The sequence below is a fragment of the Capsicum annuum genome, chromosome 6, assembly GCF_002878395.1.
Source record: "Capsicum annuum cultivar UCD-10X-F1 chromosome 6, UCD10Xv1.1, whole genome shotgun sequence".
Classification (NCBI taxonomy): domain Eukaryota; kingdom Viridiplantae; phylum Streptophyta; class Magnoliopsida; order Solanales; family Solanaceae; genus Capsicum; species Capsicum annuum.
This window is the reverse complement of record NC_061116.1, coordinates 198609772-198753950: the sequence shown is the minus strand read 5'-3', so window position 1 is coordinate 198753950 and position 144179 is coordinate 198609772. Positions and strand designations below refer to the sequence as shown.

The window sequence follows — 144179 nt, the reverse complement described above, 5'->3', positions numbered from 1 at the left end:
TGTAATATAGGCTAAGGGATGGGTAGGAACTATTTTAATCAAGAATAGTGACTATCTTCCCTAAGCCCTTTAATACACTACATTATGCAGTTAAAACCAATCTCTAACAACCAAATTACCCCACTTCTGTCTACCCCATTCTTTTATTTTTTTCCCATCTTATTAAGCTCATTCATAAAACTATGGTGGGAGTATGCTAAGTACATATGTTTCAATTTTGCGCTTTCTCACACCCATTTTACGTTATGTACCCCTGTGATAACCACCCTTAACTTAAGCAATTTTCCTTAGTTGATATGAACAATGTCCAAGAAGGACTAAGGCCAAAACAAGTTCATTGTAACACAACTAGGCTAAAAGCGGGAGATTTTAATTATAAAATTCTCTAACTCCAAACCATAACAATTTTCATACAACAATAACTAACACTTTGGGGCTTCAATTTCACCGTTTCACCTCCTTTTTTAAAAAAACTCATCACTCCAACAATTTTACACTAAAGTGCTTAGGAGATTTTGGATCAAATTTAAGGTTTATCAAAGAGGGGATTAGGCTACATACGCGGCTGCCAAAGAAAAGGGTAAAGGCTCAATGGGACTAACTAAGATAATGCACAAAGGTAGGTAAAAAGAAAGTATAATACAAGGCTATCAAAGAAATGCTTAAATCATCTCCTAAACTCACATCCTTTATTTCGTTTTACACACACTGCGGGAAAGTTCTAGCATCAAATACAACAAAGAATGCACAAAAATCTTACACACACATGGCACATGCTTGACTCACATAGGATCACCATAGACTCTTAACCGACAATAGCTTGAATTTAAATTTTAAGCCACAAATACAAGAGTCATAAAAATTAGCCTAGGAGTCTAAGAAGCAGTAATTCACACACTCAACATACTTTTAACAATCAAAACACTTGCACCATGCAATCAAAAATAGCACCAATAATAATATCATTTATTCCTAAAATAAATTAAATTTACCCTAAAAATGAAAATTTCCCCACCCCATACTTAAAAATCTACTTTGTTCGAACAGTGCACTTAAAAGTAGAGATAGAAATATTCCCTGAGGCCTATAGGCCTAGTTAGTAGCATCTTTGTATATTACAGGGGTTTAGGGACCCCACACTTGGTCTTTGTTATGATCCTTAGCTCAGGTTTTTTGGTACTCAGACTTGTCATCAACCTGTGACTCAACAAACTAAAACTAGTGAAGTTAAAACTAAAAAACTAAAAATAAAACATACCTACTTAACTTGGGTAGCCTCCCAAGAAGTGCTTAATTTAATGTTGTGGCACGACCTATATCAACTTTTTTCTCCACCTTAAGAATATGAATTTTACCCCCAACTTTGCATCCATCTTTTTGCGTCGCTTAGATGGGGGTGGTACAAAGATGACAAAATCGAGTAAGGGATGGTGCACGTTAAACCACTCGGCCGTGAAGTGAGGTGTGTTTTTATGTTGCTTTTCTTACGTAAAATTAAAAATATAGTATTCTTCTTCCTCATCTTCACACTCTCCTACTATTTCAAATGATTCCAAAGACAATATGTCATCTAAACATAATATACAAAAGTGCTTTGAATGAGGACCAGCCAATCCCACTTCAAAATTTACACTATCCATAACACCCTCACACATATTCACCTTCTCAATTGCAGTCTCAAAAGAAAGATGACAATTGAGTGACTAGGATTCATGTGTTTGCTCCACAAATTGGCTAGAATCCTTCATTGCTTTTCTCATCCTCTGTGGAGATGGTGGTAGTGGTATCTCCTTAATTGCATTTTGAGCATTGCCCACAAACATGACAGAATTAGGATTAAAACCACATATGTCTGCAGAATGATACATATTTCCACAAACCATACACCAACTTGTGGTCTGCTGTACAGGTCGGCAACAAGTAGGTCCCTTCCAAATATTTGGATCAAAGTTCGGACAAAAATCCTTGTGGTGGGGTTCTTCACAAAAATGGTAAGAATTATCGCCCCTCAAAAATCATCTATCCCAGACTGACATATTAAGAAGTGTGATAAAAATAGAAATAAAAGAAAATAAAAAGAAACAAAAAAAACTTTTTACAACTCAATATAACTAACTAAAAATAAGATAGTTGTCAATTTAAAAGTCCTCGGGAATGGCACCAAAAACTTGACAGCACTCAAGCGCAAATGCAAGTGTAAGTGGTCTACCAAGTAACATAGTGGCCTTAAAGAAAGCCGAATATCGATCCCACAGGGACTTGTGTTCACCAACTATCCAATTCTAGTTTAACGATTGAGAAAAAGTAAATAATAAAGCTTTTGAATTGTAAACTAAAAGTAAAGTATACTAATGCGGAAAAGTACTGACTTTTGACAATCAATGGATAGAGATTCAGGGTTAAGGCTTACGAACAATCATACTATGTTATTGAATTTTATTCGTTTAGACTACTTAACTTGGTTGATTATTCGTAGGGTTAATCGCATGATCATGGTCTCACGACCTCTAAATGTTTACCTAATTTGGATATTACAACTACATCATTGAGCGGGGATGTAATAATACAATCAAGTTCTTAAATCTATCATCCTATGTTTGAATCAAGTAACGCTTCTAGGTACATCCCTGTCCTAGATGCTAATTTGAAATCCTTATTTTATAAAAGACCACGAACCTTACCTTGCTTATCCCTATGTTCTATCTTCCTATTCCCCCTCCCGAGATCAAAAGGTCTACAATAAATATATATTAAGGGTAGCTTATAGTTAAAATAATTAAAACAAGGATAACAAAAAACCATAATGATAAGTAATTTAACAAACTTAATTCAAAACGAAAGTAGTCATGATCTTGGCCTTAGCCCCGGAAAGGGAGATTTTCCCTCAATGGAAATATTCATCATCTAATTACTTAGATTGACGATAAAAACCATGAAAAAAACTCAAGGAAAATAAAACCCTAAAGAATGATGTGTAGCAGCCTCCCTATTCATCCAAAGACGTCACAATGTCCAAGATAATTCATAACATGTACCATGTAATCTATTTATAGTAGACAATCATAAGTCGTGTAGAATTTTAAGTTTTCTAAGACTTGAGCAGTGGAATGGAGTAGGCTGTGTGTGTTTTGTAGCATGGGGGTAGAGTAGGATCCGCGGGCATTGGAGCATCGCTATGAGGGGGCGACGCAGGCTTGGCAGCACCGCTATAAGGCGTGCGTTGCGGGCTCATTACCCTGCCCTCTCTAGAATTACACTTCATAATATTTTCTAAGAAAAAGAGGCATTGGTGTGCAGAATGCGACGCGGGCATATCGCATGGTGCTACTAGAAGTTGCATCCAAAATATATTCCAAGTATTCCATGTTCAACTCGTGTTCCGTGCCTTGTAGTGTTCTTTTTCTTTGAATTCCATCTCATTCCACATCAATTTATTACCATAATAAACTACACAAACATCCTACAACATCAAATACCATGGATTAGAGCTCAATACAACAACACGTCAAGAACAATAAACTAGAAACCCAAGCAAAGTACTAGTCTTGATCACTTTTGCTTATGATTATTGTTGAATCTTGGCTCATTTAATTGAACTTTGCACACTTTAAACATATTATTCCACATATATTTACACATTCAAATCATAAGGAACTCATTTAACACAGTAGAATCCACCAAGAATAACTAGAATGACACTGAACTCAAGCTCGTAAACTAGTTTTCTCGCCTAAATTCTAATTGATTGTTTTAAACCCCAAACTTGTTGGAAAACACTTTTAAACATTGTAATCACATACTTGAACACTTATATGCTTATTTGTACCATCATTACACATAAAGTACACAAATTATCCTCAAAACAAGGCTTAATAATCTAGAATAGCAACACTAAAATGCATAAATACACCCAACATCACTTATGTGCATTAAGTCATATAGTGTGTGAATCGTTAGAAAATAAACATTACCAAAGTAAGAACCTGTGTCATACAAGGGTTGAGATAATAGGAATATTTTCCTTGTTCATTGATTGGAAGAGAAACAATAATGCCATATCTTGTAAACTTGTTGATATAATAAAACTTCCCGCACAAAGGCATCCCAAACCTTACAAGCTCTAATGGTATGATGAGAGTGGTCTAATAGAGGTGACCGAGTTATCGGTCATTAACTTTAGAGTAAGAGATTCAAGATAAAGTATGATGTGATGTAATGCCTTCAAGAGCATGTCACATGATTATCCATGGAAAGATGATAGGTCCATCTAATGCTGAGAGAAGTCCAATAAATACACTCTTGCATTTGAAGGATGAATGCATATTCTTGAGACCTTGATACCCGTGCAAATAAGAAGGGACTATGATATCATGAAATGATTTTGGAAAGTACTAAAGAAGGAGAAAATTAAGAAGAGGGAAGGGAATTATCCTTTGTGCAAGGAAATACAGACTTGGCTCAAATAAAAAAGTTGATGAGACCAGGAATAGTGTTAAATAAGTGAAAAAGAAACAATTAATTATGGGACTTATCACACCAATCCCTTGTTATCCACTAACCATGATACTTGCATTTTAAATATTATCAACCCTTTTCTTGTGCAGGTTCAAGAAAAAAAACTTCCAAAGGAGGATTCAAGAAGAGTTCCTTACGAACACATGCTTGAAGGCCTAATAGAATTCTTAGCTGAGAATTTTGACTTTGGAAAGAATGATAAGGATTTAACACAAGGGATTAGCATTGACATCCTCCCATGTGTTAAGAACTCCCTAAAAGAGCAAATGTGCTCCCAAGTTGAACATCAAGGTGAAGACCATACTTCATATGAACTACAAGGTAACAATGCTAACTCTTGTATTTTTCTAAACTTAAAATGTCATGATATGTCTGGTAGCCAAGTGAGTGTAATTAGTGGCTTGTCTAATGTAAAGTATAATGAGTCTTCCCTTTGTGATACTCTTGGTAGTTCTAAGTGCATGATAATCAAGTTCTTATTTTGAGTTTGCAAATACTGGTTGATTCTACATATGACCGAATTGAATCTTCTAGTAAGATTGATTTATGTCCATCTGGTGACAATACTTATAACTTAAATAAGGTCTCATTGCCATATGATAATATTATTCACACACTAGTTTCCCTTATAAAAATCAAGGTGAGTCTAAATTGGCATGTATGTTTCCTACAACTAGTGAAGGTGTGAATATTTGGCAACTTCATAATGATGATGTTGGATTTGATATTGTGGATAGCCATGTATGATTCTTACTGGAATTGGTGATTCCTTTGATGTTGAATCGATTTCTTGTTATTATCATGAGAACATTGATGTTGAGTATGCTCACTCTTATTGATAAACCCTTAATTTATGATGACATAACTAAGGAAATTTATGTTAATCAGCGTGTTTGTGAATCTAGTCAACTAATTGAGCATGTTTTTTATTTGTTTAAAGAGCCTCAAGTTAGTGATGATGTTGATAGATTTGATCATGTGAATAAAAATGATTCTTTGAGCATATCATGTGATGAAAATCTATTATTAGTTTTACTATTAGATATCATGTGAATGAAGATGTTGTGAGAGATGGAATGCATCTTTTTGAGAATAAACTTACATGCTTTAATTCCTCACCTTAGGTTGTTGATCATCTCTCAAAGAAAGATAACTTGTTTGGAAAGAGTTAGATCACTCCTTCCTTAATACGTAGTGATGTGCATTTTGGTGATCTTAAAAAGAAGTGTGGTATGCTTAAGATTCAGATGTTATCCTATTTCTTGAAATAGAATTTAGTGAATATTGTGCTAACTATCCAATTGTTGATAGTGATTTCTCATTTCTGAAAAGGAATGATCAATTGGGTGAAAATAACTTTGATGTACTTGAATATTTGAGAAACACAACTAGTGATTGTACCTTTGAAAATAATTTTGGTTGTAATCCATTGTATGACACTCCACCTTTGTTTGATAAATATGTTGATTTTTTTGGTGACTTGAGTCTTGAAATCCTTGATGTTAGTGTTGGTTTGTATCTACTTGAGGATTTTTCCCTTGAGAAAGAAGGTGTTGATTGTTTAGAAATTACTTTATTTTCTTCTTTGTGTGATCCACTGCTGAATATACACATGTTGATAATCTTAAAACTAATAATGAGTATATGTATGAGGACACGTTAGTTGAAGTTAGTTTGCATGACACCTTTCTCTACCCTCTTTCTTATGATATTATTTATGGTAGTATAGAGGGTGTGTCTATTTGTGACCGTGGAACCTATGATAAAAATAGGTATTACATCGACCTATGTTCATGGATAATCTTTCATTTGACCCCAGTGACTATTTGGAGTGTATTAGTTTTTATACACCCAACTTGGTGCTTGGTCAAGACGACAAGAAAAAATTGATTGAGGTTATCGAGGTCCTTTCCTATAATGGAAAGCCTTTCTTAAGGATTTATAATCCACTTAATGGACCAAAGTTGTGTAAGGGAAAGAATTCCAACAGACAGGTTTTGAAGATAGCTTGTGCATTAAGTGGAGTTTTAACTTTCGATAACCTTGTCAATGACATTGTACTTAGCTAGGGGAATTATTATGTGAGTATTAACTCAAAAGTGTTCATATGCTTCTTAAAATGTAGAACCAATGTCAGTTTATATGTGTGGTTGGCAACTTACTATGGTTCATTTTGCTTACCATTTTGTTACAGTTTCTTGAGTAGCCAAGTAGTTCTTACTTTGTAGGGTTATACACCCTTGATTGGTATTTTTGATGCTTGGTTATAGGTTAAGTGTTTGTAACCTTGGCATGGTGATAGAATTGATTTTCTAACACTAACACTTAAGCCATGAGAATATTGTTGTTTCTTGTTTCCCTATGGTTTTTCGTGGTTTAGGTTCGACGTCAAATTCTTTTCAAGAAGGGGAGGATGATACAAGCCAAATCGGCATTAACCTTTTAAGAACTATAATTCAAGGTTGTGGAAAGGGATCGTAGCCATGGTTATTTCAAGAATGCAGGGACATATTTGGAGGACCCTTTTCAAGCCTTCAAAATACAATACCATGTGGGGAAGGTATCTTGGAGTCAAGGGAGCAATTCTAGAGGTCTTTGGGGAGGCAAGAGGATCTAAACGACATGCACCAGTATATGGTGACATGTACCAGCAGATGGAAAGGCATGTCATCTTTGTTGCTCACATACACCAACGGATGCCCTAAATGCGTAGAAAGATGACCAATTTAAAAATGGGTAACTTTTAGGCCTATACTTGTAATAATAACCCATGGCTATAAACAATAGTAGGTCTCTTTAATTTTTCTTATTTTTTGATGAATATTAAAATTGTAAAACTCTTAAAAGACTGTGTATACTTAAAAAAGTTGATGTTAATTATTGCTTAGAAATGGGGGTTGCAAAGGCAATATGATTCCTTCACAGTCTTTAAAAGAATATGGTTCTTCTTGTAGGATCAATCCATTTAGGATTTACGGTTTAATATACCCTTTGGTTTCATGATTTTCTATTTCTGTGTCTTATTATCTATCTATCTCTCTATCCTTTGTTTTTTTATATTTTGATCCTATCATTTCATCTACTTTTTGTGTTTGTTTAATCTTTTGTATTTGGTCATTGTCAGCTCCCCCATGGTGTTTTTTCCTAAAAGATTTCACTCGGAAGGTGTATTTGGGATATGACTTACACCTTCTATCGGTCCTATTCTAGAAAGTTTAGCTTAAAAGGTGTATACGACGCCATGTGGTGACTTATATCATTATCATCACATCATTACTCTACTTCATTATACCACGTGCATTACATTTAATTCCTTTGTATAATTGATATTATATCAAATTTTTTCTTTTATTTTGTATTATTGTGATTGAACCTTTTTTGTGATATTGTGCATTCTGCATTCATTTCTCTACATTACATCATATTATACCATTTGTTAGATGATTTAGAGGTTGAATATTATGAGATGTGGGAGATCTCTATGGTGTGATCAGTGAGACTATTGTATCACACCTATTGGTCACATTGTAAACACAAAATTATACACTTCACCATTTTATCCTAGATTATCAGTAGAACATGATGATTGGGCATGATATACTATGTTAGTAAGTCTCCCTCTTAAATGACTTTTCTTTCTTGTTGATCTTAAAAGGACAATTGTTGACTCAAATAGACTCATTTCCCTACCATATTTATTAATATTTCTATAACTGTTTGTGTTGGGTTACCTGTTAGGATGAGGTAGTGCACTTATTGGTTGCAGGTTGTTGGGGTAAATAGGGCAGTTGGGTGGTGGTTCTCACTATCACTTTGGATTATAATCGACTATCAATGATACTTGCTAAGTACATGTATTTCGTACTCACCCATGCTTTTCCTTTTTGTTTCCATTTTTCTGTATCTCGTGTCGATATTGATTAGAGTTGCAAAGTATAGACCATATTCTTACAGTGTCTGAATTGCAGAGATCGAGGTAGTGGCTGACAAAACTCAGAGCTTATTAGAGCTTTCCTCTTTTATCTTGTGTTTTATCCGTATTTAAGATGTTTTATACTATTCGATATTATTTTGTATTAGAAGCTTTTACTACTGACAACCAGACCAGAATGTATCATTGTGATTGTACTTCTTTCTTTCTGTATCATTTGGGATAATTTCTATCCTTCTTATTCTTCTTCCACTTTTGATTTACTTTGATTATTGAATTTGGGTTAAGATAGGCTTACCTGTACAGGAGAGTGTAACAAATGCCATCATGTACTCGATTTTGGGTTATGATAGGTGTCATGATTCTGTTATTTGAAGATAACATAGTTCTTAATGATGAGACTAGTAATAGAGTTAATGCTTAGCTAGAAGTTTGGACACATACCTTGGAATCTAAAGGGCTCAAGTTAGTTAGACCAAGATAAAATATTTAGATTGGAAGTTCTGTGAAATAATGCATGAGGCATATTTAGAAGTTAGACTTAGTGCATATGTCATTCAAAAAAAGTAAGTTACAAGAATTTTTGTTTCGTTATCCAAGAAAATGAAGAGATTGATGAGAATGTCACTTATCGTATCTGCGTAGGGTAGATACGATGGAAACTTGTATCCAGGTTCTTGTATGATAAAAAGGTACCAACAAAATATATAGTAATGTTCTACAAAGTGGTAGTTAGACCAACTATGTTGTAGGCAGTAGAGTGTTAGTCATCTAAGAACTCTCACATTCAAAAATTGTAGAATTGAGGATGTTGCATTAGATGTGTGGGCATATCAGGAGAGATAAAATTAGAAATAAGGGTATTCAGGATAAGGTGAGAGTGGCTTCGGCGGAGGACAATATGCAAGAAGTGAGACTAAGACAGTTCGGTTATGTGAAGAAGAGATATCCTGATGCCCAGTGCGGAGGTGTGAGAGGTTGACTATGGATAGTTTCAGGATAGTTAGAGGTAGGCCAAATAAGTACTGGAGAGAGGTTATGAGGTAGGACATGGCACAATTTTAGCTTATAGCGGACATGATCTTAGATAAGAGGTTGTGGAGGACGCACATTAGGGTAGAGGATTAGTAGGATCTATTATTTGTCTTATTGTCTACCCTAATATTAGTTGTAATATTGCTCTTATAGTTTCTTGTCGTTCGATGCTTATACTTCGACTATAATAATATTGTATTGTAGTTACTACCCCATTACTATATGTTATTTCCTATGCATCTTTTACTTTTTTGCACTGCTTTGGACGATCTTTCTTGAGTCGAGGGTTTATCAAAAAACAATTTATCTGTCTTTGAAGTAGAAATAAAGTCTGTGTACATTATATCCCTCTCCCCCAGATCCAACTTGATGGGATTATACTAGGTACCTATTGTTGTTGTATATTAGTTGGCTGATCCGAGTTGTTTTTTCAAAAAATAGAATTGTTGTATAATGATAGTAGGATCGAGCATTCAGCAGAGCTCAACTGATTTTTTTACATTAACAAATCAAGGCGAGCTCAACAATTTTTTTACGATCAAATTGAGTCGAGCTCAATTGAATTTTTTCCAATATCGAATCAAGTCAAGCTCAATCAAACTATGTCAAATTATAATCAAGTTTAAACCAAGCCGAGCCCGCTATTTTAACGTAAATAAGAAGATTCCTCTCAATATGTAAAGGAGTATATTTTTGTGTATTAAATTGCTTATAAGATATTTCTGGGCCAATCATAGCCTCAGGAATAGTACTATCAAAATAAGAAGATCCAACCAATGACTATCTATAACTAACACATTGTTTGGATATTGGTTTTTGATGGTATGGTATAGTATGGTTATTAAGAGAACCATGTTTGTTTTGGTTATTTCTTAAAATGTAAGGTATGGTATGGTTTAATTTCATGGTTTGAAAACCATGAAAATCTTCACTTTATGTAACTACCAATTTGGTGGTATCTAATAGTTTTCTTATTTTTTTTACAATTATACCCTTACTTAATATTATATAATATTATTTTACCCTTGACCCTATATTATTTAACTCCACCTCCTACCCTGACCCCGACCCCACCATCCTACCAACCCCCTCCCAGCCCTCACCTCCACCCCAAAAAAAATATTTTTAGAAAATTTTAAAATTTATTTTTATCCCACCCCTACCCCGACCCCACTACCCCCAAACCTATTTTTTAAAAGTTTATTTTTTAAAAAAATTCAAAAAAAATTCTTACCCTAACCTCACCCAACCCTACCCCTCCCTCCCGCCACCCTCACCTACCATCACTAATTTTTTATTTTTTAAAAAAGTTTCAAAAATACTTTTTTACTCCCCTCTCACTCCTTATCACCCCCCCCCCCCCCCCCCCCGTAATTTTTTTATTGTATTTTTTAAAAAAAATCAAAAAAAAAAATCTTACTCACCTCGTACCCCGGCCTCGCCCCCCCTCCCCTCCCCCACTCCATTACCCCCAACATCAAAATATTTTTAAAAAATATATATATAATTTTTCTTATCTCGCCCTCTTATCCTATTTGTTTTCATTGTTTTGTGTTAAATATTTACAAATGTTTTTAGAAAACATGTTTCTATTTGTGTAACGAACACAAGAAAATAAGTAAGAAATAATTTATTTTTCTAAATTTTTTGGGGGAATTTCATACCGAACATACCCATAGCATACACAACGTTATGCATTCATATTTTGTGTTTGTAGTTGATTGTCACGTCTCTGAACACCAAAAAAAATGAAATTTGTTACTATAAAAAATGAATTCAGTTATATTTAGTTTGATCTACTCTTTTATTTATTTTGTTAGAGTTTACATGAATTTTAACAACTTTATATATTTACATGGCATAATTTGTGATAAATTAGCAATAAGAAAAATATTTTATTAATAATTATTGATAAACTTAATATTTATAATAATTAAGGGCATTTTAGTAAACTTATCAGTTACGACACACCATCAAATCAAACAATAAAAATGTTATTAAATAACACTAAATGATACAGCCAATCTAAATATTATATTATATTATATTGTACAACACCATATCATAATATCATACAGTACCATATATGAAACATGAAAAACCACCATCCAAACAAGCACTAAAGCAACTAAATTTTAATTAGCCAAGGCTGCTCAAGTCAACATGCAGTCAACTTCATCATCTTCTTACATTATGCGCAGTAATTGTCTTCCCACACCACTCTTCACTCTTCTTCACCATGGCTAATCTTCTCTCATTTCTCTCTTTTTCCCTTCTCTTCCTTCCCTTTTCCATCTCTTCGTCAGCAAAGTACACCTTCCCTCAAAAATACTTCATCAATTGTGGTTCACTGTCCCCCCTCAACGTCAGCGGCCCCACCTCCACCACTTTTTCCGCCGACTCAATCTCCGACTCCCGCCGCAGTCACTCAGTTAAAGACCGCACAACTTCTACAGTGTTAGCTGGAATTTATAATACCGCCAGAAAATTCACTCGAAATGAATCATACGAACTTCAAATTGATGAAACTGGCGTTTACGTGGTACGTCTTCATTTCTTTGCTTTTTCTGACCTTTTCGATGCGAAGTTCAACGTTTCAGCTTCGGGTTTTTTGCTCTTGTCGAATTTTAGTATACCGAAAAACGTAACTTCCCCTGATATCAAAGAGTTTCTCCTCCCTGTTACCGGTCCTAATTTGAAAATCACCTTCATTCCTTCTCAAGAATTGTCTTCTTTCGCGTTTGTTAACGCCATAGAAGCGTTTGTAACTCCTCAACGTTTCATTGATGAACCTACTGCCTATGTAACTGCACAAGGAAAGAGTAATGGTGGTACGGAGGATTTGTCCTCAAGTGGTTTAACTGTAATGCATAGGGTTAATGTTGGGGGTTCAAAAGTTACCCCCCAAAATGATACCATGAGGAGAAATTGGGTGACTGATGATGATTATTTGTTTTTGGCGAGAACAGCAAAGAATCATACAATGTATAGTAATAGGCCTAAATATTATGATCCAGAACTAGGAGGGGCTACTGAATATGATGCTCCTGATTCTGTTTATAAAACTGCCAAAGAAATGAACATAGATGTGGAGACTGCCAGTAACAACTTCTTTAACATAACTTGGCTTTTTCCTGTTAAGAGGAATGCAACTTTTTTTGTACGCCTACATTTCTGTGATATCGTTAGTGCTAATCGGAATGATACGGTATTCAATGTGTATATATATGGCCTGTTTGGTCAGCCAATTAGTCCATATGATAGGTATCCAGAATTGTCAGCTCCTTTTTATGTTGATTTTGTGGTGGATTCAGATGGTTCTGGTTTTATGAATATCTCAGTTGGCCCTCGGAGTGATTCAAATAATAAAAATGCTTTTTTGAATGGGTTGGAAATCATGGAGCTGATTAATGGACAGGAGGAATGGGAAGAGGGGAATGGAAAAATCAACAGTTTGTTGATAATCGTCGGTTCTACAGTTGGTGGTGTGGTTCTCATCGTTGTTTCTCTAGGGGTTATCTTGTTTTGTTTGAAATCAAGAAAAGTTACAAATGCTGTTGATAACTCCAATTGGCCAATGGTGAATGTTTATCCAGGAAGTACACAGAGTAGGACTACTGCAAGAACTCCACTTGGCAGTACTACTCCTGATATGAACCTTGGGTTAAAGATATCTTTTGCTGAGATTTTACATGCTACCAATAAGTTTGATCCCACATTTATGATCGGGGAGGGTGGTTTTGGGAAAGTTTACAAAGGAACTTTACACAATGGTGTTAAAGTCGCTGTGAAAAGAAGCGAGGCTGGAAAAGGCCAGGGTCTTACGGAATTTCAAACTGAGATAACGGTCTTGTCCAAAATTCGCCATCAGTATCTTGTTTCATTGATTGGATACTGTGATGAAGGATACGAGATGATACTTGTTTATGAGCTCATGGAGAAGGGAACTTTGAGAGAGCATTTGTACAGTTCGAATGAAGACCTTGGTATGTCATCTTCACGGTCAAGATTATCGTGGGATCAAAGGCTTCAAATTTGTATTGGTGCAGCTAATGGTCTACTATACCTTCATACTGGTTTAAGTGAGCCAATTATTCACAGGGATATTAAGTCAACAAACATCCTTCTTGATGAACATTATACTGCCAAAGTAGCTGATTTTGGACTTTCCAAATCAGGTCCCCCTGAAGAAACACATATTGTTACTAATGTTAAAGGTAGCTTCGGTTATCTTGACCCCGAGTACATGAAATCAATGCAACTGACTCAAAAGTCTGATGTCTATTCTTTTGGAGTTGTACTTCTTGAAGTGCTTTGTGCTAGACCAGCTGTCGACGGTTTGCTTCCAAGAAATCAAATAAATTTGGCTGAATGGGGACTTACTTGGCTAAAAGAAAAACAGCTAGAGAAGATAATTGATCCATTTCTTGCAGGTAAAATTAACCCAAACTCCCTGAGGAAATTTGGGGAGACGACAGAGAAGTGCCTGCAAGAGAATGGCACTGATAGGCCTAGTATGATGGATGTGGTGTGGGACTTGAAATATGCTCTACAGCTTCAACACCCTGCAATGCCTCAAGAATCTTATGAAGATAGCACCGCTGATGATTCATGGCAGTTGGCATTGCCCGGTATTAATCGCTTACCTTCTATAGATGCAAGCACAAGTTGTGTCTGTGTCAGTGAAAGCGGCGTGTTTTCACAATTGAAGATGGATGAAGCCAGATGACTTTTGGCCTCGCTGTAATTCCTCCTTCTGTCTTGATGCAATTGTGCATCAAAACAATGCTGCAACTATATTTCTTGAGTTGCTGTTCATTTTTTGTTCCAACTCCGTCTTCATTTTTCTGTTTTTGCTGTTCTGCATTGGATAACAGGCAAAATGCCTCTAAAATGCATCTGTATTAATAGTTAATAATGTTGATCATAAGGTCTTGATGTCGATTTTAATATTAAAAGTCTGTTTATTCTCCTATAGTATCTGGTTTTGTTTTTGCTAATTGTTTGGTCAATTTTATTTTATGAAAGCACTAAAAATTGGAACATACCTATGAAATAATATTTAAGAAGAATTGTAATCAGTACTCTCTCTAGTCCAATATAACTAAATTGTTGACACTTTTTTAATAGTTCATAATTCAAGAAACGCATTAATTTTCTTTTCAGAATTACCCTTATTTCTAATGTGGTTTTCAACTGTTTTTAAATCTGAAATAATGATTATTTCAATTTTAGGAAGAGCTTGTGAAGAATCAAAATAGTAATATTGACAAATTATCCTTTGATTTAATGTCTTTTAGAAGTTTTTTCTTAATAGGTGTGTGACACCCCAACAATTTATTTATATGTTGAATCAGAGGGAGTAACAAAGTTCTTGTTTCTTGTAAAAAAGATAAAGTTGTGAAATCACTCCATCCATTCAAAAGTAGTTCTCAAGTTTCGCTTAGAGTGTCAGACTAATTTTCTAATTTAAATTAGATTAGATTAATTTAATATTTAAAAATTTAAATTTAAATATTCAAAAACTATACAAAAAGTACTATAGGTTGTATTTTTTTCTCATCATCTCAATATGATAAAAAAATACATCTTAAGATACTCTTAAAAAGAAAATCATGACTAGTAAAAAGGAACAAAGGAAGTAACTACCAACACTTTTTGGGCCTTACGCAGATATCAAATGCTTTATTTGTGTTTACCATCATTATGGTATAGTTGAATTTATTCATCGGTCAAAAGCATGCATTATGGTCTTTAGCTTTGATTTTGCGGTGTACGTCAAATTGATAAATAATATAAATGAAGGATAAAAAAATCGAGCAAAACAAATATTTAGGAACTAATTTGTGACAAAAGTTGCGTTCCAGGCCATTCCAACTATTGGCGGGATGTGATCGAGATCGAGTGCAACAACGACAAAATAGTAAGAAAGCTAAAGGAAATACAGAATGCTAAAGAACCAAGCTTAATATATTTTAATTGCTTATATGATGAGGATGAGCAAAAATCAGATTGTTTACAATGGGGTAGGGGTACCAATATATGGGGTACCATGGTTGCTCCATGATCAAGGGGATTAACATTTTTCTCTCAGCCCCAAGTATTGCATTCAATGACCCTGAGCCACTTGTCCTTGAATTATTGGAGAGTAGGGATGGTAATTTCAATCCATATTTATGAAAAGAGTCTATTTAATTCATATTTAGTAAATTGGATTACTCATATTTTAAATGGGTAAATATGGACTTTAACTCATTTTAAAAACTCATACAAATATGGACAAAATGGGTAAAATATGGATACTCATTTAAACACACAGATCATCCACCTATGTTTAAAATTTCAATTTTTTTTCTCTTCTAGTTTCTTTTCTTCTTATTTTTTCTTTCTTTTTTCTTTTAATTTACTTTTTCCTTTTTTCATTTTTTTACTCATTCCTTATAATTTCTTTTTTTCTTTCTCATTTTTCATCTTTTTTTTTTATTTTTTCTTTGTATTCTTTTTTTTTTTTCGCTTTCCCCTTTCTCATTCTTATTTCATCATTCCTATTCGCTTGACCTACATTGGTTAATAAATATACTCTTCTAATTATCTCATTTAATCTATATAATTCATAATATCTCTTATCAATTAAATATAATTCATAGTCTCATTCCTTTATTATTATTTTTTTCTATCTTTTATTTTTCTTTCTTTTTTTTCTTTTTTTTTCTTTTTTTTTCTTTTTTCCTTTAATTTACTATTTTTTTTCTTTCTTTTTTCCTTTAATTTAATTTTTTTCTTTTTCATTTTTTTCAATTATTTTTTACTCATTTCTTACATTTTTTTTCTTTCTTCTTTTTCATCATTTTTTTCTTTTTTTATTTTATTTCTTTGCATTCTTTTTTTTTTTTTTGTATTTTCATTTGCTCCTTTTTCATTCTTGGTTCGTCATTTTTTTTCATTTTCCTTATTTTTTATATTCTTTTCCTTATCTTTTTTTTGTCATTGCATTTTATATTTTTTTACTTTAAATTTATTTGTATCATACTATATATTTCAAATAAATTTATTATTTGTATTTGAATAGTTTAGTTGTCAATATGTGCAATTTATCATTTGTATTTATATACAAATAAATATATGAATTAAAATCAACATGAATTGTGGTGCAGTGGATGGGGCTGCTCCACCCTTAACCAGAGGTCGAGGAGACGACCCTGGTTATGGAGAAAACTCTGTTGGGAGCACTGCCACCTTAATGGGACCTGCAACACCCGATCTGGATTAGTCAAGGCTCCAATGCAGGCATCGGACACCGGATGAAAAATCATAAAAAATATATGAATTAATTGTATTTTCTTAAGACTAAAATATATATGGTTAAGGATCCACATAACCCTCGAATTATAAATGTTGGACGAATGTAAATCAATGTGTGCTTATGGTATTTTCGTTATCATAAAAAAAAAAATAAGAAGGAAACCAAAAATTAAAAAAAAATAAAAAAAGTAGAAAGAGAGATAGAAGTTATAGATAGAAGAGAGAAAAAAACGTAAAGAAAGAATTGAAGAAAAAATACAGAAAAAAAATAAAAAGAAAAAATAATGAAAAAGGAGAAAAGGAAAAAGAAAAAAGATGATGGTGAAAACAAATATATTGAGTGATTACGGTATTTTAGTCATCATCCATAATTTTTACACGACTTAATCATGTTCTTCGAAAATTAAAAAAATTATAAAACATAAAATACAACCAAAAAATAAAAAAATGAGAAAGAAGTAAAAACAAAAAAGAAAAAAAGGAGACTAAAAAGGAAAAGAAAAAAAAAAGAGAAACAAAAGGGAGAAGGTAAAGATAGAAGAGAGAAAAAAAAAAAGAAATGACCAAAAAATGAAAAAAGAAAAAAAAACTAAAGGCTACATATAGAAGAGAGACAAAAAAACTAAAAAGAAAAAACTAAAAAAAATGAAAAAAAAAAAAAGTCAAGTTGATATGATATAAAAGTTTTAAGTTTTTGACTTGGAAGTTAAAGTGAGTTTAAACCATTTTTACTCAATCTATATTTGATCAAATTCATATTTACCCATATTTATATGAGTGAATTATAATCCAAATTATTTTTATTTGATCCATATTTAACCTATCTAAATTCAATCAATCCGTCTGTTTGCCACCGCTATCTAGAGCAATCAGCCCATTAGTGTGTATTCAATGCGGTCATTTGAACTCTTCTGGTGCATTCTAGTATTCCTAACGCACAGTCTTTTTATTTGTCTGTTAGCATATGGTCAGTATATATCCCCATTGGTTTCGGTCACCTCTTTTTTTATTTCAAGTGTGTACCAAAGCTATTCTTGAGATGATGCTGACAAACTTCACTCACACCCAGACTAAGGTGGCCCAATCGGCCCCATTTTTAATAAACTACCTTTTTCCCCATACAAATAGCCCCTCCATCTTGTGGGGACATATACTTTATTACGACTGAGAGACAGGATAACAATTACTTTATTGAGCCATTTTGTGTTTGATTCTAGTCAAGACAACAATTACTTTGATTCTAGACAGGACAACAATTACTTCTCACCTAAGTTGCCACTTTGTCTAGTCAAGTCTTTTGTCTCGTTGTCCCATATACTTGGTCCGACAGAAGGTGGAATTAATTCCCAAAACATCTTTTACACTCATTTCCCATTGAGTTCCCCTTCTCCAAAAGGGTCATATCGCCTTAGTATGTAACGTCACCGCCTTTCAAATCATGTCCACTTTTGGACACGTATTTGTTGAAAAAATGGTGGTGCTTCTCCTCAAGAGTTGCACTGGTTCCTCATATCGGTGTAATGATTCATCAATCTCCAAAGTTCCTTTATATATCAAACATTTTCGCTAATACCTTCCCCTTATTGCTGCTTTCGCCTTCTAATAACCTTACTTTTAAAAAGAAAATATCCTCAAGATATTCTTGGCCACGACATATGTCCTCTTATATTGCGATCATGTCTCACTCTTCAAGTTCACATCTTCTTTTCGCAAATTCGGATGATTTGTCTAATGACCCATAAGGGGGAGGGTTCCCCTTCAGATCCTCCTTGGAACACATAGTGCCAGCAGAGTTCAAGACCCTTGATGACTTTAAGGCTCCTTCAAGAGGGGGAAAGGACACCTAACCCATTGAGGGGATTCCTTCTGAGGTCTCTTTGTCACATATTCACTTCATTTGTTCAGCATATCAGTGGTTCCCAGAGTTTCATGAGAAAGTTCCTTATGTCACGGCAAGGATCACTACCCACAAATATGGGTGTGCGAAAGTTGAACCGATCAATAAACCAAATCAGTAAAAATGTTATTGGTGTATTGTTATTGGGATGGTTTTTAATGTTTTTAAAAAAAATATTATTGGATTATTTGTTCGTTTAAGTTTTTACATATAGGGTTATTGGGTAGACCGATACCCCAACATATATATATATATATATATATATATATATATATATATATATATATATATATATATATATATATATATATATATATATATATATATATATATACTACTTATCTTCACTTAGTTTCTCTTTAATTTCTACAAAACATATTCAATTTCTGACAAACCTATTCACTTCATTGTGGAATTTGGCATTACAAGACATGTGATGCTTCATTTTATAAAATGAAGAGGACGTTGAAAGCATTTTTTGACGTCTTTCATTAAATCTATTTGATGCATTTTTTGTGAAAAAAGATGGTGGACTTCTTATTTTATGGAATTTGGCATTGCAAGACATATGTGATGCTTCACTGTATAATATGGAGAGGATGTTGAAGACATTTTTGAAATATTTCGTTAAATCAACTCGTTGCATAGTTTGTGGACAAGATGGTCTGCAAGGCATATGTTATGTTAGCTGCTACCGTTTTTATTTTGTGAGCATTCTTGTTGATATCATCTTAGTAGCTATGGTTATAATATTGAATATCATGGCGCAAAATTGATATTTGTTTTATGGTCATTTTTTTATAGGTTAAATCGAAAACCTAAACCCTTAAGAATCAAAAATTAATAAACCAAAAATTGAAAAAAAAAAAAATATCTTATTGGTTTTGTTATCGGTTTAGTATAATTAAAAGTGAAAAACTAATAAATCAAACTGATAATACATAAAACCAAACTGATCAAACCGTTAGCACACCCCTAACCACAAACCCGACTATATTTTTTTATATACTTTACCGTTAGTCTTATGCTCAGGTGACCCGATAGATGATGGCATCCTTGCCTTTACTTTCTAGCTAAGCCTAGCACAACTTAGTCCCAGTTTATGGAAAGCCATGCTTACATCAAGATTCTAACTAATATGATTGATGTGGAGTTTTCAGTTACATATCTTCTCTGGCTTTTCTCTTCGATACTAGCCCGGGGGTATTGTCAAACTAAAGCCCCATAGGCCTTGTTCAATTCTAAACAACTTGAGAGATTTTTTTGATCTTGACTGGTCTTTGCACTTTGTTGTAGTTGCCACCGAGGATTTGGATGGAGTGACACCCGTTTTCCCTTGGAATATTCACCATAAATTCCTGGAGGATTTGTTCCTCACATTTTCTTTCTCTATTGCTATTATCTACTATCGTCTAGCTGGCTTGCTTTGCCTGGCAGCTTTCTAGTAGAGACCACTAGTCAATTTCCTTCTTTCTCAAACTAGACCTTGTAGAGAATGGGTCTCGAGAATCTTACCATAAAATAGAACTAGAACTGGGCTGCAATCTTACCCTTTCTTAACTGTCTAGCCAGTTGCCTTTGTATGTCTTTGCCATTATTATGGCTCTTTCACTTCTTTTTATCATATTTTGCTCGCATTTTTTACCCTTCCTTGTTTTTGCAGATTCTTCATTGAGAGGGGATCTATCCATATTCTTACTGTTATACATATCATTATGTACTTGAGGGACCCCCGAGCACCACCTGTTCCTCAGTTTGTGAAAGCGAGCCTAGCTGCTCAAGCCACTACTCAGTGTAATAAAGCGAGTCTAATATTTACCCACAACCTTTGTCCTTTGAGGGGAAAATGACCATCCATAGATATGGTGGTGTTACATAATTTTGATGAGGTAGAATCCAAATATTTCAAGAAAAAATCTAGGGGCAATTTGTGTTTGTGGTTCGAGTTTCATCCTTAAGAAGAGTAAGGGCTGACTTCCCAAGTGATAAATATTTTAAACCGTGTAGAATTAACCTAATATCAACTTTTTGTCATGTAGAGAATTGAATAAGCTTTTCGTCGATACCAATTTCGTCAAAATCCGACATCGGACGAGGAACTTATGGCCGAATTATAGAAAGCAGTCTGAACTACCCAGGTGCAACGAAGAGATTCGGCGGACCGTCGTACCCCACTGTCTCATCGAGGCAGTGAGTGCACTCTCTGGTTAAGTGCGACGGAGAGGTCCGACGGACCGTCGAGCTAGCGACGGACTGTCGCACCCCACCGTCGCAACTAGGCAAAAAGTCCCAGTTTTGTCCAGGTGCGACGGTCAGGACCGATGGACCATCGACCCAGCTCAGGACTGACGGACCATCAATCCAGCGATGGACCGTCGCACCCCACCGTCGCATGTCCTGATCGAAAATTTTAAGTCTTTCAAAAAGGACCTTTTGGTCTTTTCCCACCCTTTTAACACCCTGATATATCCAAAACGAAGCAGATAGCTTCATTTTTCATCCAAACATCTCAAGAGCTAGGGTTCCTCCCTTAAGAACAAATCCAAATCCTTCTCCAAGAAATTCAAGAACTCACCATAGATTCTACAAATTGAGTTGAGATTCGAGTTCTCCAAGTCAAGGGCTCAAGAACTTCCTATCTAGAGTAAGGAAAAGAGTTTAAAACAAGCTTGTTCATCCAATTACACAATCTAAGGTATGTGGGGTTTTGAACAAGGGTAATCCTTTCACCCTTGTGCCCAAAGGCTTATTTAAACAACAATATTTCTGCAATTTATGAGATTTTGCATGAAATTGAATTAGGGTTTTTCACCCATTGTTATTGGTTGCGAGCTTTTGATGTTTCCTATAAGTTGAAAGGCAAATAGCATGATTTTACATATTTTTTTAAGAAATTAAAGTTAGGTTTATACCCTATGTTGTTATTCCTTGAGAATTTAATAGTTTCAATTCTCTAGAAATTGAAGTACATGAGTATGTTGAGATTTTGAGATAAATTGCTAAAAATACCAGATTTCTATGTGATTTATGAATTCATATGATGTCTAGTATGTATTTTGATGAGACTTAACTCGAGATTGAATTATGGGTCATTAAGCCCTACTTGAGACTTGCGATTTGAGTATTTTGAGATTATTGAGAAAGTTTTAACCCTAAGGGTCATATTAGCTTTGAAATCCCCTTCACTATATGAGATTACAGATTTTACAGTCGAGTTCTTTATGAACTATGAGATTATTTTAAAGTGGATTTCCATGAAATGAGCGTAGCTTATTAAAGGAAGTAGTATTTAGCATCGAGTTGGGTAAGTTACTATGGTTTCTTACCCCCAGAACTACGTGCCATCGTAGGATTGAGATTTATGGGCCCGAGGCCAAGATAAGTGATCACTGAGTTGAGGTTATACTCTCTGGCAAGAGTATGACGCCTCTCCCCAATGTGAGGTTTATTCCTTAGGAGGACAAGATGTTGGACTCCATGTAGATCGCATGGTTTATGTCGGTTAAGAGAACCTCCCTAAAGTATTTTCCCTTGAGATGAGATATTTTCCTTAAGAGAAGTTATTTTCCCTGCTAGTAAAAGTAAATAAACAGCTTTTGAGTATTTTTTTCAACAGTAATATTTCAGATAGTTTCTTGAAGTAAAATTTTCCCTAGAAGAAAGTAGTTTTCTCTACTAGTAAGAGATGATAATCAGTTTTTAAACCAGAGTTATATAGTTCCGAGTTCCAAGTGTCTTGAGTTTAAAAGAGTTCTAAGTTCTTGAGCAGTAAAGAAGTTTTACTCTCCATGAGATATATGCATGAGTTTGAAAAAATTATTTAAAGCTTCCTTCAGCCTTCGAGTAATGAGAATAAGAGGAGAGTATAAATTTTAAAGCTAAAGTATAATGACTCACAAGATTTGTGTTACATGCTTCATTCTACATAATTTATGAGCTTTACATTTAAGATTTATTCAAGCCATGTGAGTCATTCCTATTTGCATGCATGATTTGATTAAAGAGTATTGTTATTGTTTTATGTAAATGCATACACCCCAATATACTTAGTACATTTCCAAGTGTTGATCCACATATACATTTATGTGTTATATTGTCTTATAATGTAGGATCAGGTGTTCAGTCCCAGCCTCGTCAGTGATTTCCGAGTACCTTTATCTACATCTCCACAGTGGTGAGTCCTCATGGTTTGAGGACCTATCTTCAGACACTTCAGTATTTGAGTAGACATGTTATTCTTTTTAGTTCAGTTGAGTCAGTTGGGGACCTGTCCCAATGGCTCTCTAGTTCATAGAGTAGTAGAGGCTTTATCAGACTAGTTACCAGATTGTTAGTATGTTGAGATTTCCAGTATTGTGGTCATTTAGACCGAGTATTTTCTTCACATTTCCTATTATTTGATATGACTGTGTCGGTGCTTTGGGGCTACTCGTAGCCTTAAGCACCGTGTGATATCCCGGGAGGTGATTTTGTGTTGTTACAAACTTAGTATCAAAGCCTAAGGTTTAAGGTATCTTAGGGATTCTGACAAGCTGCATTGAGTAGAGTCTTGATCATCGGTGTGTAGCGCGCCACATCTATGAGCAAGAGGCTACAAGATATTTTAGAAAAAAGTTATTTCTTTCTTTCAGATTCTATCGTGCCTACAGTTGTCCCTCTTATCTAATAATTCGTGCTCTCTTATTTCAAAAAATGCCTCCCCGAAGAGCAAATGCCCACAGAAACAATAATGAGCCACCCCAGCCTGATGATACCTTGAATGAGACAGTGTCTCATGCTGAGTTTCAGGCGGCCTTTCAGGTATTAGCCCAAGCAGTCACCGCTAATGTTCAGGCCAATAACTAGGCTGCAGTTGCAAATCAGCAGGGAGGTGATTTAGCTGCTGCTAGGATTCGTGATTTCTTACGGATGAATCCGCCAGAGTTTTATGGGTCTAAGGCTGGTGAGGACCCTCATTTATACCTTGAGGAGGTGAGAAAGATCACACAGGTGATGCATATTTCTGAGGAAGAAAGTGTTGAGCTGGTATCTTATAGGTTGAAAGACATTTCTTATGACTGGATTGTGGCATCGAAGAAGGGTAGAGGTGAGGGTGTTGCTCCTATGACTTGGCAGGTGTTCCAAGATGCATTCTTGGAAAGGTTCTTTCCACTTAAGATGAGAGAAGCAAATATTGAGGAGTTTATGAACTTAAGGCAGGGCTCCATGACTATTAAGGAGTACTGCTTGAAGTTCAACCAGTTGGCCTAGTATGCTCCTGATTTGATTTTTGACACCCAAGATAGTATGAGCAAGTTCATGATAGGTGTTTCTGGTTTAGTGTTGAAAGAGTGTAGGACTGAGATGCTGAATAAGGTTATAGATCTATCTAGGTAGATGATTTATACACAACAAATAGAGGCGGATAAGATAAGGAAGAGAGATAGAGTAAGGGGTAATAAGAGGACTAGATCTGAGCAACATGAGTATAGTCAGGATAGGTCCTATGGAGGGAACAACCCATAGTTATAGAGTCATTCTTCTATGCCAACACCTTCGTCATTTAGTGCTCCTGCTCCTAGAGGCAGGCAGAAACAAGGGAACAGGTCTTCTATGGCTAGGTCGCAGAACAGTGTAAGTAATAGACCTCGCTATCCTCCTTATGCTAAGTGTGGTAGAGATCATCCCGATGAGCATTTTGCGGATCAGGGGGATTTTTTTGGTTGTGGCAAGCTGGGCCATAGACTTAGAGATTGTCTACATGCTAGGAAGGGGAACAGAGATGCCCGATCTCAGGCACAGTCTACTAGTGCACCAGCTCCTGTACTTTGTCCCACCCCTATTCAGGGCGCTTCATTTAGCACTGGTGGTGGTCAGTGAAAGAATAGATTCTATTCCTTATCATCCCGTTAGGAGCAGGAGGACTCTCTCGATATTGTTACTAGTATGCTCCATGTCTTTTGCTTTGATATTTATGTATTTTTGGACCCTGGGTTAAGTTTCTCTTATGTGACCCCATTAGTCGCTGTAAATTTTGAAAAGAGTCCCGAAAAGATTCCTGAGCCTTTCCTAGTTTCCACACCAGTAGGGGAGTCAGTGGTTGCTAAGCAAGTGTACATAAATTTTCCTGTTACCGTTCTTGATAAAGTCATATTTGGTGATTTGATAGAGTTAGACATGGTGGATTTTGACCTTATTCTAGGTATGGATTGGCTTCATTCTTGTTATGCATCTATAGACTGTCGTACCCATGTGGTCAAGTTTCAGTTTCCTGATGAACCCGTTTTTGAGTGGTTCGGGAGTTTAGTATCTCCCAAGATTCATTTTATTTCCTATCTCAAAGCTAAAAATCTAATATCCAAAGGTTGCATCTATCACCTAGTTGGAGTCAAAGACACTAAGTCTGAGGCTCCAACTATTCAGTCAGTCAACATTGTTAATGAGTTTCCTGATGTTTTTCCGGAAGATCTCCCAGGGGTACCTCCCGATAGAGAGATAGAATTCGGGATTGACCTTCTTCCCGACACTCAGCCTATTTCTATTCATCCATATCGTATGGCACTTGAAGATCTTAAGGAGTTGAAAGAGCAACTCAAAGATCTTTTAGACAAGGGTTTCATAAAGCCTAGTGTTTCTCCTTAGGGCGCACCTGTTCTATTCGTGCGAAATAAAGATGGTTCATTGCATATGTGCATTGACTATCGTCAACTTAATAAAGTCACAGTCAAAAATAAGTATCCTCTTTCGAGAATTGAACCGTGCTCTGATACCAAGTTTTTCATGACTCGGGTCGAGGCCCTGGATGCGATGACCATCTCAAACCATAAAGGCCTGAGCGCCCATTCTCTATCTGGCCATCATACACATAATTCACATATTATAAGGAAATACAGAAAATATACTAAGACGAAAACATGGTCAATCTCATAAGTAAACTGAACAATTCAAAAGAAAATATATAATATTCAAAACACATGACACCAGTCTGCCGAATCTCTAATAACATTAAAACCATCATCTGTCTAAAAACTGGTACAAGGCCCCTAGTCTGACCATAAACCGAAAGTAAAATAATAATGATCTAAGAATAGGCCTTCCGAAATAAGGGAGGCTCACCAACTGCATACTTCGGACGAATAAATCTAGGGCTTAGCGGGACCCCAGAACTGAGTCTCAAATCCTGAAATATAGGGGGTCAATACAATTGTACTGGTACGCAGAGCAATCCAAAATAATGTAATTTTATACAACATAAGTGAGAGCAATTCATAAAACATGTCAGTCTAAATCAGTTGAAAATACATGGGCAATAATCAATAGACTTTAAAGCATTTTTGTAAATCAAAACTCAATTCTTTGTCTTACTTCTTAGGTAGGTAGTACACCCTACAAATCTACGATCTCATGGGCTATATGGAGTTCGCCCTTGACTCGGCGGCTAAGCCCCCAACCCAAGTTTGCCTTAAGGGTTGGAGTTTCTAAGTCTGATACGCCAAAGGCCATAAGGCCAGTGTATAATCCCTATCTTGGTACATAATAAAATCTGTATCGGTAAAACATGGTTCTGGGCTATGAGTTATCTAAACTCGTGCCTTCATCAGGTAACCACTTAACTCTCTTTCTAAACATGCATCTTTCTGAACTTAAAATCTAAATTTTTGAACGAAATTTGTATTCTATTCTGAGTTTATCATGGTATTACCTATTTTGGTATCATCATACCAAGACTTTGTAAGTCATTTGTCTAAGACATATAAGGTTTTATTTCAGATTTTTCAATCAACTCAATCATTTGATCGTCAAAAATACTTAAACAATGCAAGGGAGTCCTTATTTCAAAACATGTGCAAACTTATGCAAAGATTCTCCTTTTTAAATATTTCAAACCATGATGGTCAATTTCTCAAACAAATCATGCAACTCCTTCAATTATTACATTGAACATTTATAAAGAAGAAAACACTTGTAAAATACAAAAGCACCCTCTCTTTAATTCACAACCAAGATCAAGTTCATAAACAACATTAAAACTCTTATCTCATGATTTCAATAATGCAATTTCACAACCCACAATATGTGAAGTCAAGAAGTATCATAACAAGAAAGAAAGTATAAATATTCATGCTCTCAATTTAACTTTCAAACTCCAAACTCATACATACATATATACTAACCAAAAATCAAATTTAAGGGAAGGGCTCAAGACCAAAATATTATTATCAAAAAGGATTCACAATGCATAATTGTTAATGTAAATTCAAAACCCTTCATAAATACATGATTTATCAACCTTGAAAACTTAATCAAAACAATTTCACCATGTCCATGTAGTTTAGGAAAAGCCCACGTACCTTATATTGATTAGTTTGAAGAATGGAACCCTAATCTTGATACTTTTCTTGAGAATCTTGAATTGAAAGGCTTGAATTATTGTTTAGGAGAGGAAGAGTTGAATCTTATTTTTTGGGGAGGTGGCTAGGGCTTGTCTTTAAGAGAAAAGATGAATAATAATGTGTATAATGCTTTTGGGGACTTAAATTAAGTGTTATGGGCAGATTTGGGTGAGGAAAGGTAACCAAAATGCCCCTTGACCCTTTAGGAACTAAAAAAGTGTGTGAAACAGCTCCGTATCGCATTGGCCATTTCATCGCATCACCCATCGCATCACATCCCAATCGCATCGGCTTACTAATGCTCACGAAAAATGCTATAACTTTTCACTCGGGCATCGACTAAGTTGAAGTTGGTATCGTTTGAAAGCTAATTCAATTATCTATAATTCGGTGGGTCTTGAGATGCAAAATTCTATGTATATAAAAATTTATACACGTTCAAAGTTGACCCTTTTAGAATCGAATACCAAACTATGAACGATTCAAAGGCTCTTAGCTCAACTTTGCTCTAAGTGATATCCATGAACATTTTTCACCTCAAAAGCACTTCAAACACGAGGATAAAGATCATGACACATGAATTTAAATATACATCATGGGGTTAGAGTCTACACCCATAGAAACGACGATCCGATTTCTAGCTTGAAAATGTGGGGCGTTACATTTTCCTTAAAGCTTTCTTCAAAAAGGTCACCACTGGCACTAGTTTCAGACAATGTATGTTCAGGATATACTTCAACATCCTTCACACCACTGGCACTAGTTTCAGACAATGTATGTTCAGGATATACTTCAACATCCTTCACATCCAGACTTTATTGTCAGTTTCAAAATTGGCTTCTTTGATTTCCTCAATAGCAACTACCATGTCACTAGTCTAAATGTCTTCAAAATTTTATTGCTCCTTGTTGCTGATATCAACGTCTTCCTCCACATGATACACTGTATTCATGAATTCAAGATCTAGTCTTTTTTTTTTAAATTGATGGAAGTCATGACATCTATTGCTGGAGTTTCGACTACTAACTATATTCCCAAACTTCTTCTTCTTCAACAACCTTTTAAGTTTAAGCCATGTTGCTTTAGAAGGCTTGACAATATCTTTTAGGTGTCCTAATTTACCACAACGGTGCCTAAAATTTAGCTTATTAAACTATTGTTATATTTACAAATTTCTCATCTGATGTCCTAACTAAGCCAAATGTATTTCTGACAGGTTGCAGGACTATAGCATGATATGCAAGAATATTATAAAATTGGGTCAGTAGATCATTTCCTCATCTCTTGGATTGTGCCTTCAGTACTATTTTACTTTTACTTTATCTTTGTCCTTTCAAATTCCACCTTTTGATCTATTTATCATAAGTTGCTATTTGTTTGTATTAGAAGAGTAAATATGATTTTATATTTTCTGCTTCTATTTGCAGCTCAATAATTCAGAACAAAATAATTCCTAAAGCAGTGTTGTGGTTTACTGGTGAGGCTGAAGAAGATGACTCTATTTATTTGATATTAAAGCATACGAGGATACAGATATGTATTGGAATGTGGTATTCCCGACAGAGGTGGATCCAGGATTTGGAAGCTCCGAGTGCTATCCTGTTTTGAACAATAACGTATACTCCGTACAATATTTTAGGATAGTGGAGTCAATATTCATAAAGTAAACTATAATTATATATATCAACAAAAGTTGGTATAGCATGAAGGCTTGCCTAGTTGATGTTATCAAGTCTTTTGTTAAAAAAGGTCAAAGGTTCTACTCCGCATAACTACAATTTATTTTTTAATGAGAAAGCAGAAAGTATAATGCAAAAAGAATCAATCTAAAAGAAGTCCTAAGTTGGGTTCGAACCCGCACTATTGGCATAAAACCCAATCTTCTCAACCACTTGTACCATCAGCTCACTTTGTATTGTGGGTGTCAAGTGTAACAATTATACGTTAACTGATATATATATATATATATATATATATATATGCACATAAATATACAGGATTTTAATCGAGAAGTGCGGGTGCCACCCCAATCCTCCTACATAGATCTGCCCATGCCCATAGACATATAACAAGTCATTGCAATGTTGAAGATGATGATGAAGATGAGGATGAATATGCACATGTAACTCATGAAAAAGATGAAGACAGGGGCGGACCTACATTCATTTGTGGGGTGCTACGGCACCCACTAAACTCGACGCGGAATAGATAAAATTGCATAAAAATATACAAAAATTGGTATATAATATATAAAAGCACCCACTACAAGAAAAATTTAATTGCGTGCATTAGCATTTAGGTTGTCTTTAAGTTTCTCCATTAGAGGGATGCCTTGGGTTTGAACCTCATTGAGGTGAATTTTTATTTTTTTATTTTTTAAGCACCCACTATCCTTAAATCCTAGGTCCGCCACTGGATGAAGGTGAGAATGAATATGCACACGTAACTGATGAAGAAGATAAAGATGACAACGACGATGTTGAAGATGAATATGTCGAGGATTATGATGGGGAAGAAGAAGAGGAGAAGCCTGAAAAAATGGTGACAATTGTTTTCCCTGCTTCTATAGGTGGTATTGCGAACCATTTTAAGCCGACGTCTCTGTACGTAGGGGACTTGGACATCAACATGACTGATGCACAGCTGTACGAGCTATTTAACCAAGTGGGTCGGGTTATTTCGGTTAGGATTTGTAGGGACCTTAGCACTCGAAGATCCCTTGGCTATGTGATACAGGACGAATGACCATCTTATCTTTTGATAACATCTTTGCAAGCCAACACATAGAGGCTTAAGACTTGGTCATCTCGAGAATACGAAAACATGCATAGAGGAGCCATTTTGATCCTACCATTGAGCAGACCAAACATCAAGGCTGTGAGTGGAAGATTGCTTGGAGCATTGAAAACTTGAGTTCTCACGGCTTTGGACACTTAATGGCTCACAGTCTTGGAGTCATCTTCATTGAGGACATTTTGGTTACTTCACTTTGCCCAAAATGCACTCTATGGCCACCCCTATCATTAAGGGTAGCGTAGTGATTTTGTCTTCTTTTGTAATATACTATAAATAAGACATTTTAGGTCTTCTCTTATTAGTTGTTTAATGACGAAAATATGAGACATTGAAAATCTTCTCTCTTAAGAGTAGACCACCTTAGTATAGTTCTTAGTTAGGGCTTGGATTAGCCATTGTAGTTTAGGTCTTGAAAAAGTCAATATTGTTCTTTGCTTGAAAACGATGGATCTTGAGGTGAGTTGATTCCCTTGGTGGTCACCGTAAGAGTGTGGTGTTGTTTTTACATTCATTAGGGGTTTTGAGTTTAATATACTCTTTAGTTCCTAATCTTTGTAATAATCTGTCTCACTATCTATCTTTACCTTTCTTGCAATTGTGTTAGTATTTGTATCTTGTAATCGTTTGTTCTTGTTGAATCTGGATATTATGTGCATTGTTTTCATCTTGTTCTTGTTGTATTATTTTTTGGTGTTAAAATACCTTGTAAACTCGTGATACTTGTGTTGTTGTTGTTGGCAAAAACTAGAACTCAAAGGAGCCCTCGGGTTGCTCTCAATTTGTGGACTATTTTGTGGGCTATTTTGTGCCTTCTGTGGTCTTTTTTGTATCGTTTGGTATCATAACCATCATTGATTTCGTTCCCACAAGATCAATCTTGGGCTTGATAACTTGAAAATAAAAAAAAGAAGTGTTAGAAAACTGAAAAATCAAAAAGAAACAAATCTGTCCATTTTTGTGTCTGGGCTGAAATTGTGTTGTTGTAGATGTCTTAGCGAAGTTTGAGTCTAGATATAGGTGTATTTTCACTTGTTTTGTTGTTTATTATGTTAGATTATTTCTTCACTAACACCATTGAGTCAAGATCCAAGTTGAGCGTGAACGATTCTTGTTGGTATTGTTGTTGTGGTTCCAAACTTGAACATTGTTGGTGTGTTTTGCTGTTGATGTTGTGGACTAAAATTTGAAGGTGTTGTTTGAACTCGTATTGTTGGTATTTTTTGGGGGGTTTTAAGTCTGAAAAAGGTGTTGTTGGTTCTTGGAGCTCAACGTGAGACTTGGTATTCAAACTTCTATTGAATGTTCTTGTTGTTCTAGACCAATATTCATGTATAGTTGCAAGAAGACTCTTTAATAATGTTGTTTGATCCAAACAACTGGTGGGAAGAGAAGCCCCTGTGTTTGTCTTGAAACCAGTCCCCAAAAATCTACCAAAAGGGAAGGGAGACAAAAGATCTACCAAAAAGACTAGTTACCAAAAGAAAGAAAGAAAGACCACTTTCCTAGGTGTCCAAAAGATGAAATGTCCACCAACCCTTCAAATGAAGTCTTGCCTAAAAGGTGTAGGACAAGTCAAACCTTTTTGAAAGGTGAAAAGGGCTCCAATCTTGTTGTTTTCTTCTCCAAGGGCGGGTAAACCACTTCAAGAACCGAAATTCAAACCAAAATTTCAAAGTTAGGGAAAATAAGAACCTTTCAAAAACTACAACCAATCCTAGATCGCCACAACACCAAATTTCGTACAATTTCAAAACTTTTGGCTCAAATCTTGGATTCTTAGTTTTTTGTTGTTGATTCTTAGTTTCATTTTGTTTATTCTTATTCTAATTGGCAACTAGTAAATACCTACTAAGTTGTAAATTAGTTTTTGAATACTTTTCTTCGTGTTAGCGTTATATTGTGGGCACGGGCCCAATATATGCTATTTTTTTGTCTCAATTTATGTGACACAAATAGAATTTTGAAGTTATTAACTGTTATACGTTATAATACTTTTTATGTAATTTTTAAATAATACATGTTACTTTCCTTGTTCAAACTTTTGTGGCATTGATAGTCAATTATATATTTAAAATAATTTAAGATTTTATTTATTTTTTTGAGATTTATAATATCTTTTTTCTCTTTCAATTTAAGTGGCACTGATATGATTTCGAGAATCAACCAAATATTTTATATATTTAAAAAAATTTTAGGTTGTTAATTATTATGATTTATAGTATTTTTCTACGTTTTTTTTTGAAATATATAACAGATTAAAAAAAAAATCTTTATCTTTTAAGTTGTTAACTATTGTAATTTATATTACTTTTTATGTAATTTTCAAATGATACATATTACTCTTCTCTTCCAAACTTTTGTGGCATTGATAGTCAATTATATTTTTAACTATTTCAATTTGAGCAACACTAATAATTTTGAGAGTCAACTAAATGTTTTGTAGTTTAATTTTTTTAAAAAAATTGTTACTTATTGTGATCTATAGTATTATTTACTTATTTTTCTGGAATATATAACAAATTATTTTCTTTACATATTTTAAGTTGTTAAATATTGTAATTCAATTTAAGCGCATTGATATAATTTCGACAGTTGGACAAATATTTTATATATTTTAAATTTTTTAAGTTATTAATTATTATGATTTACAAGATTTTTTTTAAATATATAACAAATTAAAAAATAAGACAACAACAACAACAACAACAACAACAAACCCAGTATATTCCAACATAGTGGGGTCTGGGGAGGGTAGAGTGTACGCAGTCCATACCACTACCTCTCAAGAGGTAGAGAGGTTGTTTCCGATAGACCCCCGGCTCAAGAAATTAAAACAAAAAAATAAAAAATAAGACAAACAAATTAAAATGAAAGAAAAAAATGAAGGCAAGGGAAAAGACCAATGAAGTTGTGTTAAAGCAGACAGATTGACCTTTAAATTTTTAATTATTGTGATTTTAATATTTTTGTATGCATTTTTTAAAAAATATATAAAAAATTAAATTATTTTTTAAATATTTTAAGCTGTTAACTATTGTAATTTATAATACTTTTTATGTAATTTTCAAATAATATTGTATGTTACTCTTGTTATTTTTGTGGCATTAATAATTAATTATATTTTTTAAATAATTTAATTTTTAATTATTATGATTTATAATACATTTTCTTCAACTTCAATTTAAGTAGCACGATTATTAGATGACATAATACTTAATTAGGGGTGATATAATAAAATCATGATTGAAGCAAAGAAACAGACATATCTTAAATGATTCATAATAACTAATTAGAAGTAATCTAGCAAAGTTATTATAAGAAAATATTTGTGGAAAAAAATTAAATAGGCCTCATATAAGACGTCAAGTTAATTTAACAATAAATATTATTAATTTTTTAATTCTTAGATGACTTTATAATAATTTATTATTAAAAAGTATTTGTGAAAAAAATTAAGTAGACTCATATAAGACATCAAGTTAATTTAACAATAAATATTATTAATTTTGGTAATACTTAGATGAATTTATAATAATTTTTTAATATTATTTTTTTGAATACTTAAATGGTTTATAATAATTGATTAGGGGTGATATAGTAAAATTACAATTAAATCGGCTGAAACAGACATGTTATAGATATCTATTTTATTTTTTATTAAATATTATTAATTTTTTAATATTTAAATAACATATAATAATTATTTAGAGGTGATATAGTAAAATTATGGAGCAATTAGCTGAACGGTCGGCAAGCAGCACGACCCTAAGCTGCTCTCCCATTCACTCTTATATTATAGAGTAAAATAATATAGGTATTTATATTCAATTGGCTTAAAATTTGGAACAGTAAAGGGTCCATTTGTACCAAATATTATTAAATGTTTTTTTAAAATAAAAAAAGTACAATTCTGAAAAAGAAAAATATAAAAGACTTGATTTGAGTTAAGCCTTGAAAAAGGCAAAATACATGTTTATAGTTAAAAAATATGGAAGAAAGGGCAAAAATTAATTACTACGTTTTTGTTTTTTATCTTTTCAATTAAAATGAGATCTTTCATTTTTCTTTTCTTGAATGATGAAATTAAAATAACATACATATTCATTCTTCCTTATTTATTTATCTTGAGTTCTTATTTTCTTTTAGTTCTTATATCATCAAAGCTTCAATTGTTCAAGAGATTTTTTTTCATAATAATTATTATTAAACTGAATTTTCTTGAATATCAAAATTGTTGGTAGTTTATGAAGATTAAAGTTATTTGTTTCGGATAAAGTTATTAAACCAGGTTCTATTGTTTTAGTTTTATTATTATTATTATTATTATTATTATTATTAATAATAATAATAATAATATTTTTCTGTTAAATAATTTTGCATGCATATATATTGATATTTGGTAGACATATTTTGTTATTTATTGATTTTTTTTTGAGTTTTTAATTGTGTAAATATAAATTATTATTTTGCTATTTATTAAATTTAAATATGTCAACTAGATTATATGAATTCGGTGCTTCAGCGGAAAGAAGTTTTTCAAAATTAAAACTGATAAAATCTTATTTGAGATCAATAATGTCTCAAGATAGATTGAGCGAATTAGGTAAATTATATATTGAAAAAGAATTATTAGAAGAAATCGATTACTAAAAACTAGAAAAATATTTTTTAAATAGAAATTATATATTATATAATTTTTTTCTTGAAAAATCATGGCCTCTCGTCGAAGTTGGCTTTAGGCCCCAACGGTGTTGAGTCGTCCCTGTTCACAACATAAACAAGTATCTCTAATTGGTCCGTTCAATACATACGAAATGTACTCGCACAAGAAGTTGAAATATTACCACTCCATAATTAAGATCAAATCATATTTAATCTTGTGCTACAATCATCAAGATGTTTGTCCTACTTCATCTTTGATTGTGCATTAATTTATTACTTATAAAAATCGACAATTTTAATCTTTCATGAGTTAAAATTTTCCATACACAAAATTATTTACTATATAAGTAAAGGGAACATATTAACAGAATTATCTATTCAAATAAAGATTTTATTAACATAAGAAAGTGTGTTTTTACCTGAGATAAAAATGTAATATTATAACACAATTGTTAATAGTATATCTAACAGTATTTACTTTGTTGCAGTGACATATCCGTTCTTGGAGAAGGTTTGCTTGGAGGGAAGTCATGCTCAATCTAAATTCCTCTCTATCAGTCTGTCTGATCTTTCTATTGCTACAGAAGGTTCGAAGGAAGGAAATGCTTTTGAGGGTCCAATACCAGCTTTCTTTTCCAACTTCTTTGACCGACCTGTGAGTTTTGTCGACTGCTTTATCATTTTGTTCACATTTTAGAATACATTTTTACATTTAGCAGAAACTGATATTTCATCTTCTGCACAACTAACAGCAGAATAATTGATCCATCCAATGGGAGCTCTTCATCATTTGACTTTGTCAGAAATATGAAGTCTCTAACCAAGCTTTAAGGAACATGAAGTAGCACCACACGCTACAAAGCTTGACATTTTAAGCTTTCTAATGCCAGCTTTCAAGCTCTATCCCAAGTAATATTGGAGAATATCGTAGCCTGTCACTACTGTGAGTTATGAGCATATGATAATGTTCTTATAAATATTTTGAGTTCACATCTTTTGAGTTGTACTTTAACGATCTCACTTATATATATGACCATGGCATCATATGCGAGCATAAACACTTCTAACAGAGTCGTGCTGTTACATTCAACTCGAGTACACGTGCTACTCTATTGATCAATTACTGCTCCTTTAGTCTAACTTTTATTTTATCTTTTACTCAGGGATTTGAGATTCAACAGTTTGGCTGAGCACTTTTCAACTGACTCACCTGTAAAGATCCAATGTTTTTTATCTTTGATACCACCTTAACAACGTACATCAGGTTTCTCCACAATTGAGTAACTCCAAAGAGCCCATCTCTCCACACTATATGAGTGACTCTTTTTTTTTTTTTTATATGTATTATCACAATCAAATACTCTTTTTTTTTATATGTATTATCACCATCAAATATCCTTTCCGTTGGAATGAATAAGTTGAACTTTCAAATATTTACCCTATCTTATTAAGCAGACTCAAGGATCCTTCTTGTTAGAAGTTATTTCAACATCAATCATACTGGGTAATATATGATAGGATAATACCAGAGGCTTTACTAGATTGGTTCATAATATCTAGCATGTAATAGTGTGTATAGTTGAAGTTTGTTATCAGATTATTGTCAAATATCTCTCCTTCGAGATACTTTTATTTACCATAGAAAAGCCTTCTTGAACTTAGGCCCCGTTTGGCAATGAAAATCATAATTTTTAAGAGTTGGAGTTGAAATTGGAATTGTGTTTGGCCTTGAATATAAATTGGAGTTATTTTTGAAATTTTGTGAGAGAAGTAGGATTGAAAAAGTGAAGAAAGTTTTACTTGTTTTCACTTTTCGAATACAATTTCAAATTGTATTTTGAATTCTTTGGAATTCTTATGGACAGAAACAATTATTTTCACTTTTTTCACTAATGTGAAATAATTTTCTGAAAAAAAAAAAAGTGAAAATATTCTGTATTTTGCGCACAAAAATATCTTAAATGTTTTGGAGTTGTCGCTTAACATCCCATCTTTTCGTGTAGAGATTTATCATACAATGAGTTATCTGGAAGCTTCCTTCTTGGATCAATGAGCCAAATCTGCAATTGTACGTATGCGAATAGCTAAAATTTATACAATGCTTTGCCTACTCTTTTTTCTCCCTATATTTTAGTCCCAGTTTCAACCGTGCTCCTCAGCCTGCTAACAATGATACGTGACAACTTGCAGAAATTTAGTTGGCAACAACAGAACAAATAGAACAATCAGACAGCAGGTAATAATCAGAAATTTAGTTGACAACAACTTTGCAATTGTAATTGGCTCTTTATTCGAAGAACTTAACCGGGTGGATACTTCCTTTGTTTTCATTTCTCTGCCTTCAGGGTTAGATTGTCTTCAACGTAATTTCCCTTGCAATCGAGGGTCTCCCAGATATAAGTGCTTCGTACAGTTCGTTGACAACAAAAATCCTGCACCAAGTTTGTGGTTTCATTAGTATGAATAACTTTGAGAATATCTGTCCTACACTGTGTCTATAAACCATAATATAAGAATGCCCAATATCAATTTAGTTGAATTCATCCATTTGAGGTAATATACCTAATTCTGTAATATATGTCCTACGTTTTCCGTTCGTATGATATGTCATTTACCAACAAACAAGGGCATCTGCTACTCTATTCTACTGCTAGTCTTCTAATATAAAACTATGCAGTGGTTTCTTATGTTATCGTGCATGTGACTTTTCATAATTCAGAGACTCCAGGTTTTCAATTTAATGTGGAGGACCTCCAATTACAACTACTAGTCAGATATCATATGAGAGGGACAATGAGACTCTACGTCCAACAACATATTTCATGACTAGTTCAGGGAGGTGGGCTGTTAGTAATGCTAGTCTACATTCTGACCGTCCATATCAGAACTTCACAAGCTTCACCTCATCTCAGTTTACGAACACCTTGGACTCAGAGCTCTTCCAAAATGTACATTCTGCTAGATCACTTAGATACTATGGCTTTGCCTTGAGAATTGTAATTACACTGTGACCCTCCAGTTTGTTGAGTCAGAAATCTTAAGTTCCCCAACCTGGCGTGTATTTGACATACATGTACAGGTATGCATTATGTTTTTAAAATAGAGAAACCCTTATTTGCCTTGAAGACATATTATTCATAAACAAAATATTGGAATGATGTGGTCCGAAAAGAGCATCACTTCAATTTTGAGGATTAATGCAGTCAATAGAAACTTTGAGGCATAGTTAATTGATTCACTGATCCAGATATGTTGCCTTCCTTTCTTTTACTAGTTATCAAAATAAAAATCTCAACCTTATTTCACTACTTTCAGCCAATTTAATACTACTTAGAACAAACTTGTATAGTAGAATAACCTTTTTCTCCTTTCCTACATTTACATCATAATTGACTTAAGAATTTTATGGCTATCTTTTTCCAGGCAATTCGTGAGTTGAAAGATTTTGACATTAAGGAGGCTGGGGAAGGTCCCTCACAGCTGTTCAAAGGCAATTTAAAGCTCAGGTCTCTGAAAATCATCTTGAGATATATCTCTTCTGCGCTGGAAGAGGGACCTGTTGTGTACCTATACAAGGCATGTGGACCTTCCATATCAGCAATTAGTGCAACCTAGGTATCCATGAATTGCAGCCTCCTGATAAGCTTTTCTACAGCTTGGTATATTATTTGCTGTCTTTTTAATAAAAAAAACTAATCGCTAAGCAAGATATGTTATAGAACAAACAGAAAAATCAGCACTAAGGAGGTGCTGGTGTTCTTAGCATTTAGCTATGCTTATTAAGTCTGATCATGAAGTTATAACTAGCTGAGTCATCTCACTTTCTGTGACTTCTAAAAAAGTAAGTTTTATTCTACTGTACAGAATGCTTGTATCTTAGATACTCATATAGCTGCCCAAGAAGCAAGAGAAAAAGGTAGGAACTTGATGATACTATATGGGTGGTTGTGTTATGTTGTGGTAGAGTATTGATTGCTTTATCTGCATCCACAGATACCAAAGTTAATACTTGCCTGCTAATTTGGCTAGTGGGCATCCTAGTTGAAACTAGATGTTGTGGTCATTTTAGCAATTTTTTGTGGAGGATGGTGGTTACTCCATATAAACTTCCTCGACAACGTTTCCGCAAAGTAATGTGTTTTTGATGTCTGCCATTTATCCTACTGTCATTTTCTCAGAACTACAATTTGGAAACTTCGGTGTGGAAATTCACTGTTTCCTCTCTACCTGTAACAATCTATAAGCTCGAACAACTTTGCATTTATTAATTTTTAACTAAACCCACCAATCCTAGTCCCAGCAAGGCATCATAATGGATCTTATTTGTTTGATAGTGAGACATATTGAATTGTTTGGCTTTTAATACTGAAGAAAAATCATAGACATTCCTTGACAAGGTCGTGCCAATTCATAGACTTAGATACAAATATTTGTAATTTATGAAGAGGAACCTTAGAGCAATAATAAAATTGTCTCCATCGGGTTTGATCCATTATCTACACGTCAAGGTAGGCTACCAACACCGCAGTCCCTTGGGTGTGGTGTGTCACGCCCCAAAATAACCCCTAGGCGTGACTGGCTCCCAACAACACCGTTTGCCGGGAGAATCAATTTTTCTATTCATTCCCCATATCTACAAACACTGAAATGAAAATATACACAACACTATGTGCACGAAATAATGATTAACGCAGAATAATTATCCAACAAGATATCGTATAGCGATTTATGAAAACTACAATAGTTTAGATAACAAATCTTTAACCCAAATCTCACACTGAGTTCATGGAGCATCTAAACAGAATTACATAAGTTCAATTTTGGGCCTACAAACCCAACGAACTGAAACATAAGCTAAAATAACTAGAGATAAATAACAGCCTTCACGAATAATGCGAAGGCTCACCTTAAAGATAGAATCCACACGTAAATACAGTCAGCCACGAGCCTCTCTCTGCAACCGTATCTGCACGTATGCAAGTAAGGAGTGAGCTATATATAAATATATAACCCAGTAAGATCATCGACTCGCTACTTTAATACCCCTGGAACAAGTGTTAGAAAATACAAAACACAACAAAGATACACAAACAATATGTACATAATATCTTTTATAAAATAATATCAATAAGATTTTCAAAGGGGTTCGAAATGTCATCTCATAACAACTCAGTCCCCACTTACAACTTGTCATAAACGGCAATGAAAGTGATCGGTCTAACACTCCGACAAGTCCATGGCAGCACATATAATGCCCGAAAAGTCTACTAGGCAGCATGTACAAGCCCCTAATATATTATGGCAGCATAGGTAATGCCCCTAACATATTACGGCAGCATAAATAATGCCCCTAACATATTACGGCAGGAAAAGTAATGCCCCTAACATATTACGGCAGCTATGTATGCCCCTAGAGACTATAACAGCAGCAAAAAAATATATTCAATGCCCCAACCTCACCTCGCGTTTCACCTCTAGCTGATTCTCAATACACTTCACAAAATAAATATCCATAGCTTGTCAAAGGCCACATATTCTACCGAGTTCACACTTGTCCCAACACATGGACTAGGCAGAAAAATATAATCTTTATAAAGCAAATTTGAAAAGAAAGCATTAAACCTTAAAGTCTCACTTACCTCACTAACAACAAGTTTCTCAACCTTGCAAATGCGAAGAACACCAACCAAACAAGCTCCAATGGGTTCAATCTATCAAAAGTATCAAGTACTGATATCAATTACGCTAGTCAGAATCAAGTGTCAAGATCTGCTACTTTCAGTCTTAAAGCTAAACCGCAATAATCTTCACCTTAAACCATGTATTAAAGATAACAATATCTTAACACCACTGTCCCAACGTGATACTATCAGGAAGCTAACTTAACAGAAATCAGGCTTCACGTATTGGACACTATTTGTCCATCGGGTTTAATACTTTTCAGTTTCTCCCATTATTTTCTGATCATTAGAAAAGTCTTCAAATATAATAAAAACTGGTAGAAATAGGAGTTGTAGCAGTAGATAACGATTTTCTTGTTTTCTATTAAATATACCACTATCCAATATTTTACACCAACATCCACTAATTAACCTCAAATCATTCTTTTCCTTCAATCATAGGTTAATCATTACTCTAATCTCTTTTTTTTTTCTACACTAACGTACAGTTAGCCATAGGATACTAATAGTAATAGTATTCATTGAATCTTTTCCTTTTTTCAAAGCATTACAAGATGCATAAACTATTTTCTTTTTCTGCTCCTTGCTAATGTTGTCTGCACTCCCCAGACTTCCGTTGGTTTCTTTATTTATTTTTTTAAGCCATAGTTAATTATGCTTCTTAAACAAGAATCATAGCAACCTCTATGTAGAGTACACAATAATAATTAGATTTCATACCTGACTATGAACTTGCTACTATACGGGCTTTCTATCACCGCGCATGAACAACCAAAAACTCCCTTCAAAGCTATTTCTTTCCAGTTCAAAAGAAAAAGAGGAATTGAATAATTTCTTTAGTTGCTTTCTATTTTTTTTTTTTTTTCTTTCCTACACAGCTTTCTGCTGCTCCCCAAAATAATAGGATTAGAAAAGCCCTAGTAGTAAACTTATAACGTTAATAGCTGAAACTGAAGAAGGCTTTTGGCTTGTCCACTTTAATTCCCTTAATTACCATTAATAGTCGGTTATAATTACCAATTAACCCTTCATTAAAAGGAGATAATAAGCTGTCTATTACATGGTGCTTACATGGATCTTACGTGAATGCAGAATTCTTCGTGCACCGGACAATCCTTTTTTTTTTAAATTTTAGTATACCGTGCTGAATATGACTTAGACCCTCTATCAGGTTTCATTAGTTCCCTTTGTTTTCTTTTATTACTGAAAAACCCCTCGACGACCATCATGGATAAGTTTCCCACATTTATAATGGAAGAGTGAAGACTCAGTTTTTGTAGTGATACACATTCGATACTTCCTAGGTATTGACTGAAATTTAGTACCAATCACTCGAAAAACAAAATGACCAAAACTAAGGTAAGCAGGAAACTATAACCAAAATAATGTACCATATTGTAAAGGAATTTCAAGCAGCTACTTGTCTTCTTCCTCTAGCCTTTGAGATCATCTCTATAAGATCATCATAGTGACTCTGGTGGTAATCGATCCAAATACATAACTTCCTTATCGCCTCCCGGTTTTCCTCACTCAAGTCTAACATTCCCTTATCTTTGTCATTCATCTTCCTTTCATACTCTCCCATCTTTTCGTCCTTCTCGGCAATGATTTTATGCAATGTAGCTATCTTCTCTTCAAGTTGATTAACAGTTTCCGTCAAACTACCCCTCCGAGTCACCTCGTTTTCCTCTCTGTTTTCTAATTGTTCAACCTTCTCTTTTAGCACCGATGCACATTCTTTCTCATCTTTCAGTTGTTGCACTGGAGTGTCGATTTCCTTCTTTCTTTTCTTCACCTGTTACTTTGATCAAGTTCAAAGCAACCTTAAGCTCATTCAATATTTCGTAAATACGGGACTCCATGTGACCGGTGTCTTCCTCAAACTTCATATTGAATGTATCTATTTGAGTCAAGGTGTCATTTACTTTATCTGAACAGTCTGGTATTATTTTGGCTTGAGTTTCCTTGTATGCAGCGATAACCCCTGATAATGTTGCGATCGTCTCGTCCAGTAACCTTTGATGTTGCAGTAACTTCTCTTCTTTCTTCAGGTGGTCCTCTTCTTTCTCAGACAGCAACTGCTCGGTCACTCGGAGCTTCTGGCAGGATAATCATAGCTTAACCTCAGTGTTCCGGACATTGTCCACCAGTGTGCTGATTTCATCTCCTTTCATTTTGAGATCCCTCTTCAGATCTTCAATCCTGTCATCCAGTTCGTCTATTTTTTGATCTTTACTTCCATGATTCTTCTGGTATTCTTCTGTTATCTTTTCAATCTATCATCAAGCTTTTTGTGCTCCTCATCCAACTTCCCAAATGCTTCCTCATGCTCATTCAACTTCATTTCCCGATCCACATATTTTGGGATTATTCAGTGTGCTGATTCTTTGCTTGTGCCAGAGTCTGAGTGGACTCTCGTTTACCATTTTCAATTAGCAATTCCAGCTTGCTTTTCTCAGTCTGCAAAAATTCTATCTGCTTCTTTAACTCATTTACTTCTTCTCTCAAGGCAACCATCTAAGTAGAAGTTTCATTTTGCACATCCTCTGGCTTCTTCTGCAAGTATCCATGCTCTTCCACTTTCTCCGCTAATGCGAATTCCAGTTCAGTTAGTTTGCTTTGTAGACTTACCTTTTCCTCCCTCAGCAGATTGTTCTCATTGTCTGCACTGCTAATGTGTTCTTCCAATGTACTCTTCTGTTCACAAAGAGACTTCACTTCAGCCTGAGATCATTGACCTGTAGCACTAGACTGTCCCTCTCTTCCACCAAACTTCAAGCGTGCTTCCTCCTGCTCTTTCAGCTTTAGTTCCTGATCCAAAATGTTTTGTGATAATTCAGAGTTTTGATTCTCTGCTTCTCCCAAACTTTCTGCAGATTCTTGTTTACCACTCTCAATTACCAAGTCCAGCTGGACTTTCTCAGTCTGCAACAATTCTGTCAGCAGCTTCAACTTATTTTCTTCTGTCAAGGCAACAATCTGAGTAGAAGCTTCATTTTGCATTTCCTCTAGCTTCTGTTGCAAGGTTCCATTCTCTTCCACTTTCTCCGCTAATGCAAATTCCAGTTCAAATATTTTGCTTAGGAGATTTCCCTTTTCCTCCCTGACCTGTACCACTAGGCCTTCCTCCTCTTCCAGCTATCTCTGGCCATGTGATGTTTTCGTTGCTAACTCCTCCTTCAAATTTTCCAACTGTGGTAGGTATTCTGAAGCTTCTCTAGCTTTTGCCTCAAGTTGAGACTCTACTTGAGACTTCTGAACTTGCAAATTCTCCAGATGCTCTTGCAGATTGCTCACCTGCAAAGTTAAGGCAGCAATTTGAGCAGATGATCCAGTTTCTCCTTCTTCAGATTTCTTCCTTAAAATGTCTAGTTCACTTTCTCTCTCAGTTAATGCCCTCTCAATTTCAGAAAGTTTATCTTGCATCATCTCCTTGTCATTTTTCATCTGAACAATTGTCTCATCTTTGCTTGTCAGCTGCTCTTCCAACTGAAGTTTCAGATTCTGAAGTGATTTTAGCTCCACTTCTAGGTCCTTCACTTGTGAAAGAGAACTTTCTTTCTCTTCCAGAATTTTCAGTGACTCTGCAAGGTTTGTTTGCTATATCCTGCTTGAAACTCTCTATCTCACTGGAGAATTCCGCAATTTCTTGTGCTTTCTTCTCCAGTTCTGCTTCCAATTCAAGTTTTGGGCTGCAAAGACACTAATCCTTGGTCTTTCTTATCCACCTCCTTTGTTAAGTCCACAACTTCAGCTGATCTCATATGGTTCTTCCGTCCTTGGATGTTTCTGCAGTTTCTGTACTAGCGGCCCCTTCAGAGCAGTACATTTTCTTAGATATGTTCAATGTGGACGAACTGTCATTTTCTTGGCATACTGATTTAAAATGTCTGTTCATTTTCAGCATCTTTCGGAGTATGCCTGATTTCAAACTAATGGGATCTGACTATAAGCTACTACTAACTGCTACTGACAAGCAATTCAAACTGCCTTTGCTTCCTGTCTATTAGTTCAGTTGAGCAGGCACTGGTCTTACTCAATATTGTATATACCATCTTATGTGAAATACTTTCAGGCACAAACATACACTATTTCCATGCCTTTCAGAGTTCAGCGAATAGAAGAGATCACGATACAACTTGAGTCCGGAGATTTGAAACTCAGTTCGGGTGCTCGAGGTAATTAGTCTACTTGGAAATTAGTGTGACTTGCATCAATTATTTGATTTGGTCAATGAGCTTAGTCTTAGACAATGTTTGATATATATTGAGTGAACTTCTCGGGGTTATATTGGCCAAAGACACCACTCTGTTCTGTCTTGGGTGCAAAGCTAAGTAGCTCTTTCAAAATGTTGCCGCACCAATCTCGGATCCTCCAAAAATGCACTATTCTTGAAGGATCCGACACACATTTGATAGCATTTTTGAAGATTCTGACCAACATAGGTGCAAAGAATGCTAATAAGTTTTTTTTTTTGATTTAGTATAAGCTTGTTAATTTTATAGAGAAATAAGAAAAGCTAAAAAGCAATAAAAATAAATCTAATGTCTGGTTTTTATTAGGCTTTTTATCTTCTTTTTTTTGTGTGTGTTCCACTTGTTGCATTTTTCATTCTTACGAATCTTTTCTCCCATTTTCCACCAGTTCATTCTTCCTTGAATATCTTCTAGCAACTCAAGATGCTGAGAGACGAGCATCACATGTATACTCAGCTTGTTTGAACATTTTGCATTTCTTGTGCTACTATATTTTTAGTTGCCGCATTAGAAACGTAATCTGTATTAGAAACCTGTTGTTAAGAGATTTTGTTTTTGTGATTCTGGACACTTTCTAATGCAGCCATAGTGAGGCCCTACTGCAACTCTAGAGATGTTCCCTTAGCTTAAAAGATTCCGCAGAAAGCAAAAGTACATCTCTTAGTGATTCGACCACTCATCCTTCCTTGACCATGTTGTTTTTGACATTTCTTTGTGCAAGCTTGGACTTTTACTCAAAACAAGCTGCTCTGTGGAAGGTTTTATAGTAGCTGTAAGATGATTTTGTACAGTATTTTAATACATTTTTTTAGCTCGAACCATTTACTATTCGTAACAGGATAGTCACTGCAAAATGTTACTCATGTTTTACTTCTAGACCATGTGTTATTTCAGCATTACCAAGTCTTCCGTCAAAGAAATTAAGAAAATGGTTTAGACATTGCTACGTTGAGTAGGAAATGAAATATCAACTTGCAAGACAAGGTGACACAGTGACAACCAGTTCTGAGAAATTGTAGAGTTGACATAATGAAGTTATTGTAGCAGCTTTGCAACAATATCAATCAATTGAAAACTATGCATTAATTGAGATACTGCCTTAGTTCTTGAAAGGGCACCACTTGTGCAGGATAAGTTGGGCAAATTCTGAATTTTAGTAGTATTAATTACTTGAGAATAATTGTTGACATAAAGTTCTGTACCAATTTTAGAAGTTAATTGTTGTTGATCCTAAGAAAATTTTCGTTGGTTTAACATCAGCAAATCACAGAGAGATGATATCTTAAACACTTTACTAGTGACACAGGAAAATGAAAATTTGTAATTCAAGAGCTGGTGAAGGTGACTTAAAGGTACTGTATACCTGATCAATTTCTAATTTTCATTTTCATTATTACTTTTACATGTCACGACATAAGATAGAATAGGAAATTCTTGAGATCAATTTAGGGAAGGTTTGTATAAGATTATCAACCAACTTATAAATGAGGTGAGCGACTAAAGAAGAGATCTTGAAATTGTAACACCCCGTTGTATTCTTGACTTGTTTCAGCCCTTAGTTGCATGCATAGGGAGTTTAAGTCCTGTAAAATTTTCTAAGTTTTGGGATACTTATTCATTTTAAGCCTCTTAACTTTGAAGATTTTTAATTTGGTCTTAACGATCCCGAGACGTAGATTTTTGAGTTGATTCATGTTCATGAGTGTGTGGGGCATGTCTCGGGGAAGTTTCGAATTTTTCGGATGAAGATTGAGTCACGTTTGATTTTCAATTCCAGAACCTCACCGTGATATCGGTACATCACGATGGAATAGCAGTGAGACCACTACCGCATCGCGGTAACCATTCCATCGACGTTCAGTCACGAATTTAATTGCCTAAAGGGCAATGTGGTCTTTTCCCTCTTATCCCAATTCGCAATTAGACGAGTTATATCGGGTAAATATTTCCCATACCCTTCCAATTTACTCTCAAACAAACGCTTCCCTCTTCCCCAATAACAAGAAACCAATCCTTCCAAGTTCAAGATTTTCAAGAAAGTGTCAAGATTAGGTTTAAATCCTTCAAGCTAAGCAGCATAAGGTACGTAGGGCTGTCCTAAAAACTCCATAGGCATGAGTTATTGTTTTACAAAGTTTTGAAAGCATATTATGATGTTTATAAAAGGGTTTTGAACAATTGTTTGAATAGCCGAATCATGAAATCCTTTTCAATGATATAGTGTTTTGGTCTTGAGGCCTTCCCTTGAATTTGAACTATACTCGTGTATGCATGAATATGCATTTTTAGCCTTGAAATTCAAATTGAGAGCATGAATAACTAAACTCCCTCTCTTGTTGGGACATCCTTTGATTTTACGTGTTATGAGTCGTTCAATTGCATAATTAGAAGTATGAGATCACTATTTTTACAATTGTTTACGGACTTGATATTGGTTGTGAATTGAAGAGAGGGTGTTTTCTTGGTTGTAAATGTTAAAGATGATTATTGAAAGAATTGTATAATTTGCTACAAAGTAATTGACAACCACATGTTTAAGAATTGAAAGAGAGAATCTCTTCATAAGTTTCCATATATTTCGAAATACAAATTCTCTTAAACTGTTTGAATGATTTGGTGGTCCAAACATTATGTTTTGAATGAAAAGGTTATAACATGATATTTTATGGCTTATCAGACTTGCAAGTCTTGGTATGACGATACCAAATCAGACAAATGCCATAATAGACTCAGACCGGACTAGACTACAAAATTTTGCAGACATTACACCACTTTTCAAAAAGATGTATGATTTAAAATGCTAAAAATTGGCTTAAAGAATGTTAGATAGTTACCGAAGATGGCACAATTTCAGATAACTCATTGCTGAAAATCGAGTATTGCCAATTCGGGTGATATGATTGGCTAAGGCCAATAGTATATTTGTCCTAGAGACACTGGTATACTAGACTAGTATGTAGGACCCCTATCCTTGCAGAAAACTTGGATGTGGGGGCTTGACCGATGAGTTATTAGCAGACCTATATAGCCCGAGGGTACTAGACTTGTAAGGTGTACCATCTAGCTCAGAAGTAAGATAAAGAGTGAGTCATGATTTCAAAGAATTAATACAAAGTCTTTTAAGTATTCCCATGTGTTTTCATATATCGTATGTAAGATGTTTTATGAATTGCTCTCATGTATGTTGTATAAAAGTATGCTATTTTGGATTGCTCTGCGTACCAGTACATTTGTATTGACCCTCTATATTTCAGGATTCGAGGCTCAGTCTCGGGGTCCCACTAAGCAGTAGATCATTGTCAAATGTTTGGAGTTGGTGAGCCTCCCTTATTTTGAAAGGCCTTGTTTCGTGTGTTATTTTTATTTGGAATTAGTTTATGGTCCGACCGGGTCCTTGGGCCGGTTTTCAGAGAGATGTTGTTTTCAAATTTTAGTAGTGATTTTGCAGACTCGTTGTAGACGATTTTTGGGTTTTATTGAACTATGCTCGTATTGTTTAGTTGTTGAAGTCAGATGACCATGTTTCCGTTTTGTGTTTTTCGCATCTTTATATTATATGAATTATGCATATGATCACCATTCAGAGGGACTCTCGAGCGTTTATGGTTCATGATGTCCGTCATGGCCAGGGCCTTGGTTTGGGTCGAACAAACTTGGTATCAAAGCACGGTTCATGGTCTCAGGGTGTCTGTGAAGTCGCATCAAGTAGAGTCCTTTTTAAGGGTGGGTAGCGCGCCACACTTATAAGGAGGAAGCTACTAGGCATTTAGGAATGTCTCTTTCTCTTCATGATCTAGTTTGTGCCATAGATTCTGAATGTCTTCTAATCAATGATTTTCAATTTTTCAGAGATTGATCATGCCTCTCATAGATCCAATGAACAGAATACCCAAGCTGATGATGTCCTCCCTACTCATGGGATGCGGACTCAAAATAGAGTTCGTACTCTAGAATTTCTTGCTATTCCAGGAGTTTCTCTAGTTCACCACTTCGAGGTCCTCAGTCCGATGCCAACCGTACCCAACCTTCTCAGAGAGAAGTCTCAAATGTTGAGTTCCGACATTCCATCCATATGATTGCTCAGCTTGTGGCCTCTCAGACCCGTCGGTCTGGAGATGTGGGTTCTATGTCTGGTTCATCTGAACTTACTCGGGTTGGCCAATTCATAAGGCTAAACCCACCTACCTTTACTGGCACAAAGGTTGAGGAAGACCCCCAAGGGTTCATGGATGAAATGGAGAAAATCTTTAAAGTTATGCATGTTAATGAAGTTGAAGGGGTTGATTTGGCAGCCTATCAGTAGCTAACCAGTGGTATAATGAGTGGAAGGATTTGAAGGGTGGTGATGTTGAACCTTCTGTGTGGGGTGAGTTTGTATTAGCTTTCCTGGATTGTTTCTTTCCCCAAGAACTAAGGGAGGCAAAGGCTGAAGAATTTGTGAATCTAAAACAAGGAAAGATGAGTGTTAAAGAGTATGCATTGAAGTTCACCCAGCTGTCTCATTTTGCTCCAGAGTTAGTGGGCAACATGAGGGCTCGCATGAGGAAGTTTACATCTAGTCTCTCGAATGATTTGGTGCTGGAATATAAGGGGGAAATATTGTACAGGGACACGGATTTCTCCAGGTTATCAGTGCATATGCAGCAGGTAGAAGAGCAGAAGAAGAGGCTGGCTGAGGTAAGGAAAAGATAAAGGCAAGCTAAGAGAGCTAGGTCTGCAAATCAAAATGTTAGTCAGCATTATGGTGGAAATTAGGGTAATAATAAGTGGTTTAAAGAAAAAGTTTTAGAGCAATGCTTAGTCTTCAGCTAGTGCCCCAACGCCCAGACCTCTTGCTGATCAGCGATTTCACAACTCCCAGCCGAATAGCGGGCCAAAGATGCAGGGTACTCAGTCCCAAGGAAGTGTGACCCAGCCATTCAGTCAATACCCTCCTTATAATATGTGTAGGAAGAACCACTCGGGAAGATATCAATATGGTACACTTATTTGTTATGGTTGTGGGAAGGCCAATCATTTTAAGAAGGATTGTCCCTCTGCAAAGGGGGCTTATTGGGCCGCTAGAGCCCAATCTATTACCCCAGTCCCTCCAGCTAAGGGTGTGGCTTTTAGCACCGGTGGTGGCCGTAATTGGTTGTATGCCTTGTTTACTCGCTAGGATTCAGAGGCTTTACCAGATGTGGTCATGGGTATGTTACAAATTTTCTCCCGTGATGTATATGTGTTACTCGATCCTGGGTCTACCTTGTCCTATGTGACCCCTTACGTGGCAGTTAGTTTTGGTTTTGAGCCTGAAAATATTCCAGAACCCTTCCCTGTTTCCACTCCCGTTGGTGATTCTATTGTAGCTAGGAGAGTTTATAGAAATTGTGTGGTGTCGATTTGTCATCATGATATTGTCGATTCTGTTGTATGTACCATATTATTCGGGTCAAAGATTTTAGTATTGAAAGTCCATCCTCCAATCTGTCCCTATAGTTAATGAATTTCTAAAAGTTTTTCCTGATGATCTTTCCGGGATACCCCCAGATAGGGAGATAGATTTCGGCATTGATTTGTTGTCGGACACCCGACCTATTTCCATTTCACCATATAGAATGGCACCTGCAGAGTTGAAAGAATAATTAAAAGACCTTCTCGACAAGGGATTTATTCGCCTTAGTATCTTTCCCTGGGGTGCTCTAATACTCTTCGTGCATAAAAAGACGGCTCCCTCCATATGTGTATAGATTACCGTCAGCTGAACAAAGTCACAGTCAAGAATAAATACCCTCTTCCCAAAATCGATAATCCTTTTGACCATCTTCAGGGTGCCAAATATTTCTGTAAGATAGACCTTCGTCTGGGGTATCATCAATTAAAGGTTAGGGAGGCTGATATTCCCAAAATAGCTTTTCGAACCAGATATGGTCACTATGAATTCTTAGTTATGTCTTTCGAACCAACTAATACCCCCGCAGCTTTTATGGACCTAATGAATAGGGTGTTTTATCAGTTTCTAGATTTGTTCGTCATAGTCTTTATCGACGATATCTTAGTTTATTCTAAGAATATGAGAAGGATCATGTCAATCACCTCCGAATATTCCTTCAGACCTTTAAAGACCATGAGTTGTATGCAAAATTTTCCAAATGTGAATTCTGGCTTAGTGCTATTGCTTTCCTGGGGCACATAGTTTCTAGCAAGGAAATTAAAGTTGACCCCCAAAAGGTTGAGGCAGTGACAAAATAGCCTAGACCCACGACTCCAACCGATATCCGGAGCTTCTTGGGTTTGGCAGGGTATTATAGGAGATATGTAGAGAGTTTTTCCTCCATAGCTGCTCCACTTACTAGATTGACTCCGAAAAAGGTGAAATTCTTGTGGTTTGACTCTTGTGAAAATAGTTTTGAGAAACTGAAAGAAAAGTTGACTACCGCACCAGTTTTGACTCTACTTGGGTGTGTGCTTATGCAGCATGGTAAGGTGGTGGCTTATGCATCTAGACAGCTGAAGGTGCATGAAAAAAATTATCCCACCCATGACTTAGAATTAGCGATGGTGGTATTCGCACTAAAGATTTGGCGGCATTATCTATATGGGGTGCATGTTGATATTTTTACTGATCACAAAAGTTTGCAGTATGTTTTCACGCAAAAAGAACTGAATCTCAGGTAGAGGCAGTGGTTGGAACTATTGAAGGATTATGAGATGAGCTTGCATTATCATCCGGGCAAGGCCAATATGGTGGCCGACGCCCTTAGTAGATTGTCAATGGGCATTCTTTCTTATATAGAGGAAGGAAAGAGGAATATGGTGAAAGATATTCACCGGCTTACAAATTTGGGAGTTCGACTCCTAGATTCCGAAGATGGAGGAGTAATTGTTCCTGAGGTAGCTAAATCCTCCCTTTGTGCAGAAGTTAAAGAGAAACAGGCTGAGGACCCCATCTTGATGCAGATTAAGAAAGATGTTGGTCAACAAAAGGTAATGACATTTGAAATTGGTGGTGATGGGATTTTGAGGTATCAAGGTACGCTATGAGTGCTGAATGTGGATGGCTTGCGAGAAAGAATTCTTGATAAAGCTCACACTTCCAGGTATGTGGTTTACCCCGGTTCTACTAAAATGTACCATGACCTTAAGACTATTTACTAGTGGAATAATATGAAAATAGATATTGCTAACTTTGTGTCTAAGGGTTTGAATTGTCAACAAGTCAAGGTAGAACATTTGAGACCAGATGGCACTTCCCAAGAGATAGCTTTACCTGTGTGGAAGTGGGAGATGATCAACATGGACTTCATTACGGGACTTCCAACATCCCGGAACCAATATGAATCCATTTGGGTGATTGTAGACAGGATGACCAAGTCCGCTCATTTTCTTCTTGTACGAATGAATTATTTGGGGGACGGCTATGCTAAGCTCTATATTCGGGAGATAGTTCGCTTACATGGGCTCCTGTGTCTATTATCTCTGATCGAAGTACACAGTTCTCTTCTCAGTTTTGGCAGTCCTTTCAGAAGGGTTTAGGTACCCAAATAAACCTTAGTACTTCCTTTCACCCTCAAACGGATGGGCAAGCAGAACGCACCATTCAGACCTTAGAAGATATGTTGAGGGCTTGTGTGATTGACTTTGAAGGTAGTTGGGTGGATCACTTGCCATTGATAGAATTTATGTATAACAATAGCAATTACTCTAGCATCCAGATGGACCCATTTGAATCTCTTTATAGGAGGAGATGTATATCACCAATTGGGTGGTATGAAGTGGGTGAAACCCGATTTTTGGGCTTGACCCTGTTTACCTGGCAATAGAGAAAGTGAAAACCAGTAGGGAGCGACTTAAGACAGCTCAGAGTTGCCAAAAGTCCTATGCCGATATTAGAAGGGAGTTGGAATTTAAGGTTGATAATTGGGTATTTCTAAAAGTCTCCCCTATGAAGGGAGTCATGCGATTTGAAAAGAAAGGAAAGCTTAGTCCTCATTAAATAGGCCCATATCGGATTACAAGAAGGATTGGTGGAGTTTCTTATGAGTTAGATTTGCCTGCGATTCTGGCTTCTGTAGATCCTATATTTCATGTATCGATGTTGAACAAATATATTGGAGATCATTCTTTTGTATTTCCTGTGGAAAAAATCAATGTTAAGGACTCATTGTCATACGAAGAAGAACCCATTGCTATTTTAGATCGTCAAGTTTGGAAGTTGAGAAGTAAGAAGATAGCCTCGGTTAAGTTGTTGTGGAGGAATCAAAAAGCTGAGGAAGCTACTTGGGAGTCAGAGGATGACATGCGTATGAGATATCCGAATCTCTTTGAAACCATGGATGATGCGTACGAGATGCCCGAATCCCTTTGAAACCATGGATGATGATATGGAAGGTATGAATCTTATACTCTTTCTCTCTTTCTATTTAGTTCTTGAAATCGTGCTTATTTATATCCCGAGTCATCATTCGGGGATGAATAATCCCAAGGTGGGATAATGTAACACCCCGAAGTATTCTTCACTTGTTTCAGCCCTTTGTTGAAAGCATAGGGAGTTTAAGTCCCATAAAATTTTCTAAGTGTTGGGGGATACTTAGTCAATTTAAGACTCTTAACTTCGAAGATTTTAATTTAGTTTTTCCAATCCCAATACATAGATTTTTTAGTTGATTCATGTTCAGGGGTGCGTGGGCATGTCTCAGGGAAGTTTTAGATTTTTCGGACGAGGATTGGGTCGCGTTTGGTTTTCAATTCCAGACCCTCACCGCGATAGTGGTGCGTCACGGTGGAACAGCGGTGAGACCACTACTGCATCGCGGTAACCATGCCATCGACGTTCAGTCATGAATTTAATTTCCTAAAGGGCAATGTGGTATTTTCCCTCTTATCCCAATTCGCAATTAGACGAGTTATATCATCAGTTAGGGTAAATATTTCCCATTCCCTTCTAATTTACTCTTAAACAAACCCTTCCCTCCTCCCCAATAATAAGAAACTAATCCTTCCAAGTTCAAGATTTTTAAGAAAGTGTCAAGATTAGGGTTAAATCCTTCAAGCTAAGCAACATACGGTACGTGGGGCTAAAAACTCCATGGGCATGAGTTATTGTGTTACAAAGTTTTGAAAGCATATTATGATGTTTATAAAAGGGTTTTGAACAATTGTTTGAATAGCTGAATCATGAAATCTTTTTCAATGATATAGTTTTTGGTCTTGAGACCTTTCCTTGAATTTGAACTATATTCGTGTACGCATGAACATGCGTTTTTGGCCTTGAAATTCGAATTGAGAGCATGAATAGAATAAATAAACTCCCTCTCTTGTTGCGACACCCTTTGATTTTATGTGTTATGAGTCATTCAATTGCATAATTAGAAGTATGAGATCACTATTTTTACAATTGTTTAAGGACTTGATATTGGTTGTGAATTGAAGAGAGGGTGTTTTCTTGGTTGTAAATGTTAAAGATGATTATTGAAAGAATTACATGGTTTGTTACAAAGTAATTGACCACCCTCTCTACATAAGTTTTCATATATTTTGAAATACAAATTCTCTTGTACTGTTTGAATGATTTGGTGGTCCAAACATTATGTTTTGAATGAAAAGGTTGTAGCATGATATTGTATGGCTTATCCGACTTGCAAGTCTTGGTATGACGATACCAAATCAAACAAATGCCATAATAAATTCAGACCAGAATAGACTACAGAATTTTACAGACATTACACCACTTTTCAGAAAGATGTATAATTTAAAATGCTAAAAATGGGCTTAAAAAAGTTAGATGGTTACCCGAAGATGGCACGAGTTCAGATAAATCATTGTCGGAAATTGAGTTTTGCCGATTTGGGTGATATGATTGGCTAAGGCCAATGTATACTTGTCCTAGAGACACTGGTATACTAGACTAGTATGTAGGACCCTTATCCTTTCGACAAACTTGGATGTGGGGACTTGGCCGACAAGTTAATGGCGGACCCATATAGCCCGTGGGTATTAGACTTGTAGGGTGTACCATCTAACTCAGAAGTAAGATAAAGAGTGAGTCATGATTTCAAAGAATTAATACAAAAAATTTTAAGTATGCCCATGTGTTTTCATATATCGTATGTAAGATGTTTTATGAATTGCTCTCATGTATGTTGTATAAAAGTATGCTATTTTGGATTGCTCTGCGTACCAGTACATTTGTATTGACCCTCTATATTTCAGGATCTGAGGGTCAGTCCCGGCGTCCCGCTAAGCAGTAGATCATTGTCAGACGTTTGGAGTTGGTGAGCTTCCCTTATTTCGGAAGGCTTTGTTGCATGTGTTGTTTTCATTTGGACTTAGTTTATGGTTCGACCGGAGGCCTTGTCCCGATTTTATGGAGAATGTTGTTTTCAGATTTTAGTAGAGCTTTCATAGACTCGTTGTCGACGGTTTTTGGGTTTTGTTGAACTTATGCCCATATTATTTAGTTGATGAAGTCAGATGACCATGTTTCCGCTCTGTGTTTTTTGCATCTTTATATTATATGACTTATGCATATGATCACCAGTCAGAGGGTTTCTCGGGCCTTCATGGTACAGGATGCCCGTCATGATCAGAGCGTTGGTTCGGATCGTGACAGAAATAGTTGCATTACAATAGTGTGTTGCATAAGTTTGATAGTTTGAAAGTTGATAAGGAATTTTTGAAGTGTTTGTTATGGCCCTTAGTTCTGGATCGAGTCGCTGGACGACTAACTTGGAAGTTAGACCTAACGTTGTTTGGGTTTCATGACTGGCCTATGATTGCTGAATTTTGCAGTTCGTTCAGGAAACTGCAGACCACGAAACTTGTTTGAGAAAGTCCCGATTCTCTTGATAAAAACTCAACTTGTTTTATTAATAACGTCAACTCTCTTAAATCTATATATAATTAAAAGGAGAGGACAAAGCCTCTCCATTTAGCCAAGTGAAAGCATTAAATATTGACACCTGTAATCTATAGTTAATTATAGTTAGGATATAGCTGTTGCATTAGTTGTTTGAAACATTTCCGTTACTTTACAATTTGAAGTGGCTTTTCAAATTTCAAATTCACATTTTCAGTTAATTCACAATTTTATATTCTTAGTTCGAAAGTTTGTATGTTAGTTGGTTATAATTGTTATTATGTTAGTTGGTTATAATTGTTACCCCTTAACATATTAATATACTACACTTTAAAAAGTACAAACTTCGTATACTATTTTTTTATTTAACATAATTGATTTTGAATTTGGATATAATAACAACTTACAAGTGCAAACACACACAATTTATTACAAATCTCTTACTTGAAATTCACATTCAATAATTAAAAATTCAAATAAAATCAAATTACATCACATAAACTGCTTATACATTTAGTATATTAGCATCACTTCAAACAAATTCGGATTATGATGCAACCTTCTCATTGAAGCATATGTCATTATATATAATATCCATCTGCATATAATTATAAAAAAAATCATATGTTAGTAATTAATTATTACATTATGTTTTAAAAATTTATCCAAAAATTTTACGTTTAACTAAGTAGAACATATAAACGAGCTAATTAGTTGAATTACAAAATTCATACTATAAGTACACATTGTCCTTCTAATATTAAATCTTAATTAAAAATTAAAAATTAAAAATCAAAAATTCAGTTTTATAACTTCTTATTTATCCGTGCTAAAAAAATGAATTTGATGGCAGAAGTCTACAACTTTCAGATAATGTCTATAACAACTAACAGATAATTGTAAAATCTTTTGTACAATTAATTTTTTTCTCTAAAAATTAAACATTTAACTAATTAGCAAATATAAACGACTTGATATAGTTAAATTAAAAAATTCAGATGCTATTTGTACATATCACTGAGAAGCACATTATAAGTATATATGATTATAATATTATTATAATTATAGATTTAATTTAATTCAATAAGAACTCTTTTATCACCATCATATTTATCCATTACACGTCTATCTAATCTACGTAATATACAACCAATCCTTCTTATCCTTTATTGAAAACTCCCCTTTTATTTCTTCCCCTTCATCAATAAATTCTACATATATTTTCTTCAACTCTTAAATTCCCTATGGTATTCTACTATATTCTACAGATTCCTTCACATACTCATGTAAGCATTGTTTCCTTCTTAAACAACTTTAATATTCTACCAATTCCTTCACACATTCATGTAAACATTGTTTCCTTCTTAAACAACTTCAATTCTGTTAATCTTTACCACAATCTACGTAGACCTACATACTCTTACCAAAAATGACAGATTTCATCAGTGACATAACAATCACAAAAATGCACTGGAAGTTAAAAGTTTTGGTTGTTCGCCTATGGGAAGTGAAAGATCGCTTTAATCCTAATGCTTTGTACGCAATTGAAATGATTCTACAGGATGAACATGTATCCAACAATTTCTAATTAATTTATATATTTATATTTATATGTTAGACTAATTCATTAATCAATACTCTAATTTTTTTTTTTATAGGGTAACCGGATACAAGCTTCTATATGTAGTTCTATGCTTAAACAATTCAAATCTAATATCAAAGAACATGGTTTATATGTTACGGAAAATTTTATTGTATGTAAGAATGCTACCAAGATAAGGGCCACAACTCATAAGTTGAAGCTTAATTTTACACTAAGAACAGTTGTTAATGAAAAACTAATCCATCTTTTCCAATGAAGTTCTTTGATTTCCGACCCTATTCGCACTTGATAAATAAGATTTCTGTGAACGAATCAAAGTTATTTGATAAGTAAAATTACACATCAACATTCAATGAATAGTACATAAATTGGGGATATAATATTAACAAATTTAAATATTCTAGATGTTATTGGAGAAATCATTAGTTTCGGTCAGATACAGACTCACAATGTTGGAGGAAGTTCCAGGAAGTTCATGAATATTAAACTTGAAGATGTTGAGTAAGAAAAAAAATCATATGTTGATTATTTATAAACTTTATATTATAATATCAATAAAAGTTCTATCTTACAAGTTCTTTTTGCATAAACAACAGGCTATCATGTACTTTTTGGGGAGAGTTTGTTGAACAAATTATTCCTCAACTTCTAACTTCTGATAACTAACCTGTTGTTGTTGCTCTACAACTCATACATGCACATAAATTTCAAGGTAATAGTTATATTGAAAATTATTTAATAAATAAATTCACTATATCTTACATATATTTTGTGACAGATTCCTATACCGTGCGCAACACTTGGAATGCCTCTAAGTTGTGGATCAATCCAACTGATGTTCAATCTGAAGAGTTTAAAAAACTGTTAAGTATATCTTTTATGTCTTTTACATACATACACATACATATATATAATTTTTTCAAACTACAAACCAATATATCCCTGTCATGACTTACATTTTCTTTCTTTTATGTATGTAGGCTACTTACTGTTCGTGATAGTAACTTTGACAGAATAACTTATGCCATCTCACAGCAAAGTAACTCTGTGTTGGATGAATTATCAAATGGCATTTTACAAGTCGAGACAATTTCTAAGTTGTTGGAAATTGGGTTATCGAGGCAAAAGTCTTATCAGGACATATGATTGGACAAAAGGTTTTCATACCTAGAATGTCAGTGGATACCCTTTTAAGTTACAAAGAATACAGTTGTATCATTTGCCATAACTATCAATAAGAGCCAAGGACAATCTTTATCTCATGTTGGGCTATATTTGAAGAAAGCAGTGTTCACACATGACCAGTTATATGTTGCCCTATCACGGGTGACACGAAGACAAGGATTATAGATTTTGACATATGATGATGAAGGAGAAGTTTCAAAGGAAGCAACTAATATAGTGTTCAAAAAAGTTTACCATAATTTGAGTGTAGATTAAAGCTAATCTGATCCAAAGGGCATAACAGGGTCAACAATATCATCAATTTGTTGAGGGTTAGACTTAGCTTTTCTTATCAGTCATATAGATAATAAAAGTTATTTTTTGTTGTAGTAAGTATATAGCAGAAGTTAGTTATTATGTAAATTTTTTATGACTGTTTAGCCTTTTCGTTTATTCTCTTTGTACGTTTTATTCAAGTATTAAAATAATTTTTTTTTATAGAATTAGAGATTATTTTTACATCTAATTAAATTATATACGTAATTCCACAAGTGGGGTCTAGGGATGATAGGATGTATGTACACAAACATTAACTATCTTTGTAAGGTACAGAGTCTACTTCCTAGACCCTCGGCTCAAAACAAATGTATAGGATGCAGGTTTTCTTCTTGTGATTGAATATTTATGAGGGTTTTCTTTCTTTTTACATATCAAACTAGAAAGGGCACCTAGAATACAGAGATACATGTGTTTCTGCCATCGTGCAAGATATAATCTTATGAATGATACCCAAAAACTAAATTGACACAAGTTAAATTAACTGAACTGCAATTTACCTGCGTAACTGATGACAAGTAATGCTTTCTTCAAGTAGTCAGCTATACTTTATGAAAATGTGAAGTACTCCAAAAATTGCAGATCCATTTTTAACTATTGATTGGAAAGATAACAATATGATATAATCAATTGTAAAGAAGAACAAATAGTAATTAGCAGGCAAGAAGTGATGCACATAGAGCTGAACATGTAACAAATAATGGCATCTTTAAGTTTTCAGAGCACGAGCGAGTTCTAAGAAATAACGCAAACACTTTCATTTAGTATTAGAATCTTTAATTAGATAACCGCTATACCTCAAAAATCAAATTGAAATAATAGACAATGTGATTGAACATTTTTGCATGTTATCCTTGAAGTCTTATTTACATTCAACATGTTTAAACACAAACACTTAATGTGCAAATGGGATATTAGCATCTACAAGGATTAAGACATGGCAATACATAATACTAGGGAAAAAATTATCCTTGAATTTGCTTACTCTATCGCATATGAAGTCAGATTCTGAATTAATTGAATTCCAATAAATAAAATTTTCCAGCTTGACTAAATCTATAACCTTTCACTGGCTAAAGCTACATATCAATGTATTATGTAAGCGAGTTCACATTTTATATTTGGTAAAACATATGTATCTTATTAACAGACACTCATAATCTGAACTAACAAATGAATATCTGCTCTACAATCTGATATCGTCAATTAATCCAAGTTCGAATAACACACATTATATCCGAGATATCTAGCAAATATGGCCAAGTTTCACTAAGACATAGTTCTTACCATTAATCAATTAACTCACTTTCAGTTTTTGAGATCATTGCAAATTGTCCCAAATCTTCATACTGGAGACATCACATGATTAATAGGAAACAGATCAGCTAGCTATACACCTAATGACACTCTAAAATAATACATAGTAGCTATACTATTTGCAAACTGCAAATCTTACTATCAATAGAAATCAATACACTTAATACAAATTTAAATAAGTAAAATCAATAAGTGAACAAGAAGCACGCACCTCTACAGTCCTCTCTTGAAGAAGTTTGCTTGGAATAAAAATAAATCATACATACAATCTAAGGTATTGGTTGATCTGCAGGTTTTGGCAATAGATACATCAACCGTAGCATCTATACAATAGATAGGAAGCACAAGTCTACATAAAGCATTATTACTTTCACATTCCACCTCAGAGGCTGCATATTTTGTAGGATAAAAATAATTAGTTTTAACACAGTCACTATTAATCATCAGTTCAGACAAACAAAGCATTGCCATAACAACATTGATGTCTGAATATATAGGTTCAGAGACCAGAAATCACAAGAACAGCTCACGATACATTCCAGGACATAGAAATCCTCAATACAAATGAACTCAGTCCTAATAACAAAATCAACAATGCAAGATTACACATGAAGCTGTTACATATTAACATGTCGGTGCATAAGCTTGCAAGTTGAAGCAATGTGCAAAATCAAACCCAATTTATGTTATCGATGGATTTGTAGTTGTTATATGTTAGAATAAAGAAGCAAGTTCCTATTAGATAGTCAAATCAACATGTCAGGCCGAAAGGTTTCAGCTAAAAGCATCATGCAAATAAAATTATAAGTCATATGAAGCAAAACATCACTACACCTTTCAGCCATTATTTGGATGAATTTTGGTGGCTGCAAATGGATCAATATCTTTAAGACGGTTGTAAGCACAATTAAAATCCTCGCTCAAATGTTCAACTTCAAGATCAGTTTGCTCATCTTCTGCAGAGAAAGAAATAGAATAGTATCTATAATCTCGATCCTGAGTAAGCAAATTTAGACGAAAAACACAGACAACTTATTGTTTACATGGAGTGTCGCTTAAGCAATTAGCCTCTCCATCTTCAACAGAATCATCAAGAAGGAGTGGACTCACAAGAGCCTAAATGAAAACAAATCAAATCCAGAAAACTATAACAAATACCTAACAGTTCAGAAGAATTTCAGGAAAGATGAAAACAGAATTCTGAAAATTAGCAAAAAGGAAAGACAAACCAAAATAATTAGCTGCTTGGCACCATACTTATAAACAGAAAAAAAAAAAAAAAGAGTACCAGCGAGGGTCTATTGCAGATTTTAGGACAGCTCATACTCTAAGAGAAGGATTTTACTATCAGTTAACAGTGTTATTAAAAGCTAAACAAAGCAAGGAACCGATGTGAAGCAAGGTATATCATTATTAGTAGATATGCCTTAATATATGCCTTGCAATCACAGAAACAAGATTATAGGAGTAAGAAGATACCTTTAACATCATAATATAGCTCCAAATCTTATACTAATTAATAATTTTTGGTCGATTCTATATTTTTCTCAGCTCAACTGCATTAGATGTCCAATTTCATTTGCATATTCGAATTAAAGAGGAAAGAATTCACAAGAAAAGGAGAGCATACCAGCCTTATAAAGATAATGAATCAGATACTAACTGACAAAATAAGAAGATTAATGATCAACATCTACAAAAATTTAACAACAAAAATTCATAGCTTTCAATTGCACGCACAAATTAATATTTAAAAAAATCATAGAAAGAGAGAAAATCAGTATAACAACAAATTCAACAACAAATAAATCATAGATTTCACTTGCATGTTCAGATCTAGAAAGAGTAAAAGAAAATCACAATAACAGAACTTACCAGACATTATGGAGTTCACAACTCAGATACCAAACGACATAAATGGAGATTATTTTCAAAGATCTATACAAACTTAACAATAAACAAGTTGGATTGATTCAAAGAACCAACAATAAACAAGTAACAATACTTCGATAAAACTAAGTTAGAAAAAAGAAAATCTTAAACGTTTCAGCTACCATTTTCCGTTCCAATTGAGTACATAATACATTTTCGTTAAAATTATCTTCGAATTTGAAGGTTGAAAATATTGATGAAGTTGAATAGGTAACTTTTCGAACATAAATGCCAACAAGGGTACTTTCCTAAATCTAGAATTGTCTATATGAATATAATGCTTTTATTAAGATATTTTGTCTTTTGGTATGGACTTTATTATACATATTTTTAAAATATGGGATGTGCTTTCATTTTAGTTTTAGATCAATTTATCTCATATAAAATATTTCTTGAAGAAGAAACATTATAGTATATTATTTCTTGTAAGAAAATAATAATACACACACTCACGTGTACCTCTTTATAATTTAATATAACTATTAGCTTTACCATTCTTTAACCTTTTTCTTGATTTTTTCATTGTACTTTATCATATAATTAAAAAAAAAAAATTATTACAGTCAATAAGAAATTAATAAAATTATTAATGTAAAAATAATTTAATATTAATTAATTAAAATAAATATGTCATTGAACTTAGAAATATTAAAAATTTATTTCATACTTAAAATATATGCACATTCATGTAATTATTATAAATAATTTTATCCTTTAGTACCACTCTATAGTTCATTTTTATTATCTTATTTAATGATATTTTTAGTATCGTAAATGACTAAAAAAATTAAATAAAATTTAATGACTATTTATATGTATAATTTCAAAACCGCATTTTAGTTACATCCATTCCCCCATTTTTCTAAATCAAATAACAATTTCTTAATCATATACAAATAATTTAATTCTATTATACTATACGTAAATGTATAATTATTTTTTAAACTAAATTTAATCATTGCAATCAATAATTATTTAAAAACTACGCTATTTATCGGCGCATCGCGTGGGTACGTATACTAGCAGAGGTTTACAATAGCAAAGAGTCCTAACAAACTAGAAATAGAAAAAACCCTATAAAACTTAATTAACAAGAGTCCTAATACACTAAGGGAAGTTCTATTCTACTAACATAATAATGCAGAAAATAAGCATCATTATCAATCCTATTAATTCTATTAATTCTAGCGTCTGGAATATTATTTCCGACAAAAGCATCAATAACATTATCCCCTTCCCAGAGAAAAAGCTTATCCTCAAGCTTGAAGTCTGGAAAGGAAGATATGAAATGATGCACTGTCTCCCAAGTGGAGTCCTTAATAGATAGGCCGCCGCACCGCAGCACCAGAATTTCCCAATTACCACGATTCAGATGCAAATTGAGCACGGAGCAAGGGGTGGGAACAACACGTCCTTCTTCAATGGGTGGAAGAGTAGGTGGAGTTATAGGTACCTCACCCTTGAATGGCTTAATAAGTGTCACATGAAACAAATCATGAAGTTTGCAGGTCACGAAGTTTGCAACCTGTAGGTAAGCCAAGCTGATAAGCAACAGACCCAATGCACTTCAAGATTGCAAAAAGACCACAATATTTTGGTGCAAGCTTATGATGGACGTGACTAGCCAAAGTTGTTTGGCGATATGGATGTAGACGTAACCAGACATAAGATCCGGGAGAAAGTTCCACATCACGATGTCCCTTTATCATAAACTGTTTTCATCTTGTGTTGCTTATGTTGGAGCCTAGCTCAAAAATCCTGTAAGGCAACATCTCGATCAATTAATGCTCGATCTACAACATCAACTCGAGATGAACCAGCCATGTAGGATTGCTATCGATGAGGCTCACGACCATAAACAACTTGAAAAGGGGATACGTGAAGTGCTCAATGGTAAGAAGTGTTGTAGCAAAATTCAGCCCAGGGAATCCAGTCTGTCCATTGCGTAGGACAATCACCTACCAAGCATCGCAAAGACATCTCTATCATGCGATTAACAACTTCAGTTTGACCGTCCAATTGTGGATGATAAGCAGATGAAAATTTTAATTTAGTCCCACATAAACGAAACAATTCTTTCCAGAACGTACTAGTGAAGAGGGCATCTCGATCACTGACAATTGATTCTGGTATCCTATGTAAATGAACAATATTCTCAAAGAAAATCCTTGATATAGAAGATGTGTTATATGGATGAGCAAGGAGGATAAAATGTGCATATTTAGAGAATCTGCCCAAAACCACCAATAAGACTGTTTTACTACCTGATTTTTTGTAGGCTATCTGTAAAATCCATTGAGATATCCGACCGGATTTGATTAGGCAGTTGTAAAGGTTGTAACAGTATCGCAGGACTCAAATTGACAGCCTTATTACGCTGGCAAACTAAACAGGCAGCAGCAACATAATCCTTGATAGTTGTCTTTATAGCTGGTTAATAGAAATCCTAGCGAATTGTCTTCTGAACGCCTTCATGGGTGCTATCATGAATCCCGAACAAGAAAGAATTTACCAATGGTGAGTTTGGTAAGAGATAGACCCTATCTTTAAAGAACAATAATCCATCTCAAAACACCCTATCGCCATTCATCTCTCCCTATTCAATTTTAGCGTGAAGTTCCTCAAGAATCGGTGAATGCTTGACCTCTGCCCGGACTTCCTCAAATATCAAAACTTTCGGATGAGAAACAACAAATAACATATCTCCAACCTCTTCTCATCGTGATAATGCATCTGCTACAGTATTCAATCTCCCAACCTTGTATTCCACCCGAAAATCAAACCCCATCAGCTTGCTAAGCCAACTTTGTTGAGAAAAGTAGTAAGACGTTGATCTAGCAGGTATTTAAGACTGTAATGATCTGTTAGAATTAGAAAAACTCGACCCAAGAGATAAGGCCTCCAATGTTGAACTGCCTTTGTCAAACCTATCAAGTCACGTTCATAAGCTGGAAGTTTCAAGTGTTAGTCAGCTAGCTTACGGCTAAAAAAAACAACAGGGTGTCCTTATTGTTGAAGGATTGCTCCTATTCCAACACCCAACACATCACACTCAACAACAAATTCTTCTTTAAAACTTGGTAACTATAACACCGGGGCAGCAACTAATGCCTTTTAAGAGTTTCGAAAGAAGCAAGTGCATCGTAATTCTACTTAAAAGCATGTCGCTTAAGCATACTTATTAAAGGGGCAACAATCAAACCGTAATTCTTGATGAACTTACGATAATATCTTGTATCAAGCCTAAGAATCCCCGCAACGCTGTTGTTGATTGTGGTTGAGGCCAGTCCATTACGGCCTCAATTTTGCTAGCATTAGTTGACACACCTATATTGCAGACTGTGTGGCCCAAATAAGCTACTTGATTTTCGCCAAATGGCCTTTGGATTTTTTCTAAATAGAAGTGATGCTTGCAGCAACTCAAAGACGAGTCAAATGTGTACCAGATGATCCTTCCAACTCTTGCTATACACAAGGATGTCATCAAAAAGTACAAGAACAAATTGACGTCAGTACCTTCGGAATACCTCATTCATCAATGCTTGAAAGGTAGAAGGAGCATTAGTCAACCCAAATGGCATGTCAAAGAACTCAAAATGACTATGATGTGTTTTGAAAGTCTTCTCAACATCTACAGAGTCCATGCGGACTTGATGATAACCCGAGCGAAGATCAAGCTTGGTGAAAAATTGTGTTCCATGCAATTCTTCAAGTAATTCCTCTACCACTATATTAGGAATTTGTCCTTTACTGTTTTGGCATTTAGCTCCCTATAATTCACGCAAAAGCGCCATGTTTCATCATGTTTTTGGACCAGCAGTACAGGTGATGAGAATGGGGAATGACTAGGTCGAATAATGCCTTGCTGGAGCATTTAATCACAATATTTCTCAATCTCATCTTTCTGAAAATGAGGGTATCGATAAAGCTGAACTACCACCGGATTAGTTCTCGATAGTAAACATATGCGATGATCACAAGAACGCATAGGAGGCAAACCTACAGGTTCTTGGAAAAGCTCATCAAATTCGGCTAATACTCTCGAGCTCACCTTGCTTAAAATCCTACAAAAGATGTAGGTAGGGCTGAAATAATTGTTGTTGTCCATGTAGAATGATCTGCTTTCTTTTTACTTGAAAGCTCATGGTTAATAATGCAAAATCCCACAGAATAGGACCGAGTGTTTGCAACCACTTGATACCTAGGACAATATCAAAAGAATCTAAAGGAATCACGTATAAATCAACATTGAAGGAATGGTTAGCTACAAAAAATTGCACTGCCATGCAAATGCGCAAAGTGGAAAATGTCTCTCCATTTGCCACTGATACATAGAGATTTTGTCGATGTTGGATAGGCAAATCTAAATGTTGGGTAGCCGTAGAGCTAATAAAATTATATGTACTGGGTAGCAGTAGAGCTAATAAAATTATGTGTACTGCCTGAATCAACTACGCTAAGCAACAACTTATTAATTACAACCTCCAACTACATAGTATCGGCATGTTGTTTGCCTATGATAGCATGGAGTGAGATGGCAGGATCTCCACTATTCGTTGGTACATCTTCAGGTTCCAACTTCTTATCACTTGCAGTTTCCAACTACATATTATTTGCATGTTGTTTGTTTGTGATGGCATGGAGTGAGATGGAAGGCTCTCCACTATCTGTTGATACATCTTCAAATTCTGCATCCTCTATTTCTAGCCAAAACAACTTTTTGCACTAATGCCCTTGAACAAAAGGATCATCACAGTTGTAGCACAACCCTTTTGGTCGTCGTGCAGCTATTTCGACACGAGTCAACCTTTTCACAAAAGGACTAGTAGAAGTTACCTTAGCCCCTGGAGTTACTGCTGCAGCGACAGTCCTTGAGGTTGAACTATAGCCCCTTTGTGTGCTAGAAGAAAATTCTATCTTCTTCTCAAATGCTCTAGCCAAACTCATTGCTTATACTAGGTTAGATGGGTTCTGTATTTCAATATCGAGACGAATCAAATCAACTAAACCTGCTATAAATATATCTACTTGTTGGTCTACACGTACAGATGATGCACGAGCCAACACCCTTTGGAAGTCGCTCTAATAATCTTCAACAGAACCAGTTTGTTTCAAGTTGATCAATTCCCCTAATGGATTGCTTTTCATTGGTGGTTCAAAACGAAGAGTACAGTATTCTTTGAAGACACCCCATGTTAAATTTGGTTCCTTCAGTTCTAGTTGATAAACCCACAACTGTGAACTATACCTCTTCCTCTATTATTGTCATTAGTCCCAAGGTTGTTGTTGTTTCTTCCTCCTAGAGGCACATCCAGTTGCTCGCCTGTGTTACTAGTTTGTTGGACAGAAGCAGCACTATTGTCTCCAACTTCAACTACCTTTGCACATGTCGTGGTGCGGATTAAGGCTTCAATTTGTTACGATAGTTCCTGGAATTTGGCGTCCATCCTTGCTTCTGAAGCTACTACTTTTGCTTCAGTCTGAGTTTGGGCTTCCAGTAACAGACTTTGTAGTAGTGCTTCTACAGTACTCTCGTCCATAGTGACAAGCTCTGATACCAAATTGTTATGGCCCCTAGTTCTGGATCGAGTCGCTGGACGACTAACGTGGAAGTCAGACCTAACGTTATGGTCTAAGCCCTTGTTTTTGTTTCGTGACTTGCCTATGACTGCTGACTGCAAATCTGGGAACTTGTTTGAGAAAGTACTGACTCTTTTGATAAAAATTCAACTTGTTTTATTAATAACGTCAACTCTCTTAAATAGAGGTTTATATTAGCAAAGAGTCCTATTAATCCTAATCTACTAAGGGGAAGTTCTATTCTACTAACAAAATAATTCAGAAAATAAACATCATTATCAATCCTATTAATCCTTGCGTATGGAATATTGTTTTCTGATAAAAGCGTCAATAACAGTGTTTCAAGTACTTCTCGAAGAAAATATGTTAGCATTGTAAAAGTAGATTTTGATGCTTTATAGCATACCATGATCTTACCTTGCATAATATAAAAAAAAAAAAAAAAGTGGCAATTTTGTACTTCATCTTGTTGATGCCACTCTAAAGGCTGGTGTTTTCAAATGATCCATAAGGATCATTTACTGGGTTTCAGTGGAACATCTTCAATAGAATGAAATTCTAGACCTGTTGCATTTTCAATCGCATAATCTATACAAAAAATCAGCAAACATGTTGCGCTCTCTTCATTGCTATCAATGTAGTGGTAACATTGCTTAACATGAAATTCCTTTTTCTTATCACAAAGTTCACATCCCTGATTATTTCGGGACAATCCTTTTCCTTCTCAAACATGTGAAATGTCTTTTTAACTAACCATGTAGTTCACTACTGCTCTGTCAATTTTATGATTGTAGAATAATATTGGTAATATGGATTCTGATCTGTCCTAAAAACAAAGAAATATTGAGAATTTCATTGTTTGCTAAATGAATCAATGCCACTTTTCAATACCAAGGTTTTGTGTGAAATTGATATCTAGATGACGAAAGGTCTAACTTTAGTACAGGAATAACAAATGATAGGATTGAGGGCATGCACGAGCTGAAGATAGGAATTACTTTAACAAAACATGTAATGTCGAGTTGAATCGGCAACTTCCCCTTCCAACATTAGAGATAGGCAGGACGGATAGAGGACAAGGGATGGTTGGCTACTAAATCCTCTGAAGTTGAACCCACCATAGTTCAGCGTCAACACTCTCACTGGAGTTCAGGTCTTGTCCTGTACACGTCTTTCCTGTTGGTTTATATTCAGGACTTTATGACCTTAAACAGAATATGTACATAGAGGGTTTATGCAGAGTAATATCATAAGGGCAGTGATATGCAATGGCCGATGGTTCAAATATTATTGATGAGTTCAGTATCAAGCAATATTTTGCATTGGCCTAGCAATAAAACTTTGTTACAGAGGTATGATAATTCAATTGTTAGGTGAGTGATCCATGATTTGGACTTCTGGTTTCTAGTATTTTACCTATTGCAGTTTTAGAGAGTCAAAACTGCCGAGTGTTCAAGAGAAACTAAAAGAGGTTGTCAAATAGGGAGGAATGGATAACTCACTTGAGGAATGTGTATACTCCTTACAATTGAACCTTATAATAATATCCTCTAACACAATAATTTCAATTTCGTACTTCTTTCGGTTAAAAAAAAGTTAAATAATATCCCCTCCACAAATGTGTTTTTTATGCACAAAAATGAAAAGAACAACTTATTAAATTTATGCCAGAGTACCATCTATTTTAGTTGGTACTAGAAACTAGAAACTAGAAACTGAGGCAACTCCTCTTGTAAGCTATTGTTTTCTTGACAAATAAGAAGCAGTGAGCACGAGTCATCTGAAAATAATTCTCTTGAAAATTTTAGTTGTTGTTTTGCTCTTGCTTTTTGTATGTGATGATTGGAGTCTTTAATAATTCAGGTTTGAGCTAGACATGTTATTGGAGTTGGTGGGTTCAATTGCTAAGTATGTAGACGAATTACTGAATGTGGTTAACAATAATTCAATTTATGGTCATGGTCCAATACATATTGAGGACCACTTTACAGGTTTGTCAATGTTGACTTAAAAGTTAGTTGGTTGCTCTCGCCACGCCCATATCTCCATTAATTTATAGGTTAACACACACGAAAAATCAAAATAATCCTCAATTCCTATTATTAAAAAAGCTCTATCCGCTTTTCCAAAGCATTAATCAAACTATTCTCGAAAATTCAAAACATTGATCATGGTAACTATTTTTAAGAAAATACTACTCAAAACAATAAGTTAATAGAAGCAATTAAGTTACTTGAACTTATCACATAGAAAATCCAAATGAAAGATAACTTAATTGCTCCTATTAACTTATTGTTTTGAACCCAACCCCTTGATCATCCCAGCATCGCCACTCCGAGGCCTCACAGATCACCCCTCCCACCTCTATACTATAGCTTTTTGCTATAGAGGTACATATTGATAGGTACTTCCAGATATATAATATTCAACATTCTTTTGAAGATTGGAATAATTAAGTTAATTTGGACGGTGAAAATGCCTTAAGAATTTAAACGTTCAACATAACTTATGGAGTATTATGGAATACAGATAGTAATATTAGACTACAAAAAATTAAAATTTCAAAGAAATTTATCCAATAAGTTTGCAAACATTTTCCTATATGAAAATAATTACGTTTACACTGCTTTTCATCCAGCTTTGAAATTTTTATCAATTCCCATGACGTGACAAAACTTAGTTGTCCAGATGGAAAATGACATACAAATACAACCTATCAATTTATACTCTCAAGTTCTCTTCCCTTTCTCTTTCTTCTCTAAAACTTAGACTTTTCCACTTCCACAAAGAAACAAAACTGTTTCTCTATATATATGAATCAATTTGCTATGCTTTCATGTCAAGATAATCTATGTTATTTAATTTACTTTCCTTCTTTAAGTTTTAGTTTAAAAAAGAAATGAGCATTGATATCCCCTTGATTTTCAGGGAATTTATTTTCATAATTTTTGTTGGATTCTTTCAAAACATAAGCTTAATGGCTATACGACTAATTTTTATTTGATTCTGCACAGTCATGTTCTTCGTGTTCTTTCTTATTTTCTAGTGTTTGGTTAAGTAAGGAAAAAAATGTTATCTTCAGAACATGAGGACAATGACTTAATTAAAGTGGAGAAAATAAGTTCTATAAGTGACACTTTATGTTTATTGTATCCTACCATCCACCCAATCCTCTCAACCCAACCCCTTGATCATCCCAGCTTCGCCACCTCGAGGCCTTACAGACCACCCCTCCTACCTCTATAGTATAGCTTTTTACTACATTACATATTAATGTTCTGAAGATAACTTTTTTTTTTCTTATACTACATTTCTAGTGTTTGGTTAAGAAAAAAAATATTATCTTCAGAACATTAACGGTCATGCCTTTTAAAACTAAAATTTAAAGAAGGATAGTAAATTAAATAACATAGATTATCTTGACATGAAGGTATAGCAAATTGATTCATATCTATAGAGGAACAATTTTGTTTCTTTATGGAAGTGAAAAAGTTTAAGTTTTGAAGAAGAAATAGGAGAGAAATGGAAAGTACAGATTGATAGGTTGTACTTGTATGTCATTTCCCATTTGTAATCTGGACAGCTAAGTTCTGTCACGTCATGGGAATTGATAAAAATTTTAAAACTGCATGAAAAGCAGTGCAAGTATAATTATTTTCATATAAAAAAACGTGTACAAACTTATCAGATAAATTTCTTTAAAATTTAATTTTTTGTAGTCTAATATTACTATCTGTATTCCATAATATTCAATAAGTAATGTTGAACGTTCAAATTAACTTAATTATTCAATCTTCAAAAGTAATGTTGAAATTTTTTTTCCATTTTTACCTTTCATTTGAATTTTCTATGTGATGAGTTCAAGTAACTTAATTGCTCATTAACTTATTATTTTGAATAGTAATTTTTAAAAAATAGTTATCATGATCAATGTTTTGAATTTTCGAGAGTAGTTTGTTAATAATTAAAAAAATATCTAAGTTATGTCCTAATTTTCTTTTCTTAATAAGTGTCTATTATCTCAACAATTCCCTTATTATGAAATAGAGAAAGTGTTATGATATATATCAATTATAATGAATGTCTATCAAGATCTATTTGATATCTATCAGGATTTGATGTATTTGTCTTTTAGTGTGAAACTAGGGACAAATTCCTCCTATAAATAAAAGGGCTTCCTTCATTGTAAATCATCCCTCAAGAGAAGAAATAAAATCACTCTCTCTACTCTTCTTCTTGTTTTTTCTTGTTTTATAATACGTTATCAGCACGAGACTCTACCGTCTCAAATTTGAAGACTAAGGCTAAAGTATTATTATTTTTCTTCCTTTTTTTCATATGGTTAACAATCATACGAAGTGAGAGTTCGTTGCCCTTCAAAGTTCGGGCAAGAACTATATTTCATGGGTGTTGGATGCTGAAATCCACCTAGATGCTATGGGTCTTGGAGACGCCATAAAGAATGAAAATACAGCATTTAGTCAAAATCGTGTTAAGGCTATGATTTTCTTGCGTCATCATCTTAACAAAGTTCTGAAAATGAGTACCTTACTACTAAGGATCCACTCGTATTGTGGAATAGCCTAAAAGAAAAATTTGACCACTTAAAGATGGTCATTCTCCCGAAAGCACGATATGAGTGGATACATCTAAGATTTCAAGACTACAAGTCTGTTCATGAATACAATTCTGCCATGTTCAAAATTTCTTCTCAATTGAAACTTTGTGGAGAGACGGTCAATGATAATGATATGATGGAAAAGACGCTCTCCACTTTTCATGCCTCGAATGTGCTCTTACAGCAACAATATCGAGAAAAAGGTTTCAAGAAGTATACTGAACTGAGTTCTCATCTTCTCGTGGCTGAACAAAATAATGATTTGTTGATGAAAAATCACGACAACTGACCAACTGGATCTACACCATTCCCTGAAGTGAATGATGTGCACGCTCACCATGCTAGGCGTGGAAAAGGTCGCAGCCTTGGTCGTGGACGTGGTCGTGGACGTAGTCGTGGTCGTGGTTGTGGTCACAATAACCAAGAAAGAAACCCTGTTCCGGGTGTTAATCATTCATCAAACAAAAAGAGAAAAGATGAGAAACGTGAAGCAATTACTTGTTTCCGATGTGGCGGAAAAGGACATTATTCACGTGATTGTCGTGCTCTCAAGAACTTGATTGATCTTTATCAAGCATCATTAAAGAAGAAAGAGAGAAATCCCGAGGCTAACTTTCTCTCTGAAAATAATGTTGGCATCACATGCTTGGATGTAGCAGACTTTTACGAGCACCCTGAAGGAAAGATTGATCACTTGATTGGTGATGGTTCCATAAACATGGAAGAATAAATGATTTTTAATTTTGTTTTATTTTTTGATAAGAGTTAGTGAATAAAGAATCATGTAAAAGTAGCTGTTTGCAGGATTATTAGTTTTTGATTATTATTGATTAGATCAATTACATTATTGTAATTTATTATTAAATTAAATTGAGTTTTAATTTTTCCATTTTTTTTGTTGAAAGAAAAAAAAACATAACAATACTATTGCTTTTCCAGTACTACACGATTCTGAAAGTAAAAAAAAAAGACAAATTGTTTGCATGTTAAAACGACGGCGACGATAGTAATTGATTAACATATTGTTTGCCTGTTGATATTTTTTTTTATAATGTCCACATACATATTGTCATTAATTATCCATATTATATAATACAATAATATTATCATATTCTATCAAGTATAATATAGTAATATTATATTGTTATTGCATATCAACGTCCTAAACAAATATAATATAACAATATTATATTATTGTATGTTAATGTTCCATATTATTAATTATAATAATAATATATTACATTCTTTATCAAATATTATATTCAATAGTTTTTAATTTGGACATATTATTTTTTGTGATTAACAATTTCTTATAAGCTTCACTTTTTACAAAAAAATTATATTTTATTTGGTTGAAGATATGGATAATTTTCAAGACGATATTTGTTTGATTGATTCTGGCACTACACATACGATATTCAAAGACAAGAAATATTTCTCTCATCTGGACAAGATTAATGTTACTACAATTTCTGGTAGTGCTAATTTGATTGAAGGCTTCGGAAAAGCCATTATAATCTTGCCCAAGGGAACTAAACTCATCATAAATAATGCTATGTTCTCTCCCAAGTCTCGGAGAAACTTGATGAGTTTTAAAGATATCCGTGAAAATGATTATCATATCAAGACATTTGATGAGAAGAATCTTGAATATCTTGGTATCACCAAGAATGTCTCTGGGCAGACATGTATGATTGAAAAGTTCCCTGATTTATCTATTGGCCTGTATTGGATAAAGATTTGTGCAATTGAGGCACATTGTAAACTGGAAGTTTACTGATTCCAATACTTTCGTACTTTGGCATGATCGTCTGGGACATCTAGGATCAATAATGATGAGACGAATAATAGAAAATTCAAATGGACATCCATTAAAGAACTTAAAGGTTCTTTTGAATGGTGAATTTTCATGTAATGCTTGTTATCAAGGCAAGTTGATTGTGAGACCATCGCTAATAAAAGTTGGGATTGAGTCCCCCGCGTTCTTGGAACGCATACATGGGGACATTTGTGGACCAATTCACCCACCAAGTGGGTCGTTTAGATACTTCATGGTCCTAATAGATGCTTCTTCTAGATGGTCTCATGTGTGTCTTTTGTCATCTCGCAACTTGGCATTTGCAAAATTGTTGGCACAAATAATACGATTACGGGCACAATTTCCTGATAATCAAATTAAGTCTACTCGCCTTGATAATGCTGCAGAATTTTCATCCCAAGCATTTAATTACTATTGCTTATCGATTGGGATAAGAGTGAAACATCTTGTACCCCATGTTCACACTCAAAATGGCCTTGCTGAGTCATTAATTAAACGTCTGCAGTTGATAGCAAGACCATTACTGATGAAAACTAAGTTGCCCACTTCTGTTTGGGGTCATGCAATTTTGCATGCTGCAATACTTGTTCGTCTTAGACCGACAAATTATCATAAATTTTCTCCGTTGCAATTGGTTTTGGGTCAAGAGCCTAATATATCTCACTTGAGAACTTTTGGGTGCGGTGTATATGTATGTGCCTATAGCACCACCAAACCACACCAAGATGGGCCCCCAAAGGTTAGGAATTTATGTTGGGTTTGAATCACCCTCTATTATTCGCTATCTTGAACCATTAAAGGGAGATATGTTCACTGCTCGATTTGCAAATTATCGGTTTGATGAGATACTTTCCCCAAAATTAGGGGGAGAAGATAGTGATATCAAAAGACAAATTTTATGAAAAAATCCATCACTATCTCATCTTGATCCACGTGCTTCTATTTGTAAGCAAGAAGTACAAAAGATTATTCATCTACAGAGAATTGCAAATCAAATGCCAAACGCATTTACAGATTTGAAAAGGATCACTACATCACATATTCCTGCAGAGAATATCCCAATTCGAATTGATGCCTCTAAAGGACCATCCACTAGTGTCATAGCTAATGAATCTAAAGCACGCTTGAAGCGTGGCAGACCATTAGGTTCTAAAGATCGAAATCCTAGAAAAAGAAAAACAAATGGTAAAGATGACACTACAAAAGATCCTCATATGAAAGCTCAAGATTTGAGCAATGTTGATATCCCTGAAGGGATCAATGAGCCTGAGACTCAAGAAAATGAGAAACTATCCATAAATTCAAGTGATGTTGAAACTAATTTGAATCGATCTGAAATAGTAGTGGATTATGTCTTTGCATATAATGTTGCAACGAAAATCATGCAAGATAGTGAGGATCTTGAACCTCGATCTGTCACAAAATGTCGAGAAAGAAATGACTAGCCAAAATGGCAAGAAGCAATTCAATCTGAATTGAATTCACTTGCCAAGCGTGATGTTTTTGGACCTATAACTCAAACACCTAATGGTGTTAAGCCTGTTGGCTATAAATGGGTCTTTGTGCGAAAAAGAAATGAAAAAAATGAAATACAAAGGTATAAAGCACGCCTTGCCGCACAAGGATTTTCACAATGCCTGGTCTCGGTTATGATGAGACATATTCACCAATTATGGACGCAATAACATTGTGTTATCTTATTAGTTTCACTATCCATGAGAGACTTGAAATGCATTTGATGGATGTGGTAACAGCCTATCTATATGGATCACTTGATAATGAGATATACATGAAAATTCCCAAAGGATTTAAAATGCCGAAAGCATATAGTTCAAAGCCTCGGGAAATGTATTCCATTCGATTGCAAAGATCATTGTATGGTTTGAAGCAATCTGGACGCATGTGGTATAACCGTCTAAGTGAATATTTATCTAAAGAAGGTTATACGAATGATGAAATTTGCCCATGTGTTTTCATAAAGAAAACAACGTCGGAGTTTGTTATACTTGCTGTCTATGTCAATGACATAAACCATATTGGAACGCCAATAGAGCTTCAAAAGGCAATTGATTACCTAAAGAAAGAATTTGAGATGAAAGATCTCGAAAATACAAAGTTATGCCTTGGTTTGCAAATTGAGCATTTGACAAACGGCATATTTGTTCATCAATCTGCCTACACAGAAAAGGTGTTGAAACGATTCTATATGGATGGAGCACATCCATTAAGTACTCCGATGGTTGTTCGATCACTTGATGTGAATAAGATCTATTCCGGCCTCAAGAAAAGAATGAGGAACTCCTTGGTCATGAAATACCATATCTTAGTGCAATTGGTGCACTAATGTATCTTGCAAATACTACAAGGCCTGATATTGCCTTTTCAGTAAATTTGCTAGCAAGGTATAGTTCTGCTCCTACTAGGAGACATTGGAATAGGATCAAACACATATTACGGTATCTAAAGGGGACTACCGATATGGGCTTATTTTATTCTAAAGATTGCAGTTACGATCTTATTGGTTATGCTGATGTTGGGTACTTATCTGACCCGTATAAAGCTCAGTCTCAAACAGGCTATGTATTCATATGTGGGGGTACTGTCATATCTTGGAGATCAACAAAGCAGTCTATCATAGCCACTTCATCGAATCACGCTGAGATTATAGCTATTCATGAAGCAAGCCGAGAGTGTGTGTGGTTGAGGTCCATAATACATCTCATTCGAGAAAAATGTGGCTTGAAATGTGACAAAGTACCCACAATTTTATATGAAGATAATGCAGCATGCATAGCACAACTGAAAGGTAGATTCATAAAAGGAGATTGAACAAAGTACATTTCGCCAAAGCTTTCTATACACATGAGCTCCAAAAGAATGGTGATATTGATATACAATAGATTCGTTCAAGTGACAATGTGGCTGATTTATTCACCAAGTCTCTTTCAATTGCAACTTTCAAGAAGATGGTGCACAAGATCGGAATGCAAAGGTTCAAGGAAGTTCTTATTAGGGGGAGCTAATACGCACTGTACTCTTTTTCCCTTATGAGGTTTTGTCCCACTGGATTTTCCTTGTAAGGTTTTTAATGAGGTAGCCTATATGCGTATTGTTAGACATTCAAGGGGAAATGTTATGATATATATCAATTATAATATATATCAATTATAATAACTGTCTATCAAGATCTATCAAGATCTATTTGATGTTTATCAGGATTTGATGTATTTGTCTTTTAGTATGAAACTAGGGACAAATTCCTCCTATAAATAGAAGGGCTTCCTCCATTGTAAATCATCTCTCAAGAGAAGAAATAAGAATCACTCTCTCTACTCTTCTTCTTGTTCTTTCTTGTTTTATAACAGAAAGTACTTATCAATTACATTTGTTAAGTTTCTCATTATTCTTTGAAATTTTGTTGCTCCTTAACGTACTTTTTGTAGTTCATATTTCTTTTTGCTGGGAGTGTTCATATTTTGGTTAAAAATCAAATCGACTCATGGATCAAATCAAATCGATTAGAACATTGATGTTTGATTTGATTTATTAGGATTTAATTTAAATATTAAAAGTCAATAATGTTTGATTTAGTTTTGTTTTTACTAAAAAATGATAAAATAAATAACTAAATCAAATAACATGCATTTTATAATTATTTGAATAAATGACATTAGTTTTTCATAAGTAATAATAAATATTGTATATCTTTTAATCATCAATTTAATTTAAGTCAACTTTTTTCACATGCATACAATACTTTTAAGTTTTATTTCTTAAAAACTATGTCCAACCCAACACTGTAAATCTAATTGTCTATATGGTGCGGTTAATTGCCGATGTCTAAATTTCTTTGTTAAGACATCCATCCACTTTTCAATGTCTTGCTCTATTTATTTTGGTATGGTTAATCATTCTATTTAAAGTTATGATTCTTGTCGATTTCTTTGAGGCTAATGTTGAGAAGGAAGTCTAAAACATCAACATTTGTATGTTTTCCTAGTTTCCTTTCCTTTAGTCGCTCATAAGTTGAAGAACCTTAGTAAAATGATTTGGCATGCGCCTATATGAGCGAGATAATAGGAATTGAGGATTATTTTAGTTTTTCGTGAGTGTGAACCTATGAATTAATGGAGATATAGGCATGGAGACAGCAACCAACTAACTTTTAAGTTCACATTGACAAACCTCTAAAGTGGTCCTCAATACGGATTGGACTATCACCATAAATTGAATAATCACTAAAAACATTCAGTAACTCGTCTACACACTTAGTAGTTGAACCCACCAACTCCAATAACATGTCTAGCTCAAACCTAAATTATTCCACCACCCCCTCCCCGTCGGGACCACACCAGGGCCACCACCACCCTCCCCACCAGGACCACACCCAGGACCACCCCTCTTCCAGCTTGGTCCCGGGACCATGCCCAGGACCCCCTTCCCTCGGCCTCCGCTTGAAGCCAAAACCACATCCAGGACTAGGACCCCCGCCCCCGCCTAGACTCGGACCACGCTCAGACCTAGGACCCCCCGCCCCTGCCCAGACCCGGGATAATGTCCAACCCCAAGACCTCCCTCCCCCGCCTGGACTTAGGACGACATTGTCCTAGGCCCAGGACCCACCACCACCCCCTACACCCGAGACCTTTTTTAAATGTTTTCTTTTTATATTTTATATTAGCAAACCTAAAAAATTTTCTTAATTTCATTCTCCTAATTATCCATCTCTTTATGTTTCATCTTCTCCCTGGGCCCCCCTCAGGACCCTCCTGCCCCGAGGCCCGAGACCATCTCAAGCCCAGGTCACCCCTGCCCCTGCTCAGCACCACACCTAGGACCCCTTCCCGCCTAGACCAAGACCCTTTTTAATTTTTCCTTTTTATATTAGAAAACCTAAAAATTATTTCGTAGTTTCATTCATTTCATTATCCATCTTATATTCTTTATCTTAATCATTTACACTTTTAATTTCACACAGTTTGCCCAATTAAAAGTCTAATAGTTTTGACTCTTTTTTCCCTATTTAATGTTATAACATAATAGCAACTAAACAAAATTGAAAGAAGTATATTTTACCTACATAGTTAACGTTGAGAACTGAACCTGAAAATATGCAACTTCTGTGCAGATCTGGAACCACCACAAGCGGTCAGAAGTATCTCTGTTTACAGCAGTGTTCGTTAGATTTTCCTGATCGTATGTTTTGACGCTGACCCCAAAAGTCTAAATGTAATATTCCTTTGCATAGGGGGCATAAGCATTCTGCAGATAAGAAATACAATAAACTATTAAAGAAGCATAGCATTGGCTAGCTCTTCCTCAAAATGTAGTCTTTTCTTTCTTTTTGAATGATTGGATCTTTTAACATGATGTTGCTGATCACAGATTATGGAGTTGCAATTAAGCTTTAGTCCTTTTTTAACTGCAGAACACAAACAAACACAAAAGGAAAACTTCCTGGAAAGCTAGCATATGTATAACACAGGATATCAACAAGGAAAAACTGACACAGATAACTTGAGACATATCTACTTATGTTGTTTCCCAACAGCAACATACCCAGTGAAATCCCATAAGTGGGGTCTAGGGAGGGTTGAGTATACGTAAACCATACCACTACTAGATGGAGGTAGAGAAGGTGTTTGCGAAAGACCCCCGGATCAAATGCAGTAGATCCATGTAAGTGCCACGCTCCATGTCAACCACAACCGATATAGAAAATAAACAATAAATGCCTTATCAGCTCCAAATAACGCTTTAAGTTCCCTGCGATTTGATGCAAGTTTTTCATACACTAGTTGGGTAATTTCTTGCAATGCTGCTTTACATTCTGGACCAGCAGATTCACCAAACTGTAGTAGGACAATCAGGAGTCCAACTGATCCTTAGGAAATTGTGTCTGAAATATCCACAAACATCAGACATTCTCATGTAAAGAAATAGACCTTGGACCTAACTCGACCCCAAACCCCAAAAGTCAGCTCATGCGGTGAGGATTGCCCAAAACCATAAAAAGGAGACCAGGTCTTCCCCCCTCAGAAAACAAAATAAGACAAAAATAAACCAGAAAAACTGTTTGGCAATCCAAAAATCCACCTAAGAAATATAGAAAGACAATGAAGAACATCCAAAAACACTTCCTCTGTGTAAGAAACTATTCCTGATAAGAAAAAAACTGCAAGTATTAACAATCAAAGTAGCACAATCTTACCTGCCTGTCAAACTCTGAGAAGCAGTAAACTGTTTGAGCTATTGTTGAGCGTGCAAGGCTTCCACAAGCTAGGTGAGGAAAGGTCAGGCAAAACCATGCACTAAGTGCTCCTGCGTATGAAACACCGAAGACAAACTATGGGTTTTCAATATTGGATCTGTTGAGTTTCACGTTCAAGGACTCCTGCAACATATTAGAAATATTACATACCTAGTGTAGCTCCACAAACATACAACAACAACATACCCAAAACAATCGCACAACGTGGGGTCAGGAGAGGGTAGAGTGTACACAGACCTTACCCCTACCTCATAGGTAAAGAAACTGTCCAATAGACCCTCGGGGCTTAAGGGAAAATAGTCCAAAGCAGTCCAGAAAAGAAGTAATAGAAGTACAAGAAATAGCAGATATTAACAGAAAGAGCAGCTGGTAAGAAGTGGAGTTGGGAAGTGGAAAACAAAATCAGTGATGTAGGATATGTCTTATTCGTACATACCTGAATTTGATGTGGTTAGCTTTAATGTGCCAACGAAACAAAGGCTCATCAATTCAAGATTCCCTTAAGTTAATTATTTCATTGTCTTTTTGAATTACATAAGAAGCATTTAACTTACAAGAAGCAGACTATCTGCCTAAAATATGGGTTTTCAGATTTTATATTAGTTCTAGGCCAAGTGCTATAATCCCAAGGCATGCTATCTACAGTGCCACAAAGTTGGATGTTGACTTATCCAGTTATCTTACTAATATCATGCTATCAGGTTAGTGATAGCAGTTAGGTAAACCATGAGCTACCGAGCTAGATTGAAGAAGCGGTGTGCTTTGAATTGATAGGAAATAACCATGGATAAAGGAAATAGGATTAAGATGCCAACCTGATAGAAATTCCTGAAAGCCGCTAAGTCAAAAAGTGCCTGTTTTGATGACAGATATTTCAGATTCCCAGTTGTTAAAGACTTAAAGGGTGAACTCTTCCCATAATACTGATGCTTCAGAGTAACGATAGCAGCTCCAAACTTCTTTGCTAAAACCTGTTAGACACGGAAGGTTCAGAAGTATTCTTCAGGAGAAGTACATCTCCTCATCCTACACGACAATTCATTGTCACAGCCAGAGCATGTTTCTATGTGCTTGTTGTGTCAGTTAACCAGAATATTACAAACTGGAAATCGATGCCGAGGTTTTTTGGATTCAGAATAACCTCGGTATGAAATCTACATTACTACTTGGGTGCTCGGTTGTCATTTTTGTTTTTCATAAAATAGAATCACGTTCCATGAAACTTATGTCAGAAATCTTGTATTATTTTACACCAGGCATGACGTGAAATACGAGTACTTTGTATTAGCAAAAGATACTAGCATCTGAGATGACAAACATATCCTTAAACTTTAATTATAAAAACCGTAATCGTGATTATATTAGATAGTAAGAATTTCTAATAATTTTGAAGGTAAGTTAAAACTTGTATACTGCCACTTCTTGGCTCTTGCATCAGAAAGATTTTATTTAGAAGTATTTCAAAAACTGAACCATTTCGATTAAAACTTTAATCACCAACCAAAGCCTTACAAGCTTGTTTTACGGTGATTACAGAAAGGGACACAATCTTCAAAACCTTAATAAAAGTTTCATTTGACAAAAAGAAGAAAGTGTGAAGAAGGTTACTGTTACTTCATTGAGTAAGATTTTTCACTGAACATAGTACTTTAAAATGATAAAAAAGGATATGGCATATAACCACAACTCAAAAATGACTCCCAACAACAGCCTTGAAAAGAAGTACATCTTCACGGAGGCACCAAGAGGAGAGGGGAAAAAAAGAACAAAAAATAAACACTACCATCATGCAAAGATACCTCAGCTCCCCCACCCCCTCTAATCATGGCACCAAAGATATCACCAAATCAATAACCGACACTCCCGTGCTGATTGATGAGACGCGGGGGGGAGATGACAAATTGGAGGTTTGGAATGCAAGTTTAGTGACTTATGGCAGGAGGATGAAGTAGTGGTGAGGTTGGACTCCTAGGATGTTTGTAAGAGGGATAGTTTCAAGTATCTTGGCTCTATGATTTTGGGGAATGGTGGTGAGTTTGATGAGCATGTCGCTAAACGTATTGGAGCAGGTTGGATGAAATGGAGGCTCTCCTCGGGAGTGTTGTGCGATAAGAAGGTGCCCCTTAAGCTTAAAGGCAAATTCTATAGAGTGGCAGTCCATCCGGTCATATTGTATGGAGCGGAGTGTTGGTCAGTCAAGCACTCTCACATCCAAAAATTGAAGATAGCGGAAATGAGGATGTTGCGTTGGATGTGTGGTCTTACTAGAGGGGACAGAATTAGGAATGAGATTATCCGTGAGAAGATGGGAGTGGCTTCGGTGGAGGACAAGATGCGGGAAGGAAGAATGAGATGGTTTGGGCATGTGATGAGGAGGGGCGCGGATGCCCCAGTTCGTAGGTGTGAGAGGCTAGCATTGGATGGCTTCAGAAGGAGTAGAGGTAGGCCGAAGAAATACTGAAGGGAGGTGATTAGACATGACATGGAGCAGCAGCAGCTTACTGAGGACATGACCCTAGATAGGAAGGTGTAGAGGTCGCGGATAAGGGTAGAAAGCTAGTGTGACTGTATCGGTTGTAGGTAGCAGTCAGGAGAGACCTGGTGTGGCCAGGTTAGTAATCCTAGGACTGCGTACATAGGTGTCTTTGGTTTGGGAGTGTATGTTACTACTAGGTGGGTGTCCTATTCTTTATTTCTTAGTTCCTATTTTCTTATTTCGTGTTGCCCGCACAACTCGTATTTCGTATTGCTTTGAATTTTATTTTATCATTTCTTACTCCATATTTCTGTTATGTCATCCATCCCCTTGTTTAGTATACTTTATCTTGAGCCGGGGGTCTATCGGAAACAGCCTCTCTACTTCTTCGGAGGTAGCGGTATGGACTACGTACATCTTCCCCTCCCCAGACCTCACTTTATGGGAATACACTGGGTTTGTCGTTGTTGTTGTTGTTAACATCCACTTTCTATCGGCGGGAGCATGTCGGATTCTCCAAAAGTAGTATATTTTTGGAGAATGTGAAAAGTCCGCACAACTTAATGAGTACAATGCAAAAAGGGCTGCATAAATACCCTCAATTTAAAATCAAGAACATCAACCCCCACCCCCCACCCCTTTTCAAGAATTGCTCTAAAAATGAGTGTAATACAAAAGGGGTTGCATAAATACCCTCAATTCAAAATCTTGAAATCACCCCATTTTCAAGAATTGCTCTAAAAATGAATGTACTAAAAAAAAGATTGCATAATTACATTGAATCTTGATTGAGGTACAGGAATCATAATCTTCCTCCATCAATGTATTTCCTAAATCCCTCCGTCAATCTTCCTCCGTCGACGAAAAGGGATCTGCAAAAATACAGAGACAAGGTACAAATCAATGTAAAAGATGAGACCAATTTGTGTTGTGTGTGTACAAATTCAAATTTCTTACAGTATTTGGCAAGTTATATCTTCTTCTTGTTGTTGTTGTTGGAAAGAAGCAGCAGCATAAGTAATAAGTAGTTTGCAAATTACAACGGCTCATTTTGTGTTGAATAAGGGAAATGCAATTAAAAGGGACAAAGGTTTAAGTTTTAATGGGCAAATGTGATAAATTCTTTTTTAGTTTTTTTATTTTTGTCATAATTAGAATTGTTGTAATTTAATAGCCTAGTAATTATGATGATATACATGTTTGTCACAATATAATTACAGTATAATTATTAGTTTCTATTGAATTTCATAAGTGATCACATAATCATATTAAATTTTAAAAATAAAAATTAATATTAAATAAATGAGGCTATGATACCAAAGAAAAACTGGATCGCTCCATTGTTGCACTTGGTACCTTTACTACGTGTTATTAAACCTTAGTCATGAGCCTAATTTTAAACCAAGCCTCAATTACAGCCTTCTACGCCCACCTAGCTAATTGACCTTTACAGGGACATCCGATATAAATGTCAAGATTAAACTCATAACTGTAGCATCTTAACATATAGATCTCTGCAATAATGGAGATTTACAATTCTTGTTTTCATAACAAAATATTATTTCATACATGTAACATATTCTGCTATAGTTCAACACTAGAGATTTAGCCCATCATAGGCTAGCAATAATAAAAAGTAAAACTAAAAATTAAGATACAGAAATTTAAAATAACCTTAAGGCGGACGGATTGTGCTCAGAAGCAATGGGCTTTTATTAACACTCAGAATATTTTTATAAGAGAGTATGCTAGAGAGAAAGGGGTTCTGAAAAACCCTGTCTTCCCAAATGAAAATAAGCTCCTTATATAATGAATGCTCCAGACAAAAGATAAAATAATAAATGGTCTTTACTATTCATATTTGGACTCTACTATTCACAAACGACTCGTACTTTTTCAGAAAGCTAAGTGCCCTTACTATTTGCTTTTTCATAAAGCTGCTTTTTACTTTGTCTGCCATCATGATTGTTGTATCATTAATGGTGGGGACCTTCATTTATGCCATTTTTCCCTTTTATTTTTTTCATTACTGAAAGATTCTTCCATGGTTAATTGAAATTTTCGCAAATATTCATTCAGATCTATTTCTTTATCATTCTGGATATCCTGTGACTCACTAGCCTAGTAATTCCCTATAGAATAGATGGACATATCTGAAGTGCACTCCTAATCAAGATTTTTCAATAAATCTTTTATAACTTCCTCCATATACGATGTCAAAATTTCAGCTTTGGTCATTGTGCCCTTTTTCATTTGAAGCTTTCTAGTGATGTTCTTGAAAGGGCTAAGTTCTTCTTGTTCATAAGAAGACTATATTTCTTTTTGCTGCCTATATTTTGCAATAGTTATCTTTATTGACTCAATCAATTAGTGACCATGGACATTACCATCACCAGTTTGCTGGTTTAATTTATTCCAAAATTTAGTATAATAAACTCTCATTAAACATGGTAAATTATCAATATTTAATTTTACCTCTATGGACCACTTCAAGATCCACGGAAATGAAAATTCAATGAAGAAATACATCATAGATATTCCCTCAAAATAAATCTTATCTTTTTGCATTTTTAGAAGTATTGGTGATACTTCTATCCAGTCCTTGTAAATACTTTCAAATGGCTCAGGAAATATTTTTGATAAAGGACTATGCAAGATCCATCATTTAGCAAATCAATTTGGTATGCTTTGTTTGTGCACATTTTGCACATATTTTTACAAACCATGAATGAGATCTCTCAGGATTCTCACACAAGAAAACCTTATCAAAGCTTTTCATATAATCCCAATAATTATATTTTACAGTAATTTTCTGTTGTTCGGGATGTATATTTTTTTTCTTTTAGGGTACTCAAGCCTCATTCTTCATGAGTCAGAATCTGTTTGATTATAATTTTAGAATAACTATAATCTTTTCTGACGGCTGCATTAGCATATAAATGTTAGATTTCTGCAAATTTCATTATAGATAATATGGTCTCATAATGTTTGCGGTATTTGTATGATATCTTAGCGTAAAATGTATTATTCAAATACCTTTGCATTAACTGTCAGGGATTATCCTTCCATCGAAGGTCATGATTTTCTAGGAGAATGATTATCTCCTCTGTTTTGTTGCATCCAAACAGCTCAATATTCCCGTTATCATCTTTGAAAATACTTGAATATGAAGGGACTTCATTATCCTCCTGTTTTTTGGACATGGATTTCATGAATTTCAAAAAGTTCTGATATATTTGTTCATCTGTATTCAGACCAGAAGAACTTAAACTTGCAATGCTCGAGGATATCAGCCTTTGATTTTCAATTTGGGTGAGGACATTACCTCTGCCTCTTGTTGGAGAATTTCTTCCACCTCTTCCCCTAAATGAAGAAGTAGATCCTTGTTATGCCATCCTGAAATCCATAAGAGAAAACATCAGCTTAAAAATTCACGAGTTAAAAAATCAAGTATATTATCTGACCCTTTTAAGTATTATATTTCAAAATCAAATGGAGCTAACAAAGCCTACCATCTTGCAAACATTTGCTTAGAAACATCATGTTTAAAATCTTTATTAAAGATAAATTTTGCAGCTTGGCAACAGTTCTTATGAAAAACTTTTGATTGTAAAGATCGCCTCGAAATTTTAGAACACATTTGACTATAGCAAGAATTTCTTTTGCTACAATTGCATAATTTTTTTGACTGGCATTTCATTTTTCAGAATAAAATTGAACAATATAAACTTGTTTATCTTTTGGGGAATATTGTTTAAGAATTCCACCATAACCAATATTTGATACATCCGTATTAATTATTTTTGCACAATTGAAATTTGCAAGTGTAAGGCAAGGTAAATTATTGACCTTAGCCTTAATATTTCTGCCTGCAATAGTATAGCTCTCAGACCATGCTTTAGGATTTTTCTTCAGCCTATCATACAAGATAGTTGTATCCTTTTTCAAATCCTCCACAAAAGGAGATACATAATTTAGACTACCCAGAAATCTTTGCAACTAGGTTTTATCTGTTATATCATCAGAAAATTTGGAAGCAAATTCAATACATCTATTTATAAGAATAATCTTTCCTCAGTCAATATTATGTCCTAAAAATCTGGCATTTATCTGGAATAAAACTATCTTTGACCTCGAAATTACTAAGCCGTTTTGTATAATGATCTCTCTGAAAAGATCCAGATGTTTAAAGTTTGTCTCTACATTTTTTGAGAACACCAGAATGTCATTAATATAGACAATAATAAAATTGTTGTATGGCATAAAAATATCATTCATGATATTCTGAAATTTCGGAGGAGAATTCTTCAAATTAAAAGACATGACATTTCATTGAAATTGTCCCATTGAAACATTAAATGCAATTTTATATTTATCAGTTTCCAAAATCTGGATTTGCCAGTAACCTGATTTCAAATCAAATTTTAAAAATATTAGAGCGTCATACAAACGATCTAATAAATTTTTCTTATTGGGAATTGAATATCTAATCCATTTGAGGACTTTATTCAAAGGTTTGTAATTAATAACTAACCTCGAAACTCCTCATTCTTGTTCTGCATGTTTATTTACATAAAAAAATAGTACATGACCATGGAGATTTAGAAGGTCGAATTAGGCCTTTATGTAAAAGAGATTCAATTTCTTTTTTACATAATTCTAAATATTCATAATTCATTTGACAAGGTCTGGCCTTAGTAGGTATATTACTTTCTTGAAAAACATTTTCATATGGAAGACTAACATCATGTTGTTTTCTCCGTCAAAAAGCATTAGGATGGTTTCCACAAATTTAAAGTGACAATTGGCTTTTCAAAAGCTCAATTTTTTCAATTAATTTTGAATTTTGAAGGGTTTCATTAATAGTTAAATTGCAAATTTAATTCTTTAAAAAATCTATTTGCTTATGTTTTGAAAGAATTTTTTCTTTAATCAGATTTAAATATCTGGTATAAGGTGGATCACCCCATTCAAATTGAATATGTTTATTTTCAAAAGTACCAATGATTCCTTTTTCATCCCAATGGACTAAAGGATACAAATGTAGAAATCATGATTTCCCTAAGATAATTTCATCATAAATGTCTTTAACTAAAATAAAGGTTTCAGGCATACAGACTTTGCCTTTACAAATATAAGCTTTAAGGATTTTATATTCTATCCCCATTTTTTGACCACTTACATTTCTCATGATATTATTGTTTTTACAAAATATCTGGAAGGTATCATACCTTCTTTAATGCAGTTACAGCCTGCCCCACTGTCAATGAGAGTTGTAAATTTCTTCTTATAATTGTAATCAATTAGAAGGGTTACTTTAGCATAGAAGTGTTGATAGGCAGCTTCTTCTAAAGTTTTAAGAAAATCTCCTTCAGGGAGAGTTCGACTACCCTCAGTGGGTAATAACCTTGGGTTTTCTAAAACAGAAATCCTTTGGTCTAATGTCAAATTATGACTCTTAAAGAAGGATGTTTCCTTCTTGAGTTTAACAGTTTCGTTTTTTAGGTCCTGGGTTGTTGTTGGAATAGCTTTAACCTTTTGTCTTTCTTTTAAAAGTCGATTAACCTAGAAAATCATGACCTTCGATGGAAGGATAATCCCTGGCAGTTAATGCAAAGGTATTTGAATAATACGTTTTACGCTACGGTATCGTACAAATACCGCAAACATTATGAAACCATATTATCTATAATGGGATCTGCAGAAATTCAACATTTATATGCTAATGCAGCTATCAGAAAAGATTATAGTTATTCTAATGTCATAAAGTTGTTAAATTATTTGATAAAAAGATAATCTATTAATTTTAACTAAAAAGTTAATGACATGCAATGTGAACTACCAAATCAATACTACTAAAACAAATTAATTAAAATTGAAAATATAACATAAGTTCAAAATTTAAAACAAAAGAGTAAACATATAATAATAATCTTATCTCAAATTTCAACATAACTGAACATAATATGATTCAAAAGAAAAGGAAAACGTGAATTTATAATTTTATTCAATAATGAATTCTACTTCAATTTGAAAATTAAAATACTGAAAAAATAAATATAAAATAGATAATATAAACAATTGCATGGAATCACAAGAAATAAAGGTTGAGAAATGAGAATTAAAGAAATGAAATATAAATAATATAAAATAAAAAAATATATGTTTTTAAAAAATATTAGAATAATAAAAATAAAAGGATTTACATTAATGGATATAAAAATAAATTGAAAATAAAACAATTTAAAAAAAAAAACTAAAAAGTAATTTCTTGTAATTACACCATCTAATTGACAGCAATTCACAACTCGATGTTACTGCTTTTCTTTCTTATTTTTTCTTAATAATCGTGATCTCCTGGCCAACTAACTAAATTCACGTTTACCTATCACTCCTGCCAGCAACAAACCACAGATGTCACTATTTTTCTTTATAATTGATTCTTGTTTTTCCTTAGTTTTTTGCAGCTTTGAATGCTGAAGATCGTGCTGGTTTGGTAAATAGAATCAAGGTTCATCCTTATCTCTCTGCTTCATTATATTTTTGTTTAATTTTCACCTCCTTTTTGTGTGTGTATCCAAAATTAAATTTGGTCTTCTATTTGGAAATGTGTAGGATAAGCTTTAGATTTGGTTGTGGACAATTGGAACATACTTGGGACTCTATCACCACAAGTTAGGAAGCTCATTGATGCTTTGAGAGAGCTTCAGGTTTATTACTCATATTCATTTTCTCTGTCTTTGTCTGTTTCATTAAATTTTTATGACTTAATTCTCTATTAAGTTCACATATATCATCAACAATCAACAGATATCACTACTTTTCTTTATAATTGGTTCTTGTTATTCTTTACTTTTCTATAGCTTTGAGTGTTGAAAATCTCGTTGGTTTGGTACACACACACTCTCTCTCTTCTTCGTTATATTTTTGCTTAATTTAAGAGAAATAGGAGGATGAGATGTGTCCACGTGAGGGTGCATGAACTTTGGAAAAAATTAGACCTTGTGCTGTGAACATATATTTCACTAGGCATGCTAAGTTGCTAAAAACAAATTGGGAAAAACTAGGAGGCCGGCTAGTTTTGTACTAGCGAAACTCATGGTACAAAGTAGAGTTCACAACCATCACTCCTTAATGCAACTTTTTTCATATAAAAGTTATTTAATTCATGTTTATACGTTACTACATTACTTTTATAGTTCTACGTTTAATTAAATTATCACACAAATTGATATTGAGTGACAACATATGCTTTAACTAACCTGTATTTTACGCAATTTTGAATCGGATAAGATTAGATTTTTGCAGGGCCAACTAATTAAACTAAACTAAGGAGGACTAAAATGAAAGAAATAAACTATAATTGGCCTCAAATCCCGCAACTTGCCATCAAATCTTACTAATTGGCCAAACTGCCTAAAGAAACTTCAACAAGCTTGAATCCGTTAGTTTATATGGTACCTCCTTCCCAGCTACTGGTACAACTTCCACAAGCTTGAATCCGTTAGTTTATATTCTCACGGCGTCAGGAATATGGGCCTCACCGTATCTTTTTGAAAATCTCTTCTCAATTGCCCTCCTTTTCTTCCTCTAAGGCTCTCTATATATTTTGGGACTTAGCGTTTACATTTCATCACATTCAATATGAGTAATTTGAACATATATCAGTCCAATCTTTACCCGTTCACTGCCGATGCCATCGGTAAATCCCTATTCCAGGCATCAAATTCATGCATACATTTTTTATATTTTTTTTCCATTGTTGTGTTTGTATAGCAAATATAGGACATGAATTACGGTGAAGGTTAGTTATATAGTAAAGTGTTCTCGCTCATTCTTTTGTATTATTAGCTGTACTATTAGTCGTAGTAGTTATTTGTAATTGATTGTCGATTTATCTTATTATGACTACTGTTCAAGATGATTTGTCAAGTTGCTTATAGTATTTTGCCATGATTTGTTTGTTTAAGTTATTTTATTTTCTCTATATTGCTTTAGACTATTTTTCCTTGAGCTTAGGGTCTATAGGAAACAACAGCTTTACCTAGTTAGGGGCATGGTTTATGTACACTTTACTCTCTCCAGACCCACTTCGTGGGATTACATTGGGTATGTTATTGTCTAGGAAAGGGCTGGACCACAATGGTTTATTGTACGTAACCTTACCTTGCATTTATGACAGAGGGTGTTTCCACAGCTTAAACCCTTGACCTCCACGTCATATGCCAACAACTTTGTCGGTTACTCCAAGGCTCCCCTTCTTGTTGTCCATTTATGTGTTTGCATAAAAATTCTCCAAGGCTTTTGGCTCGAAGTGATTCTTATGTGTCTCAATTCTCTGTAGCTTCATATGCTGAATACCGTGCTGAGATGGAGATTGAACGGAAGGTTGGTTCTTTTCTTAATTTTTTGGTGGTTTTGTTTTGATGCATTCTATTTTAGTTGAAGTATTTGGCCTTCTTTTCCCGTTCGTTGTAGTAACTCTTTTATGTTACATTTGTGCTTTTGGAAATGTGTAGGAAAATATTCGGAAACTAGATGGGAGTCCCTTGGTTAAACTTAAGACTTTGTCACCACAAGTTAGGAAGCGCGTGGAGGCTTTAAGAAACCTTCAGGTTTGTTATTCATTTATTCATATATTTCAAATTAATGTGATTTTGTTTGAACGACATTGAGTTAAGATGTTGTATTAGTGGTAGTTGAAGAAGATACCATATAATTGCTGAGAAGTTATTTTTATGGTGAGAACATCAAAGTAAGGTTGATAAAGCCGTATATAGTGACTGTACTTCTAGAGGAGACACACTGTTTTAAGGCCATTATTTCTTTAAAATGATGTTTAATTTGCAGGACTATGGTTGTACATTATTAACTTCTTCCCATTCTAATGATTAATTTGCTTTAACTTATAAGTCCTTATTTTCATTGCCAACTTTTTGGTCCTTTTATGTGTCACATTCTGTTGTCTATATTGGATCGTCCAATCTATTATGTAGATTTTAACTGCTCTTGCAAAAGGAAGAAAGAGAGCTTGACAGAATTTGCTGTTTGTAGGGTCAAGCTTTACTTTCAGAGGAGAAGGCTGTACTTAAAGCTGGTAATGAGAAGCTGCATGAATCGTTGTGCACGAAGGTGAAAAGGACAATTCACCTTCTTGTTGGAATTCCATAGAAGAAACAATATGAACAGAATCGTGTCAAATATCTTAGAACATCCTAAATGAAGAAGTTCCAATAAATTGGAATGGAGGGAATAGTATTATTATTCAGTTTCCTTCGGAAATTCTGTTGTTGCTTCTTTTTTATTCTTCACTAGAGCTTTGTTTTGGCGCGGGCCTTTCCTTCTCAATTCCTTTTTGGTACCGTAAAGTAGATTTCATTTATAGAGTACCAAGAAGGCATGCCAAAGCAGCAAAGGTACCAAACCAATTAGCTTACAAAGTATTGATCTCTGTCATCATCACTACAGACAGGGGCGGAGCTACACTAAGCCGAGGGGTTCATCCGAACCCCCTTCGGGGAAAAATTATATTATTCATACATAGTTAAAATTATTTTTTATGTATATACAGTAAATGTTGAACCCCCTTCGATTAGTTCATAGGTGTACTTTTGAACCCCTTAACGAAAATCCTGGCTCCGCCAGTCTACAGATATTCCAAAAATTAATATACTTAGCTGATTTATCGATCATGGAGCTATTCCACCAAATATGCATATTTAGTAGACATCTGGTTTAGACAACGAAATGTATTGTGGTATCCCTTCAAAACAATTTTCTTTCTTTCCAACCAAATAATCCACAAGACGCTGTATATAACGACTGTAATTCTGCAGGACACACACTGTTATAGGCCACTCTTTCCTCCCCATCTTCCCCGGTCCCAGCAAAAGATATTTAATTTTCATGACTACGTTTATACATGAATAAATTTTCATAATAATGATTAATTTGCTTTACTTCTAAGTCCTTATTTTCAATGCGGCCTTTTTGGTCCTTGGATTTCATGTCACATCCTGTTGCGTGTATTAGACCATCCAATATGTTGTGTTTATTTTCACTGCTCTTGCAAAAGGAAGGAAGAAAGAGAGATTGACAGAATTTTCTGTTTGTAGAGTGAACGTGATGAGCTAAAAGCTTTATTTTTGAAGGAGAAGACTGCACTTGAAACTAAATATGAGAAGCTGCATGAATCGTTATACACGAAGGTGAAAAGGATAATTCAACTTGTATCTTGACAATGTATCTGCTCGGCGCTCGCCAGCAACTTCCCGATTCCCACCCCAAATAAAAAAGAAAAAGTGTAGATAGGAAAGTAGAGAAGGAAGAAATACTTCTATTTTATAGAAGTTCCAGAGATATGAAATAGTAAATGGCATTGTTGAAGTGGAAGGTGATAATAAGGGAACAGGAGATGGTAAACTTTGACATGCTGTTTCTTACATTCATGCAGAATCAGTTACAGACGGGCTTTAATATTTTGTTGTGAACTTTTGGTACAGTGAAAGGTGTTCCCTATTGGGACATGATTGATTGTGTAGTAAATTGTGCAGATTTCTCTCCCTAATTTGTGCTCTCAATTGTATAGATTTCTCTCCTGAATTTGTGCTTTATTAAATGTATATAATTCTCTAGCTGATTTCTAGTGATTCAGATATCTAGTTACGTTAGTTAGCCTTTCCTTTACTTGTATATATATATATATATATATATCAATGTAACCTTTGGATAATACACAAGTCTAATACATTACTTCTTCATCTCTCGAACCTTCATGATATCAAAGCCTTTCTAAACTCCAACGAGTCTTCTCAATCACTTCCAAATTTTTTTTTCTTTGGTTCTATGGCATCCATGGTGAATCCATGTGATTCTACTATCCCTGCTAATAACACCAGCCATTTGGTACAGTTTAACCCAAGTTTCCAACTTCCCCTCAAACTTACTGGTCCAATGAACTTTGTCATTTGGAAAGCGCAGGTCGAATCTCTTATGTTCGTTCATGATCTCTACTGCTATCTCAATGGAACCTTGACAACAGCATCAAAAATGGTAACCCTCAATAACCAAGAGGTACCCGATCCAAAGTACAAACTCTGGTTTCGCCAAGTCCAGTTGATACGCAATGCCTTAATGGCATCTATTGATCCTACAATCACCTCTGCAATCGCCAAAACTTCCACCTCAAAGCAAGAGTGGGACACACTGCATAACCTGTATGCTAACAAATCACATACAAGGGTTTTTAGTCTCGGAAACTCTCTGGCTACCATCACAAAAAACTCTCGCAGTATGACAGAGTACTTGCGCGAGATCAGGAATGTTGCTGATGAACTTGCAACAAAATTCTCAGCGGTCTAGGACCTGAGTATGATTCAATTTCAGCGGCTATCCAAGCGTGAGATACACTTATCTCGTATAAGGAACTATACAATAAGCTTCTCAATAGAGAGATTCTCCTCAAACACAATGAGCCTAATCAGGCCTCAATTATAGCTGCAGTGGCACATAAACCATCACTAAATAACTTTATACCCCGCAATAATAAGAGAGGACAACCATGGCATCCATAACATCCCAATCAACAAAATGCACAAACCTCATCTCCAAATTGGCGTCCAACGAATGCACCAGCCATATCCCCAAATTGGCGCCCAACGGCCCCTCGACAAACTTGTCTAGTTTGTCAGTTATGCGATCGCACTGGGCATACTGCCAATGTGTATCGTTCATGCTCCCACAATCACTTGGAAGCCAGAGCAAACTTTGCTTCCATGCCTTGGGTTGTCGATTTAGGAGCATCGCATCATGTGACTGCTGATTCTCAAAATCTTTAACGTCCAGATGACTACACTGGTACTGATGATATTACCATGGGAAACGGTAACAAAATCCCTATAACTCACATTGGTCATGTTCAAATAAATGCTTCAAATAAAAAGTTTCACCTTTCAAATACTTTGTGTGCACCAGAGATTAAACGTAACCTTATATTTGTGTCTCAATTTAGCAAAGACAATCTGGCATCCATAGAATTTTTTCCTTTTGATTTTCTTGTGAAGGATCTGAGTACAGGGGCACCATTGGTACAAGGCCGGAATAAAGGACTTTATGAGTGGCCTATTGGAGGATCCCAATGCAATCTGAGCTACCAATCCTTTATGGCAGAATCTCAACAATCTTGGCATAGAAAATTAGGACACCCAAATAAAAGAGTGTTAAAACACTCTTACATAAGTTTTCAATTCCAATTCCAAATTCTGAAATGTTTGATCATTGTAATTCCTGCTCTTCTAATAAAAGTCATCGGCACCCCTTTTCTAAGAATACTCTAGTGAGCAAAAAACCTTTACAAATTATTTTCAGTGATGTATGGAGCCCATCACCTGTTTTGTCAATTGACAAAAAATTATATTATGTAATTTTTGTTGATCAATTTACAAAATACATTTGGTTGTACACATTTAATAATAAAAGTGAGGTCAAAACAGTTTTTTCTAAATTTAAACCTCTTATTGAAAATTATTTTCATACAAAAATACTCTTAGTTTATACAGATGGTGGTGGTGAGTTTGAAGGTCTTAAGTCATTTCTTCACACCATTGGCATTGAGCACCTTGTATCGCCATCATATACACCACAACGGGTAGCTATGGCTGACATCGGCACATTATTGAAACAACAAAAACCATTTTACACCAAGCCTTCATGCCTCCAGTATTTTGGTCCTTTGCATGTCAACAAGCCACATTCTTGATTAAAAGGCTTCCCACTCTCACACTTCATTATGATTCTCCATACCAATGATTATTTGGAGAAATTCCAAATTATCAATCAATTTGTACGTTTGGTTGCCTATGTTATCCATGGCTTAAACCATATGCCAAACACATACTAGAACCCAAGCCCACCCCTTGTGTTTACTTAGGCTATTCTAATACCCATCACAGCCATCAGTGTTATGATCCTATTTCACAAAGGATATCTATTTCACGAGATGTTATTTTTTATGAAAATAAATTTCCTTTTTCTGATATATTTTCATCTTTGAAAAATAAATGAATTTCAAAATTAGAGTGGGATATCTTGTACAAAGATTAAAATGACCTTAGTGTCAAGTCTATGCCTCCAGTGGATTATGAGATTCTCTAGCCAATCAAGGTTGCTCCAGAATTGCCGGCGATACCTCCTACAAGTTCTTCTTTAGGTCCTTCTTTGGCAGCAACACCAACTCCTGCCGCCGGCTCAGATTGCTCCACACAGCCCATTGTTGTCCCACCTACCACACAACCACTAATCTAGTATCAACGCTGAAATCGACACACCCTGACAAACCCTTTATCTACACCAACTCCAGACCCCTTCCAGTTCATTCCATCTCACAATCATCACCAATCCTCCACCACAGTTTCCACACATACCCAACAACCATCCATTCACCGACCTGTTACTCATTCATAAAATAATATCACCAGCCAACATTTGATTATCTTGCAGTTGCATTAACTGAACCACTTCCCACCACTTATAACCAAGCCCAAAAGAGTGCACACTGGAGAGAAGCAATGAAACTTGAGTTTGAAGCATTGATGAACAATCAGATATGGGAGCTTGTACCACCATCCTCTTCTCAAAATATTGTTGATTGTAAATGGCTCTATCGTATCAAAACCAAATCAGATGGAAGTGTTGACAAGTATAAAGCTTGGCTAGCTGCAAAGGGCTTCACGCAATGATCGGGTATGGATTATAACTCTACATTTAGTCCAGTGGTAAAACCTATAACTATTAGACTCATTTTGTCGCTTGCAGTTCAGCACAATTGGCATTTGCACCAACTGGATGTGAATAATGCATTTCTTCAAGGACACCTTGAAGAAGATTTTTATATGTATCAACCTCGTAGGTATGCTCATCTCGATTTTCCTCATTATGTGTGCAAACTAAGAAAAGAAATTTATGGACTTAAGCAGGCCCCTCGAGCCTGGTACTCTGAGTTAAAGCAATTCTTGCTTCAAATTGGCTTTCAAAAGTCTAACTCTGACTCTTCTCTGTTTATTCGTCATCAAAATGAAGCATTGATCTACATTCTTGTATATGTTGATGACATAATTATCACTGGATCAAACTATGAGGTTATCAAGAAAACTATCCAGGTTCTTTTATCCAGATTCTCTCTCAAAGACCTCGGACATCTCCACTACTTTTTGGGTATTGAGGTTCTCCGCACTAAATAAGGGATCGTCTTTTCGCAGGCAAAGTATGTTACTGATCTTTTTGCTGCCCATAACACGTCTGAATGTAAGCCTGTTACAACTCCCATGAGTTCCACGGCCTCACTGTCCTTAAAGGATGACACACCTCTAGCGGATGACACCTTGTATCGTCAAGTACTTGGTAAGCTTCAATATCTGTCATTCACCAGACCAGATATAATCTATGCAGTTAACAAATTATCTCAATTCATGCATGCTCCTACACAAATACACTGGTCTCTTGTAAAGAGTCTCTTGCGATACCTCCAGTTCACCAAAAATCATAGCTTATAGATAACGAGCAAGACACATCTTGGGTTGTTTATGCATTCAGATGCCGATTGGGCTGGTGACATTAATGACAGGAACTCTACTTCTGGATATATCCTATACCTTGGTGAAAATTCTATTAGTTGGTCATCCAAAAAGAAAATCACTATTCCGCGCTCCTTCACTGAAGCAGAGTATCATGCAGTAGCTTCTGCACTTGCTGAGGTCAATTGGGTTCAAAAAGTTCTTATTGAACTATATGTGCAGCTGCCTGATCCACCTATAATCTATTGTGATAATGTTGGTGCTACCTATCTTTGTCAAAATCCGGTACTTCACAGTAGGATGAAATACATTAAAGTTGATTTTCACTTTGTTAGAGATCAAGTACAGCGAAAACAGGTGCTAGTTCAGCACTTACATGTTGTCAATCAGCTCGCAGACACGATTACAAAGCCTTTGCTTTGTCTTCTGTTTCATCATTATTTATCCAAGTTAAAGGTTATTGACTCCACCTCTAACTTGCGGAGGCGTATTAGGACATGATTGATTGTGTAGTAAATTGTGCAGATTTCTCTCCCTAATTTGTGCTCTCAATTGTACAGATTTCTCTCCCTAATTTGTGCTCTATTAAATGTATATAATTCTCTAGCTGATTTCTAGTGATTTAGATATCTAGTTACCTTAGTTAGTCTTTCTTTTACTTGTATATATATATATATATATCAATGTAACCTTTGGATAATACACAAGTCTAATATATTACTTCTTCATCTCTCAAACCTTTATTCCCAACTTCTGGCTGACTGCCATGAAGGCCTTTGAGGAATACGAAGAGGAGGTAAATATCTAAAGTTATCACCGTTTCTTGTAGTACTCCTTACATTGATGATTGAACTGACTGCAAAACACTCTATTGCAGATGAATATCTCACCGCGGGATGAAGAAGCTTTTAAATTCCTTAAGGATATCAAGTGTTGCAGGGTCGATCATCCAAAGGGTTTTAAGCTTGATTTCGTCTAGATGCAAACCCTTTTTTCAAGAATTCTATATTGACAAAGAGCTGTCAAAAAAGGGTGTTGACATGGCCATTGGGCCACATGAAGCAGCCCAATAAGAATAAAACCAGATTAGTTTGTTTGTTGACAAAAGGCCAAAGTTTACATTTCCATAATTGTATTGTTGCATATTCATTTTTACATAAAAGTAATGTTGATGTAAGATTCTGGAAGTACACAGAAATCAGAAAATATCTTTACTTTTTCTCTCTCTTTCTCTCTTTTGATTCTGAGTTTTCAGTCAACGAAATCCATGGCGATTTTGTGAGTTTCTTCATCTAACATTGTCATGACCCGAACTGGGGCCTTGGCCGTGATGAGCATTCTGAACCATGAAGGCCTGAAACACCCCTATCTATTTGGAAATCATGCACATAATTTGTATAATAAAAGAAATATGGAAGATTCACAATACTACATAAACATGGTCAACCTGAATGTGATCATAACACTGAAAACTGAAATCCAAGATATATCTGAATAATAATGTCTGACTCAGTCTGCGAAATCTCTATTATGGACTAAACAAACTGTCTGAAAACTGAGACCAGGACCCCAGCAGACCAAAACAGAACTAAAAATAATTATCTGAAATAACCAGGCCGTCTGGAACATAGAAGGCTCACCACTGCACAATCTGATCTGTGATCTGAAATATCTACTGTTTATCTGGACCCCTAGACTGTGCCTCATAACCTGGAGGGAGGAGGTTCAGTACAAAAGTACTGGCACGCAAAGCAATCCAAAATAGAGTACTTGAACATATATATAAAATAGATAAGAGCAATTTTTTATCAAACGTCATGCATAAAATAGTTTCTGGAAACACATGGGCATCATTCAAGCAATCATAAATCATTCTTGTCAAAATAATTTCTGATCTTTGTATTACTTATGATTTAGGTGGAACTCCCCTACATTTTTTGATATTCCACGGGCTATATGGAATCATCCATTAACTCGGTGGGGACGCCTCCAACCCGAGTGTGCCGCAAGGGTTGGAGTCTCTGATTCTAACACGCCACACGACACTAGGCCAGTGTAATATAAGATATACCCGGATCGGCAAATCATGATTTCGGGTAATGAGTATCTGGACTTATGCCTTCTTCGGGGAACTACCTAACATCTCTTTCTGCCTAATTCTTAACCATTTCTAATCATGCAACATTCTAATCACAAAATCTGTAAATCTGATTTTAAACATGTATTCTATTCTATTTTGAATTTATCATGGCATTTTCTGAGTTGGTGTCTCACACCAAGACTTGCATGTTCTATTTCTGAGCCATAATGCAATAAGCATGATCTTTCATAAAAAATGTAGTTTCTGACCACCCAAAACATGTAATTTGTATAAAAGATTTCATATTCCAAAAACTCAAGTCAAAACCATGCAAAAACTCTCATCAAATATATGGTAGTCACGTGCTTTTGGCAAAACCATGCACTCTTTCATTATATGTATATTCAACATTCACAATCCTCTCTTTTGTATTCAAAACATAACAAAAGCCAAAGTATTTCATATCATGCTCTTCAAAACGCATTCAAAACAATTTATATCATACGAAGATGAGAAAACTCATAACAAGAGAGGGATTCATTATAATTCATGCTCTCAATTGAATAGCCATTCTTGAACACATACGTACATATATACATAATGTCAAATCAATTTGGGGGAAAGGCCTAAAGACCAAAACAATACCGTTAAAACTTCTAAAACATGATTATATTCATAAACTTCAAAACCCCATTCTTAAAACATGATTTCTATGCCCATGAGATTTTAGGAAAAACTCTACGTACCTCGAATTAGGAAGACAATAGGTACTTTATGAAGCCTACGACCTGGGGATTTCAAATATGCGATCAACTTCGAAACCTACAGTTGAATCTTGAACTACTTGGGTCTTTATTTTGAAAACCTAGAGAGGATTCTTGATGATTTTGATGAAAATAGGGTTAAGTTGCTCAAACATACCCTAAATCCTTTGTTTGGACAATTTTAAAGGTTAGGGAAAAGTCAAATTTACCCTTAATGACTCCGGAACAAAACTGAAAATTTGAACTTAAAAACCCGATTTCGGGTACCACCGCGACGCGCCACAATCATGGTGGTCCACTGGAATTCGACGAGTGGGAAATTGGGTGCCTCCGTAATGCGCCATCATCACGGAGCCCCACTGGAATTTGATGATTGTCAATTTAAGCCTCTCCGCGATGCACTAGACACCAAAATGATGATGTTTACGATTGTAACTATAAATTATTCATAACTTCTTCACCGAGGGTCTATTTTGGACGAATATTATATCGTTGGAAAGCTAATTCAGTCATCTACGTAATGAAAGGTTGAAATGTAGGAAATTCCACATGAAAATTAATTTAGATCATTCTAGAAGCTAATGCTTAGACTTTCCATGGACGGAATTTAGCTAAGAAGACGTCAGGGTGTTACAATATCCCCTCTTGGGATCATTCGTCCTAGAATGATGATATAGAAAATAGATAAGCATGATTTCAAGCAAACAAAGGCATGGAAAGAAAAGGACAAAGATTGTACATTCCATCACTTCATTCACTGGATCAAATAAATTTGGGTATCTATCTTTCATATAATCTTCTGATTCCCAAGTTGCTTCTTTGACTTTATGATTTCTCCTTAACACTTTAATAGAAACAATGTCTTTTCTTCTCAACTTTCTAACTTGGCGATCCAAAATTGCTTCCGGCTCTTCTTCATAGGACAAAGAGTCTGTCACCTTGATTTCTTCGATGGGTACTACTAACGAATGATCTCCAATGCACTTCTTCAGCATGGATATATGAAATACTGGATGGACAGAACCCAAACTTACAGGAAACTCTAATTCATACGCAAATCCACCCATTGTTCTCAAAATCTGGTATGGTCCTATATAGCAAGGACTCAGCTTACCCTTCTTCCCGAATTGCATAACTCCCTTCATGGGAGAAACCTTAAAAAATACCCAATCTTTAACCTCAAATTCTAACTCTCTCCTTCTAACATCGACATAGGATTTTTGATGACCCTGAGCTGTTTTAAGTCGTTCTCTAATAAGTTTCACATCTTTCATCGCTTGATGAACAAGATCAGGCCCAAACATCTGTATCTCACCCACTTCATACCACACTATTGGTGACCTACATCTTCTCCCATACAATGCCTCAAATGGCTCCATCTTAATACTGGAATGGAAACTATTATTATACGTGAACTCTATCAATGGCAAGTGATCCACCCAACTACCTTTAAAATCAATCACATAAGCCCTCAAAATATCCTCAAGGGTCTGGATGGTGCGTTCCGTTTGCCCATCCATTTGGGGGTGAAAAGTAGTACTTAGGTTCACTTGGGTACCTAAACCTCTCTGAAAAGATCTCCAAAACTGAGAAGAAAACTGTGTACCTTAGTCAGATATAATGGACACAGGTGCCCCATACAAACGAACTATTTCTGCGATGAACAGCTTAGCATAATCCTCTCCTGAATAGTTAGTCCTGATAGGCAGAAAGTGCGCTGACTTGTTTAGCGTATCTACAATTACCCATATAGAATCATACTATTTTTGGGACTTCGAAAGTCCTGTAATGAAGTCCATATTGATCATCTCCCACTTCCATAAAGGCAATGTTATCTCTTGAGAAGTACCACCTGGCCTCATGTGTTCCACCTTGACTTGCTGACAATTCAAACACTTGGCAACATACTTAGCCACATCATACTTTATATTATTCCACCAATAAATGGTTTTCAAATCATGATACATTTTTGTAGAGCATGGGTGAAAAACATACCACGACGTGTGAGCCTCACTAAGGATTTTTTCCCGCAGCCTGTCTACAGTAGGCACACATAATCTACCCTGATATCTCATAATACCATCGCACCAATCTCAAACGACATTACTTTCTGTTGACCCATATCTCTCTTAATCTGCATCAAAATGGGATATTCGGCCTGCTTTTCATTGACTTCGGCACAAAGAGATGATTTAGCTATCTCATGAACAACCACCCCTCCATCTTAGGCATCTAAGAGTCGTACTCCCAAATTTGAAAGGCGGTGAATGTCCTTCATCATCTTTCTTCTCCCCTCTTCAACATGAGAAAGGCTGCCCATAGACAACCTACTAAGAGCATCAACTACAACGTTTGCCTTGCCCAAATGGTAATGCAGGCTCATATCATAGTCTTTCAAAAGCTCCATCCAACGCCTCCGCCTGAGGTTCAATTCTTTCTGGGAGAAAACATACTGCAAACTTTTGTGGTTAGTATAAATATCAACATGCACTCCATATATATAATGCCTCCAGATTCTAAATGCAAATACCACGACTGCTAACTCCAAGTCATGAGTGGGGTAGTTTCGCTCATGCACTTTTAATTGCCTAGACGCATAAGCTACCACCTTACCATGTTGCATCAGAACACAACTAAGTCCCACACGGTATGCATCACAGTATACCACAAAACCATTTACCCCCTCAGGAAGAGTCAAAACAGGAGCAGTAGTCAGCTTGTCCTCCAACTTCTCAAAAGTATTTTCGCACAAGTCAGACCACATAAACTTCACCTTTTACTGAGTCAATTTAGTGAGCGGAGCAGCTATGGAGGAAAAACTCTCCACAAACCTTCTGTAATAACCCGCCAGACCCAAGAAGCTCTGAATGTCAGTTGGAGCCATGGGTCTGGGCCATTTTCTTAATGCTTTAACTTTTTGGGGATCCACTCTAATACCGTCACTAGACACAATATGACCTAAGAACGCAATGGCATTAAGCCAGAATTGACACTTGGAGAATTTTGCATACAAGTTATGATCTTTAAGAGTCTGAAGAAATGATCCTCCTCATTTTTCGAATAAATCAAGATGTCATCAATGAATACTATCACAAATAGATCCAGGAACTGATGAAAAACCCTATTCATTAGGTCCATAAAAGTTGTAGGGGCATTAGTCAATCCGAAGGACATGACTAAGAATTTAAAACGACCGTATCTGGTTCAAAAAGTTGTTTTGGGAATATCTAACTCTCTAACCTTCAACTGATGGTATCCCGAACGAAGGTCTATCTTTGAAAAACATCTATCACCCTGAAGTTGTTCAAAAAGATCATCAATCCTAGGAAGTGGATACTTATTTTTAATCGTGACCTTATTCAGCTGACGGTAGTTTATGCACATACGAAGGGAACCGTCTTTCTATCACGCGAAGAGTACAGGCGCACCCCAAGGTGACATACTAGGGCGTATAAAACCTTTATCTAGAAGATCTGCTAGTTGTTCCTTCAACTCTTGTAGTTCTGTAGGATCCATTCTATATGGAGGAATAGAGATGGGGCGGGTATCTGGCAACATATCAATACCAAACTCTATCTCCCTATCAGGTGGTATTCTCAGGAGATCATCTGGAAAGACTTCTGGAAATTCATTTATTACAGGGACAGACTGAAGAGAAAGACCCTCAGCATTAGAGTCCTTAACCCAGATAAGGTGATACAAACAGCCTTTAAAAATGAGTCTCCAGGCCTTGAGATAGGATATAAAGTGCCCTTTAGGTGCTAAAGAATGTCCCTTCCATTCTATCACTGGCTCATTCAATAAAGAAAAAGGTGACTCTTCGAGTCCTACAATTTAACGTGGCATAGCATGAATGGAGCCAATCCATCCCTCAGAAACCATCAAAAGCAACCATATCGAGTTCTATGAGGTCTGCCATAATATCCCAGCTAAGAATAGATACCACACAATTTTTATACACCCTCCTAGTCACAACAGAATCACCCATCGAAGTGGAAACAGAGAAAGGTTCAGAAATCATATCGGGCTCAAACCCGAAACCAAAGCCACATAAGAGGTCACATAGGATAGGGTAGACCCGGGGTCAAGTAACACGTAAACATCACGGGAAAAGATTTGTAATGTATTGGTGACAACGTCTGGGGAAACTTTCGCCTCCTGGAGGTTGGTCAAAGCATATAACCGGTTGCAACCACTCCCGGCAGTTGGTGTGACACCCTTTTGAGGCGGTTGTGGTGCCGAAGAATTTTCCTGAGACTTTGCACCACCAACATTCTTCCTAGAAGATGGACAGTCCCTCCGAATGTGACCCGGTTGACCACATGAATAACATACAAATGCGCCTAACTGAAATCTCCCTGGATGATTTCTACCACAAGTCTTACACTGCGGAAAAGTATGATGCTGCTGAGCGACACTGCCCTATGACTGAGTAACTGAGGCTCTGGATATATGGTGAGTTAGGAAACTTTGAGATCGTCTGTCTGCTGGTGGTTTGGGCGCTGGGGCGCTGCCAGCAAACTGTGCATTACCCCAATTCTTATTCTTCTGCCATTTATTTCCCCACTTACTGCTTTGAGGCTGACTATAACCCAGGTCAGCAGATCTGGCTCTTTTTGCCTGTCTTTCATTATCCCTAGCTTCAGAAATCTTCTTTTTCTTCTCCTCTATCTATTGCATATGAACTGTTAGCCTAGCAAAGTTCAACTCTTTTTTCAGCATAGCTCCCTGACACTCAACACCAGATATCTAAAAGGCCTGAAGCAAACTTCCTCATTTGGGCCCTCATACTACTCGTCACCTCGGGAGCATAACGGGCCAGCTGATTAAATTTCAAAGTGTACTCCTGCACGCTCATCTTACCCTGCTTGAGGTTTATGAACTCCTATGCTTTATCTTCTCTCATCTTTAGAGGAAAGAACCTGTCAAGAAAAGCTTCTACAAACTCATCCCAAACTGTGGGCTCAGCACTGTCACTCTTTGCATCCTCCCACTCATTGTACCATTGGTTTGCTAGATCCTTCAGCTGCTAGGATGCCAACTCAACACCTTTAATCTGATCCACATGCATTATTTTGAAAATTTTCTCCATTTCATCTACGAATTCTTTCGGATCTTCTTCTACCTTGGTGCCAGTAAACTTGGGTGGGTTCATTCTCCTGAACTGTCCCACCTAGTATCCTCAGATGTAACAGGTGCAGACCCAACATGTTCTAATCTTGGGCCTGATTAGCCACCAACTTTGTCAGCACATGAATAAATTATCTGAATTCTGCATTCAAAATATCCCTCTAAGCAATCGGGGGACGGTTAACATTGGTCCGTGGAGCCCTAGGTGGACTGGTCGAGACTGGAGGGACTCCCAAAGTAGGGATAGGGTTTGGAGTGGGAGCTTTATTACGTGTCCTCATCCCATGAGTGGGACGAATTCATCATTCTGAGCACTCTAATTAGTATTACGACAAGGAGACATGACTGTTATTTCTGTAAGACAAAAGATCACTGATTAGGAACAGACTTGAATCTGAAGCACGAACTAAATCACAAAGAAGGGAAACATTTCCTAAATTCCTAGTGGCCTCCTGCTTATTAGTGTGGTGCACTACACACCCATAAAAAAGACTCTACCCGATGCGATTTTGCAGATACCCTGGGACCATAAACCATGCTTTGATACTAAATTTGTTACGAACTAAATCGGGGCCCTGGCCGTGACGAGCATTCTGAACCAAGAAGGCCCGAAACACCCCTATCAATCTGGTAATCATGCACATAATTCATATGATAAAAAAAATATGAAAGATTCACAATACTACGGAAACATGGTCAACCTGAATGTGATCATAACACTGAAAATTGAAATCCAAGATATATCTGAATAATAATGTCTGACTCAGTCTGTGAAATCTCTAATATGGACTAAACAAACTGTCTGAAAACTGGGACAAGGCCCCCAGTAGACCAAAACAGAACTAAAGATAATTATCTAAAATAACCAGGCCTTCTGGATCATAGAAGGCTTACCACTGCACAATTTGATCTGCAATTTGAAATATCTACTGTTTATCTAGACCCTAGAGTGTGCCTCAGAACCTGGAGGGGGGTCAGCACAAAAGTACTGGCACACGAAGCAATCCAAAATAGAGTACTTGAACATATATATAAAATAGATAAAAGAAATATTTTATCAAACGTCATGCATAAAATAGTTTCTGGAAACACATGGGAATCATTCAACTAATCATAAATCATTCTTATCAAAACATTTTATGATCTTTGTATTACTTCTGAGTTAGGTGGCACTCCCCTACATTTTTTTATAATCCACGGGCTATATGGAATCCGTCATTGACTCGATGGAGAAGCCTCCAACCCAAGTATGCCGTAAGGGTTGGAGTCTCTGATTCTAATACACCACACAGCACCTGGATCGATAAATCACAATTTCGGGTAATGAGTATCTTGACGCATGCCTTCTTTGGGGAACCACCTAACATCTCTTTCTGCCTAATTTTAACTATTTCTAATCATGCAACATTCTAATCACAAAATCTGTAAATCTGATTTCAAATATGTATTCTATTCTGTTCTGAATTTATCGTGGCATTTTCTGAGCTGGTGTCGTCACACCAAGACTTGCATGTTCTATTTCTGAGCCATAATGTAATAAGCATGATCTTTCATAAAAAATGTAGTTTCTGACCACCCAAAACATGTAAGTTGCATAAACGATTTCATGTTCCAAAACACAAGTCAAAACCATGCAAAAACTCTCATCAAATATATGGTAGTCATGTGCTTTTGGCAAAACCATGCACTCTTTCATTATATGTATATTCAACATTCACAACCCTCTCTTTCGTATTCAAAAGTCATATTCAAAACATAGCAAAAGCCAAAGCATTTCATATCATGCTCTTCAAAATGCATTCAAAATAATTTATATCATACGGAGATGAGAAAACTCATAACAAGAGAGGGATTCATGATAATTCATGCTCTCAATTGAATAACCATTCTTGAACACATATGTACATATATACATAATTTTAAATCAATTTGGGGGAAAGGCCTAAAGACAAAAACAATACCGTTATAATTTTTAAAACATGATTATATTCATAAACTTCAAAACCTCATTCTTAAAACATGATTTCTATGCCCATGAGATTTTAGGAAAAACCTTGCGTACCTCGAATTAGGAAGACAATAGGTTCTTATTGAAGCCTACGACCTGGGGATTCCAAATATGGGATCAACTTCAAAACCTACGGTTGAATCTTGAACTATTTGGATTTTTATTTTGAAACCCTAGAGAGGATTCTTGATGATTTTGATGAAAATAGGGTTAAGTTGCTCAAACATACCCTAAATCCTTAGTATGGATGGTTTTAAAGGTTAGGGAAAAGTCAAATTCATCCTTAATGACTCCTGAATGGAACTGGAAATTTGAACTTAAAAACCCAATTTCAAGTACCACCGCGACGCGCCACAATCGCGGTGGTCCACTGGAATTCGATGAGTGGGAAATTGGGTGCCTCCGCAATGATCCACCATCGCAGAGCCCCACTGGACTTTGACGATTATCAATTTGACCCTCTCCGCGATGCGCTAGACACCAAAATGACGATGTTTACGACTGGAACTATAAATTATTCATAACTTCTTCACCGAGGGTCCGTTTTGGACGAATCTTATATCGTTGGAAAGATAATTCAGTTATCTATGTAATAAAAGGTTAAAATGTAGGAAATTCCACATGAAAATTAATTTGATTATTCTAGAAGCTAATGCTTAGACTTTTTATGGATGGAATTTAGCTAAGAAGACGTCGAGGTATTACAAACATGATATTAGAGACAGGTTTCTAGTAGTACTCGTTGTCCTCTATCGACCGATCCTACCCTTCAAGGGTCTCTCTGACGAAATTCACCGGTGACATTTGGTTTTCTGGTGAAATTCCATACATTTCTATTGAACAAGGCTTTACTTCTTCAAGTTTTTGAAGAAGCACAATAACATCCCACTAAATTTTTGTATTACGAGATATAGTTTCTAGTGATTGTGATGAAGTCATTGATGGTGGTATTATTGAAGTTTTCTGGTAACTGTGTTGAAGTCGTTGGTGGTGGTTTGTCGTTGAAGTTTTTTGGTAACTGTATTGAATTGTGGAAGTCTTCTGGTGACTATTGAATTATTATTGGTGATTCTGTGTTGAATTGTTGGTTTTGATAGCTGTGTTGAATTGTTGTTGGCGATTTTGATAATCTCTGTGACTCTTCTTATCCTTAGCTGCTTGTTCCAAAATTTATTGTCTTTGTCATCTAAAATGGATAATATCACAATTACCTTATCTGCTTCCGCTAGAACTGAGGGATTTATGCCTTTTTCAATTGATCCTTCTCATCCATTCTATATTCATCCCTCAGACAATCGAAATACCTCTTTAGTATCTCCTCCTTTTGATGGAAATGGTTTCGTCATTTGGAGGAGGAGTATGCTTGTTGCTTTTTTTGCGAAGAACAAGCTTGGTGTTATTACTGGACCAAATCCTCAACCTTCAGAGGATTCTCCATATTACCAAGGTTGGGAACAATGTAATGACATGTTCATTGCTTAGATGACCAATTTCGTTTCTAGGAACATCGCTCTTAGCCTTATAGGGTATAATACTGCTAGGGAAATTTAGAATGTCCTCAATGAAAGATTTGGTCAGTCAAATAGATCCAAATACATTTAAATACAACGTGAAATTAGTGCCACTAGTCAGGGATCATCCGATATAGCAACATATTTCACCAAAATGAGAAGCTTATGGGATGAGCTACACACAGTGTATATAGGTCCCACTTGTACTTGTGAAGCTTTAACAAAACTCTTAGAGGAGAAAAAATTATTCCAGTTATTGAGTGGGTTGAATGAATATTATTCCTCTTGCAAGACAAACATCCTCATGATGTCTCCCTTATCATCTATTAGTAGAGCTTACTCAATGATGCAGCATGATGAGCACCAAAAGGAAAGCTCCCCTCATATTCCTAGCTTCTCCAATGATTCTGTTGTTTTTCAGCTTCCACCAGTTCAGGTCCTCAGTATAGAAGGGGTGATACTCCTAACTATAATCAGAGATTTCATTTTGAGCCCAAGAAGGTACAATTTGGAATGAATACCCCAACCAGAACCTCTGGCAGTAACTCTACTGTATCAATTATTCACAATAATGCCAATGTTTCTTGCAAGTATTGCGAGAAATCTAGGCATGTAATTAAAGATTGCTATAGGCTGCATGGATTTCCTACAGACTTTAAGTTCGCAAGAAATAAGAGAAGTTCTGCTTCTTCTTCTGTTCTGCTTCTTGTGTTCACAATGCCAAGCTTCTTACAGAATCTTCGATTCCAGCTGGCTTCACTAAGGACCAATATCAACACTATCAGTATCTCTTGAGTCTTCAGGATAACACACCATCTCTTAAAGGCAAACTTGATGATAATGGTGTTTTCAGTGCTTTTGTAGGTGTGTTTAATAGTTCTATAGTCAATAATATGGATTCTTATGTGTGTGCTATTTCACAGTTAGATGGTTTTAGTCCTTGGATTTTGGATTCAGGAGCCACCAATCATATGACCCGACACAAACACCTTCTTCATGACCTATAACCCTTACATACACCACAGTTAATCACCTTACCTAATGGGTACAAAGTGAAGGTTATATTCATTGGCTCTTTTAATTTTAGACCCGATATAACCTTACACAATGTACTTTTAGTCCCTTCTTTCCACTTTAACTTGATTTCTATCCACAAATTACTTGTTCAACTTTAATGTCATGTTGTACTTACCATATCTACTTGTTTTTTACAGGGCCCTTCTCTAAAGAGGCCTCTGGAAATTGGTAAGGCTGCAAATAAATTGTACTTCATATGTCAAGATCATGACACTGTTTCCCCTTGCACTACTTTGTCTTCATTTTCTCATTCCACCCCTGTAAATAATTCAAGCACTTGTTTTTCAGATTTACATTCTGGTTCTATTGTTCCTTCTGCTTCTTATTGTAACTCTAGTAATGTTCTCATTAATAATACTTTTTGTTTACCTGTTTCACCTACTAATAAACTGGATATATATTGGCATCAAAGGTTAGGCCATTTACCTTTTCATAAAATAAAGTCCATCTCTTTTTTGGCTTATTCTCTTCCTCTTCAACAATAATTCCTCTGTTCAATCTGCCCAATGGCTAGACAACAGAGATCTTCTTTTTCACTTAGCTCCATAAGGACAATTGTTCCTTTTTAATTGATACATGTTGACATGTGAGGTCCTTATAATACTAAAACCCACAAAAATTTTAGATATTTTCTTACCCTAGTAGATGATTTTACAAGAGTTACCTGGACTCATCTTTTATCTTGTAAAAGTAATGCTTTCAATGTTTTAAAAGCTTTTGTGTCCATGGTCAAAACTCATTTCCAATCATATATTCAATCTATTAGAGCAGACAATGCCCTTAATCTAGGGGGCAGTTTTGCTTGACAAGAATTTTTTAATGCCCATGGCATTCTTCATCAAACTACTATTCCCCATACCCCTCAACAAAATAGAGTTGTTGAGAGGAAGCACAAATATTTGTTAGAGGTTTCTAGATCCTTACTTTTTCAGTCTAATCTTCCGAAGAAATATTGGTGGGAGTGTGTCTTAACAGCCACATATCTCGTTAACAGACTGCCTTCCACCGTTCTGAATAATGTTTCTACACTTGAAAAATTATATGGTCATCCTCCATCCTACAACCATTTAAAATATTTTGGTAGTTTGTGTTTTGCATCTTCACCTAAACATGGGAGGGATAAGTTTCAGTCTAGGTCTATCAAATCAGTTTTTCTAGGCTATCCTTCTGGTAAGAAGACCTACAAGTTGTTGGATCTCAACTCTCATTCTATATTTTATTCTAGAGATGTCATTTTTCATGAGCATGTGTTCCCTTACCATTCTCCTCCTCCCCCTTTGCCCTCCTCCATTCCACCTATTTTCTTTGATGATTCTGTTCCACTTTCCTCTTTTCCTTCCTATACGGCATCTTAACCTTCTTCTGCTCCCATCCCCTCACCTTCCCCTATTCCTCTATCTCCACCAGTCGTTCTACCTCCTATGGCTCCACCATCTGTTATTATAGCCCCCATTAGGAAATCCTCAAGAATCTCTCAAAAACCATGTCATTTTACTGATTTCATTTGCAACTTTAGTTCCACGAATCCACGAGCTTCATCTAGTGATATACACATTCAAGATCCCCAATTTTACCACCAGGAAGCTTCTAACCCTTCTTGGCAGGAAGCAATGTTACAAGAGTTTAAGGCTCTTAAAACTAATCAGACTTGGGATATTGTGCCTTTTTCTACCCATAAGAAGGCTATTCCTTACAAATGGGTTTACAAAATCAAGCAGAAATTCGATGGTTCAATAGAAAGATATAAAGAATGATTAGTCATTCACGGTGATACTCAATAGGAAGGCGTTGATTATAATGAAACTTTCTCTCCGGTTGTCAATCTTACCACTATTAAATGCCTCCTCACTTTGGCCATCAAAAAGAGTTAGACTATTTTCCAACTTGATGTGAACAATGCCTTTCTTCATGGGAATCTCCATGAAGAGGTGTATATGAAGCTTCCTCTTGGTCTTAAGGTTTCTGTTTCTTGCCCATCTCAGGACCCTCTTGTTTGTCGGCTCAAAAAGTCACTTTATGGCCTGAAACAGGCCTCTAGACAGTGGTTTAGCAGGTTGTCCAAGGTTTTACTATCCAAGAGTTTCTTTGGCAGTAAGAATGATTATTCTCTCTTCACAAAAGGGTCTGGTTCCTTCCTAATTGTCATTGTTGTGTACGTTGATGACATTCTACTGGCTGGAGCTAATTTTCCAGAATTGACTAGTTTGAAGTTTTTTTTAGATGCTCAATTAAAGATCAAGGATCTTGGGAGTGTTCATTATTTCTTGGGCTTGAAGATTGAATTTATTTATGCTGGGTTTATTATCAATCAACGAAAATACACTTTGGATCTTCTCCATGAGTTCTATTGTGATCACTACTCTCCTGTCTCTACCCCACTCGACTCTTCTATCAAGTTGTTGGTCGACATGGATGCACCTCCCACAGATCCTTGTATTTATAGAAGATTAGTTGGGAAATTGAATTATTTACAGCATACCCTTCCTGATATATCTTTCTCCGTTCAACACCTTAGTCAGTTTTTAAACAAACCACAGGTGCCTCATATGATGGCTGCTCTACATGTGTTGCATTACCTTATGAATGCTCCTGATTTGGGTATACTCCGACTCTAATGATTTTTCCATCACTGTATATTCTGACTCTGACTGTGCTGGTTGTGCTAATTCTCGAAAATCGGTCACTGGATTCTATATTACTTTGGGTGGTAGTCTCATATCCTGGAAAAGCAAGAAATAGCCCACTATTTCCTTGTCTTCCGCTGAGGCCGAATATAGGGCTTTGCGCCAAGTTGTTGTAGAATTATCTTGGCTTAAGCGCCTTCTTGGAGATATGGGTCTTCTTATTTCTTCTCCTATTCCGGTATTTTGCGACAGTCAAGATGCCATCCACATTGCTAAAAATACTGTATTCCATGAACGCATTAAATATATCGATGTTGGTTGTCATTTTGTGCATGACTGTTTGTCTGATGGTCTGATCTCTCTTCAGTTCCTTCGTTCTACAGAGCAGCTGGCTGATTTGCTTACCAAGTCCCTTTAAGGGGTGCTACATCATCAGCTCTTGTCCAATCTGTGTTTCCCCCTTCCAGTTTGAGGGGGTATTGACATGGCCATTGGGCCACATGAAGCGGCCCAATAAGAACAAAACTAGATTAGTTTATTTGTTGACAAAAGGACCAAGTTTACATTTCCAAAATTATATTGTTGCATATTCATTTTTACATAAAAGTAATGTTGATGTAAGATTCTGAAAGTACACACAAATAAGAAAATATCTTTACTTTTTCTCTCTCTTTCGATTTTGAGTTTTCAGACGACGAAATCCATGGCGATTTTGCGAGTTTCTTCATCTAACAAAGGGTAAATAAGGATATGGCAAAAAACGTAACATGGTAAATTCTGCCATCTTTTTACTTCGGTTGATATGTTATGATCCTTTTTCTGTTGGAAAGTTTGATGTGTGGGACGTGTTGCAGGACGGATATTGACTGGTTTCCAGGAAAATGCTTGACAAAGAAGATGGTAAAATGCAATCCAAGCGCTAAGCTAAAAAGTGCTAAACCCATGATCAAGACTCTGGATTGTGAAAGCTTTTAAAAATTTTTCAAACTGCCACCGGTACCTAAACTTTAGCTTATTAATTTATTGTTAAATTTACTAAATTTACATCTGATGTCAGAACTTAGACAAATGTATTTCTGTCAGGTTGCAAGAATCCAGCATGATATGCAAGAAGATTATGAAATTGGGTCTGTAGATCATTTCTTCGTCTCTTGGATTGTGTCTTTTGTACTAATTTACTTTTATTTTATCTTTGTCCTTTCAAATTCTACTTTTTGTTCTGTGCATCATAAGTTGCGAATTGCTATTGTTTGAATTCAAAGAGTAATGTGATGTTATTTTTTCTGCTTCCATTTGCAGCTCAATAATTCGGAACAAAATAATTCCTAAAGCAGTGTTGTGGTTTACTGGTGAGGCTGAAGAAGAAGACTCTATATTTATGGAATTTGATATTGAAGCATACGAGGATACAGAAAGGTATTTGGTGTTATCTTTTATGTATTCGGGTACAAGAATTTGTATATAAGAAATACAAATTTCAACACTAGTTCAAGTCCAAGACAAGAACACTTATGAAGTTCTGTAACACCTTCAACACTAGAGTACGAATAATCTATCTAAGAAGTGTGTTAAGATTCAGAAAAGAGATGAAACAGAATTTAAGACCAAGTCCTCCGAATTCACGGAGTGTCCTAAAGGAATAATTGTCACGACTCGAACTGGGGCCTAGCCGTGACGAGCATCCCAAACCGTGAAGACCCGGGATGCCCCCTATCTATCTGGTAATCATGCACATAATTCATATGATAAAAGAAATGCGAAAGATACACGATATTACGGAAACATGGTCATAAGTCTAATAAAATCAATAATGGGAAATAAAGTCCCTCAACATCTATCAACATCTGAAATCCATCTACGAAATCTCTACTACATGACTAATAGCAACTGTCTAAAATCTAGGACAAGGCCCTCAGTAGACCAAAACATGACTAAAGATAAATATCTGAAAGTAAATAGGCCTTTTGGAATATAGAAGGCTCACCACTACACAATCTGATTTGCGATCTGAAATATCTACTGTTCATCTGGACCCCTAGACCGTGTCTCAAAATCTGGAAGGAGGGGGGGTCAGCACAAATGTACTGGCACGCAAAGCAATCCAAAATAAAGTATTTGAACATATATATAATAGATGAGAGCACTTTTTATCAACACATCATGAATAAAATAGTTTCTAAAAACACATGGGCATCATTCGAAAATCATAAGACATTCTTTTCAAAACAATTTCTGATCTTTGTATTACTTCTAATTTAGGTGGCACTCCCCTACAAGTCTGATATTCCACGGGCTATATGAAATCCGTCATTGACTCGACGGGGAAGCCCCCAACCCAAGTGTGCCGCAAGGGTTGGAGTGTCTGAGTCTGATACACCACACGGCACTTAAGCTAGCATATAATAATATACCCGGATCGGCAAAATCACGGTTTTGGGCAATGAGTTGTCTGAACTCACGCCTTCTTCGGGGACCACCTAACATCTCTTTATGCTCAATTTTTAACCTTTTCTGAACATGTATCATTCTGAAATTTCTAAATCATGAAAGTCTGATAAAATCTGATTTCTAAACTAGTCTGTGTCTGTTATGGCATTTGTCTGAGTTAGTATCGTCATATCAAGACTTGCAAGTCCTATTTCTGAGCCATAATGCATTAAGTATGATCTTTCATAAAAGTGTAGTTTCAGACCACCCAAACATATAGTTTACATAAAAGATTTCATGTTCCGAAACTCAAGGCAAATCCATGCAAAACTTTCATCAAACATATGGTGGTCATGTGCATTTTGGCAAAACCATGCATTCTTTCATTACATGCATATTCAACATTCACAATCCTCTCTTTTGTGTTCAAAATCATATTCCAAACATAGCAAAAGTCAAAGCATTTCATATCATGATTTTTCAAGATGTATTTCAAAACAATCTATATCACGTGAAACATGGAAAAATTTACATCAAGAGAGGGTTTCATGTAAATCATGCTCTCAATTCATATTTCAAGACAAACACATATATACATATACATATACATATACATATACATATACATATAATTTTCAAATCACTTTGGGGGAAAGCCAAAAGGCCAAAACAATATCATTAAAACTTATAAAACATGAGTATGTACATGAATTCAAAAACCCCATTCTTAAAACATTATTTCTGTGCCCATGAGATTTTAGGAAAATCCCGTGTACCTCTATTTAAGAAATTGAGGGATGATCCTTGAAGCCTACGATGTGGGGATTCCAAATCTCCAATTATCTTCCAAAACCCATGGTTGAATCTTGAGTTATTTGAGATTTTTGTTTGAAATCCTAAAGGGTGTTCTTGAGAGAAAATTTGAGAAAAGGATTATATTTTGATGAATTGGGGGATAAATCTAGTGTTATAGAAGAAATTTGGGTAAGGTGAAATGACTAAAATGCCCCTAAGAAAACAAACAAAGTCGAAACTGTTCCTCAGTTGACAAGATGACAGGCTGAAGTAAAACGGGTATAACTCCTTACTCAGATATTGGATTTGGCTGAAACCAGTTGTATTGGAAATAATACTCAAAGAGATTTCATTTGATAGGTAGCAGCTCTCCCAGTTTATTATATTCAGAGAGTTATGATCGTTTGAAGTTGACCCTAAAATACTGAAAACTGGACAATAGGCTATGCGTTTTGCTACTGTTTTGAAATCCAAACGCAGCCTTAGGCGTTCCAAAAAATTCCAAAACTTATCCCATATTTACTATGAGTTTTCCCGATCGTAAAGCAACTTGAAAATCTAAAAATGGATGGTGGGAAGGTTGAAAAGTTGTATCCCGAAGATTGCCAGCTAAAATGACTCTAAGTGCTCATTACACTTCAAAAAATTTTCAAGTTTTTAAGTCTAAGAGCACTCTATTAAAGGCTAATTTATGCACGACTTTTACGGGGTATTACATTATCTCTCCCTTGGGATCATTCATCCTCGAATGATGGGTTGAAACTTGTTGAAGCCCTAAAGGTATGGAATAACGCGGACGCGACATGTTCTCCAATAAAGAATACACTGATCTGAAACATGACCATATGGCTGGAAGTACTGATATTCTGAATTCTTATATCGGACATGCATATCTGATGCATGGAATACACGACTGAAGCTACTCATAAGCTGAGTTCTCATAATGAACATGCATATCTGATGCATGGATTTGTTACAGAGTTGTTCTGATGAACGCAGAACTGAATAAACTGATAAGCTGAACTTTTTCTATTGGACATGTATTTCTAATGCATGCATATCTGACTGAACTGACGTATGAATGTATGACTGAATACGCATTGATAACTGGTGCGAAGCTTGTAATAAGAATCTATGCATGCAACTGAATGGGGTATCTCCCCCTTGGAACCCCATGTCCCTCTATGAATGCTCAATTCACTAAGATAGTCAGAAAACTGAGGCAATGCACAGGGCACGTACGAATTGAATCATAACTGAACCTCTGGAATCTGAATCTAATGCATGATGCATGAACTGGGTTATACTCGCAACTACTGGTATACTCTATCTTGTAATAGTAGCATGTCTGAGATTTAGAGTAGCATGAACAAATGAAAAGACGAGAAAACAAGTCATGCAAATCTGACTGTTAGACTGACTACTGACTATACAGACTGAATTATGCAGGACCTTCATACTTAACTGGAGTATCTCTTCAACACTCTCTCTAGAGAAGTTTTAGCAGTAATAGGGAGCCACGAATCTTGGGTATGGATTACACAAGACATCCAATTGAGGAAATCACAACATTGACACTACTCTGCAGTCTGGAATATATACATATAACTCATAAATTAAGATGGAAGGCCTTTGGCAACACAACTTCTTACTTTCAAGCTTAGCACACTTCTTGAATATCCCTAACTATACTATTCTCATTAAATACCATACTCATTCAATTTAGCTTAAAATTCTCATATGAGCATTGACAAATCTTTCTACTAATGTCTAAAATAGCTTAATCCTCTTTACCGTGATCAAGACTAACTCCAACTCACAAAATACTATATGCCACTCCACGATACAAGTCTAAACCATAAGATTCAACCTTCTATATCTCTTAAAATATCATACCCTAAGCCTATCATTATAACCACATATAAACTTCAAAACAAACACTCATAAAGACACACTTCGCATATTCTACTAATCATCTATCGATATAGCTCCCACACGCTACCTCAAGAACATACACACACAAACCTTTTAGCTAACCATCACATACATCAAAGATTTGGCCCCTACCTTACCTCACACTTATGGCCTTATCTAAAATAAGCATACCATGATCTTCCATCAACAAGAAACATTTACTCCTCACCACTATCATCACATAAAGAGGAGTCACTAAAGATTAGAACATAAGATCTTGAAGCATGGAAGGATATTATATGAAACTTGACACTCAACTGAGGCTTGAGGAATAGAAAATCAACACTGGGATTTATCGAAGAAAATCTGAATTGGGGCATACATGACTATAAAATAAATCTCGTCAATCATAAAGAGTATGGCATGAATTATGGGAACTGAACACACCATAAAGTGTGAGTATATGAGTCATAAGCTGGATGACCTCAATTTGAAGTTTATAACATATGGAATGTGATTCCGACTGCTAAATGAACTGGAACTCCTCATTTTAGAATTGAAAGAGCGCGTGATTCTCTATCATATACATAAACATGAACTATAATTATGGAACTGAAACGTAAAGCTTGAGTAGGAATTGGGATCACTAAAAAATACTGAGATAAGAATGGGTTGACTCTCACCCCCACTTTCTGACGTTCTATATCATCATGACATCACTACTAGAATCTGAGAGCCTGACTTGGTCATTCGTTCTATCATCTCCCCCTTGGCTTTAAGCCATCATATTAAGTTCAAGAGATCCCTTATTACTAAACTCTAAACTAAACTACACTCACCGCACTCTAGGGTCTGGAATACAATAATACACATAATTAAATAGAAATTTAACCCGAAAGACCACATATGAAAGTGGAAAGCCCGCTGATAATACTACTTTCTGAGATACACTCCATGTTTCGATAGCCCCAATAGTCATAGTATAATGCTTGCACACTTATTTCTATCGGTTCAACCTTCAAAGCTCAAACTTAGATTTCTAACACTTAACATGGATATCACCGAGCCTTTGATGAACCATACCACGTTCATCATAGCCTACCAATATCGCGACTCCAAACTTATATCTCATTACTATAAGAATCAAGATCATATAAAAGAGCCCAACACTATCAATCAAAACTCTTTAACCTGGCTATTTAGAGCCCATATAACATCTACTAGTCTTTCTCCATCTAGCAACTCAATGGTACTACTAGCCACACGCAACATGTAATAGTCTTAGAGAAATGACACTACCTCATATCACCTTGGTATACTTCTACATCATACATACAACATCATACTTCATTACGAATTTAAATAAACTTAATCTCTTGCGTACACTGTTCAAGCCTATTAGATCACTTCTATAAATCTGGTATCATTACTCAAGCAATCATCGCAACTACCTTAATGGCCATCAACTGTGCAAACTTAATGTCTAGTGCTAAACATGATTTACAATCCAACCTTACACATAATTCTCATTTGGACACTACGAAATAAACATCAAGAAACACTAGTATGCTAGAACTTCACAACTACAATAATCGATCATGACCTTACGGCTTTCCTTATCATAATCCATTTGCACGTACTATTTCAACACATCAAGCCTACTAATTTAATCTCACAAAACATGCATCATCAATCTCATGCCACTATTCCTACATCCATATTCTACATTAAATTCAAGCCAATGGTCTAGCATCAATCATCTACCATCGCAACATAATATACTAGTCCATTAAATCTGAATATTCTATCCAAATACCTCACAAATCTACTACATACCTTTTCACAAGTAATACTAGTTTACAACTACCAACAAAAGAAGGTCAAGGGGGGTAAAGTCACATAATAGGCATGGTCAACCTTAATCTGATATTATAACCCCATACAATCTTATCTACTTATACTGATCTCTCACCTCCTACTTACTTACTCAATCTTATGCAAACATATTCAGCTATACATATATTAAACCAATACAAGAACAACAAATTGGACAGCAAGCTGCTAGTGAATCAAAATAAGCCTCACACGCCTTCACTAGATTTTGATTTTTGTGTTTTGAACAAGAAATGAAATGAATAACAAAGCAACTATGCTAGTGAATCAAAAGAGCCCCACACAGCTTCACTAGACTTTGATTTTTCAAAAACACCATGATAATAAGATTACATATTACAAGAGATAGAAAATTGACACACAATATTCAATGATCTAAGGATACACATCTTACTCTGTATAAATAAAAATCTGAGTCAAACACTTCCCCTACAGACTACCATACAATCCATACATGCTACTAGCCACCACATTAGTCTATCACATAAGGGGGGTAAATCATTCTCGAACATCGGTTATTCAACTAAAATATTCATTTACACAAAAGTCACCATCACTCTGACTTCTAACTTTGTGACTTCACATCCCCAAATTCTTGGTCCAATATCACTACCAATAGGTCATGACAACAACACTTTAATGCATACTACTATTCGGGTGAAAATACAGTTCCAACATTCTACTACACTTCATCCCCCCTTAAGCAATACATTTGTAACATAAATTTAAAGGGGACTAAATGCAATTAATACCTTAAGCTGAAAAGCATGATTCCATCAGGATCAATGTTTACATCGGAATCAATACACATTGAAGCACTAACGGACTCTTATCAGGTCCTTGCACAAATTTTAACTCTTATGTGGTCGAATCAGAAAGGATCATACCATTTAGATTCTAAACTTCTGAACTTGAATCACCTCAATAATAAGACATATCTAAGGACATTAGAGTAAGGAAAGAATTTAGGATGACTTTTTACTTTCGTATGGGCGACACCATAGCACGAATTAGAGTATGAAAGAGGAACATTCTGACTCTATTGCATGAACTAGAACATGAAGAAAGAGAGACATTCCTAAACGCCTAGTAGCCTCCTGTTTATAAGTATGGCGCGCTACACACCCATAAACAAGACTCTACCCAATGCAATTTTGCAGACACCCTGGGCCCATGAACCATGCTCTGATACCAAGTTTGCCACGACCTGAATCGGGGCCCTAGCAGTGATGAGCATCCCAAACTGTGAAGGCCTGAGATGCCCCTATCTATCTGGTAATCATGCACATAATTCATATGATAAAAGAAATATGGAAGATACACGATATTATGGAAACATGGTCATAAGTCTAATAAAATCAATAATGGAAAATAAAGTCCCTCAACATCTATCAACATCTGAAATCCGTCTGCAAAATCTCTACTACATGACTAATAGCAACTATCTGAAATCTGGGACAAGGCCCCCAGTAGACCGAAATATGACTAAAGATAAATATTTGTAAGTAAACAGGCCTTCTGAAATATAGAAGGCTCACCACTGCACAATCTGATCTGCGATTTGAAATATCTACTATTCATCTGGATCCCTAGACTGTGTCTCAAAATCTGGAAGGAGGAGGGGCCAGCACAAATATACTGGCACGCGAAGCAATCCAAAATAAAGTATTTGAACATATATATAATAGATGAGAGCAATTTTCATCAACACATCATGAATAAAATAGTTTCTGAAAACACATGAGCATCATTCGAAAATCATAAGACATTCTTGTCAAAATAATTTCTGATTTTTGTATTACTTCTAAGTTAGGTGGCACTCCCCTACAAGTCTGATATTTCACGGGCTATATGGAATCCGTGATTGACTCGGCGGGGAAGCCCTCAACCCAAGTGTGTCGTAAGGGTTGGAGTGTTTGATTCTGATACGCCACACGACACTTAAGCTAGCGTATAATAATATATCCGGGTCGGCAAAATCACGGTTTTGGACAATGAGTTATCTGAAATCACGCCTTCTTCGGGGACCACCTAACATCTCTTTATGCCCAATTTTTAACCTTTTCTGAACCTGTATCATTCTGAAATTTCTAAATCATGAAAGTCTGATAAAATCTAATTTCTAAACTAGTCTGTGTCTGTTATGGCATTTATCTGAGTTTGTATCGTCATACCAAGACTTGCAAGTCTTATTTCTGAGCTATAATGCATTAAGCATGATCTTTCATAAAAGTGTAGTTTTAGACCACCCAAACATGTAGTTTGCATAAAAGATTTCATGTTCCAAAACTCAAGGTAAATCCATGCAAAACTTTCATCAAACATATGGTGGTCATGTGCATTTTGGCAAAACCATGCATTCTTTCATTACATGTATATTCAACATTCACAACCCTCTCTTTCGTGTTCAAAATCATATTCCAAATATAGCAAAAGTCAAAGCATTTCATATTGTGATTTTTCAAGATGTATTTCAAAACAATCTATATTACGTGAAACATGAGAAAATTTACATCAAAAGAGGGGTTTCATGTAAATCATGCTCTCAATTCATATTTCAAGAGAAACACATATATACATATACATATAATTTTCAAATCACTTTGGGGGAAAGCCAAAAGGTCAAAAAAATATCATTAAAACTTCTAAAACACGAGTATGTACATGAATTCGAAAACCCCATTCTTAAAACATTATTTCTATGCCTATGAGATTTTAGGAAAACCTCGTGTACCTCTATTTAAAAAATTAAGGGATGATCCTTGAAGCCTACGATGAGTGGATTCCAAATCTCCAATTATTTTCTAAAACTCACGATTGAATCTTGAGTTATTTGGGATTTTTGTTTGAAATCCTAAGGGGTATTCTTGAGAGAAAATTTGAGAAAAGGATTATATTTTGATGAATTGGGGGCTAAATCTAGTGTTATAGACGAAATTTAGGTGAGGTAAAATGACTAAAATGCCCCTAAGAAAACAAACAAAGTCGAAACTGTTCCTCAGTTGACAAGATGACAGGCTGAAGTAAAACGGGTATAACTCCTTACTTAGATATTGGATTTGACTGAAACCAGTTGCATTGGAAATAAGACTCAAAGAGCTTTCATTTGATAGGTAGCAGCTCTCCCAGTTTATTATATTCAGAGAGTTATGATTGTTTGAAGTTGACCCTGAAATGCTGAAAACTGGGCAATAGGCTATGCATTTTGCTACTATTTTGAAATCCAAACGCAGCCTTATGCGCTCCGAAAAATTCTGAAACTTGTCCGAGATGTACTATGAGCTTTCCCGATCGTAACGCAACTTGAAAATCTAAAAATGGATGGCAGGAAGGTTGAAAAGTTGTATCCCGAAGATTGCCAGCTAAAATGACTCTAAGTCCTCATTACACTTCGAAAAATTTTCAAGTTTTTAAGTCTAAAAGCACTCTATTAAAGGCTAATCCATGCACAATTTCATGAATCAGTGTGTCATTTCGTTGAAGGGTTGCATCCCTTTGCTTCAGCACTGCACTGTTTCGAAACACTGTTTCGGAATCTGCATGCATGCATATAAATGGAGTATCAAAACACAGAAAAAAAGTTGCGTTTTTTCCTTTGGTATTTTCGAACTGAATTTCTGAATTTCTTTCAAATAAACTTTGTCCAATAAGATAGATCTCATCGATCATTTTTCGAAGCCGAAGCCGAAGCCGAGCGACGACGATGGCGTGAGGCATCTCTTATTTCTTGCGTTACTTACCATGTGGATTAGGTGTCCCTTATTTTAAACACTCACAAGTTCTCTTCTTCCACCAATGTGGGAGAAAGAGTGAACTTTCCAATTTGGGAATACACTTTCTAAATTGGTGTCTCCCTTCTCCATCATTTTTCCTCCATTTTCCATTCACACTTTTTTTCATATACTTTGAACCCAACATTTGGAATGTGATATTCCTCGTAGACATGTAACGAGGCATTACAATGTTGAAAATGATGATGAAGATGAGGATGAATATGCACATGTAACTGATGATGATGATGATGACCGAGGGGTTTTTTGCCATTTTATTGTGATAAACTAATGTTGTGGCAAGAGTTATAGATTGTATGGTAGTCTATAAAGAAAGTGATTGGCTATGATTGTTAGTTATTCAAAATAGGGAAGGAGCACAGAGTGGATTGTAATGGTGGTTGAAGAAATCATTTAAGGATGGTAAACGAAAAGGAGTAGGTTAGCCAATAAGTTATAAGTACAGATTAACTTGGGGAAAACTCATTGGTGCATATGGAATTTGTAGATAGTTTGAATGTATGCTTGGGTAAGCAGATTTAATGTGAGAAAGTAGAATATGTTGATATGATCGTGATGGGTTATGTTATAAGATTAAGATTGACTACCCTCATTATGTGACATTACCCCCTTGATTTTCTTTTCTCTAGTAGTTGTAAACTAGTACTGCTTGTGAGAAGGGGTGTGGTAGATTTTAAGGTGTGGTAGTAATGATGTGGAGAGAATGAACTTGCGGGCTGAAGTTAGGTGAAATAAAAGACGGGGGTTGATGAAGATGAAGACGATGATGATGTTGATGATGGAGATGGAGATGGAGATGGAGATGATGATGATGACGACGACGATGACGATGATGAGGATGAATATGCCGAGGATTATGATGGGGAAAAAGAAGAGGAGAAGCCTGAAAAGAAGGTGACAATTGTTTTCCCTGCTTCTACAAAGTGATTCAACTATTTTCCTTGTCCTATAGTTTTCTCTACCCTTAAAAAATGGAAGAATTTCTCTTCATTTTCTTTCAGATTTATTCTCCATCGATTTCTATCTCCCTTTTACACTTTCATCTCATCCATTTTACTCTTCTAGAGTTCTCCCTTTTGCTTTTCAATAACAAGAGGAGATAGAACTAGAAAAGAACAAAAAAAGGGATATCATTTTTGTTTTGGAAGCTTTTGTGGGCGCCTAATTTTTGTTGTTCTAGAAGGTTCCGAGGATAATTATGCGCAGATTCAGGTGCAGCATCGGAGTCCAGTGGTGAGAGGAAATGGTGTGGCAGCAGCCGCCAGCATAGCTGCTCCAGGTGGTATTATGAACCAGTTCAAGCCGACGTCTCTGTATGTCGGGGACTTGGACATCAACATGACTGATACACAGCTGTACGAGCTGTTTAACCAAGTGGGTCAGGTTATTTCGGTTAGGATTTGTAGGGACCTTAGCACTCAGAGATCCCTTGGCTATGGCTTTGTCAACTACAGCAATCCTCAGGATGCTGCAAAGGCAATGGAGATGTTGGATTCGACTCCTGTTAACGGAAAGTCCATTAGGGTGAAGTACTCTCATAGGGATCCAAATTTCCCTAAGAGTAGAACAGCAAATCTATTTGTCAGGAATTTGGACAAGTCAATTGACAACAAAGCTTTACATGACACCTTTTCAAGCTTTGGCTCCATTGTTTCTTGCAAGGTAGTTACTGATTCTAATGGCCAGTCGAAGTGTTATGGTTTTGTACAATTCGACAACGATGAATCTGCTCAAAGCGCCATAGATAAGTTAAACGGTATGGTCATCAATAATAGGCAATTGTATGTTGCACATGCTCTTCGCAAATAGAAGAATGGATGAGCACAAGCAATAGTAGTTTGTGGTGGTTGCACACTAGGCTAGCACCAGTTTTGGAACCCTTGGTTGGTAAATTTGCCTTTGCCTCGTTTTGGTATATGTTCACTTTGCCTTTGTGTCTATTTCTTTTCCCATTATCCTCTTTAGTCTTTACTTTGTTAGCAGTGATTTTGTGATCTCTCAGGGGTTTTTTTGGTTGCCTATTCTCCGGTTTTTGTTATCATGGTATGTTTGGCTTTCTTCCCCGCCTCTTGCTATCACCCTCCTCTCTACCGTCCTATGAAGTTTGTTACAACAATTTTTGTATATATATTCTGAGTTAATGTCTGTTTATAATCCCATTTCTGGTTATGTAAATATGTTCTCCACTTGTGTGTTGTTACTACTCTTTATTAATGATGGAATTACTGCAAGAATGAAATTCTTAAGCTAGTGTCGCCTAAGATATTGCAGAAGATCTGAGATAAAATTACAGCAGCAATACATTTCAATGGATGTATATCTTGCAATTGTTTGTAAGCTTGATATGTTTTCTACCATTTCAAATTACTTTAGATGATCTAGCGGCCTAAGTCATGCGCATTTATTTTTTTCTCTTTCATTTGCTTCTGTGGTCATTCCTTGTTGATATATATTGTGAAGGGTGGTCAGTTAACACTCTTTGTCGAAAACTCATTGTAACATATAGAAAATTATACACTATCAAATTGCCTTTCGTATTTATATATTAATTGTTGATTCGCCACTGAATGGTAATGCTTTGGTTAAACAAGAGTGAGAAATACCCTGATATTTGATTAGCTTTCACATACGGTGTGATTGTGATATGCCTTTCTGGCTTCCCGTGAGCATGAGTACCACGAGGGGTCCCCATTGTCTTTGTGTGTGTGTGTGAATTTGAAACTAAAAATTGAGGGCTGGCATTGACTTATCACGTCCATTACTATGCTATCAATTTATAATCTAAAAGGCAAATGGCATGTTGACACTTGTTTGGTGAGTTTCAGTTGGTAACTTGGAAGTTGGAAGAGACGTACTATTTGTCTATATTATGTGAAGGAGTTTGATTCATCATAACGCATAAAGAAATTATTTTTTTAAGCATGTAGCATGATATTTCCATGGTTAGATTCATGTCATTATTGATGAAATGATAATTTGATAAAAAAATATTTTTTACATATTGAATATAGTTTTTTTTTTTTTTTTGGAATAGAAAAGTGTCACGTAATCAAATGAAAAAAAGAGAGTAATATGTCACTATTATCATCCACATTGATAGTGTAAAAAAAAAATTATCTAACACGTAATTTTAACTTTTTAACGAGAGAGAAAAAACACGTCCGAGCCATGGGCCATAGAGGGTTGTGTGTTGTCTAGGTCACGGATGAGTCTAATTCATGTGTCTCCATCAGCCAGCCCGTTTACTTCATTGGGTCTCCTTTGCTACTTCTCGGAAGTTGTGAGTAGAATTTTTGTCCTCAAATTTGGTGTCTGTACTTTCTAAGCATGAGAAAAAAAAATGTATACTTTTTTTTTGTTTTAGAATTTATCCAGAATTTCTTATTTTATTTGAGTTCTGCCATAATTGTATTTTAATTTGAAAATATTTTCTTATTTTTCAGGAAATAATCTCTTTCATAATTGCTTAACTCTTTCTTGGAGGATAAGTTTTGGATTTCTATAAATAGAAGATTCTTCTTCTCAAAATACAACACAATATCATCCAAAATGTAGTTTTCAATATGTAGGCTTGTTGGCCAATCATATCAAATAATATGCTTTTTAGAATATTTTTTTTTGTCATTTGAATTATCATCGTCTTGATTTGCAACTACTAACTTTCGCATGATGTCCTCTTGATTTCGAACTCAATATTTTCGATCACTCTTACTTGTCACATTTCACTTTGTGAGAGCTAAATTGAATAACATTAATTCAATATTTTAAATTTACAACTTAGATGTTCGAAAACTATAAAATACTATACAAGTTGCAAAACATTCTTTTTCATATATGATGAAAAAAATTATATTTTAAAATTTTAATCAAAGATTGTACGTAACAAGTACAAATGAACGGAGGTAGTAATTGGCATTTCCCACATGTTTTGAATAATTTGTTCATTCTTGAAGAAAAGACATAAAGGCACCACTAAAGTTGTCCTGAATTCGCAAAAAGACATTTTAACTTTGTGGGTGTCCTATTACCTTACGAAATTAATTCTAACGATAACAAATACACACTTTTACTTCAGTTGTATTCTTGTGCTAGGTGCGTGTGTCTCACCTCCTATTTATCACTTTTTTCTACCCGTTTGATAAAGGATCGGGTAAAAACATAATTTTTTCACATTTTAACTCATTTCACTCTCCATTCTCTTTTCTTTCTCCAACGAATCTCACCGGTAAAAAAATTCTACTCTCGCCACTTTTTTCTTTCTCCGATGAATTCCATGACCCATTTCACTCTCCCCTCTTTTTTTATATTACTGTTTTTTTTTTCTTCAATTCAAGCTCTTTGATTTAGGTATTTCGGAAATTTCTTCAATTTCTTTACTTTTCCGGCACAGTGATATGTTTTGACTTTTTATCCCATTTTAGAAGTAGAAAGTGACGTTAATTTTTTAGCATAATGAAGTTTAGTTAAAAATTTATTTCGTTTATAATTCAAGTTTCCTTTTGTCTTTCCCAATTTTAGTGCTCATATATACACTTTGTTTTCAATTTTGATTGTGTTTAAGTTGGGCATTTGCATTGTTTTCTTTTTTCCGTTTGTTGTTGTGTTTGAAGCCGATATTGAGATCCATTTGTAGTTGAAAATTGATGAATTCTTTCTTTCTTCTTATTTGGAGAAGATAGTTGCTATCAATGGAGGTTTTGGGACTATTAATGAAAGTTTTGAGGCTGTAGAGACAGAGGCGGATCCAAGATTTTAAACTTGTAGGTTTCCAATAAAATAAATTAATATGCAAAAATAATTTTTAAAAAAATGAGTAATCAAATTTTTTATTATATAGTCTTAAAGCAACAACCCGTTAAACATGACATTTTTAAAAATATTATCATTATAATCGTGCTCGACGACTTGTCATGTTTTGAAAACGATCAATGATCGCTTCATTATGTACAGTTTCAAATACCTCATCTTCTATAAACAATCATTCAAAAATTCATCACCAATTCTGCTACGCAGGTCATTCTTAATATATTTCATCGAAGAGAAAGCTCTTTCCACCGTTACAGTCGCCACAGGTAATATCAAAATCAACTTCACAAGTAAATATACAAGTCTCCAAGTCTTGTGCAAATTTGTTTTCACCAATGTCTCTGAAAGATCCCCAAGTCTTTTCAACTTAAAGAAATCACAAGTCCCTTGTCGCACATAGTCAATATAATTGTCAAGCTCAAAACTAAGATCCTCAAGCATGGAAACACTAAACTCATTCGGATAATAGGTAGCAAGTTTTATAATTCTGTTTTTATCATAATTTACAAAAGAGTTATCTGGACTCAAACTAGCCATACCAAGAAGTAGATCAGTATTCACTTCATCAAAACGACTGTTAAGCTCACCAAGTTGCAAATCAATTACAACATTGAAAATTTCAACACGCAAATGATGAGAATATGTGATACTTGAAATCTTACGCTTTGACTTTCCAAGAGCATAATTCTTATTCATTTCAGGAATCACAATATCATGTTTGGTACAAAATAAAGAAACATTCTTTACCAAAGAATCCCATTTAGAATCTCTCATAGATTGCAACTCTCTTTATGAAACCAACAAGGTTTATAGCAGTAACGATATCTTGATCTTTTCTTTCCAAAGCCATATTCAAATCATGTGTAATTGCCAACACTTTTAATATCAAATGCAGCGTATACACAAACTCATAAGATCTTATGTCATCTACTAAACTCTTTGCTAATGATTTCTCTTGGTAATTTGAACCCTCCTTAGCAAGAACTTCTAGTACATGAATAATTGAGGAGAATAATTTAATATAGTTACGCACTATTTTAAAATGAGAACTCCAACGAGTATCTCCTGCGCTTTGAAGTCCAAGTTCTTGATTCAATCCGCTTCCTGTATGAACTTCACCGAGCATCAATAACTCTTCTAATTTTTTTATTTGATCATCTCTAAGCATCTCCCTGCGCTTAAAAGATCCTCCAACAACATTTAAAACATTAGCAAGAATATAAAAAAAATTGATCTACCTCATGATGCTTCTTTGCAACAGCTACAAGAGTCAATTGTAACTGATGAGCAAAACAATGTACACTATATATCGAAGGAGTATCTTTCATAATCAAAGTTTTAATACAATTGAATTCTCCCTGCATATTACTATCTCCATCATAACCTTGTCCCCGAATATGAGAAGAACTTAAATTATGCTCTAAAAGCAAAGAACATATAGCATCTTTTAGTGACCGTGCAAATGTATCTTTAACATGAACAACACCAAGAAATCGCTCAATAAGCTTACCCTCTTTGTTGACATATCGCAGAACAAGGGTCATTTGTTCTTTATGGGAGACATCTTTAGACTCGTCAACTAATATTCCAAAGTAATCTCCATTTAAGTCTTCAACAATTGCTTTCAACGTTTCTTTAGCACAAGAATTCACAATGTCTTTTTGAACATTTGGACAAATCATGATATCATTTTGTAGAGCATTTTCTGACACAATTTTTTTCCCATCTTCCTTCCTATCAGCGTACCACTTTAAGAGATCTAAAAGTTTCCTCTTCTTGTAGAAGTTTCGCTCTCATCATGACCTCGAAAAGGCAATCCTTCTTTCAAAAGATATCTTGCAACATCAATGGACGCATTCAAACAAACTCGATATTCATTTTTTGTTTTCTCAGATTGCTTGTCAAAAGAAGCTAATATAGATTGTGCTTGATTATCTAAATCAAGCATCATCTTGAAACACCGATTTTGAACACTATTTACTTCACCCATATGATTATTAAGTCGTTCTATCCCTTTATTCCAACTTCTGAAGCCATCTATTGTAAAAGAATCGCCGACTCTTTTTTCATATCCACCAATCTCATTTTTAAACAAGTAACAACATAAGTAAAAAGTTGCATCTTTTTCAATACTCTATTCTATCCATCCCGTATATGAAGTATCAAACCAATCAGGATTAAAATGATGCAATTTTTCACCAAAATCTGTTATTGGAAAATAAAATGCTCACCTGGTCTGCAGGGCCCTTTTTGAATGTAATATCTCTTTATTCTATCATACTGATTAGGAGTATATTCCAAAATTTATTTTCTTTTAGCAAGATCGGATTCAAGAAAACCCAAATTCAATATTTTATCTTTATTTGATGGTTGAGAAGGATTGACATTGTCAGAAATTTCAATATGTGAAGGAGAACTTACTGAAGGAGAATCTGGAGTGATTTTAGGCTTGAAAAATTTTATAATCATCTTGAACTAACTTCACAATTTCAACCTATTTAAATTAAAAAAAAATTAACAACTAACAAATAATAAACTACAATGAAAGCAAGGCTGGAATTAGGGACTTAAGAGAGTAAAAAAATAATTTTTACCTATTTAAAGCAAGGCTGAAAAGTGTACCTTGTTTAAAAAATAGTTGGCCTTCTAAAATTAGTAGCTTATGAGAGACGAGAGTCTTTCAATGTTCATTTCTTCCAGATTCCAGAAGCTAAGCTACAACTGCTCTTTCTATTTCTTTTTTTAGTGTTTAAATTTAGTTTAACTATTTGTTTTTAATTTTATTTTGTCTTGATTTTTGTTGTTATTGGACTTGGTCAGTTGGTCTTTCTTGTTGGGCCATCCATTTTGTTAATGTAACGAACCGATTTTCTGAAACCAGAACATCACACGGTGCTCATGATCCCGAAGGACCCCAAGCCAACCCTCTACTGATATCTGTACCTGAACACTATATAATATAGATAATAAATGCGGAAACTGGCCATAAGGTTCAAAACTTCTAAAAATGCTCAAAATTGAAAACTGAATACTGATGCATCTTTTTGAAAAGCCTCTAAACTATCTGAACTACAGAGTTGATGGGACATGTCTCCAACTAACTCCGTCTACTGAAAATAAACAAAGTCTGAGGAAATAATAAAACAAGGATCATCCTCGAATGAAGAGGACTAACTTCTACGTCTACTGCTGCTGACTGGGACTGAACTGCTGAGGGAACTCTGGATCTCATGCCTTTGAACCTATGGTGTCAATTAAAAACACCATAGCACAAATGCGTCAGTACGGAATGTACCGAGTATGCAGATGAGGTAAGGCTAAATGCAAGGGTTCATGCATGAATAATTACTTAACTGAATAATCATGAGATTACCGAATGAGAACACATACATGAATGCACAAACCATAATCACAATCATCACAACTCTAAATACTAAAACTCGGGTACCGCTTTGCTGTCATTAGAACTCACTACTAACGTTGAGATACTGAATCACTAAATCATCTAATACTGATAACTGAGTACTGAAGTTGAGATTAGTTTTATCTAGCGAATGATCTCTAAATCAAGAATACTGGAACTGATTAACTGAATATACTCACATCAATGACTGAATTCTGAGCTCACTGCTCTCAACTGACTCAATCGGAGATCAACCTCTCTAACGGATGATTCCAAAATCTATTATCAATAATAAGAAAATGATCATGTCCGAACCTGACCACAAGAATACTCAATCGACTCTGAGACTGAGATCAAGCCTATCTATCGGGTGATCTCTGGATCTGATAACGTGATTACTCAACTGATTCTGAAACTGAGATCAAGCCTATCTATCGGGTGATCTATGGATATGATACTGAATAACTGTATTGAGACCCAGCCTATCAGACGGGTGGTCCATGAATCAATGGAACTATCTGAGTTTCTCACTGAGATAGATAATTGTATCTGACGGTCCTAATTTCTGAAGATTGATACTAAAACTGCAACAGTGAAAAGTAGTTACTTAACTGACATGCCCCGACCACCTGCTGATGGGGTCCAACCTGTAACCCCAGCTGGAAGGGTGTCAATACCGTGCCACGGATAAAGACCTCTCTGGTCAAGACTCTCTAGTGGTTGACCCTCAGAGAAAGTCAGCCTAAGGCAATATAATATTCAAACCTCTCTCTACGGGTGACAACCTCTACTGACAGTGACTCCTGCATCCTGCACTGGCTACGCAGTTCTGGAGTTCAGGGATTGCTCCTAACGACTCGGCCTCTTTCTCTAAAGGGGAGACGCGATCGCTTCCCTCACTCAGTGCTAGCTCCTACTCCCAACTGAAAGACTCTGAACTGAATTCTCAATTGAACTAAATCTGATACGGATCACGTTTCTCAAATGATCTAGCTGAGTTAAGCTGAATTCACTTGGTTTCATATCTGATGGAATACTACTGAATCACGGTATCTGACTGACGATACAGAGTTTTAATAAAGTACTCGTTTACTACAGGATTAGAACAGAACAATTGACTACTACTAGATCTAAGTTGTGTACAGCACTGAGGCTAGATTACTAGTGATACTGAGATCATAGGGATTACTGAGATTTCTTAAGCCCTGTATTTGTCTGAGGATATAGAGTTCTATAATTCACCGAGTTCTGAGAATCATGGTCTGACTGGGATTATCGTGAAAACTGACACAGGCTCTAGACAACAGCTAAATTGTCGGGTACAAATACCCCCAGGACTCGATAACATAAAAGTAAAATATAACCATTCTTAACTAGTCATAACCACGGTCATTCATTCATCGTCACAATCCGTCAAGCATATCTTCAAGCATTTAGGAATCATAAACATGTAATAGCGTAGAGGGAACATGCTATTAGATCATACTCCATTCAACAAGGTCTTGCATCAAGTACTTCGCACGTAGATTAGTCTTGGAATGTATCGGATAACACATGATTGGGGAAACTTCATACTATCATGTCATAATTTACTCGTCAAGCACTTGGCATATATTAGAGGCTTAGCATATATGAAAGAGCACGAAATTAGGGAATTCTATACTATCATGTCTCAACTTGTTCACTAAGGCTTTTCAACAAACACTAGGCATGCATGGTTTTACACCTAATTGGGGATTTCATGCTATCATTTCACAATTCATTCACTAAGGCTTTTCAACAAACACTTGGCATGCATGGGCTTACACATAATTGGGGATTTCTAGTCAACATACTATAATGGCTCTAATTCATTCACATAAGCATTTTATCAAGCATATGGGGAGCATGTTTTGTTTATTCAACAATTTCTATTCTTAATTGACATGAACATACCACTTAACATGCATCTTGAAGATGGCTTATCATGAACATCACATGAATACCACATACTAGGGTCAAAGCTTGAAAACCTTGTAAACAAAAATGAATCACAACTCAATAATAGCATAAACATCAATTTCAACTCACATGAATCATGAAAACTCATAAACATAAAGCTTTGAAATTTAGAAAAGGGTTCTTGAACTTCTTGGATGAAAGGGACCTAAGAATCAATATCTACATACCTTAGAGAAACTTTTTCTTGAAAGCCCTTGGAGAGATTCTTGATTTCTTGATTTCTCTTGAAGAAGAACGAAGGGTTTTGATTTTGTAGAAACTCTAGCTCTTGTTCTTGAACAACTTTGAGAGAAAACAATGATACTTTGGGTGAAATGAGGCCAAATCCCTTGTTAAAAAGTATATATAGGGGTTGGGAAAAGACCCTTTTCGCCTTTGGAATTAAACTGAAAAATTCCAATTTTACATGCTGGAGCGACGCACCATAATCGCGCCAACTCACTGGAAATTGGACAATCGAAAAACTGCTTGATGGCACGACGCGGTGGAATCGCGTTGCCACCTTGGTTGCGAACTGGAAAGGCACCGTGACGCGGTGAAATCGCGTTGGTGCACTGAAAATTGACAAATCTAAAATTAAGCCTTGGCGCGATGCGCCATAATCGCAGAGGCTCACTGGATTTTGACGATTGCCATTTTGGCTGGCTCCGCGACGCGCTAAAGTGCCAGGTGGCACACTGTCTCACTAAAATGGCTCTAACTCTTTGCCCGAGTGTTGGATTTGGGCGAATTTGAAATCGACGGAAAGCTTATTCAATTCTCTACATGAAAAAAATTCGATATTAGAAAAATTCTACACGGTTCAAAATATTTCTCACTTGGTAAGGCAGGGTGTTACAGTTAACATTAATAATAAAGGGCGGAGGGCCTTGTGCCATTTTTTGATTTTTAAAAGGAATTTAAAAGCAAGGTTGAAAAGCTGGAAAAGGAATTAAATAGAAAACGCGTCCACGGGGATTCAAACCCGGTTGGAGCACCGAACACACATACTTATGGGTTCCCTCTTATCACTAAGCTATCCATCAATTTTGGTTGTGGATTCCCAACTCTACATATGTATACCTTTTAGTAATATTTCTCATTTAATTATATGTCTTACGGTAGCAGTTATGGGTTCCCGCTGTAGATCCGTCCCTGTGTTGAAAGAAGAAGAAAATTTTTAATTGATAATACCACGTGGAAGCTTTCTATTATTTTGGGGTATAATTTAATGTCACGTGATAATTTTATACTGATTTGGGGAGAATTTAACTATCCACGAGGCCCTTATTTGTTGACATTACACTTGCACTGAAAATGTATAAAAATGATATATTTATTGTAGTAGAAATTAGTTTTACGAAGGTAAAAGGATCCCATAAATTTTAAGTGTACTTGCAAATTCAAAACAACTTTTTCAATGGTATCTTTATGTCTGTTCTGTTCGTTGCTAATTTCTTCAACTCAACACCATCTAGCACTTAATAAACATTTCTTTTGATCTCTTAATTTGCTGTCATCATAAGCGATCATATTATAATTTAAATAGGTCTTGAATTATTTTGGAATATTATAATGGACCCCACCCACTGCTTTTCCTTTGCCACCTCGTGAACTCACAACAGAATTGTCCTACGTAGATCACTACTAGGAATAATATTTCTATATGTTTTTCTTTTATATATTCTATTCTTTTTGCAATAGTTAATTACTTGATCGGTTTCAGTTTATTTGTTTAATTTTTTTTTTATGAAATTTAAAATAATAAAAAATATTTTTTAAAATTTTATAATTTTAAATTAAAAATATATAAAATGTATCAAAATATTTTTTATTAATTTGTGATATTAAATATGATCGGTGAAAAGTTAAAATTATGGGTGATATGACAAATAGAGGAATACTAATTGCTCATCACTTGGTCAATGCATACTTGTCTTTCCATAATAAGCTGCCACATTATCTTTTCTTTTTTGGCGTCTTGAAGAAATAATTAAGAATAAACTCAAAATTGTGTGATTGCAATTACTAATCTGTTGAATGAAAATGATATACGTAACATATATTTCTATAAAAATAGTTGGTTTATTCTAATGTAAAGAAGTCAAAAATGATCACAGCATCTTAAGCAAGTTGTTTATCAACAACAACTTTTTTGCAGGGGTCGAACCGTTGAAGTAAAGCAAAGCAAGAAGTTTATTTAAACTGAGAGATTATTTTATACTACGTACAATTTGTGACATATTGATCAAGTTTAACAACAGGATGTACTTGTCAAATTTAATATTGTTCTTGCTCTTTTTCATTTTGTTGAGTAAGTAGGACTGAAACCAAGGAAAATCAATTTGATATATAGCCAAAAATGTTGTGAATAGCTATCGATGGATCTATCGACGTATTTCACCACACATGCATGGTGTTTTATTATTTTATTCTTAACGAGAGTCCTCGAGTTTGAGTTGAGTGATGTCATCTTTGATAGAGATATTTTTTTTTTCAAATAAGATTTTCTTACACAAATTTAAATTAGTTGAACTCCAAGAAAGGTACCAAAAAATGAAAGAAGAAAAAAGAAACACAATTGTGGGAGAGGAAAAGGGGCACCTATAAATTAATTATACAAATGAGTGGAAAAACTGGCAGACGTTTCTGTGCACGCTGTTAGAAAAGTAGTTATGAGGTTGAATGACAATTGACAACGAAAATACAAAATGAAAAGTTACATTTACAAAAGACGGAAATTTATAATTGTCAACTTTTATCAAGATATATAAGTATTTCCTAAGTTTCATCCTATTCGACTTGACACACTCTTTAATAATATTTTAATTAAAAATATACTTTCTTCATCTCAAATTATCCGTTCAAATTGAGATGATATATTAATTAAGAAAAATAATTAATAATATATCTAGTTTATCATAGTACTCTTATTAAATGATGTTTACATTTTAATTTAAAGAAAAAATAATTAATACAAAGGGTAAAACATGAAAAAAAAATTGTCTCTTCTTGATTTATGAAAAAGAACAAATAAAATAAAAAATCTAATTAGGAAATTTGGGACGAGGGAGTATTTAACTAAATTAATCTTATTAGTGATGCTTTGAAACTCTAAATTTAACTATTACTCCCTCCGTTCCAAATTACCTGTTCCAAATTGAGATAACACATTGATTAAGAAAAATAATTAATAACATAACTAGTTTACCATAGTACCTCTATTAACTGATATTTATATTTTAATTTGAAGAAAAAGTAATTAATGCAAAGGGTAAAACGTGAAAAATTTTTTTATCTCTTCTTGATTAATGAAAAAAGACAAATAAGATGAGAAATCAAATTAAAAAATTTGGGACGGATAATTTAGGACGAAGAGAGTATTACTTATGTAATTATTTAATACTAAGAGCAAAAAGGAAAAATATAATAAAATTCTCTTTATTTCATGAATTAAATAATTAAATAAATAAATTAATTAAACAACTAATTTTAGTTCGGGGACGAATAAAACTAAATGGTAGGAGCAGATCGTGCATGTTTGTTTGGATTAATTAATCAAAGACTCAATCATGCAGGTCGTTGTAAATACTACACAAATTTTGCATTGATTAACAGAGGGGTCTACTCCTAATGCCAATAATGAATCTAGTACTACTATACCGATCCCATTTTAGCTTTTTTGGTTTCAATTTATATGATATATTTTTATTTTTAATCTGTTAAAAAATAATATATTTGATATTTTAAACTAGTTAGTTTAACTTTTTATGGCTACAAAAGTATAATTTATTTTAAATTGTATGATTTTCATTAAAAGTTTTTTTTTTTCTTATATAAATTTGGCATCGACTCTTCACATGCAATTCAACGTCTCCGTCTCTTTCAATCACTTTCTCAGTCTCATTCAATCAATACTCTTCTTCAAATACAAATCAAACACTCTCTTTTTGGATATTATATGTTGAATTTTTGAGCTACTTTATTATGAGAATGGAAAAGTTGGTGCAATTAGGCATACGTTTTTATTTTAAACTCAAGTTTAATTAAAGGCAACAATATATATATTACTCTCTCCATCTCAATTTATGTGGCATAATTCAAACTTCGAAAGTTAAATAATTTATTTTTTATCATAAATTGAAATATGAAATCTATATAAAAGGCGTACTATAAGCCATACTCCCTTTGTTCCGTTTTAGTTGTTACATTTTGTTTCTCGAGAGTCAGACTACATGAAATTTAACTAACATTTTAAGATGAATTTTTCATCATATTAATATGAAAAAGATTGCAACCTATAGTATTTTTCATATAATTTTCAAATATCTTAGTAAATATAGAGTAATTCTAATTCAATTTAGCTTCAAATATTAGTTAAGTTGACTCACACGTAAAATAAATTGTGAAAAAAAGAAAACAAAGGGAGTTTATATTTACATATTTGAAAACTACGTAAAAGATAGTATAAGTCAGAATAATTATCTATACGTATCAAAGAAAGAAAGTCAGGAGCTGAAAGGGCTGATTTTTTGATCGAAAATTTCGCAAGGGATAATTGATCTGGAAAGAAATCAAAGGGAATAAAACGCTCTTGGTTGAGCAATTTGTCCCGTCCCGGGACAGTTCTGGGCGTGTTAGGCAACACTCGCAAAACGCTTGGTGTCCAGCGTTTTCTGAGTTACTTGGTGTTCAGTGATTTGCAAGTTACTTGGTGTCCAGTGATTTCCTCTTATTTTTTTCTTTAAATAAGTTGTTTCATGTTGTGTTTGAGTTATTCCTTCTCGTTTCAGTTCTACATAAATTTAGCTTACTCTCGTTTCTTGTATTAAAAAGGAATAAAGATACAGTAAGAGTATATTTATATTGGGGGCGATAAATTTGAAAGGTGCCACATAAATCATAAAAATTATGAAGTACTACTATACTAGAATAAATAAAGAAATATTGAGATATTTCTGGTAGGGGGAAGAGATCGAAATGATAAAAGACAGAAGGTGCACATCAGAGCGTTAGCAGTATAGGGTGTGGGAAGAAAGAGAGAGGATTACAATAGCCCTTTGTCATCCACATACATCTCTTTATTCTCTTAATTTTCCTTTCTCTTCTTCTCTTGTTTCTTTTTTGTTTACCAAAAAAAAAAAAACTAAATTAACTACTCACTTGTTTGTTTGGGTGATGCCAAAGGGAAGAAGAAATTAAACCAGCATCTGTTGAAGGTATTAAGGTTCAAACAAATTTCAAAAAGAATCTATAGATTGTCTATTTGTTCACTTACTATACTATATATATGTATACTTTAGCTTTATCTAGGTTTTTTTGTTTTGTCTTAATTAGATCTACTATACACTTATCCTCTTAATCTCTAATTAGTTTTTTTTTATATTTTTAAAGCAGAAAATAATTAAGAGAGCCATCAGACTATATATAGCTAGATGAAAAAGGTTTTGATATTGATTCAACAAACATGTCCATTTTAACTAGTGAAGAAGCTGCTGCAAGTTTATCTTCTTGCAACATGAATAATGATACTACTACTGGAGCCTTTTGCTATCCATCTCGGCAGCACTTAGCTACTCCCCAATATCAAAATTCACCACAACAAATCAAGAAAAAGAGAAACCAGCCAGGCAATCCAGGTATATTCATATCTTAGTTATTAATCTTTATCAAAATATAATTTATTTTTATTTTAAGTTATTAAAACATATCTCTTCATTTTATCTTTCAAGTTTAAGTTACATATAACCATATAACTATATAACTATATATATATATATATATATATATATATATATATATATATATATATAGAGGTAAAACTCCTTGAAATGTGAATTTTTTATTGTTATAGATATGTAAAAACTCCTTATTTTGATGGTGTACAATAACTTTATTTTTTGTTTTTTTTTTTAAAATCTAACTTATATTCAACGATAGCATAAATAGTTTCAAACGAACCTATCTTAGCTTACAAATTCACCTATTACGGACATGCATTTTCGACGTATATTGATGTTAAACTCGAATAATAATTAATCATCTGCTCAATATTTTTGAAACAGATCCAGAATCAGAAGTGATAGCTTTATCACCCAAGACACTAGTGGCAACCAACAGATTCTTTTGTGAAATTTGTAACAAAGGATTTCAAAGAGACCAAAATCTACAACTCCATAGAAGAGGTCACAATTTACCATGGAAGTTAAAGAAGAGAGAAAATAAAGAAGTTGTAAGGAAGAAAGTGTATATTTGTCCAGAGTTGAGTTGTGTGCATCATGACCCATCTAGGGCATTAGGGGACCTTACTGGAATTAAGAAACATTATAGCAGAAAACATGGTGAGAAGAAGTGGAAATGTGAGAAATGTTCAAAGCGTTATGCTGTTCAATCTGATTGTAAAGCTCACTTCAAGACTTGTGGCACTAGAGAATACAAATGTGAATGTGGGACTATTTTTTCAAGGTACAATTACTCAAGCAGATTCTGAATTTGAAGTTTTTTTTTTGATAAATTATTTATATATATTAAATGATTTTGTAAAAATACATATATATAGGATTTTGGACAAAATTACTATATTTTGTGGAACCTATAACTTATTTGATGGGTCATCAATCCCTTGGTAACGAACGAAAAAATACTTGAAAATAAGGCAAATTACTTATTTGTTATACCATTGTCAAATCTACAATGCAATTTATGGCTTACATGCATCCATGTAATTTATGCAAAATTAGATATTTTATGTGTATATTTTTTAGAATTAATCTAATATTATCGATGAAAATTGAGTTAGTATTTACCTCGAGAAACAAGTATTAATTCTCATTTAATATAATACATTTTTTCTCCTTTTTTGGTGAAACTTCTAAATTCGTTAAAAATGATTTTTCCCTATAGATGGATATTAATTAAACTGCAAAAGCATTGCTATGCTACAAGAGTATGAACACGAATATGAGTCCATGAGAAAAAACAAACATTTCTAGACTCTAATCATATATTAGTAGTACAATAGTACTCTCTCCTTTCATTCTATTACTTTTTTGAATTTTGAGTTCTAGCATCTTTTCGTGATTATATGTGGGGTCTAATTAAGTTCTTTGGCGTGTAAAGTGATAATGGAATGATTAAATAATGTAATTAACATGGATATATCAGTATCAATGTATCATATTTCCACCCATTATCATAAGGAGACAAAATATATATGAAAAACAACTATTGGACATTTAATTATCTTTTGTGCTTAATGTATATTAATAAGCCATGTTTTTTGGGAAGTGAAAGTTTGTGCATTTTCGTGACGATATGATAGTCTCTCTCTCTTTTTTTTTTTTTTCAACTGTCGTGAGAGTTTCATTCTCGATCTCATATATTTCAATCCTACTTTAATTTATAATGTTAACCTTTTATCTTTTTTGTTTTTTGGTGATTGTTTATTTCAGACGAGATAGTTTCATCACACACAGAGCATTCTGCGACACTTTAGCTGTGGAGAATGCAAGAATATCAGCATCAATAACTGGAAATCCAACAATTTTACCATCTCAAATGAACCTCCAGTTCCAAAAACCTCACTACTTCAACAGCCATGACCAAATTCCAGCTACATTTTCAATGAAAAAAGAGCAGCCTACTAGTGATTTCAGACATATTGATATTCCTCCATGGCTAATGATGACTACTAATTGTCAACCATTTGCTGGAGATGGAACAGCTTCTGGGTCTACACCACAAAATAATTTTAGCTCATCTTCAGTATTCTTCCCAGCTGCTACTAGGTTAGATCAACAATACACGCACAAAGATTTAAATGATCTTCATGACAACCCAAACCCTAATCTCCCAGGTAATTATGATCTTCTTAATCATCTCATTTAAAATTTTACCTGGATTTTTTCATGACCAAACAAGTTATCTGATATTATTACGGAGACATATTGTATTTGCATATTATTTTAAGTAATCATGAGAATTGAACCCATGACCTTTTTTGCCTGCTTTTGGTGGTTGGGTGACAAGTTGTTAGTTTAATTGCAATATTGGGATTAATAATGCAAGAATTTAGTGTGAATTACTTCTTGTTGAGTGTTTACTTTTATATATTACAAATTAAATTACAGTAACATGCAATATATAATTTAAAATATTTGAATATTTTTTGGACAAAGTAGAAATTATCTTATTATATATAAGGGATATTTTTGTCATATAGTAGTATTTTTAAGCCAAACGTTACTAATATACCTGCATTCTTATTTCACAGATAGATCAATGCTCTCGTATGTACAGATGTATTACTTATAATAGGAAAAACAAAAAGAAACAACTACCTTTTACTACAACTTAATCTTGATTTCGATGTCTCTAAATCCCCTAATACATGATTATTTAATTTTGATGATTATTAACTCATGTTATATTATTTAATTATGTTACTGTTGGACAGCAGAACCTAGGTCAGGTTACCATTCAACAGGAGAATCAGCTGCAGCCTCTCCACACAATATTTCTGCAACTGCATTGCTGCAGAAAGCAGGTCAGTTTGGTGCTACAATTAGTAACAAAGCAAGTGCTGTCGTCTCTGCTGCTACTTATAACACAGGTCCAACCTTGTTGATGAGACAAATACCCCACAATACTCACGTGTCTGTTACTAATACTACTGCTTCTGCTACCAAACAAATTCATCAGAATAATTTGTCATCACGTGAAGAGCAGATGATGACAACTAGCACTACTATTACTACTACTACTGGACCTGCAAATATAAGTGGCATCATGACATCTTTTTCTAATTTTGCTAATGGGTTTGAAGGGTCAACGACGTTTGAAGAAGATGCAATATTATTCAGTACTGGATTTACCAATTTGAATTCCAAGAAAGAGGATGATGATCATCAGCTGTATGAGGAGGATATGACTAAGGATTTCTTGGGTTTAAGACCTCTTTCTCATACTGATCATGACATTTTCAACATTGCTGGTCTTGTTAATAGTACTACTGAACATGATGATGATCAGTTTAAAATTCATAAAACTTGGCAAAGTTAATTAGCTTAATTAGAATAATTATTCTCTTTTTGTTGTATATATTGTACACCGCAGACAAATTAAAAGATTAATTCTTGTTGGTGGTATATTTTGTTGATTCGCGTGTTACACATTTCTAGTTTTACAGTAAATTAGTAGGAGGAGCTAGTTGGTCAGTATGCTAGGTTACTAGCTTGTCCCTTTCTACCAAATTACCTATCATGTTTCTTCGAAAACATTCGTAATTTATAGTACTTTATGTTTTTTTAATATCTAAATTTCTATGACAGAATAATGAATTATCTAATTTAATTCAATTTTGAGAATTCGTCAAATTAACTTGCGAGAAGTAAGACAACAATTATAATAAAGTGGGAGAGAGGGAGTAGGACGTACTTTGGTCAACGTCCTTTTTACTCTCTAGGGGTATTGATTATGTTCGTTATCTCTTGCATGGTACGCACGTACATTTTGAATTAAGAGCCTTAATTTGTTATTACTAGCATTAATTCTACAGGATAGTGACTAATATCTAAGTAGTTAAAGCCCAGTTCAGGATTTACTACTAAATCCGAGATTAACTATAATACACTGACAATGCATTTTTTTTACACAGTCAAGCTACTTTGACTGATAGTAACCGGTAAACATTGCTTTTAATTTCCATATATATGTTGAATTGAATGGTGAGTGATCACGACTAATTAGTGGTATCGAGATCATATATACACACTATTATATATGATTCCGACTGTAACATTCTCCCAAGGGAAAACGTCTTTCCACACGTGACATCAGTACATTATATCATGTAGCAGACAAATTAAAGGGAAGAGCGGGGTATTAAGTTCTCCTGTGAACAAGGTTCGAAAAAAGATCACTTGAACTATAAAAGTCTATTTTTGGCTTCCCGAAGAAGGACGATCACCTGATCACTTTTCGGAGCGCGATAGCCAGGACCCAGATTGACTTTTTGTTGCTTAGGATAGGGGATAGGGCGATGTGTAAAGACTGTAAAGTCATCCCGAGTGAGAATCTTTCGACCCAACATAGGCTCTTGGTTATGGATTTGGGTATAAAAAAGAATAGAAAGAGGAGGAGTAAGGAGTGTAGTCCGAGAATTAAGTGGGGCGGCTTGACGCCAGTGAATGCGTGGGAGATAGGGGAGAGGTTGGCGGGAATGGGGGTGTGGGAGTGTAGGGGGGACGTGGATAATATGTGGGACAGGGCGGCAACGTGCATCAGGGAGAATGCAAGGGAGGTGTTGGGTGTTTCTAGGGGCCGGGCCGGACATCATCGGGGGGATCGGTGGTGGAATGAAGAGGTGGGGAAGAAAGTGGAGACCAAGAAAGAGGCGTATGCTAAGTTGGTAGGAAGTAAGGACGAAGAAGAGAAGCGGGTAAACAGGAAAGAGTACAAGCTAGCGAGGAAGGAGGCGAAGTCAGCGGTCACGGCAGCTAAGACGGCCGCTTTTGAGAGCTTGTATGCAGGGTTACAGGGGAAAGGAGGGGAGAAAAAGTTGTTCCGACTCGCTAAGGCTAGGGAGAGGAAGGGTCGTGACCTCGATCAGGTGAGGTGCATTAAGGGGGAGGACGGTAGAGTGTTGGTGGAGGACGGCCACATAAAGAAGAGATGGCAGTCGTACTTTCATAGGCTTTTGAATGACGAGGGGGACAGAGCTATTGTGTTAGGGGAACTGGAGCACTCAGGGGAGTGTCGGGATTTTAGCTATTGTAGACGTTTTAAGGTAGATGAGGTTAGACAGGCAGTCCGCAGGATGCGAAGGGGTAGGGCGACGGGGCCGGATGAGATACCGGTGGAGTTTTGGAAGTTCGTTGGAGAGGCTGGTGTAAGGTGGTTGACTGCATTGTTCAATGAAATTTTCAGGACGGCAAAGATGCTCGAGGCGTGGAGGTGGAGTACCATGATCCCCCTCTATAAGAATAAGGGGGACATTCAGTGTTGCA

The 144179-nt window shown here is 35.2% G+C and overlaps 7 protein-coding genes, 1 non-coding gene and 2 pseudogenes across 33 annotated transcripts; 7 read left to right on the top strand and 3 right to left on the bottom strand.

The window, feature by feature from the left end:
• Nucleotides 1-11596: 11596 nt before the first annotated feature.
• On the top strand, nt 11597-14456 carry LOC107876091 (probable receptor-like protein kinase At5g24010). The gene has a single exon (XM_016723092.2). It carries the CDS (start codon nt 11721-11723, stop codon nt 14208-14210), a length of 2490 nt encoding a protein of 829 aa, XP_016578578.2. The 5' UTR covers nt 11597-11720; the 3' UTR covers nt 14211-14456.
• A 27114-nt stretch (nt 14457-41570) lies between these two features.
• LOC124899583 lies at nt 41571-44246 on the bottom strand (annotated as a pseudogene).
• A 41-nt stretch (nt 44247-44287) lies between these two features.
• On the top strand, nt 44288-49605 carry LOC124899582. The gene is made up of 5 exons (XM_047414510.1): nt 44288-44369; nt 48297-48442; nt 48532-48668; nt 48740-49124; nt 49309-49605. The coding sequence occupies exons 1-5, from the start codon at nt 44288-44290 to the stop codon at nt 49603-49605; spliced, it is 1047 nt and encodes a 348-aa protein (XP_047270466.1).
• A 6015-nt stretch (nt 49606-55620) lies between these two features.
• LOC107876089 lies at nt 55621-84177 on the bottom strand. 16 transcript variants are annotated; one of them, XR_007056638.1, is made up of 11 exons: nt 84075-84168; nt 83177-83272; nt 80740-80895; nt 79865-80047; nt 78757-78915; nt 60748-60820; nt 59916-60660; nt 59675-59736; nt 58888-58981; nt 57336-57731; nt 55621-55882 (listed from the first exon to the last, which is right to left on the bottom strand). It is a non-coding gene; the product is annotated as an uncharacterized LOC107876089 (transcript). The 16 variants fall into 16 exon arrangements; XR_007056637.1 differs by lacking the exon at nt 59675-59736 and having other exon boundaries at nt 57650-57731; nt 59916-60093; nt 60539-60660; XR_001675963.2 differs by lacking the exon at nt 55621-55882 and adding an exon at nt 56375-57188 and having other exon boundaries at nt 57650-57731.
• A 4838-nt stretch (nt 84178-89015) lies between these two features.
• LOC107873977 (nucleosome assembly protein 1;4-like) lies at nt 89016-91874 on the top strand. Of its 2 annotated transcripts, none has more exons than XM_047413732.1 (4): nt 89016-89110; nt 90745-90788; nt 90920-91015; nt 91455-91874. In XM_047413732.1, the coding sequence occupies exons 2-4, from the start codon at nt 90771-90773 to the stop codon at nt 91569-91571; spliced, it is 231 nt and encodes a 76-aa protein (XP_047269688.1). In that variant the 5' UTR covers nt 89016-89110; nt 90745-90770; the 3' UTR covers nt 91572-91874. The 2 variants fall into 2 exon arrangements, with proteins under 2 accessions (XP_047269688.1, XP_016576375.1); XM_016720889.2 differs by lacking the exon at nt 89016-89110 and adding an exon at nt 90003-90102.
• Nucleotides 91875-93245: 1371 nt separating this feature from the next.
• Nucleotides 93246-93761, top strand: LOC107873976. The gene has a single exon (XM_016720888.2). It carries the CDS (start codon nt 93246-93248, stop codon nt 93759-93761), a length of 516 nt encoding a protein of 171 aa, XP_016576374.2.
• A 3975-nt stretch (nt 93762-97736) lies between these two features.
• LOC107876088 lies at nt 97737-113659 on the top strand (annotated as a pseudogene).
• A 9326-nt stretch (nt 113660-122985) lies between these two features.
• Nucleotides 122986-125170, top strand: LOC107876087 (polyadenylate-binding protein 2). 3 transcript variants are annotated; one of them, XM_016723090.2, is made up of 2 exons: nt 122986-123878; nt 124197-125170. In XM_016723090.2, exon 2 carries the CDS (start codon nt 124272-124274, stop codon nt 124791-124793), a length of 522 nt encoding a protein of 173 aa, XP_016578576.1. In that variant the 5' UTR covers nt 122986-123878; nt 124197-124271; the 3' UTR covers nt 124794-125170. The 3 variants fall into 3 exon arrangements, with proteins under 3 accessions (XP_016578576.1, XP_016578575.1, XP_016578574.1); XM_016723089.2 differs by having other exon boundaries at nt 124168-125170; XM_016723088.2 differs by having other exon boundaries at nt 124165-125170.
• A 3380-nt stretch (nt 125171-128550) lies between these two features.
• Nucleotides 128551-129472, bottom strand: LOC107873975 (zinc finger MYM-type protein 1-like). The gene is made up of 2 exons (XM_016720886.1): nt 129029-129472; nt 128551-128967 (listed from the first exon to the last, which is right to left on the bottom strand). The coding sequence occupies exons 1-2, from the start codon at nt 129470-129472 to the stop codon at nt 128551-128553; spliced, it is 861 nt and encodes a 286-aa protein (XP_016576372.1).
• Nucleotides 129473-137597: 8125 nt separating this feature from the next.
• LOC107876086 (protein indeterminate-domain 11) lies at nt 137598-142319 on the top strand. 8 transcript variants are annotated; one of them, XM_047413731.1, is made up of 6 exons: nt 137643-138392; nt 138571-138812; nt 139239-139638; nt 140625-141028; nt 141632-141718; nt 141998-142319. In XM_047413731.1, the coding sequence occupies exons 2-6, from the start codon at nt 138641-138643 to the stop codon at nt 142231-142233; spliced, it is 1299 nt and encodes a 432-aa protein (XP_047269687.1). In that variant the 5' UTR covers nt 137643-138392; nt 138571-138640; the 3' UTR covers nt 142234-142319. The 8 variants fall into 8 exon arrangements, with proteins under 8 accessions (XP_016578573.1, XP_047269683.1, XP_016578572.1 ...); XM_047413730.1 differs by having other exon boundaries at nt 141629-141718; XM_016723087.2 differs by having other exon boundaries at nt 137598-138392; nt 138568-138812; nt 141632-142319.
• The last annotated feature ends 1860 nt before the right edge of the window (nt 142320-144179 follow it).

Coding starts and splice junctions, on each gene's coding strand:
- LOC107876091 (XM_016723092.2), top strand. CDS start 11,721: ATGGCTAATCTTCTCTCATTTCTCTCTTTTTCCCTTCTCTTCCTTCCC.
- LOC124899582 (XM_047414510.1), top strand. CDS start 44,288: ATGCCTTTCAGAGTTCAGCGAATAGAAGAGATCACGATACAACTTGAG. Junction 48,669..48,739: donor GTTGAGGAAGACCCCCAAGG/GTTCATGGATGA, acceptor TTGATTTGGCAG/CCTATCAGTAGCTAACCAGT. Junction 49,125..49,308: donor AGAAGAAGAGGCTGGCTGAG/GTAAGGAAAAGA, acceptor CACAACTCCCAG/CCGAATAGCGGGCCAAAGAT.
- LOC107873977 (XM_016720889.2), top strand. CDS start 90,045: ATGAGTAATTTGAACATATATCAGTCCAATCTTTACCCGTTCACTGCC. Junction 90,103..90,744: donor GTTCACTGCCGATGCCATCG/GTAAATCCCTAT, acceptor AATTCTCTGTAG/CTTCATATGCTGAATACCGT. Junction 91,016..91,454: donor AGGCTTTAAGAAACCTTCAG/GTTTGTTATTCA, acceptor TGCTGTTTGTAG/GGTCAAGCTTTACTTTCAGA.
- LOC107873976 (XM_016720888.2), top strand. CDS start 93,246: ATGGCATCCATGGTGAATCCATGTGATTCTACTATCCCTGCTAATAAC.
- LOC107876087 (XM_016723090.2), top strand. CDS start 124,272: ATGAACCAGTTCAAGCCGACGTCTCTGTATGTCGGGGACTTGGACATC.
- LOC107873975 (XM_016720886.1), bottom strand. CDS start 129,472: ATGATTTGTCCAAATGTTCAAAAAGACATTGTGAATTCTTGTGCTAAA. Junction 128,968..129,028: donor TTGCAAAGAAGCATCATGAG/GTAGATCAATTT, acceptor GGATCTTTTAAG/CGCAGGGAGATGCTTAGAGA.
- LOC107876086 (XM_047413727.1), top strand. CDS start 138,641: ATGTCCATTTTAACTAGTGAAGAAGCTGCTGCAAGTTTATCTTCTTGC. Junction 139,639..140,624: donor TGTGGGACTATTTTTTCAAG/GTACAATTACTC, acceptor TGTTTATTTCAG/ACGAGATAGTTTCATCACAC. Junction 141,029..141,628: donor CCCAAACCCTAATCTCCCAG/GTAATTATGATC, acceptor ACTGTTGGACAG/CAGAACCTAGGTCAGGTTAC.